This window comes from Megalops cyprinoides, chromosome 15, assembly GCF_013368585.1.
Source record: "Megalops cyprinoides isolate fMegCyp1 chromosome 15, fMegCyp1.pri, whole genome shotgun sequence".
Taxonomy (NCBI): Eukaryota; Metazoa; Chordata; class Actinopteri; order Elopiformes; family Megalopidae; genus Megalops; species Megalops cyprinoides.
Window position 1 is genome coordinate 21841509 of NC_050597.1, and position 127204 is coordinate 21968712.

At 46.2% G+C, this 127204-nt stretch overlaps 5 protein-coding genes across 9 annotated transcripts; 1 reads left to right on the top strand and 4 right to left on the bottom strand.

Annotated features, from left to right (window-relative positions):
- The first annotated feature begins 12593 nt into the window (after positions 1 to 12593).
- LOC118789770 (lutropin-choriogonadotropic hormone receptor-like) lies at positions 12594 to 26451 on the top strand. Its single transcript, XM_036546369.1, has 11 exons — positions 12594 to 12763; positions 13107 to 13178; positions 16190 to 16264; positions 17167 to 17241; positions 17815 to 17889; positions 18512 to 18589; positions 19267 to 19335; positions 20036 to 20110; positions 23043 to 23231; positions 24315 to 24386; positions 25290 to 26451. The coding sequence occupies exons 1-11, from the start codon at positions 12594 to 12596 to the stop codon at positions 26449 to 26451; spliced, it is 2112 nt and encodes a 703-aa protein (XP_036402262.1).
- A 2206-nt stretch (positions 26452 to 28657) lies between these two features.
- On the bottom strand, positions 28658 to 36580 carry gtf2a1l (general transcription factor IIA, 1-like). Its single transcript, XM_036547267.1, has 9 exons — positions 36557 to 36580; positions 35906 to 36007; positions 34627 to 34750; positions 33984 to 34033; positions 32860 to 32953; positions 31532 to 32079; positions 31091 to 31354; positions 29033 to 29122; positions 28658 to 28765 (listed from the first exon to the last, which is right to left on the bottom strand). The coding sequence occupies exons 1-9, from the start codon at positions 36578 to 36580 to the stop codon at positions 28658 to 28660; spliced, it is 1404 nt and encodes a 467-aa protein (XP_036403160.1).
- A 561-nt stretch (positions 36581 to 37141) lies between these two features.
- LOC118789771 (stonin-1) lies at positions 37142 to 49010 on the bottom strand. Of its 2 annotated transcripts, none has more exons than XM_036546371.1 (4): positions 48818 to 49010; positions 39773 to 41747; positions 39187 to 39389; positions 37142 to 38702 (listed from the first exon to the last, which is right to left on the bottom strand). In XM_036546371.1, exons 2-4 carry the CDS (start codon positions 41664 to 41666, stop codon positions 38637 to 38639), a joined length of 2163 nt encoding a protein of 720 aa, XP_036402264.1. In that variant the 5' UTR covers positions 41667 to 41747; positions 48818 to 49010; the 3' UTR covers positions 37142 to 38636. The 2 variants fall into 2 exon arrangements, with proteins under 2 accessions (XP_036402264.1, XP_036402263.1); XM_036546370.1 differs by having other exon boundaries at positions 39773 to 41750.
- Positions 49011 to 53788: 4778 nt separating this feature from the next.
- On the bottom strand, positions 53789 to 73240 carry ppp1r21 (protein phosphatase 1, regulatory subunit 21). Its single transcript, XM_036546689.1, has 22 exons — positions 72450 to 73240; positions 70491 to 70559; positions 69949 to 70095; positions 67794 to 67895; positions 67385 to 67549; positions 67008 to 67066; positions 66794 to 66888; positions 65651 to 65703; positions 65280 to 65429; positions 64934 to 65035; positions 64528 to 64616; positions 63251 to 63387; positions 62627 to 62719; positions 61866 to 61993; positions 59617 to 59769; positions 59120 to 59212; positions 58517 to 58777; positions 57607 to 57642; positions 57134 to 57250; positions 55896 to 55994; positions 55665 to 55793; positions 53789 to 54418 (listed from the first exon to the last, which is right to left on the bottom strand). The coding sequence occupies exons 1-22, from the start codon at positions 72501 to 72503 to the stop codon at positions 54389 to 54391; spliced, it is 2361 nt and encodes a 786-aa protein (XP_036402582.1). The 5' UTR covers positions 72504 to 73240; the 3' UTR covers positions 53789 to 54388.
- A 5803-nt stretch (positions 73241 to 79043) lies between these two features.
- Positions 79044 to 104170, bottom strand: foxn2a (forkhead box N2a). Of its 4 annotated transcripts, none has more exons than XM_036546971.1 (6): positions 104029 to 104170; positions 87607 to 88223; positions 84551 to 84675; positions 84125 to 84180; positions 83084 to 83152; positions 79044 to 81599 (listed from the first exon to the last, which is right to left on the bottom strand). In XM_036546971.1, exons 2-6 carry the CDS (start codon positions 88207 to 88209, stop codon positions 81163 to 81165), a joined length of 1290 nt encoding a protein of 429 aa, XP_036402864.1. In that variant the 5' UTR covers positions 88210 to 88223; positions 104029 to 104170; the 3' UTR covers positions 79044 to 81162. The 4 variants fall into 4 exon arrangements, with proteins under 4 accessions (XP_036402864.1, XP_036402865.1, XP_036402866.1 ...); XM_036546972.1 differs by lacking the exon at positions 104029 to 104170 and adding an exon at positions 101516 to 101708; XM_036546973.1 differs by lacking the exon at positions 104029 to 104170 and adding an exon at positions 94844 to 94904.
- Between the last annotated feature and the right edge of the window lie 23034 nt (positions 104171 to 127204).

Sequence of the window (127204 nt, forward strand, 5' to 3'; positions counted from 1 at the left end):
CTTTGCCGTAGACATCAGAACAGAGGAGAATGGATAGGAGAGATGGGAAGGTGGAAGGCTGCAAAATAGCATGGGTATCCATTTTATTTCTGTTGTTAAAAAAATAGCTAGTGAGAGGTAATTGTATAGGGACTGTCTGAAAGGTCCTCTTCTGTGTGGGGTGAAATAATACCATCATAAAGACAGCCTGCTGTGACCCCGTACTGCCCTGCCTGACAACAACACACCCTCTGAAACCACAGGCGAATCCCTTACATGAAATCCAAAGGATATAGACAGATGTGTAAAATCTAGATTGATAAAGAGTCTTGTGCAAGCACACAATGTTCTCATGTTAGGCTTGAATCATGTGACCTTGACATTGCATTGCGGTCCTCTGCCTTTGCGTGACCCAGATCACAGGTGGCATCCTCCCACAGCACCTAGGCTGTGACCTACTTTCCCATTAACCCTTAAACCCTCAAAAGTATTTAAGTCTCAAAGACTATGAAACTTTAGGGCTGGACCAATTTTTCATAGAATTATGTGGAATATCAAAATGTTTTTTTTAAATCTGGACATGCAGTGCTATTAAACTTTAATCAGGTGTGTGTGTGTGTGTGTGTGTGTGCGTGTGCGTGTGCGTGTGTGTGATTTCCAAGGTGGTCAACATAAATATCCACAATAAAAGCATGCCCTAGATAAATGTGTTAGTATCTGTCAGAGGGTAGTGTAGTTAAATATGGTTTGTTCATTTAAGATTTTTTTACAAGAAGGATCAGAGCAGTCACATATCTGCTTTTGTATTCTTAAATGTGTGTCATAAGTTTGACAATTCCTGGTTTAAGACATATCTAAAATTATTTCATCGAAATATAACAGAACGTTCTGTATTTTAGGCAAACTTTGAATTGCCGAGCATCACTCAACCAGCATCTGAAAGACCTGTAAACAACTGTGTGTCCCATTTTCTGAACATTTATTATTCTTCAGCTGTGGATCAGAATGAATAAGTGATCAAAGACCAGCTGGCTGCTCTCTGCGGGAGTCCAACCCCACAAATTTCATTTAGTCATTACAGGTTACAGCCTGACATCTACTGGTGAAGTAGGGAACTACCGCTCCAAGGTGCCCTAAAAAAACAGGCCATCAACGAGGCCAAACCATGTTGACAAACTAGACATGACAAGCTGTATAGCACTTGGCTGTGCGTGCGCTGCTCAGATTGGTGTCAACCATAACTGTAAAAACATTCAATGCAGCTGCTTCAGACATTAGCGGTTTTATTGAAAGAGGCAGCGTTAACCAGCTGTTGAACTCTAAATGCGCTGGCATCGATACCGACTAAAACTGTTGTAGTACAAACCTTCCTATTTTCAGCACCAGTAGGCCCAGATGATGAGAATCCGCTTCAATGTTGTGATGCAGATGGACGTGCATTTAATTTCTCATGGATGAACTGCGTCAAGAGAAAGATCGCAGCTGGAATGCATTGTGGATAAACAGTTTATTTTTTCCATCGGGCTGTGATTTGATTTGATTATTTTTCTCCTCTGCTGGTGTGCAAAGGTGAGCCGGTTTTGTGCAGAGCTGCTGCAGTGCATTGTGGGAATCCCAAGGACGCCTGCATTCCTGATTTGATAAGTCTTACTACAGTCACACCCCTCCCTCGCTCTCCCCAGTTCTCTAGACCTCACAATGTGGCCAGCTTCCTCAAGGTTACCTGAATTTAAAGACAAGAGTATTTAACATTGAAAGCCAGCCTTGAAATCAATAATAATAAGGCTTGTTGATTTGTGGTCAATCTATCACCGGTCATTTCAGCGGTGTCTGTCAGCTCTCATATTGCAGGGTTTTGCAGTGCCTTTTTTCAATTGCGCTGGCTGCCAGTGAGTTGACCTGGAAATTAAGGTAGGCTGGAACCAAAGAATGCAGGAATTAAAGGCATGTGGTGTGGGTGTGGGTGTGTGTGTGTGTGTGTGTGCGTGTGCGTGTGTGTGTGTGTGTGTGTGTGTGTGTGTGTGTGTGTGTGTGTGTCCTTGCCTCTATATCACTCTTTTCATTCTCCTTATCATTCTCCCACTTCCTCTACTTGAAGGACCCTGCATTATAACAGAACAAACATATTGATTTTTGCACTGTACAATTCATCAGAACAGCACACTTCTGCCTGGCACGATCAGTCTGCCGCTGGCACAGGTTTCATTCACTCCCTACATTGTGGCAGGGTGAGTGGCAGTGCATTCTGGGTAATGTGCAATCCCGAACCAAATCAGTTAAGTGATTTACACATGCCTGGCGAAGAGTTAGATACTTGTGAGGACTGCAGATGATGATGTGTGAGTGAGAAGGTAGAGGATTGCAGCTGGACATTCCAGGTCCATGCCCGGGTGAGCGATGGTCCTGTCTCCTGCTCCATTAGACTTCTGAAGCTATGGGCTACAGCTCAATCGGCCCGCTCCCCCGGCATCCCGACTGATCATCTGACAGCGTCCAGCTGAAAAGTTACCATCGATTTCTTTCTCTCCCATGCAAACAAAAGATGCGTGTAATACAGAGAAATCGATGACGGAGCGGACCGCGGCGGTATTAGGTATCAAAGACCGATGGCAGAAACGTCTGGGGATTCTCCGGCCGCCGGCTCAATCTGCGGAGATGCTTACCGTTAATAGTAGGGCGTCACCTTGTCGCTCCGTGTGCCGCAGAAGGTCCTGGAGTCCCCGGACCATCTGAGTTTGAGCACGGTCCTTGGAAATTCGGCTCATGGATGCCATTTTGTTGCCAAGCATGTCTGCCTTCAATACGCCTTCAATTCAGGCTAGGGACCTTTTCACGTCTTTAAAGCGCGCAGACAGCTGCCTGTTTAAAATGCACAGAAGGGCCAGGGGTTCTCCACATAATACCAGGGACGCAACGCTGTGACAGTGATCCATTTAAAGAAAAGGATTGAGAAAGGGATTCATTCACAGATAACACTTGTGATTGAATATTAATGTGATCATGAATATTAATGATAGTGTGATTGTGTCCTGCCAGCCCAAGTTGCCCTGCGCTCGTTCACATTTGTATTGCTAGTGGTCCATGTAAATCGATCGTCCGCAATCAGTGACAACATGGAAATTTCCATAATTTTATTCATAGTCCCACCATTTGATTAGGTTTTACACAAGATTTTAGCTTCAACAAAAAAATCCCTGGGTTTTTATTCAAGTTTATTCATTTATTCAAGTTATGCATACTCACTACAAGACCATACTGTACACATTTATTTTTCTTTTGTGCGTTTTTGAAACTACTGTGATTTATCAATAAATGTCACCACAGTTTAAGTTCTCTTGACCTCGTGGTTGTGGTCAGACTGCTAAAGGCAGCAATCTGCTATCTTCACAATTAAAGTGTTGTTGTTATTGCTTTGCTTTAAAGGGGCTTCCTTTCAACAGGCTTGGACAGGACTGATTCCAAATTGTGGGGCTGCAGACATTTGATTTAACATGAAAATGATTGCTTGTGGGTCAGTATGTTTTTAGAAGTAAATTAGCCATGATAACTGAATCTACGTGCCTTTCTCTCCACAGGGAGTTTTACTATTGTAATGGCTGCAGTGCTAAGACAGGAAGGCTATCGCTATCACTATCTAAATCTAATTTATTTTAGGACGTGTTTTAATCAACCAGGAGGCTTTCTGAAGAAAAAAAAAACAGTTTGATGGGTATTGTGGGATGTAAAAGGGGTGTTGGAAAGGCTTGCTTGCGTGACTATCAGTGAAACATTCAGAGCGATGGCTGAAGGAGCAGAAGGAATGAATAGCATGAATGTGGGGGATCCCTTCCCAGCCCTCCAAACTGACGTTGCCTGCTACAGCACATCACAAGTTCTCTTTTCATGCATGGCAGGCAGGAATTTTTGTCTCATTTTTGCAAATACTGACACTCATCAAAGACTTTGGTCCTATGTGGAAATACATATACACATGTACACAAATGCATATACTTGTGATAGACAAGGAGGCTTTTCCCAGTTCCCAAATAATGTGGAAATGCCTGGGTACGCCAAAGCATGCTAGCTATGAAGGGTTAAAGCTGGCCCGAGCCACTTTGTTTGGACCGATTCCATGTTTTAAAATGCATTGCTCTGAAATGTCTGTTTGAATTTGAAAATTATTGATAGAGTAGTGATGCAGTACAAGTAGACATGGGCCCTCAGAGAAAGCTGTAAATGAGTTCTCCATCGCCAAAAGCATTATGAGACTCGTAAGACACTTATGTCTGTATGCAGGGGACTCCAATGGCATCACATATGGAAAAATGTGCAATTTCCAACTAACTGATTACATACTTAGCCAGAGAAGTTAATTACAGCAATGATCAAGGCGCAGATTACATGCTTTGGCTGGGGAGGTCTCATTCTCTTCCGCCCACCTGTTCTTATCCATGCATTAAGTGCTCTAGCCAAACTATTCCAGTAAAAAAAACAATTGAACAGATCCAGAATAATGTTGTTCGCATTGGTTAAGTGCATTGGCATAGTGAATGATGAACACTGTTAGCCGATACCTCATGGAAAATGGTGTCCTGGGGATCAGTGCAGACAATCACGTTTATGGTGCCTGTAAGGCACATTGATAAACTTAGACCTTATTGACATTTAAAAGGTCTCTTATGACAGGAAGTTATTCCAGTTGTGTTCAGCAATAGGGTAATGTTACGGCCTAAATATACTTTTTTACTGCTGATTTATTCAAATGATCATTGCTCCTTTTTTACCATCGATAAAAGTACAAATTAGTACAGAGATATTGGCATCTCTTTTTAATGTCCGTTTCACAGATCCTCTCATGGCAGTTTTTCAGACAAGGCCAGACAAATCAATCACCGATAATGATTTCCTGCTCTTCAGAGCTATTAAAATGATGTGTATTGATCATGAACATAATTAAGATTCCGAAGCCGTAGCTGCCTCATTTGTCTTTATGTAAAAGCGCATAAAACCAATTCAGCTCCTGCTGAGATAAAAGATCCCTGCTTCTGATTGGCCAGCTGCCTGTCTGGGCAATGACATCATCTGGATCTCAGAATCATGGACTGCTAGACAACTGGCATTCAAGAGTGTGTGCGTATGAGTGTGTTTGGCCAACGCATACTATGCACAAGGGATTCCACGTGAGCACCCATTATGCCCCACTTTCTTCCCCTCTGCGCCTCATTCTCTCCAAGCCCTGACGTAACAATCTACAGTTCTGAGTGCCAGGGCACTACCATGTCAAAAGCCATCAACCCTGAGGTGAGAGATGTCCCTTTAGAACGACAGGGACATCCAAAAGGAGTGAGAGAGGCATTGTGTCATAGCAGGACAGCCCCTTATCTTTGTATAAATATTGAAAAATTGAGCATAATTGGTCACAGGCTGTCAGCAAATTGTCTGCCCAGACCCTGTCTGAGTGCACGTGAATGAGAAAACCGTGAGGCTGGCGCTCGAAGGGGCTTTAGTAGGTTAAGGTGCTCTCTCCAAGCACAGGCAGAGCCCCATAGGCCAGTCATGGCAAGCTTGAATCTGGACTATGTCACGTGAGGCGGTACGTGATTGGTGTTGTCCCGCTAGGGTTTGCTGGGCTCACATCAGAGCTTCCTTGTGACATGACAGACCTCTAAGCTGATATGTGGTCATCAGTGAGAAATGCAGCAATCCTGCAGTGTACTGCGGAACTTCCAGCACTTCCTGTACAGGTGTTGCAGTTGTGGTGATCATAAGCCTGCATTGGAGTGTGAGGCAAAGACGGGTACCTTTCCTTGGACAGCAATGACAGTCCGTTTTCATGCTTTTTCAGCCTGTAATTCTTCCTCTCCATCTTCCTGCATTGGCATAATGAAGGAGAGCGGAATAAATCCGTGCACAGCTCTCTTGTCGTTATTTCATTTTCATTCAGAGAGCAGACAGATAATTTTATTAGACTGCCCACAAGGAGGAGACAATATGTGGAGACATGATTTCATCCGGAGTGCTGATTTAAATATGCTCTCCGGCCGACATGTTAGGGCGCGCCCCTTGAAAGGCATAGTCGCTACCCATCCGAGCCACAGCGGGTAACGAAGAGCTTTTCTTTGACAGATGATTATCCAGCATGCTTTGTATATTCATCTTCACACACGGAGCTCACACAAAGATCAACGTAATAGGCCTAATGGCACCTGATGGAGGAGGCAAAGAATCCTCCTGGCGTAAGCAGCGCCGGCTCCCATGCCGACGGTCAGAGTGACCCCGTTATTTTAGTGTGTGCGCACTTTCTTTTGGCACCGTCTCCCGAGCCTAGCTCAAGGACGGTGGGGTGGAAGTGCCAGAATTGACCAAATTGCCCAAATGAGAAATTGCATTCTATTAGAAGATGCAGATGTACATATTACGCTAACTAGCGGTCATGAAGTACACGCACATGCAGTCACACACACCCACACATATGCTGTCTCTCACACACACACACACACACACACACACACATACACACAAACAGTCAGGTGAAGGCCGTGATGCCCTTTCATGTCTTTTTCTACCCCCCCATCCCCCCCCCCATGGGGCCAGTCTACACTAAGCCTCGTCCTCTCTCTCTGACAGGCTCTTAGCAAGACCGATGCCTTCTGACGGGATGCAAATGAATGACCTCCTGCTCTCACCTCCTCTCCATCCATCCTCCCCTCTTTCAGATGAGAAATGGGCCTCTGCCATCTGATTCTCACCACCTATTGTAAATAGACTCAAGATGGTGTCATTACTCTTCCTCAATTTCTCTGTTTCACTGTCTCTCTCGCTCACCCTACCTCTTTCTCTTTCCCCCTCTCAGTCTCTCTGTTTCCTTCCTTTTCCCTCCACTCACATTTTGTTTCACTCTTATTTCCCCTTCTCTCCCTCTATTTCTACCTCTTTCTCTCTGTGCCTCAATCTCCCTTCTCTCTCCTTTGTTTTCTGTCCCCTTCCTTTGCTTTCCTCTCTTTTCTCTCTCTCCCTCCTCTCCCTTTCTCAGCATTTTTCTCTCTCTCCAGCTCTCTCTGCAATAGACTCTTATGAGTCTTCACCTGACCCACAGATGTTTCTCTCATTAAATCTGAGCAGTATCTGCTTAGCTGCTTTTAGGTAGCCATTTTGTCACTAGCCTTGGTCAGTGGTTTTGACTTTGCAGTCTCCCCCCTGTCCACTGAGAATGGCTCAGCATCCACAGGGCCACTGCCAACCCTGGCACAAAACTTTCAAGGGCGCCGCAACATCCAAAACACAATGCTATAAATAAATTGATCAAATTATGGAAACAAATCATTTGGCTTTACCTGACAGAAGCTAGCTTTGCTCCTTTGGGTAGTTGTGTGTGTGTGTGTGTGTGTGTGTGTATTTGTGCCTGTGTGACTGTGTTTGTGTTTTGTCCTCTCGGCAGTGACGAAAGCCTGCTTCCATTTTTCCAGGTGACTGATTGCCTTGCCTCTTCCCCGTGGTCTGTGTCAACACTACCTGCCTGACAGGAGAAATATAATGGTTTGCTGAATGCTATAATTAAACATTGAGCAATTAGAGTTCAATTAAGAAAGCTGAAAATAACATGGCAGTCAGTGCGTTCTCTCTCTCTCTCTCTGCCACAACAGTAAACTCCGTGACCCCAGCAAAGCACCCCGACCCAGGACACCAGTACCAGTTTGGTGCAGGCATGTGACAAGGTACGTTTGTGTAGGATGACGCTGTTGCACCAGACCCATAGAAAGAGAGAAGGTGGCCAGCTCAATTGGGTGATGTGATTGGACAACATTGTGTGATGTGATTGGACATTTGTGCGAGCAATGTGTTGGAGCTGTCCCCATCATGTGTTGGAGCAGGGAGAGATCTAAAACATGCAGGACAAGAGGTCCTCCAGGAGAGGTTTGGGAAACACTGTTCTATACTGTGGAGCCTCAAGAATTTTATATTAAAATGTTTTGATATATCCAGCTACAGTTGTACAAACTGATTGCAATGTTTTATAATAGAAACAAAACTACATACATATTTTTTCAATTTGACACAACTTCAACTGTGGTCTTATCTTCAACCTCAGATATCTTCAACTATTCTAATTAATTAGGTGTGTATGTATGAATATGTTTACATATATGTAGCAATGCGCATATATTTGAAATGGTTCCCTCATGCAGGAGATCAGCGGGGGAGACAGCATTTTACAGGAGACCAAATATTTCTTTTCAGAGTCTTCTCTTTTTCCTCAGTGCTGTCCTTACCTTAGAACATGGACCCTTTGCTCTCTACTTAGCAAGCAGAGGACACGTGCCTTGTACTGTTATGATTAATAGCAATATATAGGTGTGATAATATTTGATGAAAATCACTGGTGACAGGGGACATGTTTGTCAGAATTTCAGTGGCCAGAAAGAATGATCATTGTTAACTGGGAGAATTAGCTAGCTAGTTTTCTAGTCAAACTTCAATCTCCAATGTGATTTAAGTGTAGGATAGCAAGTTATATGAGGTATGTGTTTGATTTCACTGTTGAATGAAACCCTCAAGCTCTCAACATTTTGCTAACTTGCTACCTGTCTGTGATTCTTAAATGTAGTTTTCAACAAATAAAGCCTTTCAATATCTTATCAATCAATAAATAGATCTGAATACATAATTCTATCATGTATATTTGAGGTCATATCTGTTCACAAAGCAGCTCACGTCAGTGCATTGCAGGCTTGAATGAATGCAAAAAGAGGGTATAGTTCCTGTGATTCATTTTGCCAAACTCTCTCTATGATCATGTGTTCGCAATCTATGATTTTGCCTCTCAGAAAGAGTGAGTCAGTCTTTACAGCTAGCATATTCAAATGGTCTTACATTTTATTAGCATAAAAAGCACAAAAGTTAAATACTTCTTTAATATTATTACCATGTTTCTTAGGCCTAAAATTAAGATGAGTAAAAAGATGTACAGTATCAAGCATACCCGTAATTACGTTTCTGGATATCTGCTCCCCCATTTCACCTTCATTAATAATAGATTGCATTTATATAGCACTTTTCATGGATCTCAAAGCACTGCACAGTGAGGGGGGAAGGGATTTATTTCAACCATCACCATTGTATAGCACCACCTGGGTGATACACAGAAGTCATTTAGTACCACAATGCTCACCGCACATCAGCTGAACAGGAGAGGGAGAGATTTGTTTTAGGCCAGTGTTTCTCAACCCTACTCCTGGAGGCCAACTGTCTTGCATATCTTCTGTCTATCCTTGCTCCTAATAAACCTGATTAGTGTGATTAACATGCTCTTGATTAAATCAGGTGTGCTCAGCTAATCAAAAGCGCCACTGATGAGTTCAGTCAGGTAAGCAGAGCAGGAAAAGATGGAAAACGTGCAGAGCAGGGGGCCCCCAGGAGCAGGATTGAGAATCAGTGGTTTAGCCAATTAAAGTGGAAGATGACTATCAGGTCAGAATCAGATAATGGCATCATTTAATGACTACAATGCATCAGGACCTTGGTTTAGTGTCTCATCTAAAGGATGGCCTACCTGACAGCACTGTCCACGTCACTGTACTGGAGGAAACAGTCTTGTAATTGGTCCAGAGGTAAAGCTGCCCCCTACTGGCTGGTCAACAACACTTCAGTCTGGTTTTCCCAGCCAAGTTCTATTCAAGTCCAATCCAACTTAGTCTCAGCTTTCAGGCAGGAGAAAGCTTGAAGGTATATTACTGTGAATACACTAATATGTTGTCCACTTAATAGAAGTTGCAGTATTTTTTAAAAAATACTTCTAGTGCAGATTTCATTTTTAATCAACCTAACATATAACCATACATAGGCATGTGTGTTTAAAAAGATTTGCAAACATGTTCATTTTCCCAAGTACCAATGTCTCTTAAAGTTATTCCTCCACTTCTGTACTTCTTAATCTCTAGATCTGTTAAAAATATATAATAATAACAGGTGCAGTGTCATTTTTGGGTGTTCTATTCTTGCTTCTCACTTTTCTAAATAAAATGTCCATGCCTGAGGCAGAGAAAGTGGGGGTGGGATGTAGGATTTAGGAAAAAATACACGGGCAAACACCCTGGAAGATGCAGCTGTGGGAGAGTGGTATTTATGTTGCCAAGGTTAATCTGATAAACAGAATTATCTAGAGCCAAACAGTGACCATGAGTCCATACTCTGTCCCCAATCCAGGTTGTGGATTTCCAGGTCACAGCTGTTGATTGGCACCTCTGCTCTGCCTAGGGTTTCATATACACTGAGTAATTAAACTTTTGACTGTTGGCTCTGTCCACAATGTTCCTCACAAGCCACACAATAAAGTTCTCAAATAATGCTTCCTTGTGACATTATATTATTTATTTGCTCAATAGACATCTGGTTACTAGGGATGCACAGAGTAGCCACTACTTGTACTCATATTTGTGTTCAGATCAATGCCATGATATTCGTAATTTTATATGCTGAAAAAAAACCAGAAGTACACATCCAAGACTATTATTTGGAGCTACACAAAAAGATAGTTGGTCTTTTCACGAGAAGTCCTATTTAATGACATTTTCAGAACTCAATTCCAGAGCTCAATTTCTGAGAAGTACTGTTTGGTATGGTATTTTCAGAGCTCAATCTATTTCTCCTCGAGATAGATTCAATCCCAATGGAGAAACAGTAGTGCATGTGTTGTTAAACAATAAAATAAAAAGAGCTTGAAAATGAATTGTGCATTCTTGCTTCACTATAGGCACAAAACAGGTCACTTTTACATCTACAGCAGTTTGAAGGTTCTTGCAATGCTGTGTAATGATAAAAGAAAATGTAGTCACTATGTAACTCTAAACATGAAAGGTGTAAACACGACTGATGGGGACAATGTAGTAAAATCACATTCCAGGAATACCATTAATCCTACTCCAATGAAGAGCGGAAAAAAACAACATTTAGAGGCATTGACACAGATACTTCAGTTGCAGACAATCATTGCATTGGGGTACACTTACAAGTATGGTTTACCTGTGAATTCTAGGTTTGCTTCCTTCTGTGTTGTCATATACCTTTATAATAGCAGGATAACTTTACAATACCTACAGTGCCCTTTTTGCCCTTTGCCAAGTCTGCTTATGGTGTTAGTTATAGCAAAATAGTACCAGATAGGTTTGCCGTAAATTTCACATTCCATTATTGTTATACAGGGCAGCCCAACAGTGGAGACACATACCTGCAAAGTGACACTTTTTCTGAATTTCATGAGACAGCATGCTAGTGGGAAAAGGGTGTAAACAAATCAGATAGACCCTCTCCAAGGGCAGGTGTCTTAGCTAATGAGCGTGGAAGCCTACATTTGGCTAGTGAATAATACTGATAATTTAAAAAAAATCAAAGTGAAAGTAACCTAATTAAAATAGTAGTCATATTCATGACAGTATCTGGCACACTCCTACTGGTCTGTTAGTGTACATTTGAATGTTATTCAGGATTCGTCCCCTTTTGATCAAGGCAGGTGGAACAGCAATGGATTTGAAAGCTGCAGTACTCTAGGTTTGCCCAGTTTTCCTCTGCCTCTCAATATCTCCCCTCCATATCACTTATAAATGAGTGCTTTCCAGTGTTCCCTTAGAGGGTTTGACATGTCTGTAAGAACTGAATAAAGACCACTCGTATGGCTGCAGTTATCTCAGAAACATAGTGTATTGTGCCCCTTTTAGAGGAACTGTGTTCTGAGGCAGGTAACATAAATGGAGGCATGCAGGTAATTATACATGCATGGAGATTAAAATGTCACAGAAATCACAATTATTTAGATGGGATGTTAGTCATTCAACCGTAACTTTGTTATACGCCTGGCAACTTTTACCTATCAACGTTACAGTAGATACAAGGAATCCCAACATGATACATGAGGAAAAGGCCAGTTATATGAACTTAAGCTAGTATAAAAATTAAAAATAAATAAATAAATATCAACATCATAAAGAGGTTACACACCATAGATGCTCCCTTTATGTCCCATTCAATTCAACACAAACAAAACTATTTTTTTCCTATTATCACTAATCTGGAAAAATAAGAGAACCCTGGAGTTAATGCAATAACATCACACAATAAATTGGATTCATTGACGGATGATTTCAATTGATGGCTGTAATCGAAGTTACCCTCTGCATATATACGGATGCTAATACAGCATATGAAGCAGAAGTACACCCTACCACAGATTCAGGCACTTATACGGGACATCATTCATTTGTTTACTGCAAATTTATCTGGCGAACAAAGATATACCAGCGTCTGGAATGTCTTTCCATGTTGAGTACACAAAGTACAGACACATCTACTTTGATAGCCCGTTTACAGTTCAGTTTATCATTTCTAACCTACTCGCTGAAAGGCAATTGTATAACCGTGCTGTATGTCAAGTTGGTGACGTAAAGCAAGTGGCTACAGTTGAGGTGAGTCGGAGAGACAACTCCACAACCACTCGGGGAGGTCTAGGACGCGCGAACCCTTCCCACAAAGTGCGCATCCAGAGGAGGCAGTAACAGGTTGCTCCGTCCTCCCTGGGGAGTGGAAGAAAGGACAGACGACTTTCTGAGTTGAAGAAAGGAAGAGGGAGACAAGACGCATCCAGCATGTCCTTGTGGACGGTGTGGCAACTGGCCACGTTGTCCAGCGTCCTCTACGCTCGCCCAGGCTGGACTTTCTCGTGTCCGATGGTCTGCCAATGCACCGAGGAGAGTCTTCGCTGTACGAGGGAAACTGAGCTGAACTCTTCAGATGAATCCTCGCTCACTTACAACTTGTAAGTAACTTATCAAAGACACTGTGATGTTGGGACATTTTGCAAGAAACGGAGCAGACAAAAACTTGCTATGTAGACAGTCAGCTAAACAGGTCTACGCGACACGGTTTACTGTTATAGCGCTTGTTGATCTGAGAAAATGTACATTTTATATCACTTAAATCAGTTTGTTTTGTTGACCGTGAGACCGCGAGACTGGCAGGGCGCTTTATCTGATCGCAAATAATATCTTAAGTAGATTGTTTTAGGTATGTTATATATTGTGAACGTCCTTATTTATTTTATGCAAACGAACAGCAAAAAATTTATCGATTACAGTCTACGTGTATTTTCTTTCTTCTAGAAGATTAACACAGCTGCCTTTCAAAGAAGTCCAGACCAGTTCTTTCACAGGACTTCTTAACGTGGCCAGGATGTGAGTAACAGCCTTCTGACAGTTCGCTTTGAATGCACGCTGCTAAAGAAGCATAGGATGTTGGCACCAAAAGTTCAGTACCCCATGTCTGGCTGTATTTCGAAGCACTAGCAGGTGCATTAGCCCTGAGGTGCAAATAGACCAGATATTAATCTTAAGACCACAATGCCTGCGACTGTACGTACGACCGTTCCCTTTGTGGCGGTGACGCGGCAAAGCGCTCAACATGCGCACTCTTCGTAACCCAATTAACTTGCTGAAAAGGGCCGGCCCTTGCCGGAATCTTCAGCGGTGATGAGAGGCCCGCCGTGTCAGAGTGGATTTTTTTGGCTACCTATTGGAGAGGAACAGACATATAGTAATGTGGTGTTCTTAATTTGAGGAATAGTGTCCGAAATGCTTTACGTGATTGAAAGGGTTTGTGGTGCATCACTTGTGCTGAATATAAGTCATTTGTATTGTAAATAAATAAATAAATAAATAAATAAATAGAAGAAGAAAGGTGAATTAATTACTAAGTGATAATAACATTCTAAGTTTTATAAAGTGCAATTCATGAATAATATCCATTAGAGTCCAGACCTACCTGACAGTTTCGTAATCACTCTGGATTTGTATGGAAGTCTAGGACAGATGTAGTTCAGTCCTAATTCTATTCATTCGTCACTCACAAATGCTTGATGTTTTACTCAAGAATTGCTTTAAGGATGTGCCTCAAATAACTGCTTCTATGCCCTCAGCCTCAGCAGTGTAGCATTATCTTAGATGAGCATCTAAGTACAGTTAGTGTGCCATTGGTAACTAGTAATGTGCCATGTAATGTAACAAGTGCCGTGTCGTTGGATTTAGTGGGACAAATGCCATTGTGAACTAGTAATGTAGTAAAGTGTCACTGTGTTTAGTGGGACTGAGTGCTACTGTGAGACAGGTACTACAAAGAAGCAGTGATTTTTAACTATACCCAGAGCACTTATATGAAAAAATAAACCCAGGAAAAGTTCTGGTTCGACACACCAAGCACCCAGAGGTAATCCCTTTAAAGAGTGCATGCTTGGTACATCCAACTCAACACTTTCAAAGGGGTTTCATGTTCTACTTCATTACAAATTGTTACAAGGAATTTTCAAAATAATATTATGTTCCTATATAGGTACAGATTGGAATAATTCCAGGGTGAAGAAGTTATCTTTTTCCAGAGAAATACCATTGGCTTACCTCCAAAGAACATGTTCTGGATACATTTGTTTCAAAGGCTTTTGCCGGAAATCAAAGATAGGAATGAATTGCTCCCATTCTTTTTTATATAGATCTTCTGTATTTTCAGACAGGAATTTAAACAAAATCCATGTGCAGTTGACAGGAATTTAAACGAAACTGAACAAGCTCTCCTAAGATGCCTGCGCTTAGTGGTCTAGGACCAGAATCCCAGGAGGCTTTGACCCCACAAGCTTCTGATTACCATCCTAGTACCCTCACTGCATTGGCGGGGCTGTTTTACAGACAGATACAGAAAGAATTGTAATGCTACAAACACATTCCAAGCTTAAGAGGCTGATCTGCGACATGGATAATGATACAGCACAGTAGATGACAGTCTTATGTTGGTTGGCTTTAGTTTTTAGGAGTGTTTAGGGATGTTAAAGCAATAAATGTAGTGCTTATGAAGTCATATAATGCTTGTAAAGGACAATGTAACTGTTTTGCCTTGCTGGTGTATTTTTGTATTCCTGTCTTGACTCAAAGATACAGATTGGTTGTTATCAAGGTTTCATTAGATGAGCTGTGCCTCTTGGTATTATAATATTAGCGAATGAGGGAGTGTATGCCAGGGGTCATGTGCAGAGCTCTGTGTTTACTCTTCCTGGGACAGTGTGTCAGAGTGGGATGTATTCAGTGTACGGAGCTGTTCCTTCCAGACCCAGTCCAACCCTCTGTCATCCTTGACCGTTTCTCCACTTGGCTTGAACGGTGTTAAATTTAATCCATGCCTTTTGGAGAGAGTTGTCTCGCTGAGAACCATGGTCTAGCCTGATACAAAGACTTTCCGAGGAAGATACCCATTTCTACCTGAACATAAGGGCAATAAGGGAGAGAAATGGAAACGTTCTAAGCACCAATAACGCATGTCAGAGCCGTGACACAGCTTCCTTGATGAGCTTTTGAAATGGCCTTTAAATGCTTCTGCGAAAAAGAAAAAACTTAATTAAGATGCTTATTTATAGAGTGAAAGAAAGGGGAAAAGAGAAAGAAGAAGACTTGGTATTGGCAAGCAGCCTCACCACTATGCAATTTTCTAATCAAATGGTCCACTTGCATTTAGTCAACCCTGCCACAAACTTCCAAATGGCAAAATTTAAATCCAGTCTGGCTTTAAGTGGCATCTTCTCTTTTCCAATGGACCAGAGCACTTGCTAATTACAGAGGAGAGATGGCATAGTAAAAAAGAGTGATTAAAGCAGGTGCAGGATGAGGAGATGTGTACAGTCGCCTGTGAGGCACATCAGAGGCACATTGGTGGGCCCTTCCACACAGATTTTGTTTGGAGTAACCTGAACAGACATTATTTCATTTCTTTTTGTCTGACTAAATCAATATCCATGTATTTGTTCCTATGCACATCTTTTACAGGAAGTGGGAAATTGTAACAGTCTATGTGTGTGTCCACACACATTCAGATGAAGTTTGGGCAAACATGGCCTGCTGAACAGGAATGTCATTACTAATTCTATTAAAGCTAATGAAGGAATGTAAACTAACGAGATAGCAGTGTGCCACGGGTCTGTCTTGGCCTTCGGAAAATCATTTGCTTGAGAAGAGTGCTTCCGCCCGAGACCTCAAATGTTTGTTTCATTGTTTTATTGGAGCCTGTTGTATTCTCGCTTCGTGACTGCTCTTTGTATTTCTCCTGGTGTGCCTCTGCATTGATTTAATGGAGGGCTGCAGCACTCATGGTGCAGTGTTTTAGCGTGGGGGCGAAATGATTGAGAGGATTGTGTCTACCTTTGCCACAGAGAAATATCTCAGAGCGATTCCATCAGGACTTTAAGAGTGCAGGCGTTCTTCTCGCTCCCCAGCCTCTCGGAAGTGTAAGTACCACACCCCCCCCCCCCCCCCACCCCCCCATCATCTTCTCCATCTCACGCACAATTCAGAATGGAACTCTCAACTCTGGGTTTCAGGTTGTGTGATTGCCTGAAAGCAGCAGTGTGATAAAACGCTTAGGAGTAAAACTCCCCAGTCACAACTGTGAACAATTACTATAAAAATGATAATTACCACAAATCGTTATACATTGTGTACGCCAAAGTGCGTTTTAGTGTTCAAACACCTGGCAATCAGCTTTTGTAGGTGATTCAGCTAGAGAGACGTTAGCAGATCAGCATGTTGCCATGCAACACTCTCTGCACATCCAGAGCACTCCTATTGCATCCACACACATCTTTAAGAACTTTAAGAAAGGGAGCTGACTTTAACACACAGCGCAGGTTTTTGACCTCAACATGAGTTTTTTTTTTTTTTTTTTAAGGATTTCATTTCTAATCTTTATATCATGTCTTCTGTCTTCATTAACTGTTTTGCACAATTGCAATTGATTTAGTGAGATATTTTCTCAGTGACAAAATTGTTCTGAGATTGATCCCATCATTGATTGTTACACATATTGTTGTTTTGTTATCTGTGCTTTAAATATGTTTGCTGTGTAAATTGTTTCAGTCGTGACCAGGCCTTGAGGACAGAGAAGGACCTATTTATATTATATATTCCTCTTTTAGCGTCAACCTGAAATTCTGTTGCTCAAAGTAAAGCTGGGTTAGGGCTGGGCAAATCAGGAAAAAGCAAGCTTTCTTTGATGACATTCATCTTCTAAAATGATATATGGATTGAAATATATCAGTGAACTTCTTTCCAAAATAAATACTGGCAGGAGATTACAGATAGATTGACAGGAGCTGTGTCAAATGTCGTTTTCTGGTACTGTCTGTTTCAGCCTGATACAGAACATCAATAACCTGGTTGCGATAGAAAAGGGAGCCTTCACCGACCTGCCCAAACTCAAGTACCTGTAAGGCCCTTTTCAGCCATGTTTTTGACCAAAGTACATTCCACTCTGTGATATTGGGTGCATTCTGCACATGTGCATAGTGAAAACTGTTTGTTAAAGTAAAGTTCCCAATGATGTAACTTGGTGCTTGCCTCATGTCACAGCTGAGGCTGAAAAATGTTGTCCCCTCCAGAGTATCACATACAGAGCCTGAACACAAGTCCATAATCATCCTGTATTCCCTGAATGTGTGTGCTTAGGCAGGAAAAACTAAGGGCCATTACATGCTCCTTGCTATGGTATAAAATCCCTGACAACCCCAAAATCATTCTCACTTACTCAAGTCTTCCTAATAAGAGGAAGACTGAGTAAGTATCACAGTATCACAACTTGTCCTTTTAGTTCACCTTCATCAAAGATGGCAAACTTATTTATTGACATTCACAATCCCCTAGTAATTACAGCACTGTCATTTCTCCGTAGTCTCTGTGTATTGTGACACACTGACACTTAACAGAATGTCATTCAGAGCCTTACCCTTACCCTTACCCTCTGTCTTCCTCTCGCTATCTTTCTGTCTCTCCTTTTCACTAGGAGCATCTGTAATACTGGACTGAGACAATTTCCCGATCTCACCACAATTTCCTCTTTGGAATCCCACTTCTTCCTGTGAGTTGGGAATAAAAACATAAAAACCCTGTGCATAACAGATCATGCATCCACCGTCACTTTTTAAAAACACATGAACTGGCTCTGTTCCATGAATGCGATTACTCTGGCAAGTATCTCTTTGCCATCTAGTGGCAAAACCAAGGTAGTGTTGTTACTTTGGGGGAGCCATTCACTATCACTAACACTATCATTGGTAAGGATGTTTAGTCACAGCCAGAAAGAAGAAGCTAGGTTAGTTTATCCCTCCTAAACATACCTAAACATAAACATACGCAATATTTATCAACATTAAAAGGCACCTGGTTCTATGCTACGCGCAAAAAAAACACAGGGAAAGTTTCTGATTGCATAGAAGAAGCATTAATAGCTACTGACCTCGTGTTCATTAGTATGTATGAAACAACTCTTTCTCTTGTGTACATTTTCATATTATAATTAACTTGTTTCCAGACAATTCATCATGGAGTCATAAGTTGACTGCATACAGTATGTGTTAAATCACTGTTTCAGGTAAACTACTTGTCTTTTTATAGAATTGCCCCAGGTTCCCTTTAAAAAAGTAGATACAAAAATGTAGTACAAAAATGACTAATGGAAGCTGCACTTGTGTCTTCTGCAGGGAGATGGGGGACAACATTAAGATTAACACCATCCCCTCCAATGCCTTCCTGGGCATGACGCAGGAATTTTTGCACATGTGAGTGTGGACAAATGGCAGACCCTCTTGTGGGGATATCCAGTGCCCCGTTCTGGGATCAACTGGAGAAAAATCCACTTGCTGTTACCATTTTGCTATATTGTTTATATTTTCACATTTCAGCTGGCAATATTTCATGTCAGAAATTATTAGCGTTGAATGGAAGAATGCAAAAAGAGGATCTACGCTGCATGCTGCAGCAAAAGTGCCAAGCAGGCCTCTCTGCAAAAATCATGAAAATATTTATATTAAATCTCACAAACAAAAATAAATTAAGATAAATTGATATGAACATCCCTCCGGCCACATATCAGCCTCTGGACTTTGCAGTGAGGTGATTGATGTGTCCATTTACTGGCCTTTATGTTACTATTCGGTGGATTGTGCCCTTTTCCAGGATTTTCCATGAGTCTCTAGACCACCCTTTCCTGAGCCTAGGAAGTAATATTCTAGTTTTTCCCCAACCCACCTTGGATTTTATGGCGTTTTGATTGCCACTAGGAAATGCACTCCTTCTAGCACTTTGTGACAATTCACTTACCCATTTTGATTGATTGATATTGTACCAGAAGAGATAAACAGTGTGTTAGCGAACATAGTATTCTGTACAACAAAAATGCATTGCCTGGGTTTATCCGCATTACTCAGATTTACTTACATAATTCATCTCGTTTCAGGAACCTTGTCAGAAATGGATTCGAAGACATCCAGCGCTATGCATTCAACGGGACAAGAATGGATAAACTGTACGCACTCTATCTCCATTTCCAGCTGTCTGTTTTGAGGTGCAGCTCTTAAAGCAGCCGGTTCTTTAGGCTACATTAGGCAGCCCCCCACCCCGTTGGCTGGCCTTTGACAGGCTGTTGTTGTTATTACAGGGCTTTTAATGGGTCAGAAGGCTCCAGTAATCAATGAAACTAAATGTTCCGGTAAATAAATTCATTCAGGGACAAAACACTGATTGGGAGCATCATTGTTTTCTTACCCCTGTGCCACAGTGACAGCGGATTCAAGCGCATCTCTGCACTTGTCTCGGAGTTTCAGCACACAGATTCCCGCCCGTTAGTCTGCCTCCTCAGACCAGTGTCAGGGTTTCAGTTTAAGTTACGTCTCCAGTAGCGCCTAGAAGGTCATTCATTTGGCAGCCACGCTAGCGAAGAAAATAAACAAGGTAAACCTGGCTGTTCGGCTCTGGTTGCTGAGGCCACAGTCAGACTGGCTTCAAGGTTTCAGAGGTGTCCAGCTACTATGTCTCCAGAGAAGAGGGAGGAGGGGGTTGCATTTCTGAATCCAGCGACAAATCCAGCCCTCCTCAGGAATGTGCAGGAGCCCAATTCTGAGTAGAAGGGGTCAGATTAAATGTTCACCCTTTTGTGTGTGTGTGTTGCATGTGGGGTATAGTCTGTGTGCATAATACATACACCTGTTTTTTTTCCTCTGTTTTAGAGTTCTGAAAGACAACAAGTTCCTTCATAAAATCCACGATGATGCCTTTGAAGGTGCGACAGGGCCTAGTCTCCTGTAAGTGACTGGTCTCCATCCTCCTCGCTTGAGAAGGGCAAAGGAGGAGTGTAGCAAGACATTCAAAATCTGATCCAAAGTGTAGTATGTAGAATATGGAACACTATATTATATCTCATAAGGTACAAAACACACAGAGTGTTTTCTGACTTGCCTCAGTATATATCCAGCAGTGTAAATGGATATTATGTAAATTTAAGCAATGCAAATTTCACTGAACAACTGGTCCCATATAAGCTTTGAAGTGTTGAGAGGCCTAGAGTACAAATGGCATGTCAACCACAGAACATGAAAGACAAGGTAAGATGGTTCCACTTGTGCAATAGTAAACTGAGCTTAAGCCAACTGAAATGAAAAACTAGGTGGAAACCAAGTTCTGGGACCAAGATGGATATAACCCGAGAGATATGGACAGAAATACTTCAGGAAGATTACTTGAGCACAAAATATTTTGGCATGGTTTAGTTACGGACATTTTTTGCCATTCCCTTTCATGCTGCCTCCGACGCTCGTCATTTTGTGGGTGTACCTGACTAAGATTTTGAATGGCTTTTAGTTTTCATATAGAAAATGTCTTTGGTCTTAGGCTGAATAATGGGTGAATAAATTTTTTACAGTATTAAAACATATCTAATTTAGAAATGATGATTAATACGTGATGAAAATGTTCTGTGTTGTCCATAATGTTGACTCAAGGTCTTTTAAAGCATTTTTATAAACTAAAATGAGATGAAACATGAAGTGGCAGTGTGATTTTTACTGTTGAAAATGCATTAACACTACCTTGCTTATGATAACCAGCCTCCCTCGCTACTTACTACACTTGGGCTTCAGCTAAGAGCAAGGAGATGCTTTGTTGAAGTGCAAAGGGTTACTGCCACGTCAAACCCCCAAAATTAGTTTAAAGGGGTGGGATTTGTTTGGCCAGTGTATCTTTCCAGTCCTGTTTGAAGCACGCTGGGGGGGCACAGCATTAACTTGATGCCTATTTTCAACTTGTCAAACCAATTTTCAGTTTCAAGATGACGAGCGCTTTGTGTTTTAATGTAGGGCTCTCGATGGAAAACAATAAATTCTGGCAGAACTCAGGCTTTTTGCTCCAGATGAAACAATGTATCGTGTCTGTCTTCAAGCAGATTTAGATACATGAGAAGGCCTGGATAATCTGAAGTTGTTCCATTGTTTGTGGGTGCCCTTAGAACATTTACCTTTTTTTTATTTCTGATCATATTATGTGGGAGGCAGCATAGCATAGTGTGGTAAGCAGCAGGACTTAAACTGAAAGGTTGATTACCCACTAGGGCACTGCTGTTCTACCCTTGGGCAAGATACTTAACCCACAATTGCCTCAGTAAAATATCCAGCTGTATAAATGGATGGTATGTTAAATTGTAACCTATGCCAGTCATTCTGGGTAAGAGTGTCTGCTAAATGACTATAATGTAATGCAATTATGTACAGATTCAACCCCACCAGATTTCACTCATCCTGAAAAAGACTTTTTAGCACATACACACTAAGGCCAACTCAACACACTGAAAGACAGGTGTTCCAATATAGAAATGGGGTGCAGAGTTCAACAGTTTTTCCAGCTTTCTGTTAAACACTCATAACTGTGGAGGAGTTTAAGTGTTTTCAGGTATTTGTAATTTACTTTAATTGATAATTGCACAATTTAAGCAGTTAAGCAATGCAACAAAACAGAAACTGCAGATTTCATGGCATGAATTAAAACACCTTCAAATTATCCCTGGCATAAATCTGATTAATTCTCACTAAATCATGTTTCTCTCGTGTGTGGATTTTACAGGTTAGGTTTGAACTGCTCAATAAATTTTCTCAATTAAATTTGGCTAAAGTATGAGAACAACTGACTGTAATAGTGAGAGGTTATATAACAGGATTAATAGTTATAGCCAATGAGGATTGTATGAGTAAAATGTGAACAAATGTGAACATTGTAATTGATTATACTTGGTGCGCCTAAAGCAAAAGTGGCAAAATCAACAGTTTAAGTGGGACTTTGGCAATTACATTGTGTATGGGTTGTTTTGTGCATATTTGTTTGTTCCTAGGTAAGAAACTAGATCACTTTTTTTCAAATTTTCACAAAGACTGCTGAAACAAATCCATTTATGTTCTGCCTCAGATTTACAGCTTGCTTATCTACTTGATAAATGAACTTCTCAATTTTCCCCTTACTGAAAAATGATTGGTATATACAGCTCTTTCCTTTTTGGGTTTTGTTTATAGAACAGAAAAAAATGACCTCAAAAAATATTTGAAATGTTAAAGTATGAGTCCAAAAAATTATTAAGAATGAAGTGGGTCTGTGTCTCTGGGTGTATCCTGGCTAAGTTAATGATTTTTATCGTGGACCCTGCAGTGGAAACCCCACACCCTACTTTAGTGGGAGACGCAGGCAGCAGACATGTCTGGTGTGGGGCCAGTCTCCTGTGCTATCTGTCTGCACTGGATGGTTTTATCACACAGACATTACAGCATGCACTGCAGCTGACCCATATACAGTAACTCTGTCACAGTCAGGAGGTCAAAGCCTTGCTTTCAAAGCCAAAGCCAAAAGCCGTGTTCTGTTTCTCGGAACATGACTGCTTCAGACCTACTGACTGCCTATTAGAAAGATCTTAGTAGGTGCGAGAGGGTGAGATCAGCATCACCATGTTCTCAGTCAAAATAATGAATTACCTCAAAGTGCATGTTGACTGAGAAATATAGAGGAAAATAAAGACATTAGTGTTACACTTGTTGAAGATGTGTTGCTTGGTCCAGTGTGGTCTAGTTAAGGGACACATGGTTTGCAACATAACATTCCTGCAAGTTCTGGTCGATCTCAGACAGTATGTGTGTGTATGTGTGTGTATGGTTTTTTGGTTTGAATTAATGACTGTGTGTGTGTGTGTGTGTTGCACAGTGACGTGTCCTCCACGGCCCTCCGCTCCCTCCCTGCCCATGGCTTGCAGCAGGTTAACGTGCTGATGGCTCGTTCCACCCCAGGACTGAAGACCCTGCCCTCACTGGAAAACCTGCTCAACCTGCAGGAGGCGCACCTCACCTACCCCAGCCACTGCTGTGCCTTCCACACCTGGCGACGGCAGCAGAGGTACAGATTACTGGGCCAGAATGCAAGGCAGTGGGGGGGCGGGGGGCGGCGGCAGGGAAAGCATTTGCCACCCACCCTCAGAAGGGAAAATGTGACCTCAATCCCCTGAACTAAAAAAAAAAAAAAAAAAACTAAACCCAATACTAATAATAGGTTATGCAGAGCGCTGATTCTCAATCCTGCTCCTGGGGGCCCCCAGCACGTTTTCCGTCTTTTTCTGCTCTACCTACCTGTCTGAACCCATCAGTGGCACTTTTGATTAGCTGAGCACACCTGATTTAATCAAGAGCAAGAGCACTAATTTCAATCAGGTGTGTTTGGAGCAAGGATAGATAGAAGATCTGCAGGACAGGGGTGCTCCAGGAGTAGGACTGAGAAACACTGGTGTAGAGCATCCACACAAAACTCAAAGGCACAGCACCAGGTTTATAAAAGTAATTACTACTTTGTCAGTTGTGCTTTGTTCATTCACTCATAGGGGGTAGAAATTAAACACAGTGAGCCAAAAAGATTAGTTTGGCCTTTTAGTAAGTGTTTAAAAAACACATACACAAACTCAGGGGAGACCTTTTTTTTGAATGGTTATGTATTTGCCTTCCAGCCCTCTACAAAAGACAAATGATGAATCAAAGCTTTATTATTTTATCCGAGGAAGCTAAAGTGATAGCTCTCCAGTGAACCCTTATGGAGGAGAGGGGAGTAGAGAGGGTGGAGTTTCGACAGCAGTGTCTCAGTAGAACGCTTTCCCTGTAAGGCACCATGGCAACAGTATAATAAGCAGCTTGTAAAACTTGGAAAATGGGCCTGGAAGGGTGGTGGTTAGTGTCTGTGTCTGACATTTGCAGCAGCAAACCTTAGCCACCAAAACACCAAGAAAAACAATTCACAAGAGAAGTAGCAATAAAGTACTGCGCGTGGTAAACCGGTCCGCAGTATAATTAATAATGCTGAAGGCACATTGTTTTTACTGAGCAATAAAAAAGGCAATCTCGGACATGCTTTTCTTTTGCTCTGGCTGTTGTGTATGTGAGTGTATGTTGCCACTACTTGCATGTCTAATCTATGTTCCTTCCTCTGTCCCAGAGAGAACGCCTTCTTAAAGTCCTTTGGGAATCTGTCCAGGCTCTGTAACAGTGACCAGCTGCAGGAGATCAGGCAAGTCGAGAGTCATATTTCGTCACCCGTCATAGATTTCTATAGGAGATGGACAGTGACTACAAAGGCTGCCACCAGCCCATTCCACTATACTGATCTTTGATATGTTCCGCCTCAGTTGAGTAACTGCGTAGCTTGAGGAGGAATTTCCTGCTGTCACAAAAGCATGACAAAGTGCCATCTGACAGGGAAGTCTGAAGCACAATACGTCTACAGATCCATGTACAGTTTCCAGTGAGAACGAGGCCACTATTTCTTGTTTCTAAAGTTCTTTAAATATTTAAGTTACATTTTAAGCGTTAGTTTAATAGAATTAAAAACCAGTGTTTTTAATTCTATTAAACTACCATCTGTAAAGGTGCTCCTGTGCCAGTTTCATCAAATTTCTGGTATCAATTAATATATACCAGTGATTCCTCCCACTTAGTTTCCAATGGCATATCATTATGCAACTCTACATCTTAACTAGTCCTATACAGTAATGCAATTTCTATATATGCTTTTATACTTAACCATATAAAAAGCAACATTTTCAGTGGCAACTACAGAAGAACTTATTTAAGAATAACACTGGACCTTGGTGTGTGCAAGCTTCTTAGCCACCTTCCATATATTCTACCTCTGTCATATTCATTACCCAACATAAAATATTAAAGAATTTCTATTTGCAAGAATAGTTTTTCCACAAAAACCTGTGGCATTAACTATTTTGCAAATAGAAAAGTTCAGCAGTTAACCACAGCTGAGATTCACATATATGGACAGTGAAACCACCAATAAATTGCCTGGGGTTCATGACTGGTTGGAAATAACTTGTCTGTCTGCACTCTGTGTAAAACCTAAAGAAGTCCTTTACTTTCCCAGTGTCATTTTAAGTAAGACCTGACTGTCATCCCACTGTAGCTATCCCTCAAGCAATGGCCTTCCGTACCCCGACGATGGCGATGGCCTTTACGACCTTGACTTCCACTATCCGGACCTGGAGGTGTGTGTGACCAACGCCCCGATCAGGTGCACCCCGGAGCCGGACGCCTTCAACCCCTGCGAGGACCTGCTCGGGTACACCTTCCTGCGCGCCGTCACCTGGATCATCACCGTCTTCGCCATCTCCGGCAACCTGGCCGTGCTGGGCGTGCTGGTGACCAGCCGCCACAAACTGACCGTCTCCCGCTTCCTCATGTGCAACCTGGCCTTCGCCGACCTCTGCATGGGCGTCTACCTGCTGCTAATCGCCTCCGTGGACTACCACTCCCGGCGGCAGTACTACAACCACGCCACCCACTGGCAGACGGGCGCCGGCTGCGGGGTGGCGGGCTTCCTGACGGTGTTCGCCAGCGAGCTGTCCGTCTACACGCTGACTGTGATCACCCTGGAGCGCTGGCACACCATCACCTACGCCATGCAGCTGGAGAGGAAGCTGAGGCTGCGGCATGTGGCGGCCATGATGGCAGCCGGGTGGGGCTTCTCGCTGCTGGCCGCCCTGCTGCCCGTCCTGGGGGTCAGCAGCTACACCAAGGTGAGCATCTGCCTGCCCATGGACATCGAGGCGCCGGCGTCGCAGGGCTACGTGGTGGCCATGCTGCTCCTCAACGTGGCGGCCTTCCTGGTCATCTGCGCCTGCTACGGCCGCATCTACCTGACCGTGCGCAACCCGCACCTGGCCACCCGCCATAGCGACGCCAAGATGGCCAAGCGCATGGCCGTGCTCATCTTCACCGACTTCCTCTGCATGGCACCCATCTCCTTCTTCGCCATCTCCGCCGCCCTGCGGATGCCGCTCATCACCGTGTCGCACTCCAAGATCCTCCTCATCCTCTTCTACCCCATCAACTCGCTCTGCAACCCCTTCCTGTACACCATATTCACCCGGGCCTTCCGGCTGGACGTCTGCCTGCTGCTGAGCCGCTGCGGCTGCTGCCGCGCCCGGGCAGAGCTCTACCGCATGCACAGCCTGACCGCCCGCAAGGCCCCCAAGAGCGCCCCCTCCAGGAAGCCCAGCTCACTCAGGTTCTACGCTTACCACATCAAAATGCAGGGCTGCTTTCTCAACAAAGGCGCTAAATAATGTTGGTGGGGGAAAAAAAAAAGAAAAAGCATTTCGATCACAATTTTGAAATTGACTGAGGTTGACAGAGTAGCGGTTTCCACGGTGCTAGCTTTATACTGTATATATATGGAAGCGTTTATCTCTTAAATATTTTTGTAATAAAATTGAATAAAAATCTACTGGGAAGAAAAAAAAAACGTATTTATGCATGCGATTCCTCGAGTGTGTTCAGCAGGGTCACGCTTGTGCGGAGCGGCAGTTTGTCACTGATGATGAGAGCACGGCTCTCCTCTTCTCATTTCCTCTCAGCACTACCATTCTGCCAATTACAGGAGGACCGCTTCTTCAATCAGCACTTGGCTCTCTCCTCCTGCTCGTCCCAGAGCTCTGATTGTACACACAAAAAAGGGTTTTGGGGGATGGTTTGGGGGCGGGGGGGGGGGGGGGGGGGGGGGGTCACTCATGCACAAAGAAGGAGAAAATGGCATTTACATCATTAAACAAATTTGCCTAAAAAACCCGCAGAGGGCATTTGAAAAGCTCTCGCCGGCGAAAAACCGCAGTCTGGGCACGCACGCAGGTTGTCGGTTAGCTCAGCGAGCCGCGAACGGTCAACATCGTGCCCTGCCTCCCGTGGGCCCGCCACAGACCGCGGCACATAACAATTAGCCGCGAGCAGCAGGAGGATACCTTGACCCAGGCTCATCTGTCAAAGAGTCGCCGCCGCCGGCTCACTGGTGCAAGCACGGCCGCCTGAGGCCCGGGGCTTTAACGAGCATTCTGTTCAGCCACGGTGCAGGGAGCTGCTCATTTTAAGAAGACCTAGTTTGTGCCTGGCAGAACCCTCTCGATTGATATGGCAGATAGCCCTTTCTTTACCACAGGCAGCAGGGTAAACGCTATATAATTCACGTAAACCACAAGACAATCCCGTGTACTATATGAGATGCTCCAGTGGAGCTGCTCTTTAGTTCATCTGATGTCATCCAGTCTGGTAACCACATCAGCTGCACTGAGACCTTTGATAAGACAATATGAGAAACATGCTGTGCATTTCTTGTTTGTGCAAGCAGGTTACCAGGGCTTTGCACAATGACACACTGAGCATGTTTACAAGTCACATAAAGCATCAAGCCTCCTGCAGGTAGACATCATTTCAAACCATGCACATATCTGGCACAAACAGTTATAGAGGAATGGAAAATTGTTCGATGAATGTAATTAATTATAATGAATGATGCTACCGAGGGCTGTGATGGTGACAGAGGATTGCCAGTTAACGGAGCACTAGCATGCACACAATGGCCTTGTTTAGATGTCAGTTACTTCATTATATTGCATATGTGGTTCATCAGCTTTCTGAAACAACTAAATAATACAATACTAAAGCAAGAAATGTAAATGGATCAGAATGTTAAAATGTAGGTTGACTCTGTACTTTCAGTACAAAAGGGAATGTTTTTGACATCCTGCAAAACAAAATGGACCCAGACACAAGCTTTATATGTGCTTCAAAGTAATTTTGTTTTACTGAATGAAAACAACTTAAACAGTCATTTGAAACGGACTACACCACATTGCAAATTCATTTCAGCCATCGATATCATAGCTTTAGCAATTAACCGTAACCGGACAGATTGTCTGTACAACACATTATCTGAGACATTTAGAAAACTGTTTCCACTCAGCAAATTTGTTCCACAAAAATAAATGAATAAATATGCATAAATAAAACACGTTTTTAAACATTCAACAAAAAATTATTAATGTTTTTTTTTTTTAAGTCCGATCACATAATATGCCACAAAAATTAATGTGGTACACAGACCTCGTTAGTGTTGGTCGCGAGCAGCTCCTCAAATGAGCCAAATGTGAATTTAATGGCGTTACACAATGCAACATAAATAACTGAATAAATAAATGGCAACTCAAAAGCCGTTCATGGTAATGGCTCATTATGAATTCGCTCTCAGTCCAACAGCTCCATTTTCTTTTGTCTCATGTTTCCAGTTCAGGGTTTTTTCCCATTGAACTAAATGAACGTAGTCTAGTAGCTTTCTTGCTAGGTTTTTTTTTATTTATATTTTTTTACCCCTAACGTTAAGATTTCCCAACGTTAAGTATGCAATTAATTATGTTGGACTGAGTGCTTTGAATTATGGGATACCTGGATCTAACAGACAGCTCGGTATCGCGTGATCTAACCCCCAGCATGTCCCTCATCTCACCACTCAGCCTCCCCCACCGCTTTGGAGAACACATAGTCTTTTCCACCAAGACACATCACCCCATCCTTCAGGTAGAACTTCCACCTGTTCTTGCTGCGATGAATCTGTAGTAAAATCATAACACTTCTCAATTATACTGTTACACTTAATTATACTGTGATTAACTACTTGCTGGCAGTACTTTAAAGATGACACCTTTCAGAGGACATAATTCACTCGAATGTCAATTTTAACACTGTGTGTGTATACAAATATAATAAATAGTATCAAAATATTCATACACAGCACAAATCAAACCACTGCATTTATAAAACTGCAAATAATTAATAAAATAATATAAAAACCCGATTCTTAAGATGGGATAGTCTCACCTTGTCATACTGACACACCACAACGTTGTCTGTGTCAAAGAGGTCTGGGACATCCTGCTCACTGACGTCATCCCCAGAGTTCAGGGGGTCCTGAAAAAGACACAGTCCTCACTACACCAATCCCGACAACATGACCACGATGTGGAAAACACGTGCTCCATGACAACAGAGTTACTGCCTACTCATAAAACCTTACTGCCACATATGCGTTGTTCTTAGTGAAACCGGGCAGACTTTGTCATGACACGCTCAATTATCTATATTTTAAAAATGATTTACAATATGCATTCGAAATGTTCACTGCTAAGTAATGTGTCCATATACATTTCTATATAAACTGTATGCACTAATTCATCATGTTATCATGTCTGACGGCAATCCTCTGGGTTTGACCTCTTCCTGCTGTTATTTAATTCCTGTGAATTTCAGTCTACTTGACAACACTGCATGGTGCCCTGACATCCTTATTACAGACACTCCAAGATAAGTCCCACTGCACACGGAATAATCCATTTAACCTAAGGTACATTTCAGTACAAAAGTTCTGTAGATATGGACAATGATCTTGTCACACTGCAATAAAAAATGGTTTGATTCATTATAGATTCTGTTTCAAAGCTCACTTTAGATCATAGAAGCTGACAGCGCTTATGTAATTGGAAGGACATTTTAGCTCTAGGTAGCACAGTTGGATCACATCCTTTGCAGGAGGGAAGCAGAGAACCTAAGCAAAAACCTCACAATCTGTCTCTAAAGGAGAGTCAAGGTTTTGTCATAAGGAGGTCAGGGCATCATGCAGTATTCTCAGTAGTGGATTGCAGTTAGACAATATGCTTAGGCACAGCGCAAGAAAAACAAATAAGTCAAACCCTAATTTTATCCTGAACCAGCATCATTCTCTGTCATCTGACAGGACATTTTCAAAATGTCCTGTCATCCCGATCCATATATTTCCATTAAAAATATCGCAGGATGCACTGAAAAATATCACAGGCCTCAGTCTGTAATATCTTACAGCTAATACAGCTACAGGTGAGGTGGGGAGCTTAGCTACGCTTTTTATGTCTTCCATGTGACATTACAGCCAATCAGCTGAGGTTTTTTTTTTTTTTTAAACTCTGTGACAGGTTCTGAGTAAAAGGCAAACAGAGCAGGGAGGAGGGGGCAAAACCCAACCCTGACATGACCTGCAAGAACTAATCCTGTAGCAGGAAATAGGGAGCAGGACAGACATGACAGCTTGTCTTTCAAGCTTCAGTAAGCGCCAGCTGTAATCAGGAAGGACCTGGAGAAGGACCACACCACTGCCATTCTCTTCTCCTTTTTCAGTAGGTTCCAAATCACACTACTAAATATCTGGCCCTCCAACTGAGAGAGATGCTGAGTTTAAACTGTGACCAGACGACAGCAGATGTGTCAAGATCCCCCACGAGAATGTTCCACAGACACCGTGGTCTGGTGAACACAGAAGAAAGCAATGTTCAGACAGATCTGCACGAGTGAGTGCCGCGCTGACACAGAGGCTCAGATCAAAAGGAACACAGCACACTGAACGTGGACAGACTCAGTATGCTCTCCAATTACAGCAGTTGACCTCATTGAAATTTCTCTTCCATGTCATGGAACAAATATAGATATATACGTGTGCACACGCAGATAAACACGTACCGTGCTCAGCTAGGTGTACGTGATCGTTTAGCCTGAAATGAACATTACTAGAGGGGTAAGCACAAGCTTGTGACAGAGCCTCAGGTGTCGCTCTTAAATGATACAACAGCAGCATCTGCTGGCACTATAGTGTACCTGCAGGCAGAAGTGACATGTCATCTGTTTGGTGATGGCACCCTCCCTCTTTCTTTTTCAATCAAAATATAAGGGTCCCCGATTTTTTCCCTATCGGATTAATTGTTTTGTACATGACCTGAAAGACAACGTTGCCAGGACATTCACCTGTCTTGATTGTCACCACAGTAGTGGCAAGATACATGCTAGGATTATCCACTCCCTGCCACTGTCTCTAAGCTCAGCTGCTGCATTCCAGGTTCCTCCCTTTCTCACCTCCTCCTCTTCCACGAGCGGCTCTTCCGCCTTGTCGCTGTCGCTGTCGGAGCTGCCCCCGGGCGAGCTGTCCTCGCCCTCCTGCAGCGCCCTCAGGGCCTCCGCGCTGATCATGCCCAGGAACTCGTTCTCCCCAGCGACAGCCCCATCGGGCGCCCCCTCGTCCCCCCCGTCCTCCTCCGAGCTGCTGCCGCACGGCCCGTCCAGCTGCACGATGTCCCCCAGCGCATTATAGCCGTAGTCATGCATCAGCCCCGCCTCCAGCTGACAGGATCAAAACCAGTCAGACAGACCGAGTACCGAGCACCTGAGCTCCAGTAAATTGGCAGTAAATGATCACAGTCCCACAGTATGGATTTTCTATGTACACACAGGGTCTCGTTAGAAGCGAAGTGGCAGGTGTTCTTTTGATGGGTGTGGCAGTGAAATTTTCAGCCTCACCTTTGCAGGAGCCTCAGGGGAGGCACCTTCAGCCTCTTTTGCCACAGCGCCTGCCTCCTCTTTAGGCATTTCTTCCTCCCCTTGAACGCTGACCTCTGACCCCAGCACCGGCATCTGGCAGGACGGAGCCTGGAGGCCAGACAGCTGGGCGGAGAGGGGCATGGGCAGGCTCATATCCAGCGGCTGTGGGCTGAACTCGATGCCATCCCCAGTGAACAGACTGTCACTGGGGCTGTCCGGGGGCAGCTGCGGGGCCTGGAGGATCACGGGAGGCTGTGCGGCGGGGGGGTTGGGAGGGGTGCTCTGGGTCAGGAGGACCTGCTGCTGCTGAACCTCGGGGGGGTGCTGAAGCAGCCCAGCAGGTGCAGGGGGTGTGTACAGGTCTGTCAACGGGGGGGCCACGGTCTGCAGGATGGTGGGGGGTACAGCTCCCTGGGATGCCTGTGCCTCCTTCTGCTCAAGAAGGTGCCGCACAGGCTGGGAAAGGATACGGTGGCCTGCAGGGGCCTGGGTCACCATCACTGGGACACTGACTTTGTACAGCTGACCTGGGGCAGAAGGAAGGTGGGGTAATTTCCAAGTCAAAGTCAACTGCAGCTTTCCTCCCATAATCAAAATTCCAGCAAGGGATTCAACTTCAGCTTTTTCCTTTTTCGGTTGCTATGAAACAAAAGGCATGCTACTGGGATACTAGTGGAGTACTAAGGGGAATTTAAGTATGGTGGCACACAGTTATAAGAATACTCAAAGGACACAATCTGATGATCTAGTTATCTGTGATATGACACAGTACATTGGCTTAAAACCTACAGAACTGAGTATCAATCACTATTTTTGGACTTCATGTAAATCTGTACAATTATTCTATGTGATATGTGCATAACTGATATTGGTTATGTATATAAAAAGTTTATTTTTGAAATTAAAAGGTACAGGTATAGTTCTCTACACAGGAGCCTAGGTTTAGGTGTAGTAGGTGTGGAAGAATTCTTGTGTTCTATAATGTAATGCAAATTGTTCTCTCTTAGACCACAGCATAATCAGAGATGACAGAAGTTGTAATTGGAATGGAAACATCCACAAGGGTGTGTCTTAACTCAGACGGATTCTTCCCTCCAGCTCTGTTGCGAGCAACAGCATTGTGTGTAAGGAGATGAAAATGTGAATTCCCCCTTGATGAGAAAGAGAGAGGTCTGCAGCAGTGACATTGGACAAATTGCTCCAGAATGCACTGATGTCTAATAACTCCATCAGCCAACTGCCGGATGAAGATTCAGAGGAAGGTCTGAGTCTACCTGGATGAGGCATAGAGACAGGGGCAGGCCTACCTGAGGTGGTCTGCAGAGTCACTCCCCCAGGGATCTGAACAGGATAGCTCACGCCAGGCGGAAGAGCAAAAGTGGCAAGACTACCAGTGCTGTTCTGAAAGATTTCGAATACAACTCAAAACTTTACGACGCATGCAGCAGTTAACTTCCTTCTCCCTCCCAAAGGTTCTGACATCCCTGAAGTTCTGTTCTTCCATCAGTTGTCCCTTTAATATGACTCATTCTTAGTATCCAATTCAACCAGTATAGCGGATTCAAAACCAGTTACATATTCCAAGAAATATGACCTTTTCATCCTGACTGAACATGTGTGTGCACACTGAGACAGAGCCCCTACATAAGATACACCAGGCAATACACCAGTTTAAGGCAACCACAAGTCCTACTGTGGAAAAACTTGGAATGAATACAAATTTTACCTTCCAGCATAATGGGAACAGAAGATATAAAATAAATATCCGCCTTTTGTTACAACCCAAGAGGTTATTCATGAGGATTTTAAATTATACTCTGCTGAAATAAAAGAAAGAAAGGGAAAAAAAAAAGTCCTCTTAGGCAAGACACAGGAGGCGGTGTTATTCTTTCATGGGATATTGTGCATTCTTATCCTCCTCTAGACGGCCCTTATCTAAATTAAATTATGTTCCATCGTTTGGATGATTAATAATAGGTCACGCTGACCTGCCCCGCTGCTAGTCATAACAGAGCGTCGGAGTCTCTCACGAACAATGAGTTCAAGTGTCACCCTCAAGTGCCACCACCACCCCCCTCCACCCCCACCCTCATAAGGCGGATGATGTCACCGTGTCATGGCGCTCTTTCGGAAACCCTGAAAGCAGAATAACCTGAACGATTTCGCTCATTTAACCGCAACAGCGAAATGGATTCGAGGAGCTGAGCTGCCATACTGGGAATGACAAGTCTGGCTTGATTCCACGTTCAATACTTCACAATCAATATAAATTATTATGATTCCAAGGCATTGGGTAGCTAAAGCCCGCGAGTCCCTACAGGAAAGAGAGGAACTTTTCTCTCCCCAGTTTTCATATCTCATATATCAATGGTTGTCAAAAAACTTGTATGAGGCACTGAGTTGATTCAGAATTGCTTTCCCCACTTACCGCCTTTGTGGTGAAGTTCTGAATGTTTTGACCCGCAGGAATAACTATTGAGGCTAGAAGGGGTAGTAGGGGAGAGGGGGGAGAAGGGTGTAACATTTTGACAAATCAGTTTCTACTCTTGTTATGTAATAATTCTTTTGGGCAACAAATGCAATGAGTTGATGGATATTTCATTCCATCCCACTGTTATTCCACCTTTAATATTGCTCTGTTTTCCAGGAGTCTCTCAATTCTTCCCAGTTACTGATTAATTTTCTAATTTTCCCAATTTTCAAATTTTCCTAGTTTACCGTTTGTGACAATTCAATTGTAAAATGTTCAATAACAAATATCATTTGATTGACTAATTTACTGATTTCACAACAGTTAAGAGCATGCTGTAGAATATCTGGACAGAAAAACAGATACATGAGCCAGGTTTTATTTTTGATGTAACTGTTCATTCAACAGCAGACTGCACTTGGAATAATGGTATCTCATGTCAGCTTCCATTTGCGTTTTCACTGAGGAGCCTGCATATTGAAAGAAATGGAGAGAAACAGCCTATGATGTGTGACCTGAGATGACGCCACGCATGTCAAGGGGACGGATGTAAGTCACAGCCAATTGCACACATTTTGAATGTGTTAGTTTGCCTGTAACTGACCTGCGGGTTTATGGAGAGTATGGGCATAGTTTGCTGGGAGCTGCAGAACAAAGTTGGATGGATTGAGGGTGTCATTCCTGAAGCCCTCCACTGCTTTCGACTGCATGACCTTGGACTCCCACAGCTACAGCGGCACAAAGAATACAGTCACAGACATTCTGTTAAGACCAGATAGCAAGCTCCTGCGTCCCTTCCGTCCTCCATCTAGAACGTTCCATTCAGTAATGGGAGTTTCCAGTGCTGTCCGCATTCCTATGCATCGCTATGTTCTTTCTGTTTTAGACCACGCCCCTTCAAGAAAGTTCATAACCTGACAGCAAATCAGAACACTTACAACTTAAACATTGGCAGAGAGCTTTTAGGGTGAAACACACAAAGCTGAATATCTGGTCATAATAAACAGAATATGTGTGGTACAGTTTCTAAGTGATGGGAGATTGAGGCTTCATAAAATCCAGAGCATTGTTTATTGACTACTAGGTAAATTGGTTACAAGTTAACTGACTAAATGATTCTCTCCCCCACAATGTTATTTGACCCTTCCTGGGTTAAATAAAATCAATAAAAATTGTCATTGACTCATGTGACTTGAAATAATTCTATTGTTTTCTATGGAGAACTCTCTTCTTCCTACAAGCCAGTAATTGACATCACATGATAGCTCAAGCAATGATGGGGTTTCTGAATCCTCACTTGCCCAGCACAAAGACATCTACTCTCCACTCAAATGCCAGGTCTCCCTATCATCTCCGCTGTGGATCCTGAAGGTGCACACTATGTGAAGTGCATCTGAAAACATCTGAAGGTGGAGAGCAGGAAACCACCCAGTTGTATCATTTCAACATTTAACCCTGACATCATCCCAAACAAAACCAAAAGTTACTGAAGCTTGGCATGATTCTGTGGGAATTCTGAAATTCCAGACAAAGCAAATACTAAGCATTTTCCTTTCCAGCACAGTGTTTATAAGCTCTCATCTGTTTTGAAAGATTATGGCATAAAAAAAGTGATAAGGAAACATTACAGAGACCAATGAAACTATTTAGGCTAAAGCAGTGGCGGCACAATCACTCCAATAACCTAAGCAAGAATGTTACCCTCATGACACATTAACAGCACATCAACTAAGCATCTCAAGCAAAAAAAAGAATCAGAACATCAGAACAAGGTTCTAATTTAATGACAGATGTGGGCCACAAATGACACAGCCTGACCTATCATCTCTCAGATGCACCACAGTAAGCCATCGGTTACCTCAGGGTTGTTCAGGACTTCTCACCTGTCTCAGGTCTTCCAGCACACGTTCCTCCAACCCTTCATCCAAAAACAGCTCTCGCATGCTCTCAATCACATCCTCGATGATGGAGAGGTAGAGCTTGGGCTGGAAGAGGGTTGAGTCAATCTAGGATATGTTTGGACTGAGGATAACAGTACAGCTTACAATAAACCAGGACTCAATGCACAGTAGGTATGGCTTTTGAAATGCATATTTCATTCAATCACATAAAAGTTTCTATGGCAAGGTTACCTTATACAAAATATACCATTAAAATGTCTAGACAGTATTAGCCAACTAACATTTTTAAAAGCCCACCTATCAGTTACCCATGCAGACCATCAATACATGGAAATTTCTGCAATATCATTTGATGATGTCACTATTACACTGTACACCACTTCGAGATGATGTTTATCGTTGTTTGTTTACCTTAGCAAATTCATAGCAAGCCACCTATCTATGTGTTTCAAACCCAAACAGGCCAACGCTAGGATCAACCTGACTTACTCGTTGGGTATGTCCTGCGATCACAGGCAACACTGCGTCCTGGCTAATTAGCTCAAACCGAGTTCATCAACTAGCTACTTAGACTCGTTAATTTACAAATGCAAACGTCTAATACAGTATTTAACTCGATGCCTACCAACTTACCACGGGGTTCGAACTTGACAGCATTGAGGAATGTACTGCACTTCACCTTCGTTTTCCGTTGGTCGTGAAGTTCAAATCTTCACTTGCAGTTGGATGCCCTGAAGATCGCTGCGGAGGAGGGATCTTTGCAGTTTCTCACGTGCAGCTCAGATAGTGAGCAACCAACCTATCAATCCAGCCACCGCAGTCGTCTGACGAGCATGCAAACGTCTGCGCTTTATGTTAAAAGTAAACACAGCGTTACCTTCCATCATTATTTTCAGTTTTAAAAGTTAAATTTTGCAAGCAACACCATATGCGTCTAATTGATGAACTTTAGAGAGTTGGCTCATTCAAAAGGTTGTGGTTATGTTCTAGTGATGCGGGTTTTAGTAAAGCGGTGTGTCTATTAAAAAATAAATAAACTATCATATATAATTTATAAATCATTACATAATATATAAATTATATTTCACTAGTCCTTTGAGTGAAGCAGGTCAGAGCCCATATTAATCCTCGATACACATAATATGGAGCCAACTGACTAATTTTAAAAGAAAATTAATTTAAGACAACCATTAATCGTATTTCTTTTTATTTCCCCCATCATGACATAATAATAATAATAATAATAATAATAATAATGCACTTGAACAATGTATCCCTTATACTAAACAGATTAGCCTGCCCTATACCAACCGAAAAAAGATCCAACATTTTTTCTTTAAAGCATACAAACTCAATACAAAGTTGGGAGTTTGCTGTTCATGGGTTTATTTGTATCAGGTTACGCACACCGTGTTATCACTTTTGCAGATCAGTAATCCTAGTAATCCTGAATCTAAATCTTTCACGCAATGTTTAGCTAAATCTATGCAGAATCTGAAAGACAGAAATAGCAACGCATGCGTACAGTGACATCTTGGCGTTGTCGCAGTATCCCGTGGTTATGGCATATAAATATACTGCTCTAAACGGTCATTAATGTGCAATTATTACTCCACTCTTACAAAAAAAAAAAGAAAGATCAGTATTTTCTAGCTACTTTATCCAAACGGGTTTCTGGAAGCCTTCTTGCTTTAACTTTGTAGGCTAAGTTCATCAAGTACAGCTGAAGGGCATTAGTTATTAGCTATTTGCTTATCAAAAGAAAGTGCAGGTGATTTTGCGGCAATCGTCACTTCCTCATTCGTAAAGGTAGAGACCCGTTTTATGGACGTTTTTCGTACTGATCGCGATCTCACAGAAACTTAGTATCAAATTACGCATACCTTGTGTTCAAGTATCTAAATACATTCCATGACGCTGCTGTAAAATTTGCGATCACCTCAAAGAATTCGACCATAATGTAGGCTTCACGAGCAAACTGTTTTGTATGCTCTTACACGACCGTCCCGTGAAAACCGAAAATCGTAAATGATACTGTAATGAAAACTGTAAGGTAAAGATCGCTAAATTCACATAATGAATGTTTGTGCGGCAAAAAGTGTATCACGTTCACTCGGTAAGAGGCAAGAAGGGCAGCCGATTTGGTAGTTTCTCTAGTGGGTTTCAAAAAATAGCTAACAACCCACCATCAAAGATTTATAGGTAACCTTCTGCAGCTATATTACACTATGCATCTATGATACATTTGTTTTAGTTTCCCCTCTAATACAGTGAAACACCATTAGAGAATTTTCTATCAAAAAGGTGGAGTGTATGACTTGTCTCGAATTTACACTCAATAGTCATGGCAAGGAGTAATCAGATGTGCAAAGTAATGATATCGTTAAAACTATCGTGTTAAACTTCTCCATTCTCTTCAGCTAATGTGCCACCAGAAGAAAAAAGAACAGGTCCTTTTTTAGCAGCTGATCCACACTATGACAAACAGCAACAGAATGGGAATATAATGGAATGTATATGTGTTGATGATTAAATAATACACTATGGAAAAGTACAAGAGGCCTTCGGTATGCTGTCAGTATGGACCAGCGCATTTTTTTTTGTCCCTTTCAAGTTCATTTTTTGTGACGCTCGCTTTATTTCAGGAGGAGATGGGGAATCAGAGATGTATTTTCTTCTGTTGAGACCCCTCCTCGCCCGAATTCATGGAACATCATTGTGTCGTACAGTCCGATTGCCTCCGCGACTCCACCTCGATACACTTCTTCTCGATCTCCACCTGAAAGGGCAAACAGGTGAGTCAGGTCTTAATGAGTAACTGAGTGATGCATTTACCACTGTAACCAAAATTTCCCACATTTGATCAGCATCACCTTGATATGTTCAGGGACTCCCATCAGTTGTGTATGACTGAGCTGTTACCTCAAGGCTAATCTGGGATTTGATCTCTCTTGATCTGCATTTGTGTCAACATTTGTGAAATAACTAATTGTGTCCTGTAGTTGTATTTAATTCTGGTAATGTTTAGTCTTCAAAAAATATCTCTGATACCAATGAATGTTCATCTTTGGTTAACTAGGCATTTATGGCCTAGAACTATTAACAATGAATGATTTGGCCTGAACAATCAATAGAGACTAATTGCCCTGAGTGAATGCATGTTTAACTTCCATACATGCATGAAGCTTCAAAAGTAGAGAAAATGTTCATTGGTAGGATTTCCTCGTGGGTGAAATCAGTACATGGGTTTGCAGTGCAGTTACCTGGCAGTGGTAGTGTGCCTTGCTGCTCAAGTGCTTCTGTGGCTGGATATCGCTCTCTGTACCCAGAGACTTCACCTTTGTCCTGGACACCACTGCCTCTGCCACTTCAAACTCAATGGTTACAAAGGGGTACCAGTGGGTGGGCACCTCCTGGTCCGAGCCCAGCTCCAGTTTGCACGAGAAGGAGTGGGGGTGGTCCACAGCTGCCAAGGGAAGAGTGAGCACAGCTGTAATGAGCATTCTCGCCACATGGGGACAGCAAAGAGAAACTCTGAGTAAACATCTGTGACTTGCTGCATCACTGAATTAGTTGTGGGGGTGTTTTGTGCTCTTTCTTTTTTTAGCAGATTCCCTCATCCTTGTTATAAGTGCGGGGAAAAAAATGCAGCCCGAGTGCAAATTACAAACATGATGACAATATTACTGCTGGAAAGCACATTACCAAGTCCATTAGTGCCTGGGGCGGTGAAACACAGTTTTAGATTGGAATCAAGTACGATGTTTGTTTCACTGATTATATGAAGTTGTACTGGCATTTCCAAATGGAGTAGTGTTTTCCACTCATCACAGGTAATCTCTGTCTTACCTGTGTTCTTAGCAGGTAGTCTGTCAATCCTCCACACAATGGCACCGTAGACGTTCTCGTATTTGACGGTGCCGGCAGACACTTGCATGACAGGCTGGGACTCTGCAGCGCTGACAGACCCCAGGCAGGCGTTCCGGTTCATCCGGGCCTTCAGGGACTTCTGCCGCAGCAGGGCCACCGTGCGCGACACCTTGACCCAGTCCTCTGGGACCGGCACCTGGATCAGAACGTTCTCGCAGGAGAGCGGAGGCTCCGACGTCCCCGCTGAGGCGAGGAAGGAGGAGGACATGTTGAGGAACGCCTGGAGCTCCACGTAGGCGCCCTGCACAGTGACCACAGCCTTCAGCGAGAAGGGCAGCTCTCCAGAGCCGACGGACACGGTCTTGTACCTCATGAGCTCCACCCTGCAGGCGCTTGGCGGGGCGAACTTCACCAGCCTGGACCGCTGGAACTCGCCCTCGTTGACGCACCTGTGGAAGTGGCAGTCGGCGATCTCCATCCAGGCCTCCTCGCCTTCCTCCTCCTCCGAGCCGTAGACCGGGTCCCGGCGGCACAGCTGCACATCGTTGAGCGCCAGGAAGCACTCGCCCGCCCCGTTGAGGAAGGCCAGGCAGTAGATGTGGGTGACGGCCGCCCTCTCCAGCAGGGCCCCCTCCTTGTCCAGCCGCACCCAGAGGTGGTCAACGATGGCCAGCGACAGCTCCTGCTCCTCGTAGTGCCGCCGCTGCCCGGCGGGTGCCGGCAGCATCATCAACTCCTCCTCCACAGACGCCACCAGGTCCTCCATGTCGCCGCGCTCGGTGGTGCCCAGCTTCAGCAGCTGCTCCACCTCCGTCTCGTGCGTCACCTCCGGCTTGGGGTGGTAGCGCTTGCGCTCGACGTAGGACACGAGCTCCACCTTCACCGTGTGGATCTTGCGGGACTCGCTGTAGCTCTCCAGCTTGGGGGCGGAGAGGCGGCAGTGCGGGTGGAGCTGGAACTCCTTGAAGGGCTTCTCCAGGCCTTTCTCGTAGTACATCTGCAGCACACCGCCGGGCAGCAGGCGCAGGTAGATGGGCCCCCACTGGCGGGAGGACATGCGGTTCTTCTTCTCGGGGATGCGCAGCATCAGGGGCCAGCCGTCCCGCCTCTGGCTGCGGAACAGGCCCTGGGGGATGAAGGGGGGGCGGCCCCTCGTCTCCACATCCCTCATCCCGCCCACGTGGGGTGCCATCCCCTCCCCGTCCCCGCCCTCCTCTTCCCCTCCTTCTCCTCCTCCTCCTCCCCTGCCGTCCTCCTCCTCGTCCTCAGCGCGCAGGCGTTCCAGCTTGTGGCAGATATAGGAGTAAGAACTGTGGATGGGGTCGCGGGGTGGCTCGTAGCCATCCTTGGTCCGGATGAAGAAGCGGGGCAAGCTAGAGCCCGAGTCCGAGTCCGAGGACGAGCCCCCGGACTCCGCGCGCCCGGACTCACTCCAGAAGGGGTTGAAATGGCCCGGGTCGTCCCGGAAGGCCGGGAACAGGCTGGAATCCTCCAGGGAGGGCTGCTCGGGAGCGGGGGATGGCAGGGTGGCGGTGGACGAGCTGGAGAAGCTGTTGAAGAAGTTGTGGCGTCCCTGGGGCCCACAGTGAAAGGGAGAGGGGCTGATGGGAGTCTCCCTCACTGGTGTGCAGAGAGGGGTGTTGCTGGGCACACAGGAGCTCCCGTTAAAGCTGAAATGTATTTGGGGTGAGTCCAGGGGACTGGAGAAGCTCCAGGAGGGGTCTCCCACAGTGGGAAGCATCAGCTTTAAGCCATTGGGCCTGGGAACTGACCCGGTGCTGGCAGCTGGGGACTGCAGGGGCTTCTGAGGGGATGACAGAGGCGTGCCCTCATCCTCAAAAGTCACCCAGTTTGGATGGTTCATGGAACACATGTTTGTACTGGGCCTCTGTCCGGGTCTGCCTGCGGTACCCGCTCACTTTTGGTCCGCTTGCATCCACCACAGGGGGTTACACTGCTGAAGACAAAGCAGACAGAGGAAACTTCAAACTTCCAGCAAAACATTATTAATATCAATTACTTTTCACTAGAGCTGCAAGAGGATGACACAAGTGACACAAAAGTAAATTTGTTCAAGGCCTGAGTTCTTTTGCCATATATATAATATATATGTGTGTGTATATATGAGAGAGAGAGAGAGAGAGAGATTGAAAGAAATACTGCTCACAGAACACAGACACGATATATCCAGTACAGTCCAAGTGAATGTCTGGAGGGTTACGCTGCTGTTTGCGAAGCCCAAGCATTACACGCTTCTTTCAGTGCTGTCAGTGTTTAAGGACTGCCGTGAGACTATGCTGAGTTGAACGAGGCTGATTTACTGTGGTGGTGGGAGGGAGGGAGGCTTCTTGGCACAAATATTACTCTCGGAACAGTTTGAAGTGACTGTAGCAACTGCATGTGCAGTGAAGAAATCCTGCCAAAAGGCTGTGTTTTCAGATGTGTGCGCATGCAGGCATGCATGCACACACCCCTACACCTGCATGTGTGTGCGTGCACGCACACACACACACACACACACACACACACAAACACTTCAGTCACTTAAGTGTCACTCTCTGCATGCTGTTTCAATTTGCGTTCGACACCGCACCTCTGCTTGAACGTTTCGAAAGCGGCAGGGCGAAAAACTCAGACGAGCCCGAGAAAAGATCAATACCAATATCTCCATGCTGTCAGGTCCGATTACCTACTGCGCACAAACAAGCGCATTCATCAAGCCGAGCGGCGCGCTGCGGCCCGATTTCCATCCAGTTCAGCGAGAGCCCGGGGGTGGGGTCATTAACGCTGACACAGGCAGGAAAGACAGCGAGGCGCAAACCCAGCGCCGGAGCGACATGAACCGCAGGCAGACGGGTTCTCCCCTCACCAGGGGCAGGGAATTTCAGGCCATCGCATTGCTCCAGAGAGACTAAGACCAGGAGCTCAGGAAACAGGAAAACACAGGGAGACAGTAAGGCCAAGCTATCCAGACATCAGACCATTTTACAGTTAGTTGTTAATGAATTCTCATTCACGAGTTCAGCGTAGCTCTTTCCGATCATTGTTAGTCAGTACGCACAGTCTGGCATTATGTAAATACTATGCCTTAAGGTAATGCATGCTTTCATATATCATTGTAAGGCTGTATGTTCACTGTAGAGTGATGTAATTTAGAATAACCATTTGGCACTGTGTTTTATACATTTTCATGCCAATTTAATGTGATTCTGGCTGTTCTGTACCCATGTTATTGTTATCCTTGTTGCTCCTGTGATATGCTGTGTATCATGCCATACAGGCCTTAGAAGATGTGCGGCCTATGAGTGTCTGCCAAATTCATATGAATTCAGTTGCTCACAGCTGGGAAGTCTTGAGTTCAGCATTGGGCCCTGAGACCCCCCGCATTTAAAAAGTCAACACCCCCTCCTGCCAGCAGCTGGCCTAAATTCCTGCCCAATTCACAGGACTGGGGGATTTTAATTATTAAGTGGCACGGCAGGGGAAAAGCGTTTCCCTCGCCCTTTTCTTTATTTGCAGCAGTTTTTCTCCCCCCTGAAAAAAGTACTTCAAGTGGAAACATCTGGAAGGACACAAAACCCTACTTTGTGCAAACCCTCATAAAATTAAAAAGCTCACATTCCGTGCAATGCCTTGCTGCCACATTCCGTGCACCAACCTCCTCAGATACAGGGGGTTTAAATTTAGTAACCTGAATCAGCTGGTTGCTGCTGAGTAATGTCTGCAGCCATCTTGGAAAGGAGACTCAGACTTAGGCCCGTTTAGGGAAGTTTTTTTTTTTTTTTAGAGGCAGTCTGGTGCAGTACACATCGTTGCAACGCCGCAGCCATTTTTCACACGCGTTTACCTTCACGCTTCAGACAGCGGAAATTTATTCACCATAACCTCGAAACGCGGAACACCTGGCGCACGCTGTCACTGGAGCCTACTGCAGGTGAAATATGGGGCAGACTAAAGAGCAGGGAACGTCAGATGTCCTCCTGAGGTGGGCTGCGTGATTGCATGGAAGGCACCCTGCAGAACTTTAACAAAGCGTGGCGCTTCTCCTGTAGCCGAGCGCGCATCACACTCCTTGTTTACAGCCGTGCAGAGAGCCCCACAAGCATGTCCTGGCGGGCGAGAGAAATGTGCTGCAATAAGCAGGACGGCATTCAGGAAGGCAAGCCCGTATTTAAGCCTAATTGAGGGCTGCATTTGGAATAACATCTCTTTTCCACTGAATTTTTGGGTGGATTTCTTTCCATCGCAAAAAGGCAGATAGAAGGAGAGGGAGAGGGAGAGACTGAAACAACTCTGCAACCAATTACCGAAATAGTTCCCTTCCATGCTTTAAAAACATGTAGAGCTGTGGGGCTCGGAGCTGTCCGCTGGAGCGGGGGTGAGATGAACACAGCCTACGGCAGTAATGCGGGGTAACGGAGACAAACTCCCGTCCAGGGGTCAGCCACACACCCCCCCCCCTCTCTTCACCACAGAGTTGACGGGCTGTAATCAGCATCTTCTTCTGCCCTCAGATGCCCCCGCCCCGTTCAAGAGAGATCCTCAATGGTGCTCCTCTCGGGGCACAACTCTGCACCCCCCGCCTCCCCTGCCCCCTCCCTTCATCTACTCGTTCCCCGACCGGCACAGTGGATCAGGGAACGGGCAGTCCCATCCCTGCGGAGATCACCCCAGTAAAACTCCCAACAGCCATCAGGGCCGGCCCCTCCCTCTCCTAACATACGAGTTGGGTGAGGACAACGTGCAGTTAAGTTTCTTTCAGGCTATAAATAAACTTTAACTCGGAGCAGACACTGGGGCGAGTCTGCCGACTGGCTTCATCAAGAGCGGCAGGAGATCTGAGAGCTCCAGCTCTTAGTGAAGATTATGGCACAGCGCTGCCTAGACAGGTCCAATCCTTCCTCGTCCCCGTCTCCTGTCTGCACAATGGCCCAACAGACGGCCCAAAGAAGGAGACAGCGAGGCCCCCAGACTGTCGGCCTGACAGTCGATTAGAGACGAGAAGTCTGACCTACTGATATACTGTTAGCGACGCCTTAAGCTGGTCCACTAGGAAATACACAGAGACACGCACAGACTGTGGTCCACACAGAAGAGAGGGCACCCAGGCCTTGTGTATCAGTGAGGATACTGGCAGATTCCTGACAGGTCACAGAGCTGATGGGCTTGGGGGGGGCAGAGGAATTAGACACTGAAGAATCTCCAGAAACTTGATGGACATTCCGCGCATTCCTCTGGGACGACCAGCACACACAGAGGAAATACCAGCCAGCTCTCCTCCTTCCCGCACACACTGCAAACACTCGAACACTTTCACCCCTCACACTGCAATCACAACACACACGCACACACAGATCCTTTTCACATCACCAGTACCCCCTTCTTCCCCAACAGAGCTGGAACAAGCCTGTCTCGTTTCATTTGGGTTTCCTGGTGGTTTCTGTAATATTCTTTGTCATGCTGACCCATGCGGCCTCAGCCCGTGATTGTTACTGGTTCTGGCCTACTTACAAGTGAGCTGCGGGTAGAGCCGGCAAAGCTGCATACCCACATTGCCTCTGTTCGTCTAGGCACTAAAAGCTGAAGATAAGCAGTAAGGGGTGAGACAAGCACCCAGCCATCACTTATCAAAGTAAAGTCAGGATAGACAGAGAGTAATTTAGAGCTAGTCATTTTTGGGTTGAAAACCTCAGCCTGTGACTGCTGACAAAGTCCAGGCAGTTGCCTGAAAAGTGGTCGGACAGCACCATTCATTATGACAACACGTGCTACAGTTCTGGCCGCAGGTAATACATGGGAAAAGCTACTGTTCTACAGCAGCCGGCGTTGCCTCTTAACTCAATGCTAGTCTGCTTCAAGCTCTATACTGGGAAAGGGTGGGAAACCCTGTAACCAAGCTGTATTTCTTTCCTCCACTCATTCGCTGACACGCAAGCTCATCCCAACCCAATGACATAAAGTGAGCTTCAAACATTAATTACAGCACTGTCACATATGCTTAGTGTGTACATTAAGCTGGTATTAACCTCATGGTTTTCAGTATTCTGGTAAAGATGAACCTTACATTTAAAGACTCAGGCAGAATGGACTGTACCAATGGAAGAGGGGAGGGGTTCTCATGGAGCACAAAGCAATTGTCAGAGTACAGGAGACTCACAAATATGAGACCAATAATGCGCATCAGAACATCTAATCAGAGGCTTCAAGGTAAATCAGCTGTCTAGCGGAAGAAGTCACTTTATATTCATTTTGTTTAACGCACTCAGCTCTTCCCCAGGTCTTCACAGGACATGCCTCGACACACAGCACCCCTCTGTTCTGATGCTGTATATAAGGGAACGTCAGTACAATTTTATTTTAAATATGATTAAATAAGCAATTGACTCAAGGCATGACTCCAGTCCTCACATGACTCCAATAGCTGTCTGACGATGAACACAGATGAGAAACTCCTGCATGCTCACACAGAAAGAAGTGCTGCAGCAAATTAGGGGAAGGAAACGGAAACTTCCAGACTGTTACAGGGGCTGACACAGGGTCACTGTGGAACGTTCCTGCAGGGAATTCGCCTGTGTTCTGACGCAGCCAAGAAGTGTCTGTCAAATCTAGATTACCATTTGTGATTTCCACCCTCTAAGGGCTGAGCTATGCTGACTGACATCTGAGTTTCCATTTATTTGTTCCCCCCATACTGTTTTCATCAGGTCAAAAAGAGTAAATAAATGTGAACTATCAGAATGCCAGAAGTGGCATTACTCCCTCTGTGATGCTGATGGCAATTTTTATATATTGCTTGCTAATGACTACATGCACAGCTGAAAAAATCAACAATTAATGTTCTATGGTATGTGTCTAATATTTATTTGCTCATCTAGTGTGACACAGTTCACTCTTTACATGTCTGTATACCAGGGTAACTTACTAAAGCAATGCAGGTTAAGGGACCTGCTAAAACATACAATGCTCAAAGGGTCAAAGATATAATGACCCACCAGAGAACCAGTCCTATATCCTGTATGTTATACGCCCACTTCCACTGCTAGGGTGAGAGGGTCGTTATAGTGTTTTAATTAATTATTTCCAAATAGTGCAACAAGAGGACTCTACAAACCTTTACCAAACCTGAGAGATTACCTCGTGTAAGTTAGCTACGCTCTAGCTGAGATCTTAATGACTTTACAAGAAAACCAATAACTTAGTTAGGACCCTTGTTATTACTGTCAGCAGATGAATAATTGAAGACAATCTTGGTATGGATTTAAAACGGCAGCTAAAACTCCAGCTGGGAAAATCACAGGGGCACTCCCATGGCATTGGCAACTCCTGAATTAAACTAACATTTCCTGTCCAGATTGCACTGACCTTTTGCCTTCCGCAGGGCTGTGAAACTGCTTGATTATATCTCTGGAGCTCTCTGCAAATAGCCAGGCATGCAAGGGGTCTTGTCCTTGAGTATGAATCTTTAACAGTGCACCTCTCATAGTCCATGGTCATCTCTTCATCAGGTACACACACAGACACGGTAGTTCATTTCCTGAGACTGAGGTGTAGCTGAATCAGTGTTTTGCAAGGGGAGCTCTACAACTGCGGCAACTAAAAGGGCCGGTTGTTCTCTTCATCTAAAACTCAGCCATACATCCTCATACATCCAGACAGAGATTCTACATCTCTACAGCACCTGTCCTATGGACTAATTCTAATTCGTCCTAGCCCTAATTCTTTAGAGTTGATGTCCAGTGTTCTTTGCACGAGGATGCATTAAAATGGACACCAAGAGACTAGATTCACACAAGTCTATTTGCAGTACCTAACGGCTTCCTGTGCAGACCTTGACAGACTGATTACACATTACTGCTGTCACATTGGAATGGTCCAAACGGAGAAAGTTAAAGAAGTTGGGACAATATTTGTGCTCCTATGTTCCACTGTATGCCATCTCCTTCTAAATGAAGAGGAATTAACAAACAAGCACAGCCTGCTAGCCTATTTAAGCTTTCAGGATAAGGCAGTGGGAGGAGAACTTTGCGGCACACTGTGTGAAAAATGAAGTGAATGAGTAAGAAAATATACAGCTGGTTCAAAAGATTTGAACAGAGATGATTGTATATTGGTGTAAGCTTAAATTGAGTGCATCTGCACACGTTATGAATCTCCGATTTTTAATGTGGGGTTAGCTTGCCTCTGACCCCTGGGGGGAACACTCAGCTCTCGGAGATAAATGATGCGCGCTGAGAGGCAGAGTGATCCGGATTACTGCGATGGGGCAGATGGGCTGGGCACCGAGGGCACGAGATCACCGGACACCGCTGGCAGTGGCCGTGATGATCCTGTCGATATGCTGTAGCGACACTGCGGTCCTTAATGATTCAACCTTGCCGTGACAGACAGTGACTCATTGCGCCAGAGGTGACTGACCCTACCCCCGCACTGGACACAATGCAGCAACCTCTGTCACGGAAACACAGGGACTGTTTATTATTATTGTTGTTGTTATTAAGTACAAACCTTGGGCGCTGAAGATTTAGAGCGTGTAAAGTAACGAAATATACTAATATTTACAAGAAAGCGAGCCTGTAATCAGATTATCTCTTGGAATATGTCTTGTTACATGTAATGGAATGTGAGCAATCCTCTAGCATTATGCAGTTATTTGTTGATGTATATGTCAAAATACGATCTTTACAGATTTAGGCTAAAGCAAGAGGGAAAAAACTTTTCAAAATCTGAATAAAAAAAAAACAACTAAAAATCAGAGACATTCCAGAAACAACAAAATCTATGTTGTAGCAACTTTCTATGCTTCATAAATTTGCATTCCATCAACACAATCACTTCAGGGATTTAAAAATAGCCTAAATTCAAGATGCCACTTGTCACATCGGCAGAGCCCCGTTACAACCAAAACAAAGTAGCGATCCAACTTCTCCTCAAAAACAGCGCTGCCCGTGGAAGTTGCACCGAAGTTGCTCGCTAGAATCCGCAAAATAATTTAGCTTCCGAACATACAAAATTAAACAAACGTACCGTCAATGCTGGAAAGAGAGCAACATCAGCTCATTGTTGACACGGCTGTCCGTTTTCTAAGTCCCGATTTCCCTGCTCGAAAGCTGCCAGGGTTTGCACAAAATGGCAGAGAGAGCAGCGGTGGCGGAATCGCTCCCTCCTCTCCTCTCCTCTCTCCTCTCAGCCCAGCTAATGGAAAGGTCCTGCCTCAGCAGGCGACAGTCCGCAAAGGAATGAACGCGTAGCAGCACTTCCTCTTCCCAGCTGAGCGCGTGGAATGACGACGCAACTTGAGAATCTTCTTGTCTGAACGTTACGATGCGAGCTTTGGATGAGAAAACATGCGCCGGAGAAAGTTCTGTATTATAGTGATTTTACTCCAGTGTTCTTTAGATGGACAACAAAAAAAGTTTAAACCTAATTCTCCCAATTTATTTATTTTAAAATGTAGACGTCATGCAGAGTTTACCGAATCTCCCCAGAATTATCTTCAGCTGCAATTTAAGAATAGAAAAAGGCAGTGGCTGCTGTCTAGACGTGCATTTTGCAAGTTTCTCGTCTCTTTGAATAATACGTAAATGTTCACTCTTTAACAGTCAGCCTTAAATTTCGTTGGGTTCTCTGGTAACGCTCACAAAATCTTTACATTTATTGCATTTTCATGCAGTAGGGACATCTACCATAACTGCCTATTGCATACCCTGGGCCCTGTATTGTATATGACGACGTGAGCAGCTCCGGGCGGCCAGTTTGCGGGAGACCGTGTCCCACCTACTCGACAGCAAAAAGCAAATAGTTCATGCATGACTGCGGTGCAGTCAGGCCCGAAGTACGCCCCGCTTTGCGAGCTCGTGACTTTCGGCTGTCGACCCAACATAAAATAAAACCAAGGACGCCTTGGTAAAATTAACTTTTTTTATTAGAATCTTAACAACTATAGCGAGTCGCAGAACTCTCAAAATCTCATATTGCCATTTTGATCTTCCAGTATAAAGTTTCTTAATGAGTCATTTTATAACGGTAAAGCAGTAGCTTGTTTACGTTTTCATTTTGATTACTAAGCACTTTTGCTGAAATGGGAGTATGCAGGAGAAACTCTTTTCGGAGTCATCGAAAATAGTCGATACGTACAGGACACGAAATGAATCCGTGTAGGTGAAGGTAACGGTACATTGGTGTATCTTGATTGGAATTTAAGATGTGCACTTTCCCGTTTTAACTCTCGCTAAAATTTCATCCCATTGCTGCAAAATTACGGCAGCATTATTTGTCACTGGATGGGTTGTTAATACAAAACTCTAGTAACTCTAGCTTTGTCAGTGTTTTCTCTGCATATATACAGGAAACCATCGATTGAATGCTCTTCCTAAATTCCAAAACAGACCATCAAATTATCATATGCATATCCCATAATCTCTTTTAACCAAATGTAGCCTGCTGTCACTATTGGATTATCACCAGGACCAGAAATACTGTCATACACTGTGGGACACATTCAAGTGCTCCATGCCAGAGATATCTGGTGTGAAATCACCTGGCAAGGTGAGGATAATATTTTAATCAGGGTGATCCACACTTCATCTCTCTTCCCTTTGTGCTCTTGGATCACCGAAACAGTGACAAACTGATCTTAAGGAACAGCAGGTAAACAGCCATGTTTTCTCATCGTCCTGTTTAGCAGGTGGCGCTGCATCCCTGGTAAGGATTTTAAGGAACTTTTGCAAATCAAGGCTAGGTATGTGACAAATGAGACAAATGTCTGTGCCCCGTTCCTTTGAAAACCTCACCCTCTGTCTTAACAGGTGGCTTTCTACCCATAAAACCTCCCAGTTTTCTGGAAAAATCATCACCTCCCTCCTTGTTGCATTCTCACAAGTGTTCTCCTGAACTCCCCCCCATCTCAGCTCTGGACCTGCAAATGCTGTTGTCCAATTTACTTTCTCCTCACACGTCCGCTGGCAGTGACTCATGGGAAATTAGTTCTGTCTGCCTGTGGAAGAGGTGTGTGCAGGGCGTTCTTGTCACCGAGCCTCACCCACCCCCAGCCGCTAAATTCAGGGTTACAGTAGTAATTACTGGGTACATTGAAAAGGGACAGACCATCAATTATGTGCCATGAGAGGAGCTGGGGAGTAAGAGAAGCCTTCCAGGGCTGTACTTTATCACCACCCTGGAGACAGACTGGGGACTCTGCAGTGAAAACAGATTAGGGCTCAGAGGACTGTGGTTACCGCCAGGGCGGGGTGGAGAGTTGAAGGCCGAAACGGTGTTTCAGTGAAGCCCACCACCCAGGGAAGATAGCGGGGTGGTTCTTCTGAAAAAATCTGCCGATCGCCACCCCCTTCAACCCACACCTTCTCTCCTTCACACTGTTCCCCTTAAGCCCCCCCCCCCCCCCCCCCCCCCCCCCCCCCAAAAAACAAAAACACAGATCACTATAGTCCTACAGACACAACAAGCAAATATGCTGATGTCTCTAAAAACTTTTCTTGTCTTAACTGTGCTGGGAAAATGTGCTGAAACACCTTAAAACAAAACTTGTTTTTTGTTCTTTCCAAAAACTTACTCAGAGCAATAAACAAAGACGGCACCACACAGCTAAAGCACCTGTCAAAAAACATTCAATGGGGGGGGGGGGGGGGGGGGGGGGGCACTGGAAAACAGTGCTAATTTGTTATCAGCTGCATAGACAGGAGGAAAATTGCCAAATAACACTATTGCTGCATGGTAACAACAAACCCATTGAACTGGTGCTGCGGGACACAGGGTTTGTGTGATTCGCTTTTTATGCCAGGGATAAGAGTATGAATGGAAGGCTGAGAGAGGGTATGTGTGGGGGGGTTCCCTGGGGGAGGGACTCCTGCGGGGTTTGGGCCAGCTGCCCATTCTGAGGTATCTGGGTCAGCACCACCCACTGTTCTGAACAGGCCCCACAGGGCTGGGTGGAACTGAACTCCCAGCCCATTTCACACAACACCAAGGCCGACATCTCACTCAACCAGAACTACAATCGCCACCGGCTTCCGTCCTCCCGGCCTTGATCTCAGCTCCCATCTCACTCTCTATGTTCATGGGATGTTCTTTTTTTTTAAATAATAAAAACAAAACAGTAAGAATGAAGCTCTAAAATGGCCTTGGATTGCCCTTTGATTACATTCATACATTATACACATTTCCAGGTAGCAGATACAGGAGTAACTTACAGGGCAAAGGGCAAAAGCTACACAAGTAGTTAGTGCAGTGTGGTATTCGACCCAAAACCAACAAAGCATGGCTCCTCTGCCTCTCCCTCTCTCACTCCCGTCTTCCTCTCCACATCAGAATTTGGTCGGGGTGGGGGGCGGGGGGGGCTCCTTTATCTCTTAGATGGCTGTGCCTTCTACTGCCTTGCCACCCCAATGCTAGATAAAGTAGGCCACTGCTCTTAAGCGGTACCAAAACACGCTGCACGTCAAGGAGCCGAAATACGTGTGTCAGAGGCCAAGAATTTGAGTACTGGGAAATGAATATGGAGGAGGCGGGGGGGGGATTGGTGTCAGAGTGAAAGCCAGCCCTGCAGTTTACCACATCGCGGAGGGAGCAGGAGAGGGACTTGCTGCCAGCCTGCAGAACAGCAAACGCTTGGAGGAGGTTATGGAGCCCTTGGGGAATGTGACTAAAGCAAACACACACAGAGAAGTGCTCATAGGTCCAGAAACCTCCAGCAGGCGGATTCGGCTGAGACCGACCTGCACCGACAACACACTCTGGGACGAGTTGGGGGGGTGGACGACTCACTGGCACTAAATCAGCCTTCCTTGGAAAGGCCGGGCTGCTCCCAGTAGGGAAACACAGCCTGGGTGAGCCAACCACATCACCCCCCCCCTTTCCAAAAGAGTTAATCTCTGCTCAAATCTTCTGGTAGCTACCATTTTCCTCCTCAAAAGCAAAACAATCAAACCATTCCAAAACAGCCCCTATTCCTTTGTTTCCCAGTTCACAAACTTGCTTTTTGCCCTGTCGTCGCCATTCAGGTGTGAACTGTATTTGTATTAATCTGGTTGTTTGCATCAGTAAACCATGCTAACCTTTCCAAGTGGCCCAACGTCGTGTGCTTTTCTTGTCTGAGTATCTCATCCAGCAAGTGCTAAAAGTTTCTTCTCATCAAATCCACACTCAGGCAATTCTATTGGCCTATCTTTTTATTGAATGTTTGTATTCATTTCAGCTGGACAGAGTACATGTGATGATATAGGCAGTAATACTCAACACTGAATGGATACAATTCTAACAATTCTAGAGTGTGAGGGACCTCACAGTATCCCAGAAAGGGCAACCCTCACTGATCTCACATCATATATAAGAAAAGAGTAGTGGCCCTGTGGTGAGTACCATAGATATCATACAGCAGGACATCTATGGTATTACCATTCTCCATGGTTTTGTAGATTCTATTACTGATATTGTTTCTGATCAAGAACACTGTTAAACCACATAAAACAGCACTTTTATCAATTCGATAATAAACAGACTCAAAACGTTTTCCCCCCAATATAAAGTAAAATGCTGAAGAATTTCTTAGCAATTGTTTTAAAAGAAAAACAGTGCACTGTACCAAACTTGTGTTTCCAATGATATGAATGGAGTGTACATTAAAATTGAGATTTTTTTAAATTCATGGTGATTCCTATTGGTCAGAGAGAGTCTAGGCAGAGGCAACTCCTAAACACACATTTTCACACTGTATAAAACTGCTACAGAGGAAGATCACAAAGAAAGATGGCTAACAATTTGTTCTTTCTTTTTCTCTTTCTCTCTGTGAGAAACATCAATGTTTTGTAATATGTATGTCTGTCTGCAGAGCGAGATGAAGATGGGACATCCAGGTGACAGACAGGGGGAGTGGATGGTGGTGAGGGGCTGGTCAAACTTTGTGATTCTTAAGTAAGGGCACACACATACTCTCACCAAACCAAGTACTTAAACTCTGACTCATATTATTACACCCCCCCCCCCCCCCCCAAAAAAAAAAAAAAAATCACTTGCATGCACACACATATTTCAACCCAAACCCTTTTTTTCAGGCTCCAGTTTTGCTGCATAACAATTTCAGTCACGCACACACACACACACACACACACAGTTCTGCCTCACACACACTGACTCTCACATACACAGCTCGCTTCCCGTCGCCTCTCTCCCCTCTCAGGGTGACGGACAGGGGCCGTTGGCTCCTGTCTGCCTGCACCCGGGGCAGTGCTCGTTTGTTTTTCCCTTGGCCCCTGGAAGACAGCTTCATCTTCCTCTTCTCCCTCGGCGCTCTGCCAAGCAGCTGCTTCCTCCCGCGACAGGAAGCACTTCACAAACAGTGTTTATATTTGTACAGAGATACATAAAAAAAAACTGTTTCCTCCACCAGAGTGTCGTCCTAGCCCCCGACCTGGCCGCCACTGTCCGGCAGCTAAGCAGTTTAAACACCCCCGCCTTCTCTCTCTGTCTTTCTCCTCTCTCTCAGTCCTCTGGCAGTAGTGAAGGGACTGCGCTTGTGTGGCTCTGCAGTCCGGTTCGTCCCCTGGCCTGTGATGTCCAAAGGGGCCGTCTGTCCGTGACGTCCTACCGACCCTTGTTCTTTTTCGAATTTCCCTGCAAGAGCCAGAGGGGAGGGAAAAAAAGGCACACAGATGAATAATTCAGTTTAAAACAGTAGGGTCAAACGGACAGGCTCTCTCTGCCTTTCCGGGCCAATTTTTGGAGTCTGTTGGGGTTGTTACAAGGTTTCACTTTGTAGTTGCAGAATGGAAGTCTTGTTGATGCCTGTAAAATGTGTTCAGCACAGACTTCATTCCACCCTTTCATGGCCGTCAGGGTCGCCTTTGTACAGCCTTCAGTAATGAGCTCTAATTGGGCGTGGGCCCAGGAGCAGGGCTCCTGGCGGTCTTTAATGTGCTCCGGTCCCGGGACAGGGAGGGCAGCCAGCGGCCCCAGATGTAGGCGCCCCTTTCCTCCCGGACCGGGGCCAGAAACGGCAGCAGCACCAAAACGCTCACACACTCTTTCCTCTTTTATCTGTGTGCATTTCAACAAGCCACCCGGCTCCAGCTGTCGCACTTTTAACAGCTTTCCCAGAAGCCTCCAGCAGGTGCTTTTCCCATCAGAACAGCTCTCCCCATCACCCCCAGCCCTGGCAGCCCTCCTTGCAGACATTGCTGTCAGCACGAACACCTGGACCGCTCTCAGGCCCTGATTTAATCTAACCGCAATGCGCTTGGCATTTAAGCTTTATTTTTCTCGTTCTTTACACAACATCCACTGGACGGTCCTGAAATGAATATAAAAAGTTAAGGAGAAACTCTTAAGCAAACTTGCGATAGCTATTATCAGAGCTAAAATCATACCTGGGCTCCATGCCCTAGGCTTTGTGCTCTAGGCTTCAACTCCAAGCAAACACAGATGAGATTATTTTGAAAAGGCAATGAAGTTTAATTTAGTCACATATCTTCAGTTCACTGAAAAACCTTTTGGATTATGATAATCACCACAATCCATTTGACTTGCTTCTTTTCACTCTTCAGAACATCTGTGTAAGCAGTGTTACATTCCCATAAAATGGCCCCTTAAATAATTTTAAGGATCACAGCATGTAAAATCCATGGTAATTTGATCACCATCTCTGATTTAGGCCCACACATTTAAAACATTATGGTAACCATGGAGAACTTATCATATTAGATAACTAAGTTACCTGTGTTTTTGATAAAAATTAAGCTGTACTTTTTTTAATGCATGTATTTTAATGCAATACATTGTGTGTGTGTCCGTCCTTGTGTGCATGTACGCCTCAGTGTGTGTGTGTGTGTGTGTGTGTGTGCACACGTGCACAGGACCGCACCTTGCCGCCCAGTTTGAGAGTGTCTATCTCCTCCCGCTGTTTGCTCAGCGTCTCGTTCATGCTGCACAGGTGATCGCTCATCATGCTCAGCTGATCTTCGTAGCTCCTCTTCGTCGTGGCCAGCTCGTCCTGCACGGGAGGGACAGCAAACAGGGGGAGATGGGCGCTGCTTCCACACTGACCCCTGCATAACCTCAGCCACTACGGCAACAGCATGCTGATACGCAGTACCTGCAGGCGCGAGATGTTCTGATTGGCCAGCTTCACCTCCTCTGTCAGAGTTTCCCGGGATTTCTCTGCCAGGGCCAGACGCTTGGCTAGAGCTCGACACTGCAGGGGGGAAAAACAGACAACAGTTTTAATACACCCGCGCGCGCAATCAGACATGACTACTCACAAAGATGCACTGAAAGGGACAGTGCAATACCACTGATCCCAGAACAATGCAGCTGCCACATCCTGGGTAGTAAAGCTATAGGGAGCGATGCTGTAATGCTGAGTACTGAGACATGTGGCCTGCTCAGTACTGTATCCTGGGAAACAGTGCAGTTCCTTTCTTTTGTCTGTCAAACAATTAGTCAGAATCAGGTGCACCATGACTCCCATAATACTCTCCACACAGGAAGGACATGTCCCTCTCAGTATGTGACTAACATGTGGTACTGGTAACTAACACATAGAAACACACACACACACACACACACACACACACACACACACACACACACACAGACATACACATACATATATACATACACGCACACACATCAATGTGAGCAGAGAGGCCTATAACACAAAGAAAATACAAACCAGGCCTTCCACCTTTTATTCAACATACAAACTTAACTGGGTAGGCATAGCTGAAATGAAGACTTATGAAAATAACACAGTAAGTTAAGGCTAAGTCCTCCTGCAGCTGTGGAGGGGGGATGTGACTGGGCCAGGGAGGTGGAAAGGAGGAAGGAACAGACGGAGAAGGACAACAGGGCACCATGCTGTGAGTCTACTGCAGGCAACAATGAGGTTTCAAAAACCGACGCTAACACATCTCAGATTATTCCAAGCCACAGTCTAAATGCAAGTGTGTGTGTATGTGTGTGTGTGTATGTTATATAAATAAAAATACTTATATTAAATTACATTACATTATTGTCACACTATGTGTAGCAAATGCTCTTATCTCGAGTGACTTCTATATGTGCATGTAAGTAACTTATGTATGTAAGAGCAAAGAGGGGAGGGAACACCAGGGAGAGATAAAAGGAGCAGAGGCAGAGGAGGAGAGGAAGGAAAACTAAAAGAGTACAATGAGGATGCCTGAGGAAACAGAGGCAAACGGAAACGCAAGACAAATATGAGTGTGAAAGATTAACATTATAAATAGTTAGAGGAAAGAGTCTGTATGCATCTCTGTGTTGAGGAAGTGTGTTTGTATGTGTGTGTGTGTGTGTGTGTGTCACGTCTCTCACCTCTGCATGGAAGTGCACAGCCTTGCTGTCAGAGACCTGCAGCTGTGTGGTAAGCTCCCCAACTCTCGCCATGTAGTGAGACTTTATTAGCTGCTCCCTGGACTGCTCATCCCCTACCTGCGCAGAGGGGGATTCTGGGTAAGCACCATGAGTAATGCTCAAATATGTGGACAGCAACCCGGGCTTAAAGGATGGCAGACTGGATCGTGTCCAAGATGGCACACTGCGGTTGCTCTGTTCAAGTGTTTTCAATGGGTAACGGTGAAAGACTTCATAGTTCAACAGTGTCACAGACCTTGTATGAGTGGGGATTCCAGAAGACATCAATTACATGAATGGTGGAAATAAAAATAATAGTGTGACAGATAATTAATCTGCAGAGCACCCGTCCAGTTTTACAGTCTGACCTTTGACCTTGTGTCAGACAGGTTATAAAATTGAGGAGCCTCGTTTCAGTTGATGAGAATACTCACGTCTTCACTGCCGGGGGCCACAGTCAACATGCCAACCTATCAGGAGAGAGGGAGAAGAAGAACATGCTCACAGGAAAGCCACAGGCACTTCAGGCTTCAGGGTTCTCCAGACAGCTGAGATTCACTGTGAAACTAAAGGCACCCTAAAGCTACAAAACACTGCTGCAAGTGCAATTGGTGGACAGAATCATTGTCAGGGCATTGGCCCAGACCAACAGCTCCAGAGGGTGTGTTCGCCCCACGGCTTCAGTCCTTAATGAGCCTGTGGGCTCGTTGTGTGTGCCCCTATCTCCATTATGCGTGCCCTTATCTCCTTTTCTCGCTGTGTGCTGGAGAGGATTTCACTATGGGAGGCAACCGTGCTTAAGGAGGGGCGCTAATACACCCGACGAATAAATGAATAAATCAACAAGTAAAAAAACGGGCCCGAACAAAAGAGCATTCATTGCCCCCACTTTTACGGGTCTGAGGCATAGTCTTTATGATGCTGACACCAGCTCTTTGTCTCTAATGAGCCAGACGAGAGAGAGTGAGCTGATCCACTTTCTTCAGTGGAATTCCTTCACAAACAATATGAAAGCTTCCCTTGTCACTCACATCTATTGTAGATGTAGCACAGTAGCTACAGATTAAATAAAAAGAATAGAAGCTTTAAATTAATTAACAAGACAAAAAAACTGTTTACAAAAAATTGTGTGTCTGTGTCTGAGCATGAGTGTTGATAGGCAGATGGATGTTGACAGCCAGATGGATGTGCCTGTGAGTGTATACCAACATGAGAACACAGCTGTGTGTATGTCTGTCTGTACAGGTGAATACAGGAGTTTGCATGTATATCTTAACATGTGAATGTAGGCCTGTTTGGCTGAACCTGTACAAGTTAATATAGGTGTTCCTCGCTCTTACGTACCAGACTAGTGGTCTGGATGGGCTCCTTCCCAGCTCCCCTCTCCTCTGAGTCCACCTCCTCCTGCCCGGGCGTGGCAGGGCTGCCCTCCTGTGGGACAGGCTGAGGGGTGGGGCTGCCCCCCAGGGCTGCCGCGAGTGAGGCCTCCAGCTCGGTGATTCGCTGGTTCTCCTTTTCCAGCCGAACCCTCCCAAGCTGGGCCTCCAGCAGCCAGTGTTCTTTCTCCTGCTCCAGACGGGCAATCTTCTCCTGACTCTGCTGCACCTAAGGGAAGTAGAGAGAGACTGTAAAGCCTTTTATTAGGCTTATTATTTCACTATTTATTTACCCAAGAGCATGGGAACAGTACTATCTGTACATATTTACACACAGAAATAAATAAAGGGGAGGGCAGTTAAAGTTACTATACTGTTAAATAAAATGCCTCAGATGGTCCCTGCTATAGCCCAGCCCTGAGCAATGGCTACACTGTCAAAGAAACAATTGCATAAAATGAAGAAGTCAGTGTTCCTTAGACAGGAATATATCTGAAGCAGGTGAATGAGCAGGAGGTATAAGGGGAAAGTGCCACTGAGAAAGGAGAAAGAGGAGACTGATAAAGGGTACCTGCTGTGTGAGGCCCTCGCGGCTCTCTGTGGAGCTGGTCAGGACGCGGCGGTTCGTCAGCGCCTCTGCGTACGGCACCGATTCTGGCCGCGACTGTACACACAGAGGGACACACAGACACAAAGGGATACGCACAGTACAGGGACACACAAACACAAACACATACACACACACACACACACACAGATACAACAAATTGTATTTTATCAATTACATGGCCAGCACAAGGGCTAATACATAATTTCTTTCTACATGCTACTAAACTACTTCCCTTTGGTTTCCCTTAGAACAAGAGATGTGCCCTGTAAAGTCTTCCAGCTCATAAAAACACTAAGCCTATAAATAAACAGGCTTTTAACCGGTCTTAGACCTACTAGCTTAATGCCAGTTAGTGTTAATTAAGTCCGCGTGCTCTGGTGTGTCACACAGGACTGGAAGCACAAAGGAGCAGGTGCTGGGCGTCTGGCACGAATGTGCAAGTGCAGGAATATACTGACCTTCCTGATCGCTCGCATGTAAGCAGCCGCCTGCTTCTTGTTACCCAGCATGCTCTCTGCCTGGAGGGGGTTTAGGGAACCCGTGCCACCCCTCGGCCCGTAGCCTGCCGACGACGCGAAGAAGTCCAGGTTGTTGCTGAAGAACGTGGCGATCTGCACAACCCACCAGAGAGGAGGTAAACGAGAGAGACGAAACCAAAGGAAATCTAGAGCAGCACTCCATTCCGCACTGAAAACCCCCACTTGATAATCATCTTGGCAGCTCTGAAATAAAATCATTTACTCCTTGTCCCATTTGGCAGTCATTCCAGAAAGTTTCATCCAAATCCTCTGTAACTTTGAGTTATCCTTTTCAGAGAGACAGACACAGCGGTGACCGCAGTGCCAACCGGTGGTGGTGGATGTAATGGCTGCCATTCTACAAAAAAGCAATATCAAAAGTCGAGTGCAAAAACATGACATTCACCGTATCACAAGAAAGACCTGAATTAGGAGGAAGCATAAGGAGAGAGCGCCGAGGCTACGGGAGGGTAACAGATGGAAAAGCTGCGCTTGGCAGAATCCAAACAACAGGCTGGTACGAGGCCTAAGATGAACACATGCTGCTCTGGAGTCAGCCAAATCCGTCCCTGGACCCCGAGCAAACCGGGGAGGGCTGCAGCCGGCACTGATCCGCATCCACACTCGAGCTCGGCGCTGCCACCCAGCCCTCAGAGACCAGACCACGACACATCTAACAATCTCAATCACCTTCCCAGCCCCACAGCCCGCTCACTCAACATGGCACACACAACTAGGGACAGACCAGTATTACAGATAATTATACTGCATAATTTATCACACGTGCCAGTTTGGCAGTGTTCAATTCGGCTTCACAAGTGACATGTTTTCTCTGTACTTGCCGTAATCATTTGCTGATACATTTGTTTAAATGTTATTCAAACCCTTAATCTCCGGTAAACTCGGGGAGATGTGTCTGCGTTCAGTCCCTGAATCTTTCTAATCGGCCTGACTTTGTTCGAAAGCATTCTACATTAGAGAATATGTTGGCTGGTTTATCACTTACTTTTGGTCTCAGAAAAATCATTATGACCATGTACAGATAAAACATACTGGCACACAAATCATCACTGTAGCTCACATCTCCACAGCTACCCCTCAGCTCTCACCTGATGTCAAAAACACCCCTGTGACAACCTCCCGAGGGCCCCCTTCATCTAAACTCCACCACCTGCAGGATTTATTTCTAACGAAAAGCAGGTCAACCGTATCCAAACAGAGATGTAAGGGGATTTAGTCACGCTTAACTTGCTATCTCCGGGGTGAATGACAGTGCAGACATTAACAAAACAAATTTAAGGAGGCAGTACAGTCGAACACCTAATGTGTCTCTCCCGCTGCTGCCCTGACGGCTGTGGAAGGGGACATTTAACTTGTGAAAAAGGCACAGTGAGGACACCCTCAACAGCCCGCAGCTTTCCTGAAGAGACGGAGACTAGAAGACTGTAGGACTATGACCTGTCTTTCACTTCTCAGGTAATAAACCCCCTCGTCGGGGGGACTGGCCTCTCGTAAAAACATCACTTGCCACATTTTTGACCTCGGCTGCCTTTAAAACTCTGCAGGTTCACAGCAGCAGCGCTCCCAGGGCTGTGCTTTCTTCATATTGTAAAAACAAGCACAGCAGAAGCTCTCCATCAGACCTGGCCCGGCCTCTCCTCCGTCGCTCAGCCTCCCATCCTCTCAGTAGGCCTTCTGCGTAATTGCGGAGTGGCTGCGCCGCCCCCTGGTGCACAGTTACACGGACGCCTGCTTATTTAGCTGTCTGCCTCCAAGGCGCAACGCTTGGGCTTGAGGGGAGGATGCTCGTTCCTGTAATTACACCCCCTCAGCCCCCCCACGGTCAGTCAGATACCCGTCAGCACCCTCACGCAGCGAGCAGCCAGTCCCGTAATTACCCTAAAGTCGTGACAGAAGAGTGAGGCTTCTCAAACCCACCCCCCCCACAGTGGGTAGTGCTACTGTGTGTTATCATTCACTGGCTAAACACCAATCAGCGCAAATCCCATCCAATCAGTCCAACTAAACCAAGAAAAAAAAAACAATACGATGATATAACAGCACACAGTAACCCTACAGATTTGATGCTCAGGAAGTCTCACTTTCACACCACTAACCCCCTCTATGCCAACCGCCCCCCATTCACTGGTTAGCCACACCCCTCTGTCCATGGTCTCTCCCAACCCTACCTTCCCAGTGCAGCTAGTGAGGGAGCCCAGCGAGGACAGCAGACATTCGTTGGTGGTGCTCAGCTTCTGGGTGACGGTGGGAAGCTCCTGCTCCAATGTGGCCTTTTGGCTGTAGTGTTTGGACATCTCTGAGAAAGGGAGAGGGAGGAGGGAGAGAGACAGAGAATAAGAGACAAACAGCCAGAGCTGAGTTCCATCTCTGAACTCCGTACTGGAAAACACGGTCAAGCCGCATCTTAACCATGTTCCAACACATAAATTCAGCCAGCTGGCGCCTACACTTCGAGCTGCTGGTTCCTGTACAAGGCAAGCAACCGTTTATCACACACTGTATCACAGTAGTGCCAGCCACACAGCTGGGCTGACAGGTGGCCAGGCAATGGCTTTTAGCCGACTGAATTTAATAGGTCAGTTGAGGTGCAACTTGGGACAAATACAGAGGATAATATATAGTGACACAACCGAGCGCTGAAAAAATATTACCAAATTGAGGCAGTACCGAACAATATGGTATAGATCTGCACATACATAAAACTGACCTAATGAATGCCTGAGTACAGATCTAAAATTAGTCACCAGTGAAACACCTAAGTGGAGGTGCTCTGGGCTGGGGAGCTTTGCGCTGTGGCTTTTAAGACATTTTTAAGACTGAGACAGCGCAGTATCATTGGTAGTGAGATATGCATCTCGTGAGGGTAAGGAGTCACCCGCTGTGATGGGCTGCAGGAGGACGATCTGTGTGTTGCGATTGGCTGCCTCACCTTTCATGGCATCCTGCAGGCCGTGCAGACAGGCAGCCAGCTGGGTGAAGACAGCGGTGGAGCTGCTCTGAGGTAACGCGTCTGGTCGGACACCTGTAGACACGGTCACAAAAATCAGCCCTCTCTGAAATGTACAGGCACACCGTGCAGGACGGGGCTTCACCTATTCCCAAAAAACCTGTGCCAACTCTTAAAATGCTTGTTAACTAGTCAGTAGCACAGTTCAGGAGTTTAGGAGTGAATGTTCGTCTGAGGATCCTTGCTTTTTGTTTGCCGCATTAACTATAACAGTTCTCTATCAATCATATTCAGTTGGGCAGATATCTTATGAATGACTCCACTCCACTCTAACATATAAGAATATGCACGTAGGAGGCCGGAAACAAATTAGGCCATGGTTCTTAAATCCCTTTTCCGCACATCAAACATTTTCCACACCATTCATCTGCAACTGAAATGAATCATGTTCAGTATTTTAATACCATGCCAGACCACGACTCACACGTGGCACAGTTCCCCCTAGTGGAAATGAGTGGCAATGCAACTTTTGTGTGTTCAGCTGAAACCTTGCGACGGGGGAGGGGGGGGGAGACACTGATTCTGAAGGGGTAAAGAGGCACTCACCGGGTAAGGCCAGCAGGCTGATGTAGGTCTGCAGCTTCTCGAAGACGGACGTCACCTTCCTCATGTCGCTCTGCAGCTCCCTGTTCTTGGAGGTGAGAGCTGCGGTGCAGAGAGGAGCCTCACACTCCTCCTCCAAACTGACAGAGACAGGGGGCGTCAGATACACACACACACACAGACCCAAACACATACACACACACACAGACCCAAACACATATACACACACACACAGACCCAAACACATATACACACACACACAGACCCAAACACATATACACACACACATACACAGACCCAAACACATATACACACACACAGACCCAAACACATATACACACACACAGACCCAAACACATATACACACACACATACACAGACCCAAACACATATACACACACACAGACCCAAACACATATACACACACACAGACCCAAACACATATACACACACACACAGACCCAAACACATATACACACACACACAGACCCAAACACATACACACACACACACAGACCCAAACACATATACACACACACGCGCACACACATATACACACACACAGACCCAAACACATATACACACACACACAGACCCAAACACATATACACACACACGCGCACACACACGCGCGCACACACACAGACCCAAACACATATACACACACACGCGCACACACACGCGCACACACAGACCCAAACACATATACACACACACACACACACACAGACCCAAACACATATACACACACACGCGCACACACACACACACACACAGACCCAAACACATATACACACACACGCGCACACACACACACACACACACACACACACACACACACAGACCCAAACACATATACACACACACGCGCACACACACGCGCACACACACACAGGGGCTCCCTCAGACTGGGAGAGGAAAGGTATCGCAAACTCACTGCTAGCACATCATGTCGCTTGGGTCAGGGGAGGGGAGAATCATAAACCCTGCACACATCCAGAACGGGGGCCTCCTTAGGAATCTTAGGCCTCCAGTTTATCCGTAAATCATTCAGATAGCTTTTTTCAAATCGACCCAACACACAGTTGCGGTACTATTCACATACTATTAGCAGCACGGTTGCTCCCATATAATTAGCAGCATGACTACACACAGCTTGCACACAGACAATTCTTCAGACTGCATTCAAAAGAACTGAACAGCAACAGACTGAAAGCACATCTAAAGTTTTGAAAATGAATGAAAACAAAAGATGAGTGGTTCGGAGGGCACAGACAGACCTTTTGAGCTGGTAGGGGAGAATCTTCTGCAGGAAGCGTGTGTAGGATGTGAACTGATCTGAAAACTCCTTGAGTTTCCCCACAGTTTCCTTTAAAGGAACATGAGCATTCAGGACTACTGTACAGGAGTATCATCTAGGAGCATTCAAGACCACTGTGCAACAATAATACCCAGAAGCATTCAGGACTACCATATAAGAGTATTACCTAACAGAATTCAGAGCTCCTGAATTATTAAGCATTTATTAAGCAGAATTCAGACAGTGGTAGTGTTGTATGTCTAATATTTTTGTTAGATGTAGCCACTATAATCATGGCGCTAGATGTTAACAGGGGCCTGATTTGGCAGACATGTCAGTGTGCTTTCTGCCATCTCGTGTATGTGCATTGCATGTGTTCCTCTCACCAGGGTTGTGACCGTGTCCTCAGTGATGCTCTGGTGCAGTTGCAGGAGGCCGTCCTCTAGGGGGCGCACGTAGGCCGCATTCTCGTGCAAGTAGTGGGAAAACTACAGACAGCAGGGGAGAGACAACATCAGTACCATAGAGGAAGAGCGAGCTAAGGATATGCAGCATAACAACACCACATATGCTGAGGAGATACAACACAGGATCCAGAGACCAAAGCATCATACGGAAGCTCACAAGAATGCAACAAAGTACAAATAAAATGCATTTTTATATGCACTCACACTTATGACCATTCCTTGTACAAACATGGGTAATATACACAAAGAAAAAGACAGTGGATACCCTCTGGTTGAGGGCAGAAACTGGCTCGATGGAGGAGTCCAGGGGGTAGATGTGGATTCTCTGCTCTGTGTAGCTGTGGAAGTTGAGCAGGGCAGCCACCAGGTCCTGGACAAAGGTCAATGCCTGACCAGCAACATCACGCGCCTTTAGCTAAATGAGAGTGAGAGAGGGAGACGGACGAGGGAGGAGAGAGGAAAGGGTTACAAGAGGGTGGGCAGAGAAGGGAGTGAAGGAGGGGGGTGAGGGTGCAAGAAGGAAGAGGGGAAAAAGGGAGGAGGGAAAGAGAACACTTTAACTGCCACATTAATACATCATCACAAATACATTCCAGAGTGACATCATCAGTGTCACCATGACCTCATCCCACTCACCTGGTGCCTCCTGTTATGCGGGGGAACGTTCAGGGTGTTATAATCACTGTATTCTTGGGAAACAAAGAGAAAAATAAGCGTAAACATGGCTTCAATATGGAGCGCATTCCAAGAATACTCTCTGTGCCAGTTACTCTTTGGCACATGTAGAATCAGAGCTCTGGGAAACCACTGATCTAGCGCTTTCTTCCATACCACTCTCTGGGTAAAAATCATTCTCTGGATCACATCTGTCTGAGAGACGCTGACTAAGGGCCCCTTCTGCACGCTCTTAAACAGATCAGAATCGACGTCCATCTGCCACAAGACATGCGGCCAGAGGCAGCTATCCTAACAGTTTCATGCTTTTCTGTAAAGAGAACTGCTCAAATTTCCTGTGCTGGGATACCTGGGTGTGGAGTTACACAACCAAACAATTTTTGATACTCCAAGGACTGAATTCACCATTTGACCTGGAACATTATTTTCAACTCAATCTGGTCATGTTACTCCCCAAAGAACAGCATCCACAAATCGACTTGGTCATGTTACACCCTAAGGACTGAGTTAACAACTCTACCTGGTCATGTTACACCCTGAGGACCAGGTTCACAGCTCAACCTGCTCATTTTACACCCGGAGGACCAAGTTCACTACTCAACCGGGCCACTTTACACTTGGCACAGACAGCCCTGAGCACATCTAGAGCAGAAAGCAGAGTATGCTAAGCTAGGCTGGTGTTGAGAGCCAGCTGGTAGACGGCAGAGTTCCACAGCTCTGGGGAGCGTCGCCTCAGCTCTTGAGTTGCTGTTTGAGCTATGGGAAACTCAGCCACAGCTTGGGCCCATCTGCACTCTAAAATCAGATTATCTGGCAAAATACATTCATTTTCCACACATCAGGGAACGTGCCTGTCTGCATGCAGTGGTGCTCAGGTGCACAGACCCATGTATGTGACACTTATTAAAGGCCGCTATGGATGCTGACAGTGTGTGTGCATCCCTTCATGTGGCATGTGATGTGTGTGTGTGTTTGGTGCATGGTGCAGCAGTGTGTGTGGTGCAGTGTGTAGAATGCTAGCGCAGTGTGCAGTGTGTGTGGAGCAGTGCGCAGTGTGTGTGGAGCAGTGCGCAGTGTGTGTGCGGTGCAGGCTGTAGCACTGACTCGTGTCATTGAAGGGCACTTTCTCCAGAATGACGCTGCTGCTCTGCTCCAGCTGTTGGTTCAGCTCTGTCTGATACTTCCTCAGCTGCTGCTGGCTGCCAACAGAGGGAGACACAACCGCCTGACCGTTCATTGGCTGCCTCACACAGACCAATCAGTGGCCTTTTGACACAAGGCACAGTTTTTGGTACAGGGAGGAACAAGAGGGCTTTACCATTCCTCTGTTCGGAGTCGGCACTCTTTGGCCTCTCGCTCTAGCGTCTGTGATTTCACCTGCAGGGAGAACATCAGCACAGGTGCATCAGAAATCATCAACACTGGCATTGCTCCAGAATTCCCCTCTCCATCCACACAAAACCTCCCCTCTTACCCACATTCCAGTCCCCCATGCCTCCCTGACATACTCACCAGTGCTGCCCACCCCTCCCTCCTCATTCCTACACAAGTTCCCTCCTTCTCCTTTTCTCCGAGCCCACACCACTGTCATTACCTCTTTTTATCACTCTGAACGCTCAGACCCCCCAGCGTGGTCACCAGGTCATTCTGGTTGTCCCTTCCCCTCCCCCGCATCCGCATTACCCCCTCCCTCACCTCCAGACGGGCTTTGTCGCTCTGCAGTTTCTCAATGGTCTCCATGTACTTTTGTGTGAGCCCGTCCACCACGGCCTGGTGCTGCTCTGAGTCCTTCTCCAGCTCCTCCAGCCGGGCCCGGAGCTCGGCCTCCTGGCGCCGGTGCTGCTCGTCCGCCTCAAAGAACTGTGTGAGCGAGGAGAGTGAGGGGCCCATTCACACAGAGATACAGGCACATACACACGTACATGAATGCACAAGCGCACACACGCGCGCGCACGCGGACACATGCACGCACAAACCAATGCATTCGCACATGCATGCACAGAAACCAATGCATGCATGTACACTTGCGTGCGTGCGTGCGTGCACACACACACACACACACACACACACACACACGCACACACACACACGCACACACACACACCTGGATGTGCAGTCTCTCGTTCTCCTGGATCTTCTTCTGCAGGTCCTCGTCAAAAACGATCTGTGCCTGCAGGCCCTGCTGGGAGGGCGAGTCTCCTCTATGCTGCAGAGACAGACAGATGGGGATGGATGGAGAAAGCACAGCGGGCCTCTTCCACATGCACATAACACCTGCGCTAACTTCAGCCCCGAAAAAATGCATTTACTGCATAGTGAAGACGATAAAGACTGCAGTGAAATCAGAGCTCATAACTCATCCTGACACTGAGACGCTGATGCCCCCCTTAAAGCAGGCCTGATTTACAGTGTAAATATAAAGTATAAAACGCTCAACGCTTGTAGAGCCTTTTAAAGAGGAAAAACTCTGTGTCAGCCTGTCCTGTAAACAGCGATCATTACTTCTAAATGGCAAACTGGCTGATTCCATTCCACTAAATCAGGGAAGTGAAATTACAGAGACCGTGACTAGGAGGAAACCAACCATGTCATCTTCTTCAATAACAACTTAAGACCAGAAGAAAATGTCAAAATACCAATCATTATGTGTAGCTTATTGCGTCTCATGGCCGTTGGCAGGTGCTGTCAATTTCACTGTCACGGTGTCTCAAAAATAACCACAGTTAACGGCTGAACATTGGAATAATGACAAGGTGTTTGGCTCACCATAAGGGGAATTTTGAATATAGTGCAACCCAGCCACTTGATCAAGTGAGTAATCAACTGGTGCATTAAAATGTCATACTAGCCCACCACAGACTGGTAACAACAGTTGAGAACTACAACGACCAAGCCGTCAGTGAATACCTGAGAAACTGAAAAAACGAAAAAGGATTCACATTTTATTCAGTTCCAATTCTGCGCACAACATCCAAATAAGTTCATGGAGAGGCAGCAATCCGCTTTGAGGTTTAAAGAGATTGCTTACCTCACACAGATAAAGCAGATACCTGCTTCCTTTGTTTACAACTCTTTTATTTAAACGCTAACAAAGTGTTTTCAATTTTCAGTCTGTTTTGCTGCTCGTGTTTATACTGTACATTCATTTTTTCTAATTAGTCTTGCAGTTTGCACTCCACATTAGCTACTAGCTGATGTTACTGACTTGCAAATACAGTAAACAAAACCAACAACCCAGATCAAGTCTTTGACATTTTCTCTGACTTTTCTACAAAGCAGAAAGGACACAAGTTGCTACTCTGTTGAAACGGTGAGGTTAAGTAAGTAATGAGCAAGCTATCTATCTAGATACAGTGGCAGCACAATTCTGGTTGTCATCTGATGGAACACTGCCCTAAAGAAACCTATAATTTCTCACTTCTGACTACATGAGACTGAAACTGCAGCTTATTCCACAGAGCTGCCCCTCAGCAGGCTGGAGAATCTGCTCGAGTCGTGGAATGGCGGAGCTTGCAGTTTTTAGAGGCTCACTCACTTGGCAGGAATGTTTTCATGCATTCCAGCAACATCAGTCCAGAGCAAGAGTATTCGATAAGGCAGGGCGGACTGTTCACAAAGTAAGGCCCCATCAAAAAGAGATGTGGACATGCTTCAGTTCCTACATAAAACAGTCATGCGTAAGCCTGCCTTTTAAGGTAGCACTGGACATTGTCAACTAGTCTTGTTAGAGAAAGGTCTAGGGTTATGGTTTAGGGTTAGTGGTTAGGGTTTTAAGGCTGCGGTTAAGGTTAGGGCTACGGTTGGGGTTAGGGTCAGGGTTTTAGGGCTGGGATTAAGGTTAGCGTTTCAGGGTTGGGGTTAAGGTTAGAGGTTAGGATTTAGTTCAGCGTTAGGTTAGGGTTTAGTTCAGGGTTAGGGCTAGAGCTAGGGTTAAGGTTAGGCCTACAGCTAGGGCTTGGGTTAGGGTTACAGCGAAAGCTGGGGTTAGTTCTAGGGTTAAGGTTACAGTTAGGCTTAGGGTTAGTAATGCAACAGAACAGCCCATACAAATACTGTGACTTTTTGAGTGTTTACAATTATTAAAAATATCTGTACTGCTATTGACAATATTCAAAAGTTCTTATTAACCCAGCCTAACAACTACAGCTTATGTCCCTGGCTACCTAACCTGCACTTCTTCTCTTGCCCACCCAAGCTCCTCTCGAATTGCCTTTGACATGTTGGTCTTTTAGCCTGTCCTGTGTCCCTGTGCCTATTACCTTGCTCTTCCTGCCCTTGGCCTCGCTGGCAGCCAGCTCCTCCTGCAGTAACTCCACCCTCTTGGCCAGCTGCTGGTTACGGAAGCTGAGGCTGTCCATCTCCTGCTCCACCTTCCGCAGGCTCTGATCCCTCTGCTTCACCTGCTCCTGTGGGACGGATGGATAGAGGGATTACATTGTTGAGGAGTGAAAATAAAGATGCAATCGCCTAAGTCAATCTGCATTTCAATATGTCCAAGGAAAAAAGAGCAAGAACAAATACACATAGGCAAGACTGTGTGCTGGTTGAACTCATGTTACAGTTGACAGGAACAGACAGTAAATTTGGGCAGTAAGTATGAACGGTACTGGCTGTAGCCTAATGTGTAAATGATGCCTCAATCAGTCTACCAGTTACACAGAATCTATACTTTCCCCAGTTGCAATAGCCAACAGACAGTCGAAACCCTTTTACACAGAGAGCTTTCTGTATCTGGGACTAAAGCTTCTGTACAGAAAACACAACAATGGGCTGATGGGAAGGCTGCTGGCTGATGTCATACCTTGAGGGAGGCAGAGTTGGCCTGCTCGTCCACCACAGCTTTCTTCAGAACCTGGTTCTGGGCCCGGAGCTGCATGTGAGGAGGGCACACAATGAAGCACTCTCCACAGTAAACGCACACACACAGCCACACACATGCACACATACACACACGTCAATATACCAGAAGCAGAAGCAGTTCATCAAAGTTAATGAAAAGAAAGGAGACTCAGGGAAAATAATAGAGAATTTAACTTGCCTTTATTGGCACATGTTGAAAGCCAAAAAAATTAAACCATTCACTCTTAAAGACCACAGACAGATTCGTTTGCAAATTATTAAACACATCCCACAGTAATTCCAGAATTTAAATAAACAAAACCTACAATAAGACCCAACAGACAGAGAACAAAAACATCCACTTCTTAAATAGATCAGAGAATCAAAATGAGCTCTTCATTATCAGCAATTACAAACAGGATCCACTCCGGAAACACACACCCCTCAGATAGTAGTCCCCGGCTCAACCACATAATTGATCATCTCATACTAGAGCAAAGTCAATTTTCAGTCGCGCAGCCACCAAGGCCATCGTCATGCTTTCAAGACCCGCCGATCCACGCCCTAAGATTTTATTTTTCTGGGGTTTTACTAGGGCAGAGTACAAGAACAGCAACCACCTCTTCCTGAATCAGGGACCTTTAATCTTTGCAAGGCCAGGATCAGTCCGCCACCTCGTAGTGCCAGCTCTTCCTAAATCAGACAGGAAATCAGCCGCGTGGACTGCTGACTGTTTCCCAGAAGCACAGGAAACCTCCTCAGCAGACCTGCAGTCTGCTGAGTAAGCAGCCACTGTGCCCAGCAGAAATTGTTTTTTCATTGTTAATGTTTCACTTTTTTACTTGGAAAAGAAATCAGGATGACCGTGAGTGAAGCAGGTTTTGACTTCAAATGAATGATTTACTTTTAACCTTGATTGAGTCAGGGATAAGTGTGTGATAGAAAGACATTAGATGTAAAGTCTTGAACTCAATTAATGGGAGAACACGGATGACACTTTTCTGTAGTTTTTCCTCTTTTTTCTATGAGCAGTTTCAGTATCCCTATCATGCTATTGACTTAAAAGTTTTTTTGGTGGTAAGAATTTTGCTAAATGAGCTTTCATTACAACACACCAATGTGTGTGGCAAATGGAATAATAACAATAAGCAATTATGTTTGTTTAACAGTAATAATCAATGTCAGTGCTTTTACAATTCAGGACTATGGCAGTCCTGATGTTGAGAGGTAGAACCTTTTGAATTTCACCACTCACATAGTAATAAATAATAGAAATAACACAAAGTTTCTCAAACCAGTTTAAGCTGCAACACAAAGGACACCAAAAAATCTTTATAAAAAGTGATACTGTGATGTGTACTTTTCAATAAGTCAAGAAGTCATATTCAATTTAACAGCAAGGACATCACCTGAAATTATCATTTAGAGTAACAGGTCAGCAACATCAGGACAATATTTCATTTACTCACTGGGGGTGTGCAAACACCAGTTCAAAATATAGGCTTGTCACTTAGCTAGCAACGGATGTTATTTTCAATTTGCATGTGATGTGAATTTATGTATTACTGTACCCACTTAAAATTAGTTTCTAATACTAACATTAATGCTGTATTTCTACTTAATTCTGCTTTACTTTCCACTAATTATTCACCTAACTAGGTAATCCCTATAAAACGCCTTCAGAGTGCAAATGTGCTACGTTATTCACGGTGACAATCCATGTATCTTTCATATAACGGTACAGACATTTGCAAAAATACACACAAAACGAGGAACTGGCCTTAAAAGATACTTAGCCAATTAGCGATACCTGAACTAAAACTTTACGACTGGCAAGCGGTTCTCAGAAGCTCGAAATGACGACAGGAAATTTAATCTAGCTGCAACTCTATCGAGAGAGAGACATTATACCCATACTTACCTTGGAATATTCCTGAGCCAGCTTGCTATACTTTGCCTGTAAATCTGCAGCCATTTTGTTGTCACTTTTTATAGTGTGCTAATGACAAACTAGTTATGAATAGATAGCTAAATAACACTTAGCTACCTAGCTAACAAGCGAGCTAAGCAAATAGGGGTAGTAAGCTATCTCGCCGTAGATGCCTAGGTAACTAGATAGCGACGTGTTTGTAAACAGTAAACGGAGTGATCAGTTCGACAAATGACAGCTACAACTGACGTTAGCTGGCTGCAGCTGATCAGTGTGATCAGATATGGTGTAAACACATTAATGCACAATTCATTTCACGGAAAATTGTACAGTAATGACTACACAGCAAGCTAACGCAATGTGGGCGACAACCTGATTCTTTTCTTGCAATGACGTTAGCACGTTAATAACGTTAACCAACACTCCCTGTCCTTGGATAGTCGTTAGCTAGCTAAATCGGATACCACCGTCTTTAGCTTTCTAGAAAGCCATCTTTCCGGCTGTCTTTTTCCAAAACACGTACCTAGCTAACTAGCTAAACTGAGCTAATAGCGAGTACCGCCATCAACACACACCCAAATCGATGTGATTCAAGTTATTGGCTAGATGACTAACAAACTATGCCCGTGCACTACACATTTATGATGTTTTCCAACAGTCAATTGGTTTTCCACGGAAACAAACGCCTTTTCAAATACAGCTCTAACCCTTGCCATTTTCAAGCATAGGACTGAAGCGGCATTCTCTATCAAAACCCTCTGGTCAAACCAGCTCAGGCCGTAGCTTCCGGCTTTCGGTTCAAAGTTCATCAAAACAGACAGGGTGGGGAAAAGATCCTTCACACCAGCATGATAATCGTTCTCTGTACAGTTTGCTTTAAACGTTTTAACACTGAGGCACAATAATACCGGAACTTTTTTATCACCGTATACAAACAACCGGAACTTTTTTTATTAAATCAGGAAAAAGGCAAAGTGCATTTTCTCTATTCTAATAAACAACACTACGCTATCTCTCTTCACGGTCTCTGGTGGGAAGGGTACACCATGGCTCCACGAGACAACAGTGCCCTCTAGTGTTTGGATGAGTAAATCGTCGTTATTATTCCTCAGACATTCTATTGCTTGCTTTAGTCAGCAACTCTGAGTAAAATTTACAGTTTGATCTGAGCTCAACAGAATTAGGGCTCCATGTTTTGATGAAAGGCAATAGTTGTGCTATACAGAGTTTTGTGCAAAATAAGATAAATTATAATCCAGGCAGACTGTAATGGCAATGACCATTTGTTTTTTGATGAATGTGAGTCCGGTAACCGCATAAACATCCATAAATGTCTGTGCAAGTAGGTATGCTATGTAAAAAAACAGTTATTTAAGTCTAATAATGAGTGATATACTTTGTTGATTCATTTCACAGCAAGGTTTTACCACCTGTTAAAGTTGTTTTACTCAAAAGCCCATCACCTGACCTCTGTAAAAAAAAAAAAAAAAAAAAAAAAAAAACCTTACCACAGGGAATCAGATTCTGAGCCTAATGGAAGCCCATGAGGGAAATGAAACTTTATTGTTAGCAAAATGTCACCACTGAAAGAAATCTAACAACCAACATCTTGTAGTTTAAATCCTTTTTAGAATCCACGGGGTACTCCACATTGTTGTATGTTGGTCTCTACCATATTCTTGAGCTACAGGAGGGAAATATAGTTCTGTTTGCCACAAAACAGCTATGACTGTAGAATTATGTCTACATTGATTTCAATGTTTTATTGCCCCAAGCACTGAAACTGAAAGATAGGTGAATGTGTTGAGAACATGGAAGTAATGTGAAGTAATGGTTAGGGAATCAGACTTGAATTTGCAGGTCCAAATCACAAGAAGTTTTACTTAAGACGTTCTGCAATGGAGAGTATGTCCAAACCTGACCACACTCTACATTCAGCGTTCATATGGAGCTCATAAGCAAGAGGCAAGAGATAACAGCTTCTCAAAGTATCCATAAATAATGGCATATGCTTTATGGCATACAACATTTTCTTTTTAAAATGACTATTTAGTTACCAACACAAACTGTATCACTCTTCACCTGCTCTAATTAAACTTGTGTCCTTAAAGAACATTTAAAAAGTATAAATGCCAAGCTCATGAACATCCTGTGTAGACTTAGGAAGGCCTTATGAATACCTTCTCTGCAAAGTGAAAGGAAAGTGGGACTGATCAAAGGGCTGAATGAATGAAATAAAATTCACAGCACTACCCTCTGGTGGGTATATGTAGCTATGGGATACTTATTACTTTGTTTGCCTCATGTCACTCAAGGATAAATCAACAGAGCTTGCTCACAATGCCAAATTTAAATCTTCCTGTCTCACTTTAATATTTGTGTCAGTCTACTACTAGCTGCCATACCATAACATTGTTCTCACATGTAACAAATTCTTACGCCCTATCTGATGTTCCCCATTCACCAAGCACACGCACGTCTCTCATTTTCTCGAATGCACACCCAAGCACAGGAAAAATACCTTGCATTCTTTTCTTTCTCTCGCACACACACTGTCTAGCATAATATCCTCTCACAGACACAGTGTCTCATTTGTTCCTCTCTCTCTGTCACACACACACACAGACATACATATACACACACACACACACACACACATACACACACACACACACACACACACCAGCACACACTGCTAGAGGCTCTAGCTCTGTCTGGTTGCTTAGTAACTGTCGGCGTGGTGCGGTTGCCAGGGTGGCAGGGGGTTGGGGGGGAGGGGAGTTCTGATTTTCAGCAGGTTTCAGGCAGTGGGGACATGTGGGCCAGGCTACCGACAGGCATGAGAGGAGACCCCCGGGACCCCACTGAACAATCGGGGTGAGGCCAATGGATTTGGAGGCGTGTCGAAGCATCCCTTGTTCAGACCCCTCTTTGTGCGAAAATCGTCCCCATGATTAATTAACTAACAGGGAGGTGTTGGGACATTTAATTGAGCATCCATTAGAGGCGCATTCTAATGGCACACAAATAGATAATGCACGTCTTTGGAAATTCTGCGTTGCACAACTTTCAGGTGAAATTGTTTTCATTCAGTCTGTACTGTAGACCTAAACTTGATCACACATACAGTGTATTTTACTACCTTGACTTCATGGTATCCCTGGGTGCCATTCCATGCATTTTATTGATGCTGTTTTCTAATGGGTGATGTTCAGCAGTAGTTGATCCCCCTCCCCCAAATAAGTGTGTCCTGTGGTACAAGGCCTTGCTTTTGGGTACAGGTTGCACTGGTGGAAAGGATGAGTAGGGTGCATTTTCTTGTCCACATTCACATCTCAGCTCTTTCTTGTTTGCTGAGAAATTAATTTAATTTCCAGAACACGACCCATTGGACATAACAGCGAAAACCATGTGGCTGAACCTAAGGTATTCTAAGAGCAGATACAAATGGTCTCATTTCATCTATAGTAAGAATGTGACTCTCATCAGTGGATGCCTGTACAGTGCAGAGGGACCTTTGGCACTAGCCCTTATCTGTACTTGTGTCAGAAACAAGTATGTGTTGTGTCATATAAATATAATCACTATGTTTACTTCCTTTTTGTAAAGGGTTTAAGAGAAGCTCTCTGAAAAGAGAGAAGCTCTCTGAAAATGAAACTATCACTTTGTCTTGCGCTGGCAAGTTGTACCCACCTGCAACGTGCACTGTAGACGCATTCGCCATCGATGTAAATGAGGCAGATGAAGCCTGTAACACCCTGAGGAAAGAGAGGTTTCAGTGCCTGTGGGTGTATGAACAGATACCATACTCCTGTGCCTTTTCACACAAATGCTTACCAATCTAAAAAAAAAAAAAAAACACGGCACTGGTTTATCACATGAGCGTGTTCAGGCAATAAATTAGAATTGTCAGGCCTGGTGCAGACAGTCCAAACAGAAGGGGGCGATGCTGTTCAACAACAGAACAGAACAGGAGTACTGCTAAGGGTTAAACTCCAGGGCTCACCATTTTCCTAGTTTTTATTATTTCTTAAGGACACTTTTGGACACAATTTCTCAGGCTAATGTAGCCACACACATAGTCACTATGATACACAGCATAGTATTGTGCATTATAATATACAATACATAATAGTAATTTCCATCTTGTGCACGATTTCATTCAGTCAGACACAAAAATCACAAGAAAAACAAACTACTTCCAAAGCCGTGGTAAAACAAGAACATCTTTTATTCAGTAATACCATATATAATGCAATTGCATATCTTTGGCGAAAATAAACTTTATAAACATTTTATTAACAGAGGTTAGCATACAAAAACCAAAGGTGTGTCTGTCTAACAGACATGGCGGACAACTTACGCAAACTGATACTGGATTGGCAGCTCTTAGTTAAACGTGACAAAAAAATAATAACAATAATCATCATAATGCAATTTTTTTGAAATTTGCCTGTGATATTTAATAACTCTCAAATAATAAACCAAGTGTATATCACTAAACCAGCCTGGAAATATTACCTGGTGAATACTGTCACTGACACAGGACCCCTCTGGCTCGTTAGACACTCAGGAGGTTCCTTAACTGTGGGTATTCCATTCATACCCCTTTCACCACTTATGTGACAAATCTGCTTTCTAAACATTCATTCACTGAATCCCTTCAACATAATTAAAAAATAAACCCTACAGAACACCCTTCTACCACCTACAAAGTTGCTACATTTTAGCTTAAACAGGTAGAGTTGTCTGTATTCTGAATGTACACTGAATGGTTCTGCAGCCCACTCTTCAATAAATACCAAAAGCAGGATACTGTGGGAGCAATAGACACTGTGCATGGAGTAATATCTGTGGCAAAAACCATAGACACTATGTATCACAAGACATCTATGGTAGGAGAGATCAATGTACCATTATACAGCTCTGGGTACTTTCTGCCCTCAGACACTGATTCTTGATCAGGTAATCTGAAATTAATCATAAACTGCAGACACAGGCTGTGATGTGTCATCTACGCTGTAGACACACACTGTGAATGAAGGCATATCTATAGTCAGAACAACGTGCACAGTGCATCATGGGACATGTATCCATTGTCGCGGGCTCCCCCGGTGGAGCCTGACCCAGTGCTATCAGGCGCCGTAACTGGGAGTGGTGGGCTTATCAGTTCTCCCAGCTAACGGCTCACACCGATGGCACATTTCTCTCCACTCCGTGTCTCTAAAGACGGCTGGGTGACCCAACACGAACGCGCCTCTCTCACGGCCAAGCTCCTCAGCTGCCTGATCGTTTGCTGTTGCGCTGAGGACTCGCACCGAGTCGCTGCGTTCTGTGTACACCTGTAAGCTCAGGCATCTGCACGGGTATGACAACTTAGGCAGTGACGGGCAGCCGATTTATATAAATATTAACCAAACAATATAAATAATTAAAAAAAAAACAAATAGCCGTCTAATGCATAAATTAATAATTGATACACTCCAGACAATTGGACGCTCTGCCCGGGACCTTCTGCGAGAGTGGCAGACTGCGTTTTCAGACAGCAGCGATCCCTTTCACACGAGACGTAAATCTTTTCAGAATCGATCCGCCCGTCTATGGGCTCCCCTTACTTGCTGCAGACACAGCGGGAACTTGGCATTCGTGGTTCAATAGCGAAGACAGAGCCTGTCCCTATGACAACAACTGATGAGCGAAATATGGCCCTATCACTAACACCGCTCAGAGACAATGGCGGCCTGTGGCAGTGAGAATACCTCCAGTGAGGGGGGAACTTCAGAGCTTCCCACTTTATATTCGCCCTCCAACGAAGAGAGTGGAGGCACATAGAGAGGAAGAGGATATTACACTGTGACCTCGACCAAACTTTCCTATCACTCAAAATTGGCAGTTCTCTCACAGATGGATCCTTTCAAGCATAAATAAGATGACTACTGTACGGCATCCACCAAGCAGTAGTTCCTGATAGGCAGTTAAGTAAACAGGTTCGATCTGGTTCACAGCCAGAGTGTAAACAGGCTGGACTCTGCTGATAGATGAACCCCTTTTCTGTCCTTTTCTCTTAAAACGGGAATCACACCGAATCCAACCAGCATATCTGATCTGACGCTTGAATTCAAACAGAGCTCAGAGCCAATCAGAAGAAAGGCTCTTGAGGAAACATTTCCTGTCACCAAATAAATACTGTTAAAAATGTTCTCTCTAATGTCTTTTATGTACAAGTCATGTGGCCTGATTGTTTTTTTTTTAATGGCACTGAATATTTACAGGTTTGGCACATATACAGGTCAAATGGAGAGAGTTTCCTAACATTTCATGCCTGCCTTCAGAGGTGGCTTTGGGTGACGGCTGACAGATCAAACCACCAAGAGGGGAGCAAACCACAGATGCAGATGTTTGGAGGCCACTGGGCCCGAGGTATCACTAGTCTGAACAGATAAGAGATACATTCGCTGGCAGAGACGTGAAGCTCAGGCAGAGAAGAGAGAGACAGCAGAAGGGAAGGACTGAGCGTCGGGAGCAAGGAGCGGAGACCCCCCTCCACGAAGGAACGGGTGACCCTATCTCAGTCCCGAAAATCACGGCTCTCCTATCCACAATGTCCCCACCAGCTCTGTGACTTCCTCCAATTCACGCTGCGTTCCGCGGACAGTAAACCACGGGCTGTTGATGAACACATTGTTCTCCAGCCCGCTCGCTACATGTCACGCATTTTTTCCCCATTTCTGTTTTTTTTTTTTTTTCTTTCCTCTGCTGCTCTCGTTTCCTCCAAAACATGGGAAATGGCCACAGGCCACAGGGACACAATCAGCAAGGTCAGCTGACGAGCTCTGACGAAAGACTTCTAGATAGGGAAGTGCTGCTCATCTGTCTGGCTCTACTACACTCGCCCCTTTAAATGTAGTTTGTGCTGGATCAGCTCCACAGTTCTATTTTCTAACATTTTTACATGTGAATATTACCACACGCTAGCTGTACTACAGAGGACTGTAAGATTAAGAGTGGAGCAGCGAGTGGCGATATTAAGAGGAAAATGGCACGATGAACAATGTGCGGAGGACCACTCCTTCTCATGTCTAATTTCCCTAGGAAAAGAGCAGACGCCCAGCAGCCATTCTGAATATTTGCATATTTTTTTTCTCCTCTGCTAACAAATGCACGCCGGTTTCTCAGCTCAGCGGAACACTAAAACAGCAGTTTTTTTTCCGTTTGAGGTTTCCTGATATTCCAGACCGCAAACTTCCCCTCGGTGTTCAGACAGCGCACGGCCTCGTTATCGGCAGCCGGGGCAACGCGCATGCTCGGTCGCGGCCCGTTTCAGCGTCTCCATCTGCTGCTCTTCGACTCTCGCCCTTCCTCTTGCCCTGCTTCCTGCCTGACCGGTTCTCTCTGCTTCCTATTCGACAGACCGGCGGTACCCAGCTCACGCACCCAAACAGACGCCAGAATCACAGGCGTGACCTCACACATGCACCATGGGGGGGGGGTTTGGGGGTCACAAAGGTTACTCACGCATGCAGTGTTTGGACACGAAAGAGCCACCACACCCACCACCACCACCGCTGTGCTGCACCTTGCATAGGATCGGAACAGAAACCCAAATAAAAGCCTGCTGCAAATCCCGGTTTCAGTTTGCACACGAAAACAGAGGAAATGAATCAAAACAACAGTGATGATGACGACGACTACAGGAAGAAGAGGAGGAAGAGGGGGGAGTGGGACAAAGAGCAGGTCGGTTCCCAGGAGGGGATGCTCCTGGATGGGGGGGTAGGGTTCTTTTTTTTTTTTTTTTTTACTGGCGGAGCAGTTGCCCCACCCCATCGATTTGTCCAGGCCCACTCTGCTCCTCGTAGTGGCAGTACCCTGATGTTCTCCTGCCACGGAAGGGATGTGGGTGTTCACCTCTCTGAGGATGAGGGCGGAGCACCCCACCACTGCACGTCTAATTCGCGCCTCCTAGGTCCTCATCCACCAATCAAAATGCTCCTAACATCGTCCCCCACGTTCCAACGCATGGTTCCAACAGTAGCATCCCAGCTGGGAAAAATATACACAGCCATCGCCCAAAAAAAAAAAAAAAAAAAAAAAAAAAGAAAGGTTTTGGAATAATTATTGCATTTCTCTTTGTATGGTATTTCAAGACCGTGGTCTTCATCCAAAAAACAGTGGTAACTTTTTTTTTTCACTTTTTTTTCAGCATGGTAGAGGAAACTGAACTAAGCCTACGGCAGTGGGTTAGGTTTGTATGTTACAGACATGCACTCATTCTCTGTAGAAATATTTTCACCTGGAAGTGGACACACGTGTATGGGCAGGAAGCATGCAACTGTTCTATTTAATGAAAGTCTTACAGGTTATTTTTTTCTTTTTTTCTTTTGAATACAAAAAAAAAAATCTTTGAATCGCACCGAGATGAAAAACCAATTGAAGTTGGCAGTTCGTTTTGTGTAGTTTTCTTTTTTTCCCCAGTAGCAAAAGTCTCAATATGGCTTTGTTCTCCTGTGTGAATGATAATATTGCCATGTGTGTGGGGGAGGGATATTCCCGTGTTTGAAAATAAATCTTGGGGGAAAAAAAGAACAAACCCAAAAAAAGAGAAAATGATGATTCACTAAACAGAAGAACAGGAGGAGGCACCAGATCACAAGGTTAGGGCTCAGAGGTCAGGGGTCCGGGGGAGAGCCGGGGGTTCCAGGGCTGCTCATTTCCTGCTGAGTTTTCTGCTCTTGGCATTGTGTTTGGAGAGCTCCAGACAGGTGCGGATGCCGGCCAGGTGCAGGAGGGAGCCGGCCGCCTCCTTCAGCTCCTCGTCCACCTCCTGCTTGGCCTCGCGCCGCGCCTTCTTCCCCGGGGGCCCGCTGGCGGCGGCGGCGGGGTGGCGGGGCGGGCCCGGGCGGCCCCGGCGCCCCCGCTCCTCCCCGAGGTCGGAGTCGGAGTCGCTGTGGAAGCCCTCGCTGCCGGCCCGCCGGGCCTGGGGGGGCACCCGCCCCCCGTCCTCCAGGGAGGAGAGGGAGGAGGAGCTGGAGCGGGACGAGCAGCGCTGGAGGGGCGCGCTGCTGTAGTTGTGATCCTGCTTGGGGTCGCTGCTCACCACGACCGCGTCCGGCCGGGACAGGTCCATCGGACTGTCCGGGTCGCCTGAGGCAGACGGAGAATGAGCACGACAACACGCAGACAGGGAGAGAGAGGGAGAGGCAAAGGACCCGAGAGGAGGAGAGAGGGAGACAGAAAGATAGAGGAGGGGAGAAAGAGTTGGGGGAAAAAAAAAAGAGACAAAACACCGTCACCACAGGAGTAATCAGAACTGTATACCTTATGTAGGAGACTGTAAACGCTTGGTGATTAATACATTATCCTAATCAAATCAGCCGAAGGTTACGGGCTTGTTTATGCAAATAATTAAGGATCCATTACAATAACGATGCAGCTCTAGCCCTGCTAATGACAGCAGCTACAACAGAACTAATGTCTACACATCAGATGCTCAAAGTATGTAATTTAATTAGGGTAATTAGAGGGTGCTGGGGAGGGGGGGGGGGTTACTCAGTGTTAGACAGGCAGTTGGCTGAATGGCTGGGGTGGAGGCTGCGCTGCAAACGCAGCCAGAGCGCGTTCAGAAGGGTCCGCCGTTCTGAACACAAAGCAATTGGCGGGCTTTTGTACTACAACCACAACATGACTAGGCTAACAGGATCCAGTAAGGTGCAGAGGGAAAAGGTTCAAACACATTTTCTGGTCACGCCGCCGACAGGTCTGACAATTGTCGATGTAGCGTCTAGCGGTGACAATTCAGCCACTCTTCCTTTGACGCCCACCGGCTTCGCTTTGAGCAGCAGGCTTTGTTTCGTGTCACACACAATGCCCTTAAGACCCACTGCTGCTGTGTGCTTTCTGCTTGACTCCTCATGTGTGAATGGAGCGCTAGGCCTGCGTGTTCCATAATCCATACTGCATAGCAACACCTGCTCAGAGACAGCACAGCGTATCTACCATGGGAAGCAATGTACGCCTGCGTTGCTCTATGGAAACCCTCTGGGCTTGTAACTAGAGGATGTTAGGTTCCACTCTTGGGCAGGGTGCTGCAGTATGCTTATAGCCAGCTGTTGAAATGGATCATCAGCATTGTAAGCCCTGTGGCTTTCCCAGGACAAGGGTGTCTGCTAAGCAAATTAACAATGCAATGACCTGAAGGGAAATGAGTGAAATGTCTCTGATGCGCATATGACGGACCCACCGTGGCCCCATGGAAACTGAGGTCAGTCCCCACCTAACCCACATTAAATCAACCAATAAATGCGGTCTTGGTGATAGCATGTTCTCAAAGGTGAAGTGAGCATTCTGTTATGACAGACCGCTGAACAGGTCATGCTCAGGACCTCCTGGCCTGGAACAATGATCTGGGCAACGTGGGCGCCTGGTTCTACAGAGATGGAGGAAGGAGCTGGGAGGGGGAGGGTGTGAGAGAGGGAAGATTAGAAGAGAGAGGTGGGGGGGGGGGGGGGGGTGGAAGGAAGAAAGAGACAGAGTAGGTGTGAGGATAGACGGGGAGTTGGAGGGATAATCCGGGAGGGGTTTTCAGATGGGGGTGGGGGGGGGGGGGGGGTGAGGATGCAGTCTCTTACATGGGTCGGCCCGCTGCCCGGGGGCGGAGTTTAAGAGCATCATGGCAGTGGCCGCGTCAATGTCAGACTCTGGAAGAGGAGAGAACATGCATGATAGAGTCAGTGGAGCTGCGGCTCCCCGCGCTGCCAGGCAGGGTCCGAGCTCACAGCCAGCCAACCTGAATTATTCATCCCCAAATGAGGCGGAGACGAGGCCCACAGCACGCTCCCCGCTCATCTACCTCAGCACCAGGGACTCCGTAGTCAAGGTTACGGAAGATAGCCAAGCCAAGACGGAGAGAGAGAGAGAGGAGATGCAGAGAAAGATAGAGAGAGAGAGCAGAGCACAGGAAAGAGGCAGACGAATAAAGAGAGAGGAAGGAAAAGAGAAAGGGGGAGAGGTAGCAGATACAGAGAGATAGAGCGGCAGAAAGGTAGAGGAGGAGAAAGAGATAGAGAGAAGCGGGTAAGGCTCCCGAGTGCGGGAGCGTGTTGCGCATCTGTATGGAACCCCACTGCTACAATGAAATAAAGTGAACTGAACTCCTGACTGATTTTAGATGAAGATGACAGCATGGGTGCTCTGAACCTGCAAAAGGACCAATGATGCAAATGACGTGACTGGAACCTGGCCAGGTCGTAATAACACGCTGACTGATGGCATATGCACGAAATGGAAGCTTTAAGCACAGCCTGCGCCTCTGTAGAGACCCAGATCCTTCATAAAAAAAAATAAATAAAAATAATAATAAAAAATCCCTGCTATCAACTAAAGAGTCTGGGATTCATTTGTCTGATTGTCTCTCGTGTTTCGGTGCTTTCGGCGGGTTTGTGAGTGTGAGGGCGTTATCTGCGGCCGCTCCGGCGGATGGCCCGTGGTTTAACGGGGGTTGCTTTGTCAGGAACGCGCGCCGAGTTCTCCGCAGCGACGCGGGGAGGTGTTAGCAACACTCTCTCGTCTCGTGGGAAGCGAGACTCCTCGTCGTCACAGCGCCTTCTCCACTCTCACAGCCCGCGGCTGAGGCTGGGGAAAAGGAGGGGAAAAAAGCGCTTTCCACTCACCTTTCAGAGAGAGACTCTGGTCCGGTAGGAAGAGGTGACGCGGGGGCGAAGAGGCACTGCCGGAGAAGAGAGGAGGAGGGAGGGAGGGAGAGAAAGGGTAAAGAAAGCGATTAGAGGTGGAGAAAAAAAAAAAAAAACGAGACTGAAAAACTACAGTGGGGAGGATGTTAGATATTATCTCCTTTTTTCTGCAGTTCTGTGCTTCTCTGTTCAGTAATAAAACAAATGTTGTGTGTGACCACACCTTCACTGCGCCAAACGCTCCTCCAGGTCATCCGAAACAGCCACCTGACCATTCCAGGGGTGAGCGCGTGTAGAACTTAACCCCACCCACCCCACACCTCCGTGGTCCCCACTGGTCCTTCGCCGCCCAGCTCGCCTCATTTCGCGGGGCGTGGCCCGACAGGACGAGGGGCGGAGTCTCACCTGGGCGGGGAGGCGGGAGGTGTGCAGAAGGCGTGTGCAGTGGGGAGGTGCTGCTTCTTCAGGGCCTGGATCAGGTTGGGCCGGTACTCGGGGTCCACGCACCAGAGAGAGCCCTTTCCGTTGGCCTGGGGGAACAGGGGGGGAGGGGCGTGAGCAGAGACGCACGGCAAAAACTCACAGAAACACACAAGTTTTAAGGCCTCCATTTATAAAGCTATTTATGGCCAGTTTGCATTATTGCTTTTTCGGGACTTGCACAGCTCAGAGACGATTTACAATTCCTTCAGTTACTCTATATATAGAAGGTATTTGTTCAATATGTAGTCACTGACAATGTCATTGGCACAATGCAGCTACACTAGAGCAGAGATGAAAAATATGTCTGTACAGCGATACTGGCTGTCCTTAAACCGCTCTCTAGGGTCAGAGGTCATTGCTTTTTCTGGAGGCTTTTTCCGCAGGGAGTTCCGCCACACGGCTGCGGTGCTCATCTCATCCAGCACGCAGGCAGGGCTGGTATAAATATCGCCTGATTCAGAGAGCAGCAGAGCCGGGGGCACCGGAGGGACGGCCGTCACGGGAGGCGAGAGTCCCCCTACGGCACGGCGCTGCCTAAATTTAGGCTCCGCCGGCTGCAGGTAGGCCGCCGCGGCACCGCCTGCCGAAGCGTGGCTGAAACGAGGCCGTCTCCCCCCCGCGGGATTCGCGCTCAGACAATGGGCCCGTTATTCCCCGGGCTCCTTCCGTGTCCACATGGATAGCGACGGACGCCCCGAAGTGACAGCGTTTGTGAATCCCCTCCGGTGAAGGAAGTGTCACGTAGCCCTGTGGTGTGGCGGTGCGGTGACGAGTGGGGGAATCGGAGGTGCCTGCATCTGTTTCTCTGTAGACCGCGTGACGTGTCTGTATGGGCGTAGAGACTGCTCTGTGTGTGAATGAGTATGGGGGTGCGCGCGTGTGTGTGAGTGCGACCGTATGTACGTGACTGCTGGAGAGCGAGCGTGTGTGTGTGTGTGTGTGTGTGTGTGTGTGTGTGTGTGTGTGTGTGTGTGTGTGCGTGTGTGTGTGTGTCAGCACGCGCAGCGCTCCGCTCCAGCCCTGTCTAGGAGGAGGAATATAACCTTGACTCAGATTACCAGTGCGCTCATAAACAGGAAGGAGGAAACGTCGCCATGGCAACAGAAACCAGGCTGTGTCATTCGAAACCAGCGCTGGGCTCTTGGCAGCCGCACAGGCTCGTTCCGAAGACCTGCGCAGTGCTGCGCTCGCCGGACAGCGGCTCCACCGGGGGCCAGAACACACGGGTCCATCCTACATCACATGATCCAAAACATCCTCATTCATTGGCTAGGCAGATGCCTTCATTCAAGGCTGCTTTGAGATCAGAACAGGGAGAGGCTATCTTTCTCAGTTCTCACCTTCTCCACAATACACCACAACCGTCACTGAAGTCCTAAAACGGCTACCCCTTCAACTGCAACTGTGGTATCACTGTACACACACATTACACATGTAAAGACCCAAACGGATTAAATGACCTAAGACACACTTCATCTTACAACCTTAAAGCTTAAACAGTGTCACACATTTGGCTGATCATTCACACGCTGCTCTTCACTGACTCTCTGCTGTTCAATGCTTTTATGACAGACATTTCATTGGCCCCAGTGGAGCAATATAAACGCATGCAAATATCTATCTGTGGCAACCCTTCTCTTTCAGCTTCGTGTTTCTTCCGTCTTTTTGCCTTTCTGCATCCCCCTCTTTCAAGGCAGAAAAGGAGAGAGAGAGAGAGAGAGAGACAGACACTTCCAGCAGGTCTAGGTGCCAAATCAGACCTCTTCCCACAGCGCGTGGAGGTGAACTTCTATCTTCATCCTCGTGTGTGTGTGTGTGTGTGTGTGTGCGGGCGCGCTTCTCCTGTGACCTTGAGCGCGCCTGCCTCTTATCACGAGGGTCCGGCGCAGCGAGAGGCCGCCCGTTCACAGCCAAGAGGCCGGTCACGCCTCCGAGAGAAACCCTACACCGCGGTCACACGCGGCATTCAGGACATCCACACGACACACACATTGCCTCCGCAATGCACTGCCGCCGCACGGCTCAGTCTGCAACCTCACAGCAGCGCACGGTCACATTAAAACGGCTTTACCGGCTTAGCCGTCGCGCACAGCCCATTCACGACAGCACTAATACAGCCGCACACCGCTCCAGAATTTCACACAACAGCTCTACTACAGACAGCGGACGCGATCTCTCTGCAACAGGCCCGACTGTGAATGTATGATCTGTTCACTTCAGCGCTCGCTACATTATTATTATGTGACGCTGTTTCCTTGCTTGGCTTTTTACGTGCTGTTCATTTGTAACGCTGGACAGCTACTTTAAAACCCAACCACGCGCAGTGCAGTTCTGGCACGGCAGAGCGGCACTCAGTCAACGTTCTGATGTGTCATCTTCCTTTTATAGTCTGTAGTAATCATATCTTCCTTTGTGGATCATGATGAGCGCTCTGCAGGAAGGAAAAATGCACCCCCCCCCCTCAAAAAAAAAAAAATAAAAAACTAGTTCCTTTGTTTCTATGAGAGCAGATTAAACTGGACGTCTTAAAAGGAGGATGCACTTTAACGCTAGCATTCTGTAGGGGGGTTCCCACTGGCTGCACATGTGCCTTCTGGCTAGCAAATGAAATGCTTCCCCATCAACCAAAAATACACGCTGTCTGCTGGACGTCTGTGGAAAGTACTGTACTTGTAACTTACAGTGCAAAGAGCCCTCTATGCTCTTCATTGCCCACTTCGTTTTAACCCCAGCACGTGCAGGCATGGCTCTCAGATGAGTATATGTAGCTCAGGTGTAAGTGAGCCTCTGTAATGGGCGTGCATCTCTTGGGTGCAGGCGTGCCTCTCTGCTGGGAGTATGTATCTAAGGTAAGGGCCTGTCTCAGGTGTATGTGTGTCTCCCATGCGTGCGGTTGTATTTCTAGTCTCTCTCAGGTGTTCAGTTGTCGGGTGTGGCCGTGTGCCTCAGGTGTGCTCCCTCCCCAGGTGAGCGCTCACCTTGCCCAGGCTCCTCTCCACCTTGCGGAAGCACTTGTTGAGGGACAGGTTGTGGCGCACGGAGTTCTTCCAGCCGGTGGGGGCGCTGGAGAAATAGGGGAAGTGCTCCAGGATCCAGCCGTAGATGTCCTTCACGGGCAGGGACTTGCTGGGCGACTGCTCGATGGCCATGTAGATGAGCAGGGAGAAGGAGAATGGCGGCTTGGACTTGAGGGAGTCCTTCTCCCCGCCCCGGCCGCCCAGCAGCGAGGACGACGAGGGGGAGGTGGAGGAGGACGAGGCGGAGGACAGGGAGGAGAAGGCGTGGGGCGCGCCGCCGTCGCCCTCGATGTCGAAGAGGGGGCTGCCGCTGGGCTGCGCCTCGGGCCCGCCCAGCGTGAAGTTCTGCAGCAGGTTCTCGTGGAGCCAGTTGAGGTTGGTGAGCTCCTCGTCCTCGGCGCCGGCCCCGCCCACCCGGTCCAGGCTGGTGGCCCGGGGGCTGGCGGCGCTCTCGGCCTCTGGCAGGGTCCCCGCCCCGCACGCGCCCCTCAGCCCCGCCCTCTCCTCCTGCACGCCCGGGGTTTCCGCTTTCTTATCCGGCGACATCCCGATTATCGGACCCATTAAACCAGGGAGGTCTGCGGAGGGGAGGGGAGAGAAGGGGGGGGAGAGAAAGGAAAATAAATCAGTCCTCTCATCCCTAAACTTCCACCTACTTTCATTTTCAAAAGCTTTGTTCCCAATTCTCCCACACAGCCTTAGACTTGACAGAGATTGATGCTTGGACGCCTACATCCTTGCATCAATACACAGTGTGCACATACAGACAGCTCCGAACTCTTTCTGCATAGGGGCGAGAGATGCCGTGCGGGCGTTTCGATCGGATTCTCCACAAGCGCTGAAGATAAAGCGGTGACGCGGCTGAGGTAACCGCGCGCTGCTCTTCAGCAGGAGGAGGAGGGACCAGCTGAATTCAGCTCAAAGGGAAGGAAACGTGGGAACAGCAAGGGCTCCTTCGAGAGGAAACCCCCCCCCTCCCTCCCACTCAGAGCGAGCGCGGGGAAGCTCTCCTCCTCCGTCTACAGGATCGGGAGGAGACCCCCCGAGGAGGCCCGCTTGAGCACACTGGTCAGCTCATACCTCCTCCCTGACTGTGATCGGGAGGCGCTTCCACACAGGAGAAAAGGGAGGGAGAGAGACCCACACTGAACGCAGGACAGGAGCAATCCGGCTCGGAGCCAGCGAGACGGGACAGCGGGACGGCCGCGGGTCACGCGGGTCACTCGCAGCCCGTCGAGGGGCGCGTGTTAGAGCAGCGACGGCTTGCATCTGGGTGCTGCCACGCTCCCCCGGGCCAAACACATCGTGCTTTACGGAAAGGCTTGCTGTCAGACCTGAGCTGTGAGTCAACATCTGACTCACCACTCCTACTACAGCTCGCTTCACTGAATTATTAACACATCATTAACACACACACACACACACGCACACGCACATGCACGCACACGCACGCACACACACACACACAGACACACACAGACACACACACCCATGCGCGCGCATATGCATGCACACACAGACACACAGACACACACACACGCGCATATGCACGCACACACAGACACACACACGCACGCGCGCGCATATGCACGCACACACAGACACACACACACGCGCGCGCGCGCATATGCACGCACACACAGACACACACATACCGGTTAGCAAAAAAATGTAAGGAAGCTAAAAGCTGCTCATCAACCTTTCTCAGCATACGATGGAGAGTGTAAACCACGACCGCAACAGACTCTCCACAGACACACAAAATAACCCGGTAAGGCTTCTCATCATCTCTGCACACATCAAAGCACAGGGAGGCCTGTGTTGCACTTCTGAAACCATAACCAAGAGGCCCCCACTCCACAGAGCTGTGCACATCACCCCGGAGCCTGTTCCCCCCATACCTCCCCTGCGCACAATCTCAGCCTACTTTCCTCTATAACCCACACATGAATAGACAGCCCATTAAAACACAATAACAATACAACACTTATCTGTGCATTTCTTTAAAGGACACTGGTTAGCCTGTGTTCTACATGCTGCAGAGGACTGTAAGGATTGCATACACAGTCCAGTACAGTCTACCCTTGCAAACACATAACTCTCTGAATGTCTTTGCAAAGCTAGCCCAGTGTGTGAACACTGCTCGAGCGCTGAGGTAACATTGCGAGAATATTACGCGCTGGCTTAGTACACATTCTGCAGCTGAGAACAGTTGAGAGACTCTCGCCTGCTCACAACAGGCTTTATCCTATGTCCCAATGTCGCCATGACAACCCTGCTGTCATTTTCATTTAGAAAAAAAAAATCTCAAGAGGGAGAGGGGGAAACTCCTGCCACCCACCCACTGCCCCCCCCCACGCCACGCCGCGTGATGGGGACCAGACGTACCAGTCTCGGGTTGGGGGGGTTGGGCTGGAGCTGTCGCCTGTCAATGTCGCCGCCGCTGTCATTTTAGTGAAAATGGGTCAAACCGGGGCTACGGTGGAGGCGGACAGAGAGGAACGCGGAGAGTGAAGGTGGGAGGCGAGAGCGGAGGGGAGGGGAGGGGAATGAGAGCGCGTCTGAGCTCACCCCCTGCCCGCCTCACCTGAGACACGGGAGGCCATGTTGAGATTCCTCACACGAGTCTCCCCGCTCTCGCCTTCCCATCGACGAGAGCAGCCCCGAGCTGATGGAACGCTCACAGGGAACAGGAAGTTCTGAGTTTCCTGGGGTTGGAGAAGGGGGGGTTCAGGAAGGGCGAGTGAGCGGATTCCAAAACGCTTCCCTCTGCGCCCTCTCCGCCCCCCCCCCCTCCCAGACCCCCCCCCGGTTCAGAGGGAGGTGCAGAACTGCGGAAAGGGCTAAATTAATAAATAAGTCATCTTCAGCCCGGGATGAATCATAGCTTTCAGGGAAAGTGGAGCAATCAGAGATGTCAGCTGGCGAGAGAGCTGCCCGTTTGTGTTAAAGCCCGGCTCCTCTGAGAGCCCCGGACACGAACAAAATCCCCTTCCGCTCCGGAGACCCCGGGCCCCGGCTGAGGGCCGCGGCAGCTCGGGGACAGGTGCAGCGGTCTGTCCGTACAGCACCACACCACTTACAACCACCCAACACACACAGACGGGGGCCACTTAACACCACTGATACCCACACAACAGAGACACTTTCTGCTGCTATTTCAAATACTACACTGCAGAGATCAGCGCTTAAAAGGCACCCGGGGTGGTGCCATGAGAAAATAAACCGCTGGAAAAGCCTTTGGTCTGAAGTGTTGGCGATTTATAGAAACCTTCCTTCTAAAGGCCGTGTACTTAGCCATGTAAGGCAAAGCATCTTTGGTACATTCAATGAAGCACTTCACCTAAATTTTCTAATACACTTTCCCACAATCACATTTGCTTCATTAAACTGACTTTCTTTTGTTTTTTTAAACAGCCTCCCTTGTTCTTTAAAATGCAACTGCAATTCATATGCATGTGTTTTATTTGTGTAAGTGAGGGTGTGTTTGACATTAAAGACTAGTGTGTGTATATTTGGATAAGCATAGGTGTAGCCTATTGTGTGCACACGTGTGTGTTGATATGTCAACACTCTGTCCTTTAATGTCCTCAGCACTTTGCGCGCGGCATGGCCAGCGCTCCTGGCCCCCCAGACGCACCTGGGGCCTCCCGTCTGCCTCGGCTCCAGGAGGCGCTGAGGAAGAGGGGCCTCATTAACCCCAATTAGCAACACAAAGCGCACCTCGGCTCGCCGGCGAAGCCGCTGCCTCTCAGATCAGAGGGAGCAGAGGCGCTAAAGAGAGCACTCATCCCCTTCAGAGGCACTCACGCGCTCTCTCCCACCCCCATCCCTACCCCCCCACCCCCACCCCCCATGCCCATCATTTCAATATCTATGGAGCGGGACAAAGCGGCCGCTGTTTCCAGCGCGCCGTCGGAAGTGCTCTCACGCGATTACGGGCTGGTCATTACCGCTATTACCATTATCATTACCGCCGTGGCCATCAAAGACATCAAAAAGCCGGGAGCCGGTGCGCGCGGCGCAGGGCCTCGATGGGGACCCCTCGCGAGAGAGGGCGGACGGAGAGAGGGGGGGAGAGGAGCCGGGGACAGGACAGACCCAGTCCCACTGTCTCGCCCCCAAGTTAAAGCCCATTCGGCGGGCACGGAGTTCTCCTTCCTGCTAACGCAGCTGAAGACACCGGCTCCACCGGCAAACAGAGACGGGGGCCAGGATGTCTCCACAGACGCATTCATGCACACAGCTGCAGAATTCGAGACACTCCTCGAGGCGGGACTTCGCTACCGAATTAAAAAACTAACTTGATGCCAGAACCCCAGCAGACTTCATAGGGGGTACTTAACAGAGGAGAGGGCACTGGTGAACGAATCAGTGTGTGTGCTGTGGGAACCCCATCTCCAGCCCTGGGATTCTGCGCCAGTAATTTAACAGAGACTGGTGTGGCTGTGAGACAAAGCAGCTGACGCCCCTCTTCCACGTCTGCGTACGGTTGCCACGGCATCCAGCCCTGTAAAGGATGAGGCTCTTCTGCAGGCTCAGTCTAATGTAGGTGGGGGGGATCAATACACGCTGGAACTGCTTAGGCCAGCATTAAGAGGTGAAGAGCACAGGCTCAATACTGAGCACTCAAAGAGGGAGAGGGGGAGACGCCGACCGTGGTGGCTAGGTGTCGTTCCGCGAGAACACTGTGAGAACATTTTTAGACGCGGTCCACAAAGCGGTTTGCGTCTGATCGCAGGAAGCCAGGTGTACACAACATTCTCGGGGGCCGCGCCCGCCCTAAACTCACAGAGGTGTGCCACACGCCCTACGGCCCTGCGAGTCACCGCGAGGCGCCGCGAGGTAAACTTCACACCTCCAGTCATCACGTACGCGGGCTGGTTTCTGGCCTGAGGTGGGCCGGCAGTTTTCTTTTCGTTCTCGAGCAGAGTGAAGTGAAACTGAAGGCCGGCGAAGCGGGACGTCGCGGACGCAGCCCAGCAATTCGGGCAGCTCCGCGCGGGGGGAGCGCCGCGTGCCCTCGCGGGGGGGGGGAGGGGCTTCTTCGGCATGTCCGTTTTCTGTAAACACGGTCCCTCTTGCCTGCCGCACGCGGGCCCGCCGCGTCGACCTTGCAGGGATCCGCGCGCGCTCAGTTTACACAGCATTAACCTTTCAGCTCCGATACCTCCGACTGCAAGCGCTACGTCTGCTGTAAAAAGACACTCAACACACAGCCTAGACAATATCAATCCATTAGCTCACTCCGGAAATCAAAAAGCCGGTCCACCTCGATTCATAATAGCCCATTCCACTTTCAACGATCCACCCATGGTTTACACAAAAGGCTACTATGCAAGACACAGGACGGACCGATTAGCAATCTTAATGAAGGGCGGCTTCTGGTCTCTCCCTTGTGGTGAAGTGCCCCGGCATTCTTTGCAAGACACCTTGGTGCCACGGACACTTGTCCCGGTCCAGAATCCCCTACGGGATCAAGAGCTGAATGCTGGGTGGAGTTGGTAGTGGGAGTGACGGTTGGAGGTGGGTGGTAAATTATCCCGCGCTTCAGCAAATGGCAGCGATCAATAATTCATGAAGCTGGAGAAGCCTCAGTACGCAGGGACGGGATAGGCAGAGATGGACCGGGGGGGCATGCAGGAGGCAAGGAACACCTGAGGGTCACAGTTCAACTCCCAGGCCACCTGTTCACTGTACTTCACCCATTTGCGCCCCCCCACTTCAAACCAAACTGCACTGGTTACACTGCCAAAATGAAAGAAAAAAAAAAAACATTTTATATTAATTATAGAAAATAACCTCCTAGCAGTAGCCATCAAGAGGCTGTTCCTGGATGAGGTTGTCACACAATAAAAATTAAAGAATGGTGAGGTGTAGCTGGTGTCAGCTACACTGCAGTCAGACTGTGCATCCTGTTGCTGGTGTTACTGTGTGGTGTAAACACACAGCTTATGATCTAAGAGCCACCTGCTCTGGGCGCACCAGGAAGAGGCGTCCTGACACTGACGAGAATGGACTGATACGCCCCCTGACTTGTCACACTCGTAGAGCGGCAGGAGGCGAACGCAGCAATTTCGAGGAATTCTACTGGAAAGCATTGGGCTGTGAATACCCAGCCATCGTGCCACAGAAAACAGGGCAGGTGATGGGTCCTCAAGCCTCCACAGGACGAAATACCACAACTCCAGGAGCAAGACCTACAAGAAGGGACTGGCTGCAGGCTGAATCCGGAGCTCTCGCGTAAAGCCTCAAACTACAGTCTACTTTGCACAAAGCTTTTATGACCTAATAAATTTCATCTCTGTATTCAGACCAGATCAACGTATTTAACCCAAATTCTAGTCCAAATTCAAGCCCCGTTTTGCCTCCTCCCTTCCGACCTGGATGCGACCTGAACACATGAAGAAAGTGAGCACAACTGACTATGGCTATGGGGTGCCTGCTGCAAGACCTCCAGCTCCGGCCTGCAGCCGGACCCGCCGAGCGCATGGCCACCGTACCCCAGACCTCCGCGAGCCGCGGCGGCGGAACTGCTCCATCGACCCACTTGTGATTACACCGCCCGATTATTTCATTAGGCAATAAACACACAATCGGCAACCAAATTACGGGGGGGGGGGGGTGGGGACTTCGGTCGGAAGTTCGCGAAGCAGCCGAATGAATCACCACGGAGTCGGCGCAGTTTATCCAGACACTTTCTCCCATCTGCGCTTTCCTGCACTGCTGCTAGCAAAGCTCTGTGAAATGCCTGACCAAACGAACCGCCGGATCATGTTTTTTTTTTTGGGTCAGACAGATGTTGTCATGACAATGTGACATGAAGGTCGCACGCTCCCATAACGGCACGTATGAGGCTTAATAATAATACTTTTAACACACAGCTTTCCAGACAACAGGCTGTGGGTCCCAGGGAGCGGAAGCTCCAGGCTGAACGAGACAGGGACGCGGGGACGAACCTGACCTGAGCTCCACCCGATGTGTGAGCAAACATAGAAGTGGTACTGCGGTGCCACATTCAGGCCCATGTGTTAGCACTACGCAGAGAAACCGTTTTCTCCAGACAAAGGAGCCGTTGTGTTGGCTCCAGCGACGTTTCACAACCTGTTTTATAAACATGCAGCTGAGAGCTGAGCTGCCTGCATTAATCAAGTCTTTAGAGGAAGTTAATTTAGCAGGCAAAAAAAAAAAAAATTACCTGAGCACAAGTGGCAAGCCTTTTCATGTGTAGCACTGTAGCTTTCAGCTAAAGTACAGGGAGTGTCTTCGCTCAGACAGGTAATACTGCAGTTGCCTGTGCCATTCGTGTGCGTTTACCTGATGGGCAAGAGTGCACCTCGAAGTAACACGAAGCTTGTGATCTCGTGACCAATCATTTGCACACAGGGAATAAATACAACGCTTTTACATTTACATCACAAACCTACAAGACAGTTTACATATTCCCTGCAGCGACAAACTTTCTGTGCCCTAACTGTGGCAAAGTCTTGCAGAACCGTTTCTCTTAAGCAATGGTTTCTATGCCCTCTGCAATCTCTGTTCAAAATTCACTGCTTGCTATGGCCATAAATTTGTTGCCACCATAAAGCAGAAAGTGGATTTATCTGTAAACCCCAGATGTGATTGTAGGCAGGCACTGGCCATGCTTTCGGGGTGATTATATACCTTTTAATAGCAAAGAAATCACCCATACATGCAAGTGATTTCCTTTCACTTCCTCAATCACACTTGCCAAAAACATCAGAGAAAATAATGTTTCCTTCATCTTCACATTCTTAACGGAGGTTATAACATTTTCTACAATTCCTAAGAAAAACAAACACACAGTATCAAGACTGCCACACAGACATATTCATCAGTATAACCTGATCCACTGTATTTTACAGACAATCAAGCCTCAAGGAGGCCCGCGGCAGTTCAAAACAGGTCTAGCCTGTCAGTGGAAGGTTGTGTGGGCGCGTGGCGATGACATCACATCTGACGAGCGGCAGAGCGGCGAGGCCAGGTGTTCCAGCCGCTCGCCCTGCCGATCAGCGGTGCGTTGCTGTGACAACAACAACTGACGACTTCAGAGCGGGAGGGAACGCGAGGGAGGAGGAAGTGGTGGCGATGCCCGCAGCCACGCTAATACTGAAAGCGAAGCAGAAAAAGAGGACTGAGCACGAGAAAAATCAAATGCCATCGCTCTGCATTTCTCCATATCTACCTCTGTTGCTGCGAGCTTCCAAAATAACATAAAGCGGGGTCGTCTGAGGAAATGAAAAATTCACAATCTGTCACACTGACATCTTACACCCCACCCATTGTCACCTGCTGGACAGGTGTGTGTCAGACAGGCAAGTATTGGATTCCGATGAAATCTGACACCCGAAGTCGCAATCTCTGAGCTAACAATGTCGCCAGGAATGCTTTTTACCACCTCTTCCCTGATTGCGGGCCCTCTGGAAGGTCTGTCAGTTTGCAGTGCCGGAACCACAGGCCGAGGACAGAATGAGCCAACACAATCAAGATTCACATGCACGTCCTTAAAGTTGTGGCAGGTGCAGGACAAAAACATAAACTGGAAATATGAAATAGAGTCAGCACGCCACTCTACTGCTCCCATGAGATTTTACAGCACATATAAACAATAAAGTTTCGATTCCCTCAGGTCATGACAATGGTCCCCATGAGCCAAAAGGTAGTCTGTGTTATTTGTATGTGCAAATATAACCACTTGGGAGCTTGGGAGTAGTGTGCAGACTCCATTTCAAGCAAGTCTGTGTGAGCCGTAAAAGGCTCATAGTTATTCTCTGAAGAGCCGAAGACTGCAAAACTATCCTTTATCAACCAGGCCCATCTGCTTGTTGTGCTTTGTCCCAATTAAAGCAATCTCCCAAACAAACACGTCCACAAACACGTTTTCCAGGGAGCTTAAAAAGCAAGACCCAATCAGGTGAAACCAAAACGGTAGGCTAACACTACAGTCAAAGGTACGAAATCCCTTCAAGGAGCAATGACAATTGGTCTTTATAGTCTTTTTCTAGGTTGCCTTATGTAGCAAAGTTCAAAGGTGTGAGTGAGCACATGAACAGCCAATACAGAAAATGACAATGCTGGTAACCTTGGTCTTTAGCTCAGTTAATCAGGTACCTCTAACTGTGCCGCACAGACAGCAGAGGCACGGTTCAGACCCAGCAGACATACCCCCATTAACGTTTACACTCCTCATTTAGCTGAACTTTATCAGCGATGAGTGCCACGGAGGTGAGCTCTTCAAAGCGCACATCCGCTATCATTAAAACACTCGTGCTTCCTTATCTGCCCCGCAGATGTACTTCAGAATTCGCCCCAAAGTCACGTCCTCCCATAAACCAACTCCGCTGCGCGGGCTTCACGTGCAGTCAGGCTCACCTGGCCCCACGTGAACTCACAAAAACAGCTTCTGCATGCACACAGATCGATGGTTTGAGTTAGCAACCCAATCAATACAGTCCTTGCCTTCTCTGGAGGAAACAGTTGCTGTTCGTTAGCATGTTTTTTTGATGTAATTATTCCGTTTCATTAGGCAGAGTTAGGGAGGGCCACCACCTAACTTGGGTCAGTCTGCCAGAACAGTGATGTCGGAGCATCCTCTGCTCAAGGGAGCCCTTAAATCTAGAAGGTGAAATACAGTTTGTTTTTGAGGGTTAGGTCTAAAACTTTGATCTGCTCAACACAAATAAAAACAGAATATGATTACCATTTGGCTGTCGGTAAAAAGTCTTGTATTTAAACAAGATTCAAAACATTTAAATGACACTAGCTGACTAGAGCTGACTGACTAGAACCGGATTTTAAGTACTTTACCCTTTAACTTAATGTTCAGTCCCTAACTCTCTACACAACTGACAGAGATGTAAAGGCAGGTGCTTCTGAGTATACATCAGCAGTAAGACTTACTTACTGGTTGTTATACATTACTGTGTTGTCTAAGCTGAGTCCTTAAAACCCCCCAACAGCTTAGGAAGAAAACGCATTCCAGGACACCCAGCTCATGAATATTCATGAGATGGGCAACAAACAGGTGTACTCGTTGGGATCCTTTTGCAGGGACGAGAGAGAAGACAATAGCAGCGGGTCTAATTACAGAAAGTGAAACGCCTGTGATTGAGCCGGGGTAAGCGATCACGGAGAACAAAGTTCAGCACCACAGCGCCACCCTGGACAACTAACCGCCCGTCAACTCTCTCCGGGAGAAAGGGGTCTTCTGTCTTACCCTACACACCCAACCCCATCCCCATCCCCTCCCCCCCGTGATCTAGGTCACCCCAGCGCAGTCTGTGGCCTGCGTGGCTGTCACACTGCCATCTCAATTAAACAAACCCCGTTTATTCAGGCAGGAGTGACCTGCACAAGGGGCCATTGTTGAGCGTGACACAGGGCGCAGGCTGGGCCCGCTCTCACAATCACCACAGCGGCACCATTAGCATCACTTTCAATGGGGAGAGGGACCATAACGGCAAACTGTCTGCTGAAAAGACGCCTTAAATCCCCCCCCAGACCCGAGAGAGGGGAAGGGGTGGGGGGGAGCGGGGGGTCCCGAAAGACTCACTGCACAGCAACCAAGACTGTGACCAATTCTGAGACACCGAGCTCCACGCGAGGTCGACTACCAGACGCCGCGGCGGAGCAACAGCCCATCAAAATGCAAAGGCACACCAACGGTCGCTCACTCACCCAAACACACACACAAACACAGTTACTCACAAACTCAGACACAAATATACAGTACATACAGTTACTCACACACTCAATCCCAGTTATTTGCACACTCAAACATAAACATAAACACACACAAAAAAAGTCACGCCTCCAAACACACCCATAAACCTAAGTACTTACAAACTCATACACACATAAACACAGTCATGTGTGCATTAAAACACATGAGCGTGCAAACAACCACACACACATGGTGGTGTGGATGGCAGTTGGGGGGGGGGCAAAGTTGTGACAGTGGGAAGGGGGGACGCTCCCCAGACAGAGAAGAGCGCACATTTGCAACCCAAATTCAGAGCAGCCGCCTATATTTGATTACCACGCTCTGGTGATGTCACGTAACCAAGACAACTAAAGCATTATGGTCTCCTGGGGATGTCCTGCCTCCTGGTCTATTGCTCAGGGCAAAAGCAGGGAAAAAAAGGGCTAGCGGGAGATGAAAAATGAGTGCAGCTGGAATCATTATGAGGAGGAGTCGGCGCTAAACAAAGGCCAGATAATTACAGCAGGGCCCGGGACTCAGATCGAGGCGGAGAGGATCGGTGACAAAACTCGGGTCGTGCGGGTTTGGACCCCAGCCACCGACCACGTGGGCGCAATACAGACTGCTGATCCCGGCCCGTCCACACTGTACCGTCCCACAGGAACGCGAGACGAGGTGAAAGATGAGATGCTGGTGGGACTGGCTACGGAATACCGCCACTTCTGAAAAGACAGCAATAGGAGGACGGCAGAGGGGATCTTCTTCGTCATTCTTCTCTACTCGCGCGGCTACACCGTTCCCACGAACAGAACATGCGGCTTGCACTTCTACACGTCACAGGAGTCACAACAAGTGTACAGAGTACACGGTGTCTGATTGTGTCAATGCTGTTCACTACAAGCCAACGAGCCTTAAAGACAATGTTGGGCTGCTGGTTTCTTCTTCAGGTGTGTCCAGCACTTTCTCCTCCATCTTTTCTTGCAATGCAAACATGACGGAAATCGCAATTATCTTAACAGCAGACACATGAGAACACGTGCGTTTCTGTCACCATTTTGCAATGAAGAACGGGTTCCGTTACTGTCACAGCCAAGGCCTGTGCTCTCACTGGGGGTTGAGAACCATGACAAAGAGTTCCATCATGGGCGTCTAAATGCTCAAATTTAGCATGTCTCAGCTTTTCATACAGCAGAGGCTTTTTGCCTTGGCATTTGCATGCAAACTCACACCTAACCAAACAATGAATCTCATGTACAAGTGTGCGCAAGAGTGTGTGATGTGTGGTCACACTGCAGAATCAAACTGCTGAAAAGTTTGCTGATGTAGATGTTCTGTTACACAAAAGAATAAAGCAATAGGTCACAACAAGCCATCTCATGTGTTGTGTATTCATGTAGACAGAAAGAGAGACACCTCGCCACCCTCCCCTCGCAGCATTGATCGTATCTCCTCCCTTTTGTCCCTACTGAACCACGCAAAACCGGTTCTTAATTAAGAACGGCAGTAAACTTTGCGGATTCAGAGTAGATCATAAGGGCAACTGTGCTACAACTAAGCTTGATTCCTTGAGCAAAACTCAGTCACTCACTCTCTGATTTGCAGGGATCAGTATTTCCCACAACACAATAGTGAATGTGAGTATGTGTCCTTTTTTTTTCCAAGAAGGATATTTAGCTTCCTATGTTTCCAGAGGGCTGACATCAGACTCAGAATTGTAAAATGTGAGCCAGGAATACTTTCGCCCCAGGCACTGACTGCCTACAAAAGCGTGCACCTTAACAGAATAAGAGGGAGAATCTCATTCGGGCGAACCTGTCCACAGATCGTTCCCTTTCTTTTGCTCAGCAAAAGCTCCAGTCCGCTGCAGATGAGTTCTGTTTACGGTTTACACTCAGAGGGACCACTTCCCAAAATGCACTGGGGCATCAGCGCGGTGGTGCAACAGTGTCTCCAGTGCCACCCCCCCCCCCCTCCCCCTGCTTTGCTGAGAAGCGCCGTAACATTCTCTCAATGCATTACCACGGTATCATGGCTGCTGGCTCCGTCCTTCCTGGAAGTCTGTTGCAAGTTCTGTGTGCAGGTCATCCAGGCCTCCCTCTACCTCCACAGCTTTGGCATGGCCAGTCTCTCGGAAAAGAAAGAGAGCCGCCCCACGGCCAGGACAGTGGGCGACAGTGGGACTGTCGGTGGGTAACCTTCCCGACTTGCTCACAGGTGAGATCTGTTTAACTCCCGCGGGGCTCACGTTGTATCTCAGCGCCCTCCGGTCTGTCAGCGTTCCTTCCCTTGAACGTTTCCGATGGTCCTGGACTTCAGGGGACGTTTGGGACATTTTACCCCGAAAAGAGAACGGCCGTATTCGCCCTCTCTTCCAAGCCGAATGGCGCGGGCGTCTCCCGCTCCCGAGAACATCGCGGAATGCGAAACAAAGCGCGGGGCCAAATCGGGCGCGATCACCCTGGCGTCTTCCGCCGTTGATGTACTTAGCGTTGCAGCACGTGGCACGCTTGAGGTGGATCCCTCCTTCGCTCGCAGCCGCCGCACAACACGTGCCACCCGCACCAGCGTGGCGGGCACTGCGGAAAAGCGCCTCGTGCCAACGGCGGCAGTCAAAAGTGCATAATTTATAGGGGGGGGGGGGGGGGGACTTTATTTTTAGGGACGATCGCTTGGCACCGTTGGTACGGGGAGCACTTATGCCTTTCTACATCCGGCAACAATTGAAATATTTACCCTTCAGCAACCGCGAGCATGTGCAGTACGCTTTAACGTGCGAGCAGTCTCTCCTCCAGTCTAGCCCCATGGCATGTGCCTCTCCTACACAAAGGGCAACTGGCTCAGCAGATGGTTCCAAGGAAAACCCGCCCCTCCCGTCAGCACACATGCGTGCGCGCAGACCACGCATTGGCCTAAATTCCTGCCAGTAACGCCGCAGGTTGGTCTCTTCTCACTAACTTCTACCTTCAGCTGCTTGTTTGCTGTCTTATCTGTGGCACAGTTGTCAGCAAACATCTGCTAAACCAAACAGGATAAGCGCACCCCGCCTCCCCCCCCACCCCCACACCCCCCCCACTCCCACACCCACTACCACCACTCTGCCCGACAAACTACAGCGTGGCGGGCCACAGAAAAGCACAAGCAACTTACGTGACAATCCGAGTCATTTCAAGGGTACCCCTGCCACGACCAAGCTTTGCTTCTCACGCTTTCGCACAACGCACACAAACACGGGGAAAGGGGAACAGAGCCCGCACGCACACAAACACAACACACGCTATGAAAGCAGATACTATCTTTGCAACTGCCTGTAAAATGAGACTACTTAATTTCCCTGCCAACCGTCATGTGCACAGTGTATCTCTGCAGAGAGAGAGAGAGAGAGAGAGAGAGAGAGAGAGAGCGCTCAGAAACTGTTCAGAATGCATTGCAAATCTGGGACATACTTGCGATAATCTATTACATCACATACTAAGAACAGCCTCTCTGTCTATTCTCAACATTAACCTTTGCACTACATTTGTAATGAAAAGGTCATACCCTGTCACCAGTGCTAAATCCAAAGAAATGTTTACAGAATGGACCTGCTGTTTATTTTTTCAGCAATTATTATATGGGATCAAAGAGTGCATTGTCATGCTCAACACAAATGCTTGTTTATTTAGGGTTTTTTTCCCCCCAACAGATACACCCCATCATTAATAATTTTAGCAGTTGCTGGAAAAAACATAAATGTTAATTTATGACCCGAGCCAACAAGGTTGATGTGGTGATTCGGTAATTCTGAGCTGATCGCTCCTGTGCCACACTGAACCTCTTTGTAACAGATTGTGTAACGTAAAAAGACCACGCTCCAGCTAAAGAAAAGAATTTCAAAAACCTCGTTCGGAAAGGGGAGCAAGGGTCGTAAAAGTAACTGCCACTATTAGGACTGGGCTTTTCACGGTAATCAGTTAATTCTGGCCCTGTAAAGGCAATTAAGAGGCACCCAGCAGAGCGGTGTCTATTAACAGACTTTACACAAAGACAATTCTTTCATTGTGGATAAAACCGACTGACAAGTGAAGCCTGTACAAGTACTGTTACAGTAGAGTTTCATAGAGAGTCCAACGGCACGTTTCATTGTTCGTCAGAGCGAAGGGTCCCTAGACTGGGTCGCGCAGAGGGGGCTGCTCGCTGCCAGGGCTAAAATTATCTCTCGACACAGAAAATTGCTTCCTGATAGCAAGCTATGCCGCTTACTTTCAGATCGCCGTGCAGAATGGAACTTCACTGTTGTATTTCACACGCGGGCACGGTGCGGGTGTATGTGTGTGTGTGTATGTGTGTGCATTCAGCTAGGCTACTGGGGCGAAAACACACTCCGTCAACCAGAAATATTTGTAGCCTCAGCTTCTCGGCGGACCGCTCTCGCTCTCTGAAACCCGTTCGCTCGCTCAGCTCTCTGCTGCCTTTGACCACGTGTCTGTCACTCGACGCAGTTATCTACATCAAGAATAACCGGAAATAAAGAGCAAAAAACTCCACCATAGCCACATTTTCCACCATTATTATCGAAAGTCGGACCAAGTTTTCTGTCCGTTAAAAACGAACACACTGGTCCAAATAAAAGTATACAACACAAGGATCACAAATCAAGCACCCCCCCTCCCTCCACTCGTGTTACAAAGTTGCCCTACATTCTCGCCACAAATGGACAGCTAGTCAGCTAACTGTATGTCCACCTACCCTTGAACTGCATAATGGAATACATTGTTTTGCGAGTGTTTAAATTCCGCAGCTATTCAAGCGAGCTGGCTGGCCAGTGTTTGCCGATAAAACGCGGCAATGAAAAAAGTTCAACTCTCGCCAGGAGAGGTCTAAAAATGTCACACCCTGCATACAACACAGAATCCAATTTGATTTAATTACATACGCAACTCATTTTTTTTCGTTTCCTCGACACAGTTTGCGAACCACTACAAACTAGCTAGGTGTCGCAACATTTTAACCAAACGTAAGATAACTATCAGAATGAAAGCTCTGTAGTTAGCGAGCTAACCTTCTAGAATCTCATACCACCGCTGTACTTGCATGCGCACACGATGCTACAACAAGGCAGCTGGCAAAAATTGCGTGTCTAAAATGTTAATAGCCAGCTACCTAGCTATCAAACAATTAGCTGGCCACCTCGTTGAATCTCTTCGAAAACAATGTTGCACCAACGTGTCCAAATGTTTAACTTAATGCCTTGCTAGAAGTGTAACAAAAACAACGCAATATTCGCCAGCGTCGACCACAAAGAAGTTAGCCGCTAGGTTGCTAGCAGGCTAACTAGCTAAACCACATGGACGAAAGGAGAAAAACATGGTTGGTCCACGGAAAAATGCAATGCTCGAACTGAAGATATAAAACAGGAATCTAAGTAAGCACGGCGTGCAGTATCATTCAAAATGCTAATGTCCAAAAAAATTAATGGGGAGAATCCAAACTGCCCGCGTCACGTTCCAGCTTCAAATCTAACTAGATAGATAGCTTCCTAGACAAGGTATGTAAGTTGGCTTGCTCAATTGCATACATTTTTTGTTCTTTTCAGTAAAAAACAGTCGCATGCTACATACGATGTGGCCAAACACGGTACTGTACAATTGTAGGAAGCAAAATACACACAACTGTGTACTTACATTCATGCACGCTGTGCCTGTTAAGCAATATGGCAGAGATTCTGTATACAGTATGTTCATATAGATGCCTGTCTCTCTCGCACTGTGTCAGAGATCAGCAGCTGCTTCCTCCATCCAGGCAGCGCAGAGATCACGCCGCACGGCAACGCTACCAAACCCCCTGCCGTCGCCAAGGCAACAAGGCCAGTTCAGCCAATCACACCCCCTCCCTTCACATATCCCCTGGCAACTGCCGCAGCGCAGTAGCTCTTTTTTAATTTGAGTCCTCGGCGCGCCATTTTGGCTCAAACGTGTGTTGTTTCCAAGAGAGTGGTGCAGTTTCTAATTTGGAAACAGAATGGCGTTGACTGCATTAGAGCCTATACTGAAGGAAAGTATTGCACCGAAATGTGTAATCATGGTATAATTGTGAATGTTGAAACTGTAAACAAGTTAAGATACCCCCACTGTACTGAGGAAATATATGTTTTATGTGAAAGACAGTGAATATGTTTGTAGTGTAATTTAAAGGCGAAAGTAAATATAAATTTTCATCCACACGGACTCTATGACCTAGCACTGAGTAAAACAGCCACTTGTAAGGTGTCGCAATTTATTAGAGATGCATTCGAAAATGATCAGAAGGGTTTCCAGAGTGCACACTGACTGGTTACATTTGACTCGAAAATGTAATGAAAAACTAATTTTTCGAGCGCAACTTCTGCCACGCGGTTGAAGCAACCACAGTGACTGCAGCTGCGAGCAAGTTTCAGAGTGTCAGCCAATCGGAATGAACCCAGTCCAACTTGGGACGCAGAATCATGAGCGCCTTTTTGCGCAAGGGAGTCCTGACCGGGGTGCCGACGGCGCCAATCTGGCTTTTATGCCGGATGACAGAAGGTTGTTTTATCTGACCTTCGCAGACAGCGCCTTCGCACCATCAACTTACATAAACTATCTGTAACCAGGCACCTTGGCCTCTTGCGCAAACTGACGGATCTCATTTTAAAGTAAATGTCTGTGAATTGTCTTAAAAAATAGGTTTCCTACCGTTAGCGCATCATACTGTTATTAATGATGGTTATATTTTTACATGACAAATATCCAACAAATAGTCTAATCCTTGCTAGTTATGTGTTCGCAATCAAGTCTACACTTGCTTAACAAACAACCTTGGACTGATGTTTACCCGCTGGTGATGTGGTGGGCCTCTCAGAAAATGACATGCAGGGGAGAAAAAAGCATGGACTTCTGTCTCTCATGGAAGCATCTGCCAGACTGCGTTGACTTAAACCTTATCAGTTCAGCGAGTCTGTATGTTCACACCAGTGTGTCACTCTCACAACATTGTGATAGCTGATTGTCTTGCTGTGGCATGCGTGTTATTTCTCCTGGGATGGCCTACTTTCATGATCTCACTGTGACAGTGGGGGGATCATCCCCTTCCTGGCTGCAATCTTTGCCCTGCCCACCCTGCAAGGCAAGACCAGCTGTTCCACACACACAGGCCACTTCCACTGTAACAACCTGCCCAAAATTCATTCTTCCCTTTGTAAATGTTCTGCACCGTTCGACTCTGCAAAAGGCTCGTACTGGAACACCATTTACATGACTTTCTCATTTGTGGTCCGAATGCGCACCTTGCCTCATTTGCACTGTGTAAATTATTTCAACCGATTGAACGTGGTTTCCAGCGAAGTGAAAACAATTGCTTTCAAAATGCGACCGGGTGATGCATATGGAATCGCGCATCTGCAGTGACGCATCTGCAGCGCTTACCGAAAGTAATGTCTTTGAACGTGGCACCCCCGTGAGCTCACTTACCGTAATATTTTCACATGCATTTTCAGCTGTTTTTCAAAGTGTCTTCTTGTGGCTTTCACAGTGGAACACAATGTAAAACCACGATCTGGTGCAGTTAACTTTCCTGTGAGTTTTGTATGTCAGATGACAAGCAGGTCAGATACTCCTAGTTTCACACCAGTTTCAAATCTCCTGCTGCCCTTGTAGGGGTCCTGAGTCTCCTTTTGTCGTGAGGAGCCTGTGAGGGTTGTGGCCTGCAGGGGTTAAAGGTCATAATTCTGGTATAGTCTGTGCTTGTCTTGGAGGTGATGTCCTTCTCTTCAGGTTTTCTGTAATGTGCAAAATCAATTTTCACTTCCTCTTCTCCCCCACCTCTTTTCGTTGGTAACCATCAGCTGTTTTGCAGACAATATAATTTTTGGAAAAGGCTGAATTGTCAAGGCGGGTTTAGTGTACTATCAAACATGAGAATGTTTCACACTCTTTTTTAGCAAGAGGAGCTGTGGAGGGGTCTTTATCTTATGGCATGCTTATGACCCCTGTTTTTCTTACCTCACGGTTGGCAAAGGATGGAGTGTTGGCAGCTGTCTCTTTTTCTGAAGGAGTACAGAAAACCCTTGCTGAATCACAGCCGTAATCTTTCCAAGTGCAACCTTACGGAGCATACAGTGTCCTGAATAAAGTGTTTGGGGTTTCTGAAATATCCTGGAGCTTGCAGGACTGTGTGATCTCAATGCATATTCTCTCCACAGTCTTGTTGTCTTGACCTAGAAAAAATGAGAACGATCACCTGCACGTCTTTTAATTGAACGTGCAGGTATAGTTTCCAAAGTGCTCAGAGAAGAACTGACAGGTATTTATGTGCTTGTGTCAGTGTTGCAGAAAGAGGTAGACTCCATTGTTCAGAGAAGAAGGGATAGATTGGTTTTGCGTTTCACGATGTGGAGTGCTTTTCCTTTAGGATCCTTGAATTACAAGGCCACACCAATCTGGCACTCTTTAAAGTGGAAACTTTGCAATTGTTTAGTCACTTGTTTGTTACCACATGCAATAGAAATCAAAAGAGCTCATGCAAATGCCCTGAAGTCTCTGTCTCTCTGTCTGTCTCTCTCTCTCTATCTCTCTCTCTCTCTCTCTCCCTCACACACACACACACACACACACACACATGCACGCATGAAAAAGTAAATGAAACACAAAGGTTTCTCTCACTCCATGTCCACTCAGAAAAGGCAACAAACTGTATTTGACATACAGGGTGTCTGTGTGTATGTGTGTGAGTGTATGCACATATATATCAGTGCTGCCCACAGCTTTAGAAAGAAACTATTCCAATGCAAATCCAGCTGTATAGTGGGCTGCAGAGCAACTTATTTTAAGCCTTACAAGTCTTCTGCCAAGAAAATAAATAACAATATAACCAATAATAACTCAAGGACACTGAGTTGCCTACCCCCGGCACTAGTCAATAGCTCTACAGATAGATGTAGTCCTTGTGACGGCTGAATTCTGATTACCCACGGAACCTGTGTGTGTGGGTGTGCCTTATGATTTATGACCGACGTCAGAGCATCCTTGAATCCCCTGCAATCACTCGCCTCTGTCGCTCCTGTTTAGACTGGGGGGCGATGTCATTTCCACGCATCTCGGGCTATTCATATGGCCAGGCCGCCATGAATGGTACTTTATTTTTTTTCTCAATATCGCTCGTCGGTATGCTGAAGTTGCTGAGCCAGCAGGGCGCTGTGACTGGAAGATGAGAGATAGCAATCCCAGAGAAACAGATCTGATTGAGGGCTCCATCCCAGGCAAAGCCATTTGTCCATGTGCCTGTGATAGTGCTAATCAGATTTTTTTTGGGAGGCGGGGGTTGAGGGGGGGGGGGGGGGGGTGAGTCCACCATAACGACCATTAACTCAGGGGAAGGGTGGACCAGTATGAAGGGAATCACTTCACCTCTGGAAAACTGAAAGCCTTTATTGCCATGTGTATGTGTGTATGTGTGTGTGTGTGTGTGTGTATGAGAAAGAGACAGAGAGAGAGAGAGAGTGTGTGTGTGTTGAACGATGCAAGAGGGTATGTGCGACAGTGTGGCTCAAAAGTGAATGTGAGAAAAAAGAAAAAAAGGGGTGAGAGAGAGTTATTTAGGAGGCAATAGGGTTTGGGAGTGAGGACGAGTGAGAAGGATGAGTAGAGAGAGGGATTTAACATGGACGAGTGGTAGGGAGAGGAAGCGTGAGAAAGATGAGTATTGTGAGAGTGAGAGAGAGACGGAGATGGAGACGGGTGGGGGAGGAGGGGTAGAGTGAGCGGGCGGGCCGCGGTGGCAGTGTGGTTGGGAGCCCCGCTGCTTTAATGGCCCATAAATCTGCGCGCCCTGGCTGGGCTGACGCCGCCCCACTGAGACCTCCTCAAGCGGAAAATGAATCAGGTTGCTTTTACAGAGCGTGAGTGCCGACACTCGCACCCTCCCTCCCTGCCCACTGACCGATAAGAGCCGTGGCACACGCACAGCACTCCATCTCAACCAGCCCCCGGCTAATAAACCACTCCATTAATGACAACCTCTGTTTGTTCACAGGATACTCTACTTGCCAGCTCTTCCTCCCCTCTTTCTCCCTATTGCTGCTTGCTCACTGTTTTTTTTTTATCTTTCCCCTTATGCTCACCTCACCCTCCGTCACGTCTTTTTGATTCGAAGCGTGTATGTACACACACACTCTCTCACACACACATGCGCGCAGTCATGCACGCACACTCAGCTCTGCGATTGTGACTCCCACCTCTGGCTGTGCTGGAATTATTGAATTAAATCAGCCCTTAATGTAGTCTTGCCTGTAAATGCATCTCTGCAGGCCTCAAGATTGCATTATCTTTGATACCACCCTAGTAATTTCATCTGCCAGCGTACACACACACACACATACACACACATACACATGGCAGATACTCTGTATCTATCTCTCTCTCTCTCTCTCTCTCTCTTTCTCTCTAATGCCAGGTTAGGGTGTATTGTAAGGGGCAGAGGGCAGTGTATTGTCTAGAGACAGAGGATGAGAACATGATGGAGGATTGCTGTCATTGCTTATGGAGTCTTGAAGGGCAAGGAGGTCAAGTAAAGGATCTTGAGGGCTAAGACCAGTATAGCATCGACCATGAGGCCCCCTGTCCCTGCGCATGTGGAGTACGGTAAACACGTCAGCTTTACACTTCTGCTCCCACATACACCTCACTAGCAAAACAATTTCAGGGTGCCCGAGGTAATTACACACATAAGAGATGAGCGCCAGCAGGTGGACGCCGTACGCTACAAATGCATGCACATGCTGTCACTGTTTCCTGCCTGTTAACAGAGTAATCTTACAGACAGGAGAGAGCCATAAGCCCTGTCTGTTTTAGATATCAAACCCAAGATTGCCGGTGCCACAGTCAGTCAGCTAGCCAGGCTCCTTGAGGCCTGAACAGATCACTGTGGAATCTTTGCTTGGTAATTGCACTTTAAACACCTTCATTGGGGCCTGACGCACATGGCTAGTCCTAGGCCAGAGATTCAGTTTCTGAAATATACTGTATTTATCTGGAAAACACAGGAATTGATGTGGCTAAGATGTGAGACATTCTGTTTTATCCAAAATGGTCACATGCGTTTACATGCTCAAGAAGTTCACAGTATACCTGAAGGTGATACTTCAGAGGTGGGTCTGCCAGTGGTCATCAGTGTGGATTTCCATTATAACAGTACAAGATGAGCCTCCATGACCTTTCCCTCTGTTCAGCCATTTAGTCCTATTTACATAGATAAGAACCTCAAGGCCCAATGATTGTGTAAACAAGACATATTTGCATTTAACCAAGGGCAGGTTCAGTGTGTTTTTCGAAGAGTCAAACACCACAGGGTCCGATAAAATGTACTTCTCTGAAATTGCGAGGGAAAGCTGTGGCAATATCATAGCTGTGGCCTACTTAAACCAGGTTCATTTCCCGGCGAATTGCTATGAGATATGAGATCAAAGTTCACAAAACTGTGAAGAGGGAGTGGATCAAAGATAAATAATGGAAAAATGAAACACCCTGTGGCCTGTTCTTTTTTGGGCAGTTCATCCTGTGTTCTAAAAAAACATTTCCACTTTCCATAAACCTTGTTTTTTAAATACACTTGATCAGAGATTTAAATTGATCAATTTTTTTTCTTTTGGTGGTGTAATGCAATGATGTTTGACAGACAAAACAAGGAGGAAATGTCTGGATGTATCAAGCTTGCCCTTGGTAAATAGTGTCTACCTGTGCTTATCTAGGATCAGCTAATTCAACCCTTAATCCAACCAAAATAGTATCGTGCCAGTGACCAGGATCAGTGATTGCACCAGTTTCTACACAGTCAGGCACACACCAAGCACCAGGCAGTAACGAGAAGGTCCAATTAAAATGTAAATGTTGTTTTTTGTTTATTTCATGGAGCAACTGTTTAAGACAACATAAAGTTTATGGCTCATATAAAACAAAGGCAAAACCCCGACAATAAAGAAGACATTTTCGGAGCACGGCATCATCATAAAAGAAGGCGCAAAGCCCATCTGAACAGGTTTCATAGCGACAGTCGAGCTTTCGCTGCCAACCCCTGCAGTCCACCGAAGCCTCCCAGTCATGTGAGGTGTCGTTAAGCGCCCTTGCCGGGAACACTGGTGCACAGAAGCCCTGTGTTTACCAGGCCGTTGTGAGAAGCAAGGGCCTTATGAATTGTGTCAACACTCTCTGATTGTCCCTTATCTGTGAGTTGATAAGGGCCCCTTTCAGTGAAGGAGCAATAAAAATATGCAACAAGGAACAAAAAGGAAGGCGCTCTGGGCAGATTACAGGGTCATTCTGCACTGATTCGCTCCTTATTTATTCGGTTTAAGTGTACAAACACTCGGCAGCTTGATGAGCTGTTGATTCGTTCTGGGAGAAGGAGGAGAGGTGTGACTTACAGGAATGCTAATCGGTGCGATTTTACAGGCTTTGATAGACTGTGTTTAACGGGCTCTCCAGGCCAGACTGTAAAATTGGAGGCTTGACGCCTTCTATAAAACGTGTTTAAAACTCACTCACGATCTGTCACGGCCCATTCTTGCTCCCCTGGCTCCCAAGAGCCAGAGAAATACATTTTTATCAATGAACCTCAGAAAATACTGGCTTCTTAATCCTGTTTCTTCCCTCCAGGGCCATAAAGAATGCGCAAATGCTTGCTAGCTGTCCCCTAGTTGCTGTGAAACAGAGCTGATTGAGGGAAGGGAATGGAGGTCAGAGTAGGAGGGGGTGTAGATTTATGCACTGCTGTAAAATCGCTCCCAACCTGTGTTCCCAAAACCTCCGGTTGGGAAGGATCCAGAGATGGGCAGCTTTCTTCAGTGAGGCAGAAACAGTGGAGAAGGTAAAGGGGCAAAGGGTAGAGGTGTCCCTGCCTGGAGTAGCTCCCCTTTTGACAGTACATAAATCTGTGTGGAAATTGTGTGGGGCAGCGAGGCGTGACAGACTGATCAATAGGGCTCTTCAGGAAGGGGGGGGCCAAAGGAAGATGACAATAACAATGGTAGACAGACCACCGCCAGTGAAAGGGAGTCCCTCTCATAGGAGATGACAGTTCAAGTCCCCCGTGATTGTTTAGGGAGTGCTTCAATCCCTTACCCCAAATACTTTGCTGCCCCTCCCCCTCCACTTCCTGCCAGGACAAGGGGGATATCCCTCTGGCCCCCTGAACCTCTGCCCCACTCAATACGCCTGTTGTGCTCAGGCGACGACGACAAAGAGGTATGGACTTGCCTTTGTTCTGAGGCCTGAGCCTGGAGTATCTGTGCTGGGACTCAAATGGACCTGATTTACCACCATATTGGTCACACTCTGGCTGGGGAAGTGGGATGATGGGGGGTGAATGGGGGAGGGATGGGTGTTAGGGGGATAGGGCGGCCCAAACAGCATCCCCACAATCCCTTCACCATGCTGGTCTTAAGGCTGATCTGCTTTCTCCAACAACACTGAGTAAATGCTAGATGCAAAGCTATGCTAAGCCCATTCAAACTCACTGTTTCCTCACCCCACCCACTGGAACCAGGGCTGAGTGAAAATGTATGCAATGCACTCTGTCTTTCTCACAAGGTGGGAAAGCTCCCTAACAACACTTTTACACTGGTATCATACAAGGGATGCCCTCAAAAGCCCAGCTTTACAATGACCGTAAGGGCGGACTCTGGAACTCTTTACGATATAACAGCCTCGGAAGAACAAGCAGTACGCAAATTCACTGGCGTTTTTAGTTTTTTGTTGAAGGCTGAGTTCACTGTGCCAGCACTGCTATACAATACATCATATGCAGGGTAATTTAATGGTGTATTGAGCCATGCTATTTTACTGGAATGTTTTCATCTTCTAATTACTACCCATACAGTAAATGAACACCTCTGTAAGTCAATGGCCAGGGAAAGAGAAAACCCTTGAATACACATTCATTCATACACAGTCATTAAAGCACAGATTTGGCCGATAATACCTGTTACAAGTTTGCTACAATTAATCATTGATTTTGATGCTTGCACAGAAACATGTCGGTTTAAAAGTGCTTTCACTATTTTATGAGAAGGACTGCCAACAGCCGAAGAAAAATGACCATTTAATGACGTATCGTGCAGGCGGCCAGCAGCAGTTTCATGCAAGCTGTTTCCTGCAGAACTATGGCAACAAGAAACAGCAAAAGAACCGTGCAAGGGGAGAGACAGAACAACAGGACGTGAGCACCACTGTGGGGCTGCCAAGCTGTGGCACAAACATGACCATTATTTTGCAGACTATGTGGTCCATACACAGAGCTCTGGCATGATGAACGACAAAAGAATGTTAAATACATGTTATGAGAATGTCATACTTTCAAATCTTCGATTACAAAGAAGCAATAGAAATGCAAAATAGGTCAAAGAAGAATATACCCCCACCCATTCCTGAAAATTCTGGGATTTAGCAGAGCAGTTGTGTGTTGTTGTACAATTTCTCATCTTTTCTCCTTAAACCACTTGAATGCTGGATGTGATGTATACATCTTTGTTGTTGCTGATGCTGGATCCTTAGGAAAGTCTTGGGGGAGGTGCTGGCCTTCGGTAAATGAGGTTTCACCCGTGCGCTCTGATCTGAAAGGCGTGATAAAGAATGTTGCCACCCCTGACAGAGGGGCAGGAGCAACACTGGGCACTTTTATGATCACCAGCCCATGCCTCCGCCCCCCCCCTCACGCACCCACCGTGCGTCACTTCCCCCTCCCTTCCCCAGCACAAGCATGCTCTTGTTTCGCGGGACAATCGGGGTGTTGTGCCTGGCGATGCCCTCCGTCACCACAGGCTCCGTCGTGGGTCGTGGCACATGCCAACGGAGGCTATTGTTCCGTTGCCATGGCTCGCAACCAGAACAGGGTCCTGTGTGAGAGGTCGAGGGGGACAAGGCTGTCTTCTTGTAGCTAATGGGACAATACGCTGCCGGGGGTGACGGGGTGCAACCCTAACTAGACAGGCATCATGACATCTCATTTATACTAGTGATAAGGGAATGAACGCTAAAGTATGTGGATCTATCTTGTGTTATCGGTGACCCACTGATTGGGATCAATCACTGTGTTTTACTGTGGAGAAAGAAGTCTTTTGATTGGTTCATATTAGTCAGTGATTGACAGCATACCCATTACAGGGTGAGTGTCGATTGCATGTAAGTAAAGCAAATGCAGTTGCTATTCATTCAGTGTGTGCAGCTGCTGTGAATGGGAAATGATTTAATGATGTAAATACAGTGAGTGTTAGGAGAGTATAGTAAATGTAAATTCATTGCATGTAGATGCAGAGTGTATATTCAGTGACTTTAGATGTAATGAGTTCAGAGGATATAGATGCAGTGAGTTTTGGTTTAGAAAGTGTAAATGCAGCGAGTGTTGATTTAGTGTGTATATATGCAGTGAGTGTTTATTTAGTCGGTGTAGAAGCAGTGAGGGTTGGTTTAGTGAGTGTAAATGCAGCAATTGTTGATTTAGTGGCCATAGATGCAATGAGTTGATTTAGTGAGTTTAAATGCACCAAATGTTGATTTTGTGGGTGTCGATGCAGTGAGTCTCAATTTAGTGAGTGTAAATGCTGCAGGTGTTGATTCAGTGAGTGTAAATGCAGCGAGTGTTGGTTCAGTTAGTGTAAATGCAGCGGTGTTGATTCAGTGAGTGTAAATGCAGCGAGTGTTGGTTCAGTGAGTGCAAATGCAGCGAGTGCTGATTCAGTGAGTGTAAATGCAGCGAGTGTTGACTCAGTGAGTGTAAATGCAGCGAGTGTTGACTCAGTGAGTGTAAATGCAGCGAGTGTTGACTCAGTGAGTGTAAATGCTGCAGGTGTTGATTCAGTGAGTGTAAATGCAGCGAGTGTTGACTCAGTGAGTGTAAATGCAGCGAGTGTTGACTCAGTGAGTGTAAAAGCAGCGAGTGCTGATTCAGTGAGTGTAAATGCAGCGAGTGTTGATTCAGTGAGTGTAAATGCAGCGAGTGTTGATTTAGTGGGTACAGATGCAGCGAGTGTGGGTGCAGGCGGGCGCAGACGGGCTCTGTGGCGGTGTGTCGAAGCGGGGCTGCAGTGTGTGGACAGTGCGCGCTCTCTGCCTCTCCCCGCTCCTCGCCTCAGTGAGCTGTGAGTAATGAAGCATGCAGGAAAGGAGCCTGTCCGCGGGGCAGGCTGGGCCCGCGTTTCCACGCAACCGAGGCAGGCGGGGAGGTGGTACAGCGCAGTCACTGCCTGCCTCCTGCTCCTCTGGCCCCGTTTCTGCCTGACGCGCCTATTCTCTCCTCTAATCTCCTCCTCTCGTGGCTTCCCTTGTCTTCTCACTCCCTTTCTTCTTTACCACTGCCCTACTTTCTTCTTCTCCTCTCTTGTCCTCGGTCTCTCTCTCACTCTCCTTCTCTGTCTCTCTTTCATCATTTCTCCTGCTTTCTTCTCCTCGTCTTTCCTCTCCCTGTTTTTTGCTTCTTTAACTTCTGAAGTTACAGCAGAGGCACAGCAAATCACTATCATATTCCCCAGTGCAATGTACTGTAGGACAAACATGAACAGACATAACGTGCAAGCACGGTGAAAGGGGAGAACAAAAGACTGAAAAACTGTCATAACAACAGAATGTCAAAGAGTCTCTATAGTAATAAAATAATAAAGTATGTACACCGAATTGAAAATTGGTGCCAGTGAGAGAGACCTACAACTTCTCAACACCTGAACTCCTCGACTTCAATAGTGAGTGCAGCTCCTGGACCAAACCAAGAATTCCCTCTGATTACCATTCCAGTCATGTGCCTGTCATTTGCTATGTTTTCTTGAAGACAGCTCTGGGGTTTGAGATAATCTTTTGTGAACGTCACAGCCTTGTGAAACCGCCTCTCTAAGGTCACGTGGCTCCTTTACCCACTCTCTCTTCTCTCTGAATAATCTCTTTGCCCGATCTCTCAGTTTCTGTTTTCTCCTCTTCGTCTCAATACTCCCATTTATTTTCTCCTCTTCCTCTCTCCCAGATGACCTCTAGCCTGGGCAGATGTGCCATTGTTTCCCCCACTGGCTGGAGACAATTCACTCCCCCCCCCATCTCATTCTGTCACCCAACGACCCTGCAGCTGTGTAACCTGAGAGCATCTGCCCTTGGCCAATGTGCAGAGTCCCAACCATGGAAATACAATTACTGAAATGCAGATAAGAACACAACAACAACCATTTTAATGTGGGCAGGAACCAAATGGGTGTATTGAACAGAATTAAACCAAAATCTTTGATCAGCTTTCCTGAAAAGCGAATGATTCCAGCGAGTGCATTGGGGAGATTTTCAGTGTTAAACACAGAGAAATCTGTGGAAATCTGGTAATAAATAACTGCTGTGGTTGGAACAGGGAGGAGGGGGAGTTAACTGGGCTTTGGTGAGTTTGTCCCATTGGGAAACTTTAAAAAACACATTCTCATTTCTCTTTTAAGCTCTGGTTTATAATTTATTCTTCCTTCTGAACTACCAAACCCCAGGATGAGGACTTTAATTCAATCCTTGTGACAAACTTGCCCACAGCAGTTTTACACTATTTTTCACTAATGTTATCCCTTTCTGTAGAGTGCAAATGCTTTAAAGAACACTCAACAGAAAGGGGACATTTTTGGCATTTTAATAGCTTCTTAAGTTGTTCTATGGGACTTTTCGGGAACAGCAGGCACCGTAGACAGCTCTTGGCTGAAAAGTGTTGAAAAGGGCTGAAATAAAACATTTATGTTTTCCTGGTTTATAATGTTGGCATCAGCAGGAGGAAATATAGCATGGGCTTGTTTATACTGAGAATGCAGTTCTCCACTCACTAGTCAAGAGCAGTTCACAGCCTCGTTTTATTAGCCACAACTAAGTAACTTATGTAACTGCTGTGAGAATAATTGGATTCATTTATTCACTTTCTGGTGCATTCATACAAGCCCTCCCAACACACACACACAGGATATAGGACATATAAGCAATTATTTCCAACACCATTGATGGCACTTAATTTATTACTGCAGCTGAAAATAGCAAATGTTTTACAAGAATCCAAAAAATGAAATCAGATGTTAGGGGTAGTAAAGATGACATGTGTGAGTGTGTATGTGTGTGTGTGTGTGTGTGTGTGTGTGTGTGTGTGCGTGTGCACATGCATGTGCTTGTGTGTGTGTATGCACACATGCGTGTGTGTGTGTGTGTGTGTGTATGCACGTGCATGTGTGTGTGCATCTGTGCGTGTGTGCATGCATGTATGTGTCTATGTGTGTGGATAGGGTCGATGCAGCAGATTTTGGAACTTTGAAGATAATCAGGCAACAAGTGGGGTTCTATTCTTAGGCCCTGCCTGCTCTTCCCGGGACAGTCAGGGAGGTGTTAAATCACCCAGCCAGACCCCGCTGTGCTGACTGAGCCACGTCCAGCTGCTGAGCCTGTGGGGCCCATCAGCCATCTGTCCCTGACCAGCAGCGCCTGAGCACAGTCCTCCCGAGTGGGGGGGGGGACGAGTTCACGAGGGGGTGGGGGTCTCCTCTCTCTCCTCGCACCGGCGGCCCACTTCCTTGGTAACGGCAATAGAGTCCTCTGGCTTGGTTCTGCATGGCTCCCTGTGTCCTGTTTATGGTAATTAGCCATCTGGTGCGAGCGTGCCACCCGCCCGGGTGAGGAGGGAGTCGGGGGGGAAACGGGCCCGGTAGGCCGGGGCACAAAAGGCAGAGCCGTCGCGCGGTGTTTTCCTATTCTTGTAAGGCCTCACGAAGCGGGAAGAGAGAGAATAACACCCACTGATTTGAGCCTGAGGACACGAGGGAGGAGAGAGATTGGGGTTCCCCAGCACCCCACCCCCTCACCCTAGGCCGCCTCATATCACACTCTCTGCGTGGGCACAGCCTAGGCGAGACTCTGGGCAGCCTGAGCATGACGTTACCCATACAAGGCAAGAGGGAAGGAAACCTCCAGAAAAAAAAAAACACGGTGAAACTAGCCAGGGAGACGCTGCGAGGGGGCAATGAATGGTCCTCAGAGGGCACAATTTGAATGTTGGCGGGCAATTCGTTTCACCACAGGGGGGAGAGAGAGAGGAGAGCGAGCGAAGGGAGTGAATGATCTCGGCAGATGAGAGGGAGTGCACAAATGGACAATAGATGCAGCATGAAGAAAAGCAGAATGGTGGACTCAGTGGAAAGCAAGCACATGGGTTATGAAGTGAATTTTAGCAGCGACGGGGAGCCTATGGAGAGACCTGAACACTGTGAATAGATAAAACTGTAGAAAGAGAAAAGGCTAGCTGAGCTGGAGAAGTCAGCTGTAGCTCAACAGGATGCAGAATGTAAGAAGGAAGGCTAAAACAACTACAGCCGTTGAGGCAAAGAAATAACCAAAGCCTGGACAGGAAGTTGTTTTCAACAGGTTGTTAGGAAGGAGCAAATGTTATGAATAATACAAAAGATGAAGCAGCAATAAAGGGAGTGTGTTATTAATACATGATAGAGTATTGAATTCTTTCTGTACAGTGTATATGGTGTGTATATGTTTGGGTGTGCATGCAAAGACAGCTCTCCCTCTGCCTAAAGTTAAACATACTTCAGCTACAGTTATGTGATGTTTTTTATGTCATTTATAATGCTGTCATGATATACCCAACACAATAGGCTTTTAGAAATGTCTTTCACCTCACATGAACTTAGATGCAGGCCATGCTTCAGTTAATGAGCACATTTATTTAATGGCAGCCTTCACTGCTGATTAAAGTTCCCGACTGTATTAGTGCTTCTTAATATTCCTTCTTAAATTCACATTGGAGAAGGATTGGCAGGTTAATTCTAGTTATCTGGCACACGTAAAACCAGAACTGTCCAGGAGAGTGATGAATCTTGGAGCGCCTGGTTTTGAGGTGGTTCAGAGTCAAAACTAGACTGATGATGCAATTTGATGACAAATGGGAAAGTACTCCTCACTCATAAGCTGGACACGCAAACTAGACTGTGAGTCTGGCACTGTGAGCAATGACAGGTGTATTAATTTGTGCAGGCCGAGGAGGAAGTGTTATTTGTTTGTGTGGGAAAAATGGCTACTATTGTTAAACTATAAAATAGGGAAGCAACACGGAGTCAAAGAGGAAAGGAGGGCCGTTTAGCTATTTGGGGAGATGAAAGTGCATTTGGCAGCTGTGCACAGACAAACTGGGATCAGCGGAAACAAAAGGCGAGCAACCCGCGTCACGGAATCCATGCCACATGTCACATGTCGCACGGCCCATATTCAAATTCTGGTTCAGTCGGATTATCCGCTCTGAAATCTGCACCGGTTCATCGCCCCTGGAATTGATCTGGGATGCTGTAACGGGAATGCAGATTGCGATGTGTGAGGGCGCCCTATGGCGGACGAAGCGGTGAGTTCGACAACAACAGCAGCGGGCTCTCTGCGGACCCCGGTTGCCCTGGGAGACCGGAACGATTGCGAAGTGCCAGCCTCGGGCAGGGTTAGAGCGCACAAAGGAGCCTCAGAGGCCGGTGCTGGACTGGGGAGGCGGGCCCTCCGATGTGTCACTTCGTCACCTAACAATATCATCTCTCCTGTTATTGCACGATTATGTTATAACCTAAATTGTGAAACATCAAACCGCTGGGGGGGGGGGGGGTGAAACAAAGTGTGAACGCACCCCGTTCTTTCCATGGGGGGAAGAAGCGGGATCGATAACATTAAAGAGGTAAGTAAACATCTTCGTTAAAGCAGCGCACTCTCAGCCTCTCTGTGATGCTAACCCTGGTTAGAAGAACCTGACCTGTTTTCTTATTTAAGAGGAAAATCCTAAACTGAGATGACCCTGACCCCATTGACCCCCCCACCACCAATCCCCTTGAGATCAAACGGCACTGACCCCTATCACACAGATGTCTCAGACAGGATAACAACGCCTGTAGCATTTAGAGAGCTGGTCTCAGGGGGGTTGCCAGAGGACTCATGTTTTCATGCTTTGTGATTTGTCATAGGGCACATGTTTTACAAAGCTGTGCCTAACATCTACACATGTGTGGAGTGACTGTGAATGCACAGACATATTAGAATTCTACCTCATCAAAAGCTAACTGAATGACAATAACTGTTGGCATAAATACTACACACAGACTGAACTGGGGCTCTGCCTGTGTGTGTGTGTGTGTGTGTGTGTGTGTGTGTGTGTGTGTGTGTGTGTGTGTGTGTGTGTGTGTGTGTGTATGTGTGTCTGTGTGTCTGTGTGTGTGCGAGTGTGTGCATGCCCTTATCCCTGAGAGGACACACACAATCTGTCGCATGATGCCGTTGTCATAGCAGCCGCATCAGTCATGGGTCAGTGGCTCTGGTGTGAGAGGAGGAGGGAGGGGCCAGGGTTTATGAGAGGTGGGGCACTTCTGTGTCTGTGCGGAGGGGAAGAGGGAGGTCATGGACTTATCATGCCAAATGGTGGCCTCTTGGTAAGGACAGCTGAGGGGTCAGAGGTTGTATGGAGAGGGCCACAGCTGGAGAGAGAGAGAGAGAGAGAGAGAGAGAGAGAGAGAAAGCAGGTTAGAAAGTCAGATAGCTCAGACACAGAGCGAAATACAGAGAAAGGACCATTTTCATGGAAATACCAGGGCTCCTCCAGCCCAGGCTGCAAGCTTATCTTAACCAACAACAAAAGGAAAATGGAAGGAAAGGATGGTGAACCTATTGATCAACCAGTGCAAATCTGCTACTAACTGACAGAAGTTGAAAAATATGTCATTTCATATTTAGGATGCAGATTCAAATGTTACTAAAAACACAAACCAGTAATGCGGTTTCCTTGCTTCTCTCCATATAGTCCACTCTTCAGAAAAAAAAACATGGCAATGCAGTGGACAACATTTTTGCTAATCCTCCAGCTAATGTTCATTCTGTCCGCATTTAGAAGTATTTTCCTGTGTTCATTTGATTAGAAATGCAGTCCAGTCTGTCTCTCTGTTTTCAATGTTGTTATGGCTCTCCTCAGTCACGTGAGCTAAATTTTGAAACGGTTCAACAGCGCAATGCTTCGCCACATCCTGCCCCCACCGACAAAGACACACACGCATACACACCCATCTCCTCTTCCCTGCCTCGCCGTCTCTGCCAGCACAGCTGGCAAACTCTGATAGCTCCCCCTGCCACACCACGGCCCATCTCCTGCCTGTACTGCACTCTCCCTTCACCGTTTGCTGAAAGGAGACATCCTGTCAAAAAATGTGATATTGAAAACTAGAGTCATGTGTTTTATATCTGTTGAGTACTTACTAAAAAACATTCTGAATTGTGTCCTAGTAGAACCTGACCCTCCATCTCTAGTCATTAATGCACTTTAACCTTACTACTCCTTAGAGTTTTTAGTCAGAGAGAACATATGATACCTTGTGGGAAAAATATATTTCTTTCACAGATAGCTCTGATCACTTGAGGACTCCCAGAATCATGCAGAAAATTGTATTAATGTGTGGCTTTACATGGCGGTTATTTCCTTGTTTAGAAAATGAGTGAAAAACAGGTTCTTTCTTTGATAAAATAATTTCTATTGGTTCTTGTGTGTGGCTTTTTAGTGTCCTTTTGTTGCCTGTGGTCATATTTAATTTATAACAAGGTTTGCTTGAATTAAAGGGTTTGTCCCAGAGGACAGCATAACACAGTTTTGAATTTCAAAGAAAAAAATGTTGGGAATTTTTGACTATTGTGTGTTTTCATTGTTATCATAAAAATTCCATATCCAGGGGAACTTGCAAAGTTTCCATTTCACACATTCTGCACACTTATTTGTAATGTAAAATTAAACTTCTGTGGGGTGCAACATGACAATACCAGCCAGGATTTACCAACATGACCTCAAGGTGCAGAGTCCAGTCTGCAAACTACATGCATGCCAGTTCAAACTTCAAGTTTCACTTTTATCACTCAAGTTAGGATTTTTGACAAAAGCCTTCGGTGAAGCCTTCAGCCAGGTTGTCGTCAAACTCTTGTAAAACAGCCCCACCTAGTGAGCGACTCTGGTAATACCTACGAATTAATGTGTGGACTACTACTGAAAACGGCATAAACCCAGCCCAGCATGCCATGATGCACTTCACCAAAATATCAATCTAACAGCGGCAGGAGAATTCACTTCCACACACACACATTCACACACATATAAGACACATACAAATGGGACTGACTGCAGTGTGGTGTAGTACTAAGGAACAGGACTTGTTACTGAAAGGTTACTGGTTCAATTCTCTATTGGAGAACTGCTGTTGTGCCCCTGAACAAGGGTACTTAACCCCCAATTGCCTCAGTAAATATCCAGCTAATATTTACACAGGCAATTTTCTAGCAGTTGAAAAGATTATTGTGATGAATAATCGATTGTATAAACAATAGCAACTTATAAAACACTTATGATCCTATGTAGCACATACCTGCACTGGAAACAATATGTAATGCATATATGGATGTAAATGGTACTATTTGCACAGCAGAAACCCTTATCCAGTACAATTTAGATGGATTGTATTTTACTTATTTTTCATTTATACATGTATTTACTGAATCAACCTTTTAAAGGTATTGTGTTCCGATTGATAGTTTCATGCAAGCAAATAAAAAAACAGCAATAACAGCATGTACATCCCACAAGAATGCAAACAACCACATACGCAAAATGCCCACAGAGTAAATGAAATTAAGTATGCACATATGTGCAGTGATCTGCATCACAAAACGGACACAATGGCCGAATACGGTTATACGTTAAAGCATACTATGCATTTAAAAGTTATGCATTTTGCAAATACATAATGCCATCAGTTTTAAAAGAAGACCACCAGTGTCCCTTGCATTAACATATGTGGTTATCTTTTACTTATAAGGAAAAAAAAAACGTGCATTCTAACAACTGTTGAGGTGGTACCTTGTTAGTGCATTACTTTATTTTATTGAAAAGTCATTTGGCCACAGAATACACACCTCAAACAAAGCTGAGCATTTAAAATCTCACATGACACGAGCTGGTGGATTTCATCTGTGGAGAGGTCAGAGAGAAATGGGATATTTGTGTGCAAACATGAGTGCAATGTTTAACAATGCAGCCAAAGTGCCATGGTCTGACCTCGCTTTGTTTCCATTCTATTTGCTTAGCAGATGTTCTCATCGAAAGTAACTTGCCTTTCGCCCGATTTTTATATGCAACTCATTCACATTTATTGAGACAAGTTTGGTTAAATATGTTTCCCAAAGATGTAACAGCAATGCCTCATCCTAGGAATTAAACCAGTAGTCTTTGGGTTATGAAACCCTGCTCCTTACAACATTGCATGAGAGGGCAAACAATATGGAACATTTACATCAAAGGAGAGGAAGCACAACCTCTGATTCTGGATAGAAAATAGAGAGAAAAATGCATCCTTCCATTTCTTATTGAATGACCCTTGTCAGAAATTCAGCATTAGCTTTAAAGCAATGGTTTATATTAATTCATTTTCACAAAATACAGCAATTTCATTAAGCAGGTCTGCACATACAGGTGTAAACATCCCTGATATCACTAAAACCTGGCGATACACAAGTTTCTTTAAAGTTGATTCACCACTCATTGGCGTTACTTCAAATAACGCCCTCTTTGTATTGAAACACATCAGTCCGCACACGCTGCCTGTAGGAAATTCACGGCATGCAGCTCCACAATTGTGTCTTTCATCGCATTCATGGCGCACACATTCATGTAGAGAAAACGCCAGGCTACTGGGCAGCAACATGCACTTATCAAAAAGCCATTTACGCTGAATGGTGAATGCGAGAAAAGAAGGTCGCGCATTGCAATTGCAGTTCCCCGAATGCACGGACGATGGTGCTATTGGGAGAGACAGCTGCGTATTAAGACGCTTTTGACTTCTCGCCAAGAAGACAACGGGGAACATAATACCCGTCACGATTGATGTGCTGGGGCGAAAAAGAAACGGGTCATTTGAGGTAAGGGCTGATGAATTCCACAGAATATACACTACATTATTTAAAAAGTTAGTCAAAGACTTTTACTGTAACTCTCTCATTACACTCTTCATCTGCATTTTTGCTGAAATCTGCAGATATGCTGGAAGGCCTATGGGAACACCAGCAGGGAGCCAAGGTGTACAGGAAGGAAGACAGGTATTCATGTGCATGTGTGATCGACAGCACATAACCTGTGCACATTTTTATGGCAAGCCTTTTTAACAGGCCATTGACAGATATAGGTGCACATATGTGTAGAAAATGCACATGTTTGCTTGACCAATGACGGTGATCTGAGACAGATGGGTCACGCTGCTGGAAGCCTGGCTCTGTGGTCAGTGGGTACCTGGCTCACTGCACTGTGGCAACACAACGTTTCTCCCCGGGCTCAGGAACCTGCCCTAGCCAGAGCCATTCACCAGGTGCCCAGCGGAATTGCCACATAAACGCGAACGTCAGTTTTACGGGACACTAATGACCTGTGGCGATCTCCGGGAGGAAACTGGGAGGCAAATTGTATCTTCAAACACATTACATGGAGACATGTTCCTTGCGGCTTGGAAATACTGCAGACGAACATGTTCAGCTCGTTCACTGGGGCATCTTCCTGGTGTAAGACATGAAAACAAAATAACCAAGGAAAGCTTTCCGCACTGTATTTCATCGTAGCTGATCACAAATGCTATTTTTCAATACTCACACAATCAGTTTTTACATGATTTATTTGAATCAGTGATTAATTTAAGCACCGAGTAGCCTGCCATCACATGAAAACTACATCTCCCAGAGGTCCTATGAGGGTGGAGCCACTAGAAGACCACACTGATTTGTTTTGATTTTGTTTTTGTTTTATTTTAACAGCTGATGCATCCTTTTGATTGACTCACATTGTAATCGTAGTTCAAATAAATTCAGCCTGGGTCATGATAATTGTTCTCGTGTACTTTGATTGGTTGTTTAACGTTGACTTCAAGTTTCTATCAGCTCAGGAACTGAGCCCAGCTCTATCAAACACTGTTTTCCTGATGACCAGCAGTGATTAAACAGTGTTGGGGTGAGGGGCTATTCTCCATCAGATCTTGTCAGAAGATTAATGCATTTAAAACAGTTAAACCAGCTGAAACAGTTTGCCATTTTCATTCCTAATAAATTTCTTATATTCTTTGATGAAAAAGGAAGCTGTTCTTCGCTCTTTCTTTCTTTATTAACACCTGGTATAGGTATTTGTAACTACAGCACATGCTTTGTGTGTGTGTGTGTGTATGTGAGTGTGTGTGTGCGTGCGTGTGTGTGTGTGTGAGTGTGTGTGTGTGTGTGTGTGTGTGTGTGTGTGAGTGTGTGTGTGTGTGTGTGTGCACGTGTGTGTGTGTGTGTGTGTGTGTGTGTGTGTGTGTGAGTGTGTGTGTGTGTGTGTGTGTGTGCACGTGTGTGTGTGTGTGCACGTGTGTGTATGTGAGTGTGTGTGTGTGTGTGTGTGTGTGTGTGCACGTGTGTGTGTGTGTGTGTGTGTGTGTGTGTGTGTGTGTGAGTGTGTGTGTGTGTGTGTGTGTGTGCACGTGTGTGTGTGTGTGTGTGTGTGTGTGTGTGTGCACGTGTGTGTGTGTGTGTGTGTGTGTGTGTGGGCACGCGTACGTGTGTGTGTATGTCAGTGTGTGTGTGTGCGTGTGTGTGTATGTCAGTGTGTGTGTATGTGAGTGTGTGTGTGTGTGTGGGCACGCGTACGTGTGTGTGTATGTCAGTGTGTGTGTGTGCGTGTGTGTGTATGTGAGTGTGTGTGTATGTGAGTGTGTGTGTGTGTGTGTGTGTGTGTGTGTGTGTGTGTGTGTGTGTGTGTGTGTGTGTGGGCATGCGTACGTGCGTGTGTGTGTATGTCAGTGTGTGTGTATGTGAGTGTGTGTGTGTGTGTGTGTGTGTGTGTGTGTGTGTGTGTGGGCACGTGCGCGTGTGTGTGTGTGTGTGTGTGTGTGTGCACGTGTGTGTGTGTGTGTGTGTGTGTGTGTGTGGGCACGCGTACGTGTGTGTGTATGTCAGTGTGTGTGTGTGCGTGTGTGTGTATGTCAGTGTGTGTGTATGTGAGTGTGTGTGTGTGTGTGTGTGTGTGTGTGTGGGCACGTGCGCGTGTGTGTGTGGGAGAGAGATTGAGAGAGAGAGAGCTAAAGCTAAAGGGGTGCAGCATATGATAACACAGGGTCACATTTCCTGATCTGTGCACAGTGGTTGGTGCTGGGCAGAGATTGCACTGCTTTGGGAAATCTTCACCATCCAATACTACATGTATCATATCTTTGAAGCTTGAGTTTGTTATTGCCTGTCAAAACATGCAACAAGAGACAGATTACATATGTGCTTAATTTGCTCGTCTTATACACATCTCCAGCATGTCTTATATTGCCTACTGATGTACAGAATATTACAGTGTGCTCCTTTGCACAGCTGGGTTACCACTGGAGCTAATAAGGTGAAGCATCTAGTTCAAGTGAACCCTACCAGCATCCCAGTCTTAGACTAAAACAGACTTATGGTCAGAGGTCAGCCCATACACAGACACACAGAAAACCACCCACTTGAATGCATTGCTATGGCTCTGAGATCAGTATCAGATCTGTATCAGTGACAGTCACTAGTGGAGGGCTGTCCTTGGCATGGGCCCTAAAACAGCACTTTAATACCAGAGTCTCTGCTGGCTCACCAGTTAATGTCCAGATACAGGGTCATCACACCAAAGTAATGGAGACAATCAGGGGCTCATTTGGACAAAAGGTTCTGCCAGGCATAGCGCCACAGATCAAGAGCTTGACACGCCGCTGGACAGCTCTCCAGAGATGCTTATTAAAATCAGATCTTGCTCTGTGCATAGTTCATGGTGCTGCGGCAGAGATCATGCTGCTCAGATGAGATCTTTACTGTCTGTGGAATCCCAGTCTCATTGTCTAAAGGCTGGGCTTCAGGGGATCCTGTGAGAACTATAGAGATAAGAAGATACCATGCAGGATTAACTGGCTGTGAGCCTGATGCTTTTGATTATCATGGCCACATTAGGTGGTTCATTGGTGAAAGCTATCAGTTCTGCAACTGCCCTGTCAAATTCAGAGATTACAGCCTAAAACTGAACTATTATTGAATTGTACAGAAAACTGTACATGGAGGTGCTGAGCAAAACTACACCTTAGATAGAAAAAAGATGGTGTCTGGCTTTGTGATAGAAAGCCAAATATCTTCATGTTTGGCTTTGTCTTTCAAATTTTCATGACAAGATTTCCCATTACTGAACACCAACATGCTTGTATATTGTCCATGGATTGAGATTCTGTCCTAAATAATGAATAATCTCAGTGTGATCATAAAAATAAAACATATAAAAATTTAAATATAATGAACTATTTCCATAATATTTTGATGTATCATGAAATAAGCATCTCACTATATAAAAAATGATCAATATCCCATTCTATAATTTTTTTTTTTTTTTTTTTTTTACTAAACAAGAGGAAATCGTAGATGATTCTAATTCTAATAATAGATAATACACTTGCACATTCAGAAATAATTACCTCTCTCAACACATGTAGATTCTAATTGGTATGCCCTTTCTTAACTGATTTTCAGAACGCCAATTCAAACAGAGGTAGAAAAGAATGTACCCATTGTTTTGCTGTGGTTCACTGTGCTTTCATATGTCAGAGATTTAACTAGATGGGTCCCCATTTAATTTTTTGTATGCCAGTTTCTGGTGCTCTCACAATGACGAGACGGGCTTTCCTGCTGCGTGCGGCTAAAGATAACAATCTGTGTGCCAAAGTGTGAGTGCATCATTTTCTCTCTTCTCTCTTTTTCTCATATCCTTTGTGTGTGTGTGTGTGTG

Excerpts from the sequence above, each read along its gene's own strand:
- LOC118789771 (XM_036546371.1), bottom strand. The coding sequence starts at position 41,666 with ATGTGTTCCATGAACCATCCAAACTGGGTGACTTTTGAGGATGAGGGC. Across the intron at positions 39,390-39,772 it reads ACTACCTGCTAAGAACACAG|CTGTGGACCACCCCCACTCC; the intron begins GTAAGACAGAGA and ends TTCCCTTGGCAG. Across the intron at positions 38,703-39,186 it reads AGGCACACTACCACTGCCAG|GTGGAGATCGAGAAGAAGTG; the intron begins GTAACTGCACTG and ends TTGCCCTTTCAG.
- ppp1r21 (XM_036546689.1), bottom strand. The coding sequence starts at position 72,503 with ATGGCTGCAGATTTACAGGCAAAGTATAGCAAGCTGGCTCAGGAATAT. Across the intron at positions 61,994-62,626 it reads CCTGCAGGATGCCATGAAAG|AGATGTCCAAACACTACAGC; the intron begins GTGAGGCAGCCA and ends TCCCTTTCTCAG. Across the intron at positions 55,794-55,895 it reads AGAACATCTCGCGCCTGCAG|GACGAGCTGGCCACGACGAA; the intron begins GTACTGCGTATC and ends CCTCCCGTGCAG.
- foxn2a (XM_036546971.1), bottom strand. The coding sequence starts at position 88,209 with ATGGGTCCGATAATCGGGATGTCGCCGGATAAGAAAGCGGAAACCCCG. Across the intron at positions 84,676-87,606 it reads TGGAGAGGAGCCTGGGCAAG|GCCAACGGAAAGGGCTCTCT; the intron begins GTGAGCGCTCAC and ends CTGTTCCCCCAG. Across the intron at positions 84,181-84,550 it reads CCTCCCGCCTCCCCGCCCAG|TGCCTCTTCGCCCCCGCGTC; the intron begins GTGAGACTCCGC and ends CTTCTCCGGCAG.
- gtf2a1l (XM_036547267.1), bottom strand. The coding sequence starts at position 36,580 with ATGCTGTCAAGTTCGAACCCCGTG. Across the intron at positions 32,954-33,983 it reads TTCAGAACTTCACCACAAAG|AACAGCACTGGTAGTCTTGC; the intron begins GCGGTAAGTGGG and ends GAAATCTTTCAG. Across the intron at positions 31,355-31,531 it reads CCCCTGAGGCTCCTGCAAAG|CTGGAGGCGGGGCTGATGCA; the intron begins GTGAGGCTGAAA and ends TGATCCTGTCAG.
- LOC118789770 (XM_036546369.1), top strand. The coding sequence starts at position 12,594 with ATGTCCTTGTGGACGGTGTGGCAACTGGCCACGTTGTCCAGCGTCCTC. Across the intron at positions 17,242-17,814 it reads CTGCCCAAACTCAAGTACCT|GAGCATCTGTAATACTGGAC; the intron begins GTAAGGCCCTTT and ends CCTTTTCACTAG. Across the intron at positions 18,590-19,266 it reads ACGCAGGAATTTTTGCACAT|GAACCTTGTCAGAAATGGAT; the intron begins GTGAGTGTGGAC and ends ATCTCGTTTCAG.